The sequence below is a fragment of the Nicotiana sylvestris genome, chromosome 11 (assembly GCF_000393655.2).
Source record: "Nicotiana sylvestris chromosome 11, ASM39365v2, whole genome shotgun sequence".
Lineage (NCBI taxonomy): Eukaryota > Viridiplantae > Streptophyta > Magnoliopsida > Solanales > Solanaceae > Nicotiana > Nicotiana sylvestris.
Genome location: NC_091067.1, coordinates 72,041,270 through 72,185,448, shown reverse-complemented (window position 1 = coordinate 72,185,448; position 144,179 = coordinate 72,041,270). Strand labels below are relative to the sequence as shown.

Sequence of the window (144,179 nt, the reverse complement as noted above, 5' to 3'; positions counted from 1 at the left end):
CTTTATATAGATTCATGTTGGAAATTTACTATTAATGTTTCATCTGTTTCGTTGCTACTTGTTGTACATCCTCCATGTCTATTTTATGTATGTTATTATCGTTGACCACAAGTAAGTGTCAAGTCGACCCCTCATCACTACTTTTCCGAGGTTAGACTAGATGTTTACTGGGTACGTGTTATTTTAAGTACTCACGCTACACTTCTGCACTGATTGTGCAGGTACTGAGACAGGTACTTCCAGTGGTCACACGGACACGTAAACGCACTTCCATGGAGACTTAGTGGTGAGCTGTTTGCCTTGCTTTGATCTGCAACACCAGAGTCTCCCTCTATCTAATTTACTGTTTTTACTTCAGACAGTAGTTGTAATAGTTTTGTATATTCCCTATATTGCTCATGCACTTGTGACACCGGGTTTTGGGGGCTACTAGCGTTTATGCACCATTGCACTTATTATTACTATCATCGTGGTTTATGTATTATTCACACTCGATATTTTTGGGAAAGAAGTATGTACGGCTCCATGAGATTTTACTTTTATTCGGTATATTTAAGGAAATTGTTGTTTTAAAAGTTCAAAAATTTAATTAAATTGGAGATTCACGTATGGGCTTGCCTAACGGCGGCGGTAAGCGCCACCGCAACCTATTATAGGCTTTGGGTCGTGACAATTACAAACAAAACGTGGAGTAAATAATGACATAAAGTATAGCATGTTAGCTTCGCATCAAAATGTGATTGACGCATTAAGACAAGTTACGGATGAAGGTAAAAATCTCAGTGATACATTGAAAACCAATTACTTTATTTCTATGTAATTATTTTCTCTATTTGATTGTCATAAACTATGGTAGCCAGTAGCCACTGAGCTCCCTATCAATGTAAATATAATGTTACCACTAATTTGGAACCAGCTCAAGTAGAAAAAACTATAAAGTCTTAAATTGGAGAAGGGAACTTGATCCGCATTAGTATGACTGATCCATCTTTAATTCTTTCTCACACAGTTCTTTTTTTCCTGGGAAAAAAAACTTATCTTGGAATCATCAATTTACCTGCCTTAAGCCCATCGTTAACGCCCTAATCTAGGAATTCACTTTCTTAATTTCCACTTCAGTAACACGTTAATCATTGTAGTAAAATAGTAGAACTTTCTTCTCGATGATAATCACTCAAGTTTTTCACTCTAATGCAAGTCCAAATTCCATAGATTCGATTTCTTTTTCTTTCTACAACTAATCAATTTGATTTCAAAAGTTAGAACTTGTCACATGAGGAGGAAAGCCAAGGAAGCGATTTCCGTGTTTGCCTTTTCTGGGCTTTTTTCGTGCACTGATACACATTCCTTAATTTCTCATCCCAAATATACCGTGACCACTTTCTTTCATTTGTGTTTCTATTTTTCCTTCTTCATAGGAAATTAATGCTCAACAACAAAACGCTTGGTATATGTTTTACCATATTGTGACGTTGATATGTGCATAACTGCCTACACTAATCTCACCTTGCATAGACCACCACGTCATTTAATGCGAAAGACAGGTGAACATTAACACGCAGCATGAGTTTGTTCAGATGGCAAAGTTCTTACGTCTAAAGAATTTCCTCCAAACTGAACCAAATCAAGGATAGAGTTTGTTGAAAGACATCAAAAGGATAGCTGTCTATAACTGATATACTCGCCCTTTATTTAGACAAAAATAATATGGGTTAAAAAAAGGACATTATATAACAATATAACCCGACAAATCTACAACATCGACTCAATGCTTCCTAACTGGAAATTACCACTGATTATGTTGACCCCGGAGAAAAAAGAATTAGTACAAATTGTTTTACACAGCAACGGGGGCGTCTGCTTCATCAAGAGCAATGACACCGGGGAGCACCTTGCCTTCCAGTAGCTCCAAACTGGCACCACCACCAGTGGATATGTGGCTCATCACGCTAGCAACTCCAACTTTCTCAACAGCTGCAACAGAATCTCCACCTCCAATGATAGTCGTCACTCCTTTCCCACTTAAGTCCGCGAGCTTCTTTGCAATTGCCTATCACCACAACAACAGTCTTATTACTATTTACTCTCAGGTAAACACACAAAGTGACATATCAAACCAGATTATTCCTCTTCCTTTACTTTTAAAGCCATGTAAAACCAGCTTTATTCCCTTTTTTATTTCTTTTATACAGCTCAGCATACGGTAAGATAAAAAAAATATGAAGAGAAGAATGGTAATTGGTACCTCTGTTCCAACAGCAAACTTGTCAAATTCAAACACCCCCATAGGTCCATTCCAGATCACTGTTTTTGTGGTATCCAAGGCATCGTTGAAAGTCTTAACAGAGTCTGGTCCAATGTCCAACCCCATCCAACCGTCTGGGATAGCAGATGCAGGCACAATCTGCAGTAACCAAAACAAATTTGTATTTACAACACAATCCATAAGTAACAAACTCTGATACTAAGAGCAAATTACAGTACAGATTCAAGATGGAAAGTCTAAAGAATCTCAATAGCAAAAAGCTCTAAGGTCAGATAGGTTTATATGAGAAAAGCTTAGCATGCAAACCTTGCTGTTTGCATCAGGAGCAAATTTATCTGCAATCACAACATCAGATGGTAACAAGAGACTGACTCCTTTCGCCTTGGCCTTCTCTAGGAGTGATGTAGCGAGTTCTAGTTTGTCTTCCTCAACCAAGGAGGAACCAACTGAAAGACCCTGAGCCTTGTAGAAGGTAAAGATCATTCCTCCACCCAAAAGCAATATATCACATTTCTCTAAAAGTGATTCGATCACTCCAATCTTGGATGAAACCTTTGAACCACCCACAATAGCAGCAAATGGCCTCTTTGGATTTGAAACCGCCCCGACTAAATAGTCCAATTCCTGAAACAAATAAAAGAACAATTAATACAAATAAATTTTCTAAAGAGTGCAATTTTCCGTAGATGGTTTTATGCCCATCAGTTTGTCAAAGAAAACAATAAGTAAGGAAGCGGGAGCGGAGCTAGAAGCCCAAGTATGGATTCGGCCAAACCTAGTAGCTTTTGCTCAAACCATGCTAAAAGAAATTATTAAATATGTACAAATATTAAATTTAGAACCCAGTTATTAGCACTTGAAGTCATTGTTCTAAATTTCAGAACCCATAAAGTTGAAATTCTAGCTCTGCCTCTGTAAGGAAGTAACAATCAAGTAAGCTAACCTTTTGTAAGAGGAAACCTGCAACAGAAGGCTTCAAAAATTTAGTAACTCCCTCTGTAGAGGCATGTGCTCTGTGAGCTGTACCGAATGCATCATTCACATAAAGATCTGCCAATGATGCAAGTTTCTTTGCAAACTCAGGTTCGTTCTTCTCTTCCTCCTTGTAGAATCTCACGTTCTCGAGAAGAAGAACACCACCCTCGGGAAGTGAAGCAACCAACTTCTCAACTTCTGGACCAATGCAGTCCTCAGCCTTCACAACCTATTGGTAAAGCATACAAGAGTCAATAGCAAAATAAGGTAGATGACTATCTACCCTTTGATCGACATGAACTATTTCTTTTGCTTTAATTCTTTCTTTCTATCTTCTTTTTGAACAATGAATAGCACTAAAATTGCAACAGGCTGTACCTGGATTCCAAGCAGTTCGGATAGCCTGGGGACCAGTGGTGCCAAGCTGTATTTAGGAGTGACTCCTTTTGGCCGTCCCTGAAATTTCAATAAGCAAAATAAACTAAGATTTGACATATCCTTAACACTTTAACAAAATGCGGAAGAAGAGAAAGCAAATACGAGGGCAATATTGAAGGCACATTACAGTGACTTGTAAAAAGCTACTCCCTCCGTTCCAGTTTATGTGAACCTATTTTCTTTTTGGTCCGTTCCAAAAAGAACGACACCTTTCTGAATTTGGAAACAATTTTGCTAAAACTTCCAATTTTATCCTTAATGAGATCACACAAATAATCTAGACCCCTTTTTGACTTTAGGAACACAAATTCCAAAAGTATTTATTTTTTCTTAAACTCCGTGACCAATTCAAAAAGTTCACGAAAATTGTTGGAACGGAGGGAGTATCAGAATTTCATAGTTCTAAATAGACTAATCAATCATCCATAGACACGCAATTTAATTTCCTATGATATTGTCAGCCAGTAAATAAGAGTTCCACTCTGTTACTGCGATTAAAAAAAGAAAAGAAAAGGCACAACAAAGATCCACTGGGAAAGGGGCAAAATAAAAAAGGGGGAGATCGTAGATATGCAATTAAAATTCTAGGAAAAAAGGACAGATGAAGAGAAGAAAGTGGTACAGACCAGGTGACTGGAGAGAATAACTTTAGCACCATTGGCCATCAAGTGCTTGATAGTAGGGACGGCAGCTCTAATTCTAGTGTCATCAGTAATGTTCTGGTTATCATCAAGTGGGACATTCAAATCGGCCCTGACGAAGACTTTCTTGCCCTTCAACTCGGCAGCGGTGAGGTCTCCAACGCTCTTCTTGGCCATAGAAGCAACGCCCCTAATAGGCTTGGAGGAGCTCTTGAGGGATCGGAGCTTGGTAGCCACGTGGTTGGTGAAGAGAGAATCAGCGGCGGCGCCAGCGAAGCCGAGGCGGCGGAGAGGAGTTTTGACGAGGAAGCGAGCAGATGAAGGGGCAATAGCCTTGTTGGTAGTAGAGGATGAGGTGGCGGGGATGCCGCACAAAGTGTGGGAAGCTGTAGCTGATGCCATTGTTTACACTCTTCTCTTCTCGGTTCTGTCTTACGGCAAAAAGCAGAGAGTGTGAAGACAGAGTGAAGAGATGTCAGATGTGTGTTGACAAGGAAATAAAAGGGAGTTGAGTGGATTTTTCTTATCGTTGAGTTGAGGTTGAGGTTCAACGATGATTTCCAGGGTACTCTTTTTTAGTATTTGTTTGGCCCAAACATATCTTCACTCATCGGCCTTTCATTTTCTTCCTACCACAAAATCTCAAGTACTAACATTTTACCTCTTTAAATTCAACTATGAATGGGATCGATGTTAAACATTCATTGTGTTAATCTCAAGTTCAACCTCTCTTTTGAAAATAGGCTACGAGTTCCAAAGAATTGAAAATAATAGAAAATGAAAAAATCCGTATTAAGTACGACGTATTAGGAGCCAAGTACAAAAGGCATTTGATGCACACTAATAGCCTCTTTGGCCAAGCTTTTTTGGGCCAAAATTATTTTTTTGGTTAAAAGGGAAAAAGTGCTTTTAAGGAAAAGCAGAAGCAGTTTTCGAGAAGCAAAAAAAAAACAGTTTCTCTCCAAAAATATTCTTTTTAAAAACACTTGTGAGAAAAATACACTTCGAAACAGTTTTTAAAGGCTTGGTCAAACACTAATTGTTGCTCAAAAGTGCTTTTCAAATTAATTAGTCAAATACAAATTGTTTCTCACCAAAAATACTTTTGAAAAAAAAAAACACTTTTAAAAATTAGCTGAAATTGTGTAGCTCATGCTATAAGGCATTAGTTGCACATTGAGTCAACTCTTCTTCTTTTTTTGCGTATAATTAATTGTTGGCGAAATGGAATCCTCGCCACTTAAACTTGCATCAGTTTGTAAAGCCGATATATGAACTCTTGGGTTTCCCATTTGAACACTTTTACTTGAGAAAATGGCTACTAATAAATACTTGTTATGGTGTGTGTTGTTCAATTGTTGCTGATATGTATTTTATTTAATATTTTGTATAGCCACATCATCCATTCATTAACATTTCGTTGACACCTAGACGTTCAATGTCTCACTTCTTCTTTTTTTCTTCTTTTTTTATTAAATTAATTTTTTCTATACATATCCCTTCCACTCCCTCAGGACCCGCCGGAAAAAACCTTACCGAACTAGGAATCAATTTGAAAAACTTTAGATTTTATCATTGATAACGGCTCCGGTGATTCTCTGTTTTCTATCCCACCCAATACCTTTCACTTTCATTGTTTATCATCTTCTCACCATGAAAATATGAACCATTTGCAAAATCTTTTACCATAAAGAATTACAAGAAAAATATCAACAAAACTAAAAGACTAAAATTACCACCTTCCAAAGATCAAAAAGAAAAATCATGAAGTACTGAACAACTTTTACTATGATTGAAATCAGACCCAACTTTTTCGAACAAATCAACAAATAATTTCAACAAATCAAAGCAGCGACCATGATCGAAATCAGACCCATTTTTTCCCAACAAATCAGAAAATAATTTCAGCACGACATACATATATATATAGGTGTAATCAACGGAGCACGACGTACAACAATTCAAAGCCAAGTCAACAACCGTATGAAGCTCAACGTGGAAGGCAAGCTCTTTGAAACAACAGTATCAACACTTCGCTCTAGTGGACCCGATTCTCTCTTATCCGCCTTATCAAACCGGAATTCCGACGAACCAGAACAAATCAGAAAATAATTTCAGTACAACGTACATATATATTGGAGTGTGATTGATAGTGAAAAATTAAAGAATAAACAAATATGACAGTTTAATATGAAGCTTTGAAGTGTGATTTATCAAAATTTTTGTTATGGGCTTAATTGGGAATAAAGGAGGAAGAAGAGAAATGGAGGGATGAGGGATTACAGGGGTGGCGACAATGAGTGAAGAAAAGGAAGGGACAGGGGTAAGGGTACGGGGAGGAATAAATAGAGGTGGATCTTTTTTTCTTTTTTCTTTTAATAAAATTTTATCGTATCCATGCGCTTTATACCCGTGATTAACACACAATTGACCACATCAGCTTTAATATTGCCACATAAGCATAGTCAACGGTCAAAAGTGTTTATTACTATCCATTTTCGCAAGTAAAGGTGTTCAAATGGGAAACACAAAAGTTCATATATCGGCTTTACAAACTGATGCAAGTTTAAGTGGCCAGGAAGTCATTTCGCCTTAATTGTTTGTGGCTAAGATAAATGACAAAACAAAAGGAAATCATCCAATCAAAAAAAATCAAGCGGGATGAATAGTTAATAGGTTTAATTAATGAGTATCTAGTGTTGAATAAGGATTGAGGTAACTTTTTTAAAATGTAACTTGACTTTATTAGAACAAGACATCTAGAGACACTTAAAATTGACATAATTTTTCATTTAGACACTTAAATTTAAAGTTGTTTCAATTGAGCACTCATAGTACCCTAAACTTTTCCAATTAGACACTTCTTGCTGGGTTGGCACATAAAGTAAACTTCACCCAAAATACACGCGCGAAGAGCCCAAAAAACAGATTTTATCTTTATTTTTTCTTTTTATTTCTTTCTTCTTCTTCTTCTTCTTTTTCTCCACCATCACTTCCACCATTGTCTCTCCCAATTTCATCATTGTTGTGCCTCTACCATTAATTTAGCTCGAAAAGTTTGAACCAATAATCGTCTCAGTTGATTGAAACCGAAGTGAGACTGTATTCTTCGTTTGAAGTCAAAACACCATTAATGGAGCCTTTAAGAAAGCTTGAAGGTTTAAAATGGGTTACTTGATTTGATGGGGTTATCTTGAGTCTTCGTGGGAAATCTTTAGCTAAAGTTATAACAAATTTGGAGGACTTTCTCTTGAAATTTTGGATTAAAATTGTGGTTGGAACAAGAATACACATGAAGATAGTGAAGAACACCAAAAACAATGATTTCAAGAACACCAATATGCCCTTTTTGTCTTTTCTTTTGTTAATAATGTGTCATTTTCTGATTGAGTGTAAATTAAAGTTTTTTTTTTCTTTTTGAGAATGTTATTTTATTTTTTTTACTAAATAGATTTTAAAACAATTTTTTCTTTCTTTTTTTTAACTCAAAATGATGTATGTCCTTTTTTTATTTGCCATTCGCCACGTCAGCAGCGAGTGCATTGTACGCACTTTGTAAGTTTGGCTAATTGTCAAAAAAGTGCCTAATTGGAACAAGTTTAGGATAATATAAGTGCTCAATAGGAACACCATCAAGTTTAGGTGTCTAAATGAAAAATGGTGTCAATTTAAGTGTCTCCGTATGTATTCAGCCTTAGAACAAACAAGTCGCTGAAAGCAATAAAGTTTAAGAAATGATTGAGAATTGTCTAGGAGGATTGGCAATCAATGATGAGCGGCCATCCTCAACCAACTTCACATATATCGCCTTCCAAGCCAATGCTTCAAAGTCTACTACATGCACACCAATCTCTCACCAGTGCAATCATCATCTTCATATCACATGTCTCCTATAAGTATAACATCCATAAATACTACTCTCTCCGGTCCATAATAAGTGACTAATTTGCTTTTGGTACACTCATTAAGAAATACTAAAATCTAAACAAAAATAGTTAGTGTAACTAAACTACCCTTAATTAAATATTGCAGCATAATTTAATATGAGGAGTAAAAGACTTTTGCGGATATATATAAGGGTAATTTTAAAAAAATAAATTGAATTTTGTCTTGATTATATAAATGGACACTTATTTTGGACCAAAATAAAAAAGCAAATTGGTCACTTATTATGGATTGGAGGAAGTAAAATTTTAATATTTAATAGTTTAGATACCATGATTTATTTTGGGAGTTTGAAATATGAAGTTGGCCAAATACATATGCAGACACTTAAAGTTGCCAGAAAATCCCATTTAGACACTTGAACTTAGCTTTGTTCTAAATTGAATGCAATATTATGTCCATAACCATACCTATTAGGCACAACCAGCTGACTTGGCACATAACGTGGGGTGCACAACATTTGAGCGAGTGAATATAATTACACGTGGACTCTAACGGTAATATTTAAAAAAATAAATTAAATATATACCTATTTAGACCCACCCGATTTTATATAAACCCTAATTTCATTTCCTTTCGTTTAGTTTTGCCCCCATTGCTTCCAAATTAGGCCGAGAGACTTCTTCGTTTCTTTCCAATTTTTCTTCATTTCTTTGTAATTCTTCTGAATTTCTTTCTAATTCTGGCAAAGTATGAAGAAAGGCAAGCTTAATTCATAGTAATTTTGTTCTAATCTACATTTTAGTGATTCTTCTTAAATTCTCATCTTCCGTTCATTGGTTATATTTGTAGAAAAAGGGTGGATTCAATTACTTTACATGGTATGATGAAGACTTCTCTTCTCAAGAAAATAGGGTGATTTGTGGTTTGTTAAAAAAAGTCAAGATTTTGCAGAGGGATCGAGCAAGAAAAAAATGGACCATCATACTTCTTACAGATTTTTGGTGTTGATTTTATAGATATGGCTATGGCGCGATGCTTGATGTGTTTGTTCAAATTAGTGGCAGTAGTTGGTTGTTCATTTTGCTGGTTTGTATTAGTAGGGGTGATTGTATTGTCTGGTGTAATTTTGTTTAGAAGGAAGCTGCAGACTTGCTTCAATTAGTACAATGGCTGGCCTAGTACAAGGTTATGTAGTTTTGTTTGAATTAGTTCAAGGGCCGAGTTTGAATTTGTAAGTAAGAAATTTACTACCTTGTTAGTTCAACTACTGCCTTGTTAGTTCAACTGTTGCCTTATTTTTTCAATTGGACTTTGTATTCAATAACATACTTTGCCACAGCCTTCCTAAATTCTACAACATTCTCAAATATCATCCCAACTTCAAATATAGTCACAACACAATCATCATCATACCTTAGCTTACTACTCTTTCTTCTAACATGTACATCAACACCCCTAACAACTTCAGGATCTAGTTCATCTCTACTATCATCACTATCTGCCTCTGAACTATCAATAAACTGCTCATCATTCCCTAACTTTCCTGTATATCTAGTAGCCTTGTTCCTTCCAATGTCTTCAAAGCCTTTATTAGTTCTAGCTTCTCCTAGAGGTATTTCATTCTTTGCAACAACTTTTTTTTTCTTTGGACCTTACTCTTTTATTTACTCCTTCTTTCTTCTCTAACAGATCTCAACTCTTCATCAACCTCTGAGTCATCTTCTTCAGGAATACATCTTCTTGTGAATCAGATCTACTTTCCAGATCTCTTTCAGCCCCATCCACATTTTCCTCAGCAGGTTGATTACTCCCATCAACTACATCAACATCAACCCTTTTATTTTCTTCAGTTAATCCGTCATCTACCTCTATATTAATATTTTCTAAGTTTTCATTCTTACAGCCTAGGTCTTTCTCAGTAGTAGTTTGAGTGTGAATATCACCATCATTTGTTTCCCTAGCACCACCAGAAACATTATATGTCTCACCTACTTCTGGCCCAGTTAGTAAAGTTGTCTGGCTCATTAACCACATGCAACACATACAAATCCAAAAAATCACAATGTAATAGGTCTTTTACAATGTCTAACAGATGAGAATCAGATTCAACCTTGAAAAAATCATTACTTTTTGTGGTTCTATAATAAAATCCTTCAATAATGGGGTACCATAATTTTTTAGTATAATATAGCAGTTCCTGTTGATACCAAATTTTTTCCTATATATTTTAAATATACAAAATACCTTCAAAATAGCATATATATGCATATATAAGCATGTCCAAGGTTTTTATTATTTTTTCATAAATTTAAGGTCTTAAATTGATTTATTTTCTCCCATTTTATCATCAAATCCCCAATAATTATTTTCAAAATTATTATTTTGATAATTAATCTATTGTATTTCTATATTTATGCCAAAATATGGCTAAGTTAATTTTTATAATTACATTTAGTATTTTTAAAGCTAAATTGCACATAATTGCAATATTAGCCCTTTTAAGATTTAATTATGTTCTATATGCATAAAATTGGACCCTGTATTTTAAATTGTTAATTATATATTTTAAATCATTTTGGAACCTTAATTTATTTTCCAGAAATTACCTATTATTTTTATAAATTAAATGAGGGAAAATTGGCTATTTAAATAACAGCCAAATTCGGCTTTCAATTATAGCCAAAATTGGACCCCTTTCCAACCCAATTTCACACCCGAATCACCCTACCCACACCCTATTAACCCTTACCCAAACTTGGAACCCACCTACCCTTTTTAATCTCGACCGTTGATCTCCCAGATCAACGGTCCAAACGCACCTTTTTCCTTTTTAATTTCACCCAACCCCTAACCCTAGTCTCATAATTCAGAGACAGCCGCCCTCAAACTCTCTCATCTCCAAATTCTCTCTCAACTCACCCTAACTCTAATCGCCGTCACCGGCGAGAACCTCCTTCCTATGGTGTTTTCGTGCCTTCTCCAACCACCTCTGGTCTCCTATACTCCATGGCTCTTCGACTTCATGAGTCCTTGAGAAGATCTCAAGGAAAGACAACCTGCTTTGGTTTGAAACTCATTTACTGGCCTGTCTCCGGCCATTTTCGTTCGTAAGAAAGGATTTCCTCTTGTTTTTTCGTTTGAATCTATGGGTTTTTAACCGATTCTCTTCAACTCTACTATTTTTTGAAAACCCTAGTTCGCTACTGTTCGATTCTTCTCAGATCTTTATAGCTCTGAGGTGATTCGAGTATTATTAAGCGTTTTCTTTTAAAAATCTCCTATTTTAACTAACTATTTCGATTTTAGTCATCCTTTTCTAAAACTAGGGTTTCTCGGAGTTCTTTTACGCATGTTCTAATTGATTTCGTTATGATTAAATCTTTTCCCTTGTTTTTTTTGACCGATTTTGTGCTCTTACTGCTTTTAGCTTGACTTTGTTAAAAGCCCTATTTTTTTAAAGATTTTCTTTACTTTGTTTCTATGAATGTTAGCATGATTTTCCTTACTTTGCTTCTATGAGGGTTAGCATGCTTTCTTTACTTTGTTTCTGTGTGTTAGCCTGCTTACTTGAAGTCATGTGATTACCCTGCTTCGAATATGTTTTTCTGAATCCCTAGCCTACTTATGTCGCTCATGTGTGACTATGCTCACTTTGTTTGTTCATCTCTTGCTTATTTTTGTGACTATGCTTCAAATATGTTTTCTTGCTACGTCTGTGGACCTCCTCTATTTATATGTTGAAAGTGCAGAGTCATGACTCCCTTTTGATCGATTCCGGTTTCCCTAATTGATGGTGATTGAAAATTTTCTTTCAAAACCCTAAAGCTTTGCCCCGTCTGTTAAGCTGACTGATTTCCTTACCATATTTGCTATGATACTTATTTCTACTGAGTTGTGTCCTTAATCAAGGCTTTATGAATTTGGTCCTAATCGACTACTCTATGCTACTGAATCTCGACTCCTACCTTTCCACTTAATTTGATTAGTTGCTTGCCTTAATTAATTTTTTCTTGCCTTGTCCGTATTGCTACTTAATTCTTACTGATTGCTTCCTCAGTTTAAAAACTTTCTGAACCTAGGCTTAATTACCTGCTCTATACTGGTACTATTTTGAAATCTTTCCTTATTTGTTATACTCCAGCCGTGTATGATTTCTTTCCTTACTTGCCACTTGCTCTTTAGCATTTACACTGACTCTCTTAATTAAGGGGAGATTCGAACCAATTTTTTATATTGAGTTCTATAATTACTGAAGAATTGATTCTTGCCTTATTTTTAACCAGTTTTCAAACTACTATATAAATGACTCTCTTCTACTGTCTTAACACACGAACAATTAGTTCAAAAAACACACACACAGATAAAATAATTCTCTTCTTTCTTTGCTACTTGTGCTAACTGTTGGCCTAGCCGGCTGAAAGCCAAGGCTAGATAGTGAAGTTGCACCTATTTTTACATTCTACATTCTTCTTCTTTAACTGATATGTCTATAGTTTAAATTTGAAACTCAACTTTATGTGTTCCATGTCTATACATCCATGCTTGTTCCTGTACTAGTTCTTCAATTTGTTTCTAGGTTTGTTGTTATTAAGCATGTCTAAATTCTGCCCTTATATGTGATCATCATATCAGACTTTACTTAGTTCTTTGATACTTGTCCAACATGTTCGCTTAGTTCCATTACCCCTCCCTTAACTGGTATAACCATGTAGTCACTTAGTCTTTTAGTGCATTCTATTGGCCCTAATGGTATGTCAAATTTTGTTCAACAGAACTCTTGTCTTCAACATGATCCTACTGAATTCTTCCCCACGTTTTAAATGTCTGTTACCACGACTGATTTGTTCAATAGACTCATAGATGTTCTGTATATTTGTTGTGTCAAATGTTTCCCTATTTATGTAGTTTCAAACCTATATGTTCCCAATCCCTTCACCCCTGTTTGTAAGTCTGCTTGTCAAGTAAATCTGGGTAATTCTATGGTTAATTGGGTTGTTTGTTGAGTATGCTTTTCTCAAAGAATAATTTCAAAACTGTTGCTCTCATTCCTAGCATTCTTCTCAAAACTGATAATTCCTAGTATCTTTAAAAACTATTTCTGAACCTTTTCACTTCTAAACTGCTTTACTAAGTCTTTCATCAAGCACTTTCACCTTACTTTTAGACCACTAGGTTCTGCCCCTTTTGTGTCAGCCTTGCCTTGGGACCCTTGAGCTCCCTCTGAACTTGGACACATGAAAGTTGGCCTTTACACACTGCACTTACTCTGTCTTGGCTATGAAATCTGGGTGTGAGCACTGCCCAGGATCCCTTGAGGTCCTTGGGGAACTCTGACACACCCAGATATGAGAAAAGCTATGAACAATCTTGGCACTTGAGGTGGTGATTTATTACATAACTCATAGAGGAAGTCTTAATCATGTGTTGGAAATCTGGGCCTGTTTTTAGGCTCTCTATAGTGTAACTTTTACCTTTCTTATGTAATTCATTTCAGTATTGGTCTGTAATAATTTATCGTAAACAAGTATTGGGGCTGGTTAGTGAGAAGGGGAGGGTAGTTATATATGCTATCAACATCAATGGGTAGAAACCATGCCTTAGGTTTACATTTCCTATATGTGCATTAGAATCCATGTGTAAGACCAACATATTCAAAGCATGTCATGCATTAGATACCATGTTCTTAGGTTTACTGTTTCAGCATCTCATTTGACATCACTTTATCACTTAGAAATCCTATTTTAGGCTAAATAACAGCATCAACATGAAACTGTTGCTCCTGCACTAACCATGCTCTAGGAATTCTGCATATTCTGCAATCATTCTGCATTTTCATATGTGCACGTAAGATACCCTATTTTAGGATCTTGCGCAATTGCACCTAGTTAAACTACTGATGCATGAAAAAGGACATAAAACAGTCTCAAGTTTGATTATCCTGTTTAAGTAAAACTGGTCATAATCCTGCATGTCTTTGCAACATTTAGAACAACATGCTTTAGGTAAAATAACTATTTTATAATTGTGGTAAATGCTGCATATTATTTTACGCCTAGGCAAGCCTTAGGTAATATAGCTTAAATAAAAACCAGAACTGCCTTTGTTTAACTGTCATCATGTTAAAATCAGTAGGCAAGCCTGATTAAGACTTCCAATTTGAGTTATGTTATAAATATGACTCTGTTGTTATCACTTAGATACCATGCTTAGGATTTGAATTCAGACCTTAATTGTGTATGAGTCATGCTACTTATGTGTACTATGTGTGGAGGTATATCTGAGCCTTTCATTTGTCTTCCATGCTGTAACACTCCTCAAATTTATAATAGTTTCAAGATACACTAATTATAGAATTAAATTATTATTTTTATTTTTCTTGTTAATAGTGAATATATATATATATACACACACACTCATAAATAATTGGATATACAATTAGGAAAATATTATTATTTATTAAAGGTGGGTATCATTAATTATTAGTTACAAAAAAAAGAAAAAGGGAAAAGGGCCTAAAAAAAACCCATAAAATGGGCACTTAAAGACAAAGGCTCTTGAAGCCTTAACCAAAAAACTTCCATCGTGAAAAGCAGAAAGCAGATGCCACGAAAAAAAAACAGAACACTAAGTTCTGTTCGCTCACGAAACCGAGCACGCAGGCAACGAAAAATACTAGGGTTCTTCACAACTCACTTATTCTTGAACTCAGGTATGTAAAATCCCTTATTGTCAATTACCCTACAGTAGTAATAGGTAAGAATTGAATAGCTAAATCCCTTCTTCCTCTATATCATCAATAAATTTCATAATTAGGTGTTGTACTTTAAAATTGATCAAAATACACCGGTTGTTGTAGAATCGATTGTTTGACTGGTGTCAATTGGACTGGGGTCTACGTATTGGCTCAAGGAGTTTTGAGGTGAGTTGATATAACCCTTTACTAAAGTGGTTTAACTCACAAAAGCACGCATACAAGGTGTTTGATTAATTGCTTAAAAGAGTTTATCTTTATTTAATTAGAGCGAGTGAGTACCCATTAATGTAGAATTTGTTCTAGCAAAAATTTAGATGATCTATTACGCTATATGTGCTTAAATTTTTAGATTTTTGTGTTGTTCTTATATGCTATTTTCATGTTGAAAATTATGAAGAAGAGAATCTTTGAAAATATTTTTATATGTTTATTTCATTCTTATGTCATGCTTTACATTTAAGGACACCAATATGAGCATGTACATAATGTTCTATAAAGAAAAGATTTAGACTTGAAAAGTCACAAGAAGAAGTTTTAGAAAGAAAAGATTTTTGGGGAGTATCCTTTATTCTGAGAAGGGGTCATCGTCCAGACCGAGGGTCCTGACCAAGGCGTTGACTTCCTGAAACTACTTGTGCTAAAGTAGGGAGCATACGAGCCGAGGGTCTCGTTGCTGAGAATTTACTTAGCCATACTAAGGTATGATACATGAGCGCTGAGAACCATGAAGCGAGTGACACCTCGTGGATTGGGCCTATTCGATTAGGTTGGGATCGAACCCGTGCCGATCACACGGTGACTGAGACAAAATTAAGTCAGGATAGTTGGAACTCCCAAAGTATAAAGTGAAGTATTTTTTTTTCAAAGAAAGAAAAAGGAAAAGAATTTCTTTTAGAATATTCATAAATTGGTATTATGCAATTATTTTAGAATTATTCTTATAAGCTTTATGTTTTACATGCATTTAGAACCTTTGCTTGTAACATATATGTTATTAAAGTTTCTCCCCCTGTTGTTGAGACTCACTAAGTACAGTGGATGGTACTGACGTTCTCTTTTGGGAACCTACGTTGGTCTGCGGTACAACGTAGGAACTGGATTTGCAGGCGAGCAAGTTACGAGTTAGGATTTCCTTCCCTTCCAGTGATATTGGTGAGCTCCGCTTTTGTTCGTGGAGTATTCTTAGAGTCATTTTCATTTAGCTATTTCTTTGTTTAGTTAGAGACCTGGCCAGGAAATCTCATGTCCTAAGCAGTGCGTCAGTTTATCAGTAGAGGCTTCATAGACATAGTCAATGGGTTAAGATTTAGATATTTTTTTTAATTATAATAACTTAGCATAAATTTGGTAGTTAGTATGTATAAAGTTTTGGAGTTGATTTATTTAAATATTTACATTAATCAAAAGTATTTGGTTGGAGTATTAACTTGTTGCATATAAAGTTTGAAGTTATAATAGATTTGATCAGCAGAGATGGTTCGCTCGGCCAGGTTTAGTGATCGAGTGCCGGTCCCGGCTTGTTTAGAAAATGGGTCGTGACAAACTTGGTATCAGAGCCTAAGGTTTATGGAGTCCTAGGGGTCTATGAAACTGTGTTAGTAGAGTCTTGTTTATGTGTATGAAGTGCGCCGTACTTATAAACAGGAGGCTACAAGTATTTAGGAAAAATCTTTTTTTTCATACTTTAGATCGTGCAGTAGAGCCTACCTCTAAGAAATTATCTAATGTATTCTTTTCTCCAAAACTCGCAGAAATGGCTCGTACTCGCAACTCTGACACCGACACTCCGGATGCTGCTCAAGAAACTATTGCTACTATTGTGGCTCAAGGCATAACTAAAAAGGCTCGAACTCAGAAAAGGAAGGGTAAATCCACAAGGGGGTTCAAGTACCCCAGGTTGAACATGAAGAAGGGGTGGAGCATGATGAGCAAGTACCTCAGGATCCAACCCCAACCCCAACAGCAGCTCCGACTCAAACAACTATATCCCCAGAGGTGGGTCAGATGTTCAGTGCAGTCAACAGTGCTATGGAGATGTTTAAGGCCTTTATGGCCAACCAGAACGAGAAAAGAGATAAGATTCCACCTCAAACAAATAGGCAGAACAATTCTGAGCCCTCAAGAGTGAATGAATTTCTGAAGTTGAGTCCTCAAGTGTTCCATGGTTCTATAGTTGATGAAGATCCAATGTTATGGATGGAGGGTGTTAAGAAAGCCCTCCGAGTGATGAAAGTATTTGATGACAAAGCTGTGGAGCTGGCTGCTTACCAGCTTAGAGATGTGGCTGGCGCTTGGTTTGAGATGTGGGAAAAGAGAGAGATGAAGATGATGGTCCACCTACTTAGGAAGAATTTGAAGAGGCTTTCATGGCTAACTTTATCCCAGAAGAGGATATAGCAGCTAAGGCTACAGAGTTCGAACAGCTCACGCAAGGGAATAAAAGTGTGCAAGAGTACTACATGGAATTCATAAGGTTAGCTAAGCATGCTCCTCACATGGTTAAGACAGAAGAAGCAAAGATTCGCAGGTTTGTTGGCGGTTTGGCTTACCACATTAAGGATACGACATCAGCTGCAACGGTAGGAATGACATCTTTCTCATCTATTGTGGGGTTCGCCAAGCACTTAGAAAAAGACAGACAACAAAGGAGAGAAGAGAAAGAGCATAACAAGAAATCCCGGACAACGGGTAGGTTTAATGGTACATCCAGCGGAGGCGGAAGGAATTCCTCTAATAAGGAGTCATTAGCACCAGCTCAGTTTAGTCATCAGTCAGGTGGTGGGTCTTCCTTCAGACGTACTCAGAGTAATGGAAATCAGTCTCGCCAGAATCAGAATTTTAGGACATCATCCTCACATAGCCAGAGTCATGCTGAGCAACATTCACACCAGCAAAGTCTTTGTGGAACATATAAGCGGCAACATTCAGGTCAGTGCAAGCTCGGGTTTCATGGTTGCTACCATTATGGAGACATTGGTCATATAAAAGCCAACTGCCCAAAGTTGCAACGTAAGTTCAGTAGTGGATCAACTCGTACTTCTAGTTCCTCAGCTACTGCAGTTGCACCACCTCAGGCTCGTGGTTCTCATAATCAGTCCGGGCATGGAGCAGGCAGAGGTGCAGACCGAGTTACTCAGGGAGGGGGACAACCCCGTTTATTTGCTACACTTGATCGTCAGAGTGCAGAGGCATCTGCAGAAGTTATTACAGGTATACTTTTAGTCTGCTCACATAATGCTTATGCCATAATGGATCCAGGTTCAACATTTTCATATGTGACTCCATACTTTGCAATTAACCTCGGACTAGAACCTGAACAACTTAGTGAGCCATTCCTAGTATCTACTCCAGTTGGCGAGTCAGTGAAAGTCACCAGAGTCTATAGAGGCTGTATAGTTTCAGTCCAAGGTCGCAACACCAAAGCTGATCTCATAGAGTTAGAAATGGTGGATTTTGATGTGATCATGGGTATGGATTGGTTGTCTTCCTGCTATGCCATGTTAGATTGTCATGCCAAGATAGTCAGGTTCCAATTTCCAAATGAAGAAGTCTTAGAGTGGAAGGGTAGTTCAGCATCGCTTGTAGGTAAGTTTATTTCTTATCTTAAGGCACAACGAATGATCGGTAAGGGGTGTCTCGCCTATTTGGCTCACATTATTAATCCAGAATTAGAACCACCAACTCTTCAGTCAGTGCCAATTGTTAGAGAATTTCCAGAAGTTTTCCCAGATGACCTTCCTGGACTTCCTCCCGAAAGAATCATAGACTTCGGCATTGATCTCATGCCAGGCACTCAGCCCATATCTATACCTCCCTATAGGATGGCTCCAGCAGAACTTAATGAGTTGAGAGAACAGTTGAAAGACCTTCTTGACAAGGGCTTCATCAGGCCGAGTGTTTCACCGTGGGGTGCCCCGATCCTGTTTGTCAAAAAGAAAGATGGGTCTCTCAGAATGTGTGTCGACTATCAGCAGTTGAATAAAGTTACCATTAAGAACAAGTATCCACAGACCGATGGCCAGGCAGAAAGGACCATTCAGACTCTCGAATATATGATGCGTGCGTGTGTTATAGATTTTGGAGGTAATTGGGATGATCACTTGCCACTTATAGAATTTGTTTACAATAACAGCTACCAAGCCAACATTGGTATGGCTCCATATGAAGCATTGTATGGGCGGAGATGTAGGTCTCCGGTGGGTTGGTTTGAACCAGCAGAGGTGTCGTTGATTGGTCCAGAGTTTGTTTGTGAGGCCTTGGAGAAAGTTCAGCTAATTAGAGAAAGACTTAAAGCGGCTCAGAGTCGTCAAAAGTCTTATTCTGACAAGAGGCATCGTGAGTTAGAGTTCATGGTTGGTGATAAGGTGTTTTTGAAAGTTTCACCAATGAAAGGAGTTATGAGGTTTGGTAAGAAAGGGAAACTTAGCCCTAGATTTATCGGACCTTATGAAATTCTAGAAAAGAAAGGAAACGTGGCTTATAAGCTAGCGCTACCCATTGAGTTGTCCTCTATTCATCCTGTCTTTCATGTGTCTATGCTTAGAAAGTACATTCATGATGAGTCGCATATAATACCTGCTGATACTATAGAAATTAAAGAAGGCTTGATTTATGAAGAGGTACCTATAGAAATTCTCGATAGGCAAGTAAGAAAGTTGAGAACAAAAGATTTAGCATCGGTAAAAGTTTTGTGGAGTAATCATGATTCAAATGAGGCTACATGGGAGGTCGAGAAAGATATGAGAAAGAAATATCCATATTTATTTGAGGAAAAAGGTATGTGAACCTAAGTTCGGTGTTACATTTATATTCCATTTATTAAATACAAGTTAGCAAGTGTTTATGTCCTTCCTAGATTATATTTAGTTGTTGTAGTGATTTAGTTTACGCTAGAGTATATTTAATTCATTAAAATGATTTACTTTTGCTAAAGTGTTGTGCTTCAGATAATTGTTAGTTATTGTGGTACCTCCTTGCAGGAGTGTGAGTAATTAATCTATGGGTTGTGTATGGTGCCTATGAATGGCCTGTTATGGTATATTTGGTTGTTGTTGGTGTAGTTGTGGTATTTGTGACAGAGATATTTTTTTGGATAGTCTAATTTACAAGGAAAACTCTACCGAAAATTTTGAAAATTTAGGGAGCTAGCCAAAAACGTTAAGTCCCTTGGAAAAGTGAGTAGTGCTAAGAAAATTTAAGAGGTTCAAGGACCTAAGGAATGATTGTTAACTTAAGAATAAGGGCCTAGCAACATTCGAGGACGAATGTTTTTAAGGAGGGAAGATTGTAACACTCCTCAAATTTATAATCGTTTCAAGATACACTAATTATAGAATTAAATTATTATTATTATTTTTCTTGTTAATAGTGAATATATATATACACACACACTCATAAATAATTGGATATACAATTAGGAAAATATTATTATTTATTAAAGGTGGGTATCATTAATTATTAGTTACAAAAAAAAAAGAAAAAGGGAAAAGGGCCTAAAAAACCCCATAAAATGGGCACTTAAAGACAAAGGCTCTTGAAGCCTTAACCAAAAAACTTCCATCGTGAAAAGCAGAAAGCAGAGGCCACGAAAAAAAAACAGAACACTAAGTTCTGTTCGCTCACGAAACCGAGCACGCAGGCAACGAAAAATACTAGGGTTCTTCACAACTCACTTATTCTTGAACTCAGGTATGTAAAATCCCTTATTGTCAATTACCCTACAGTAGTAATAGGTAAGAATTGAATAGCTAAATCCCTTCTTCCTCTATATCATCAATATATTTCATAATTAGGTGTAGTACTTTAAAATTGATCAAAATACACCGGTTGTTGTAGAATCGATTGTTTGACTGGTGTCAATTGGACTGGGGTCTACGTATTGGCTCAAGAAATTTTGAAGTGAGTTGATATAACCCTTTACTAAAGTGGTTTAACTCACAAAAGCACGCATACAAGGTGTTTGATGAATTGCTTAAAAGAGTTTATCTTTATTTAATTAGAGCGAGTGAGTACCCATTAATGTAGAATTTGTTCTAGCAAAAGTTTATATGATCTATTACGCTATATGTGCTTAAATTTTCAGATTTTTGTGTTGTTCTTATATGTTATTTTCATGTTGAAAATTATGAAGAAGAGAATCTTTGAAAATATTTTTTATATGTTTATTTCATTCTTATGCCATGCTTTACATTTAAGGACACCAATATGAGCATGTACATAATGTTCTATAAAGAAAAGATTTAGACTTGAAAAGTCACAAGAAGAAGTTTTAGAAAGAAAATATTTTTGGGGAGTATCCTTTATTCTGAGAAGGGGTCATCGTCCAGGCCGAGGGTCCTGACCAAGGCGTTGACTTCCTGAAACTACTTGTGCCAAAGTAGGGAGCATACGAGCCGATGGTCTCGTTGCTGAGAATTTACTTAGCCATGCTAAGGTATGATACATGAGCGTTGAGAACCATGAAGCGAGTGACACCTCGTGGATTGGGCCTATTCGATCAGGTTGGGATCGAACCCGTGCCGATCACACGATGACTGAGACAGAATTAAGTCAGGATAGTTGGAACTCCCAAAGTATAAAGTGAAGTATTTTTTTTTCAAAGAAAGAAAAAGGAAAAGAATTTCTTTTAGAATATTCATAAATTGCTATTATGCAATTATTTTAGAATTATTCTTATAAGTTTATTTTTTACATGCATTTAGAACATTTGCTTGTAACGTATATGTTATTAAAGTTTCTCCCCTTGTTGTTGAGACTCACTGAGTACAGTGGATGGTACTGACATTCTCATTTGGGAACCTACGTTGGTCTGCGGTACAACGTAGGAACTGGATTTGCAGGCGAGCAGGTTACGAGTTAGGATTTCCTTCCCTTCCAATGATATTGGTGAGCTCCGCTTTTGTTCGTGGAGTATTCTTAGAGTCATTTTCATTTAGCTATTTCTTTGTTTAGTTAGAGACCTGGCCAGGAAATCTCATGTCCTGAGCAGTGCGTCAGTTTATCAGTAGAGGCTTCATAGACATAGTCAATGGGTTAAGATTTAGATGTTTTTTTTATTATAATAACTTAGCATAAATTTGGTAGTTAGTACGTATAAAGTTTTGGAGTTGATTTATTTAAATATTTACATTAATCAAAAGTATTTGGTTGGAGTATTAACTTGTTTCATATAAAGTTTGAAGTTATAATAGATTTGATCAGCAGAGATGGTTCGCTCGGTCAGGTTTAGTGATCGAGTGCCGGTCCCGGCTTGTTTAGAAAATGGGTCGTGACACATGCTCCCCTTAATTGAAGTCCTACTTGTTTATTATATGCCGCCTTAGCATTTTACCTTTAAACTTGAGGGTCTGCCTAGAACCCTCTTTCTAGGATAAGAGTCCTAAATTCCTCCTGGACTGATAGGAAGGGACGGGTAACAACATACAATAGGAGTCGAGACCAACCCTTGCTTTAATTACCTTCACGGGTGGGGAAATGGTAGATATGGATATGATGACCGGTGCGTTAATACCACGTATAGCCCCTCTTTGAGGCGTGTCATACCGGGTATTGCATTGATGTGATCCATATTATAAACAAACCTAGGACACCCCCTTTACATTCCCAAATATGCTTAGATTGTAATTCTTTTCAAAATCTTGCTCTCAATAACTGCTTTCCAAACATCTGTGTTCTTAAACTTAAATCCCCTACTATTTGAGCCATACTTGTTTATTTGCTAATTGTACAAATTCACAAAAACTGTTTGGCCGGGAACCACACTAGTGGATCCTGAGGGGTGCTTAACACCTTCCCCTTAGGATAATTTCAAGCCCTTACCCTATCTCTGGTTACCAAACGTAGTTATAAATGAACCCCATAGGTGACCTAACACACCTTAAATCATTAGGTGACGACTCTTCAAAAATGCAAACCCCCTTTCCCAAATGGAAAGAGTTGCCCCAACCAGAATGTCGTAAACCCGATTTCGCGAGGAAAAGGGGGCGCGACAGTTCCATCATCGAAAAATGGTCTTTATCAATAGGAAAAACTGTTTCGGGTTCCTTTTCCCCAACATATGCTAGGCCCCCCATCATTGATAAATGAACCCCCATAGTGAAAGCATGTTATAATATAATCATCCATAATATTTTCTCAAAGAAAACCCCAAAAATATATCACCAAAAGCTGACAGAATATTTCGAAGGAAAATCCAAAAAAAAAACCCTAACTTTACAGAGAATTTTAAAAACCCTTAAATTGATCAATGCATGATACTTAAAGGGCTCTTGAGTCATATATAGTCCAATAACATTAGTCGTTGACAATCTTCCCAAAAAACCAACTCGAATCTTCATATCGTAATTGATAACTTCCGCAAATCAACCGTAAATAACCATAAAACCCACAACGTACAAAACAAAAGATGATTTTGGTGATAAATCGAAGAGAATAAATTGGAAATACAGTAAGAATCGAAGGTAATTGATGGAATTTTTCTAGGGATTTTTCAGACCTCTAATCGCCATTCTTCAATTGGGGTTAACGGGGAGAGAGAATGGGTGCCTACTTAGTAATGAACAGATCTTTTAATTTTGTGCCTATTTAGAATCTGATGTGGCGTATTAAAACAGTTGGTGTTTTTTAATTAGTTAGCTTTTCAAGTCAGTTGCTCTTACAAACACGCGCTTCACTTAATATAACACCTGACCGAGTAGTCAGCTAGTTGTGCCTAATAAGTATAGTTATGAATATAGTATTGTGCTCAATTGGAACAAAGCTAAGTTCAAGTGTCTAAATGGGATTTTTTGGCAACTTTAAGTGTCTCTGTATATGTATTTGGCCTATGAAGTTTAAAGTCTACGAAAAAAATCATGAACTAAAACTCTTTAGGTTCGAACTATGCGAAAGATTATTGGACTTAAAATATAAAAAAAGACAGTCTGGTGTACAAAACATCTCATCTTTACGTAAGATTCGGAGAAAGAAAATACCCCAAAGGATATGATGTAGACAATCTAATCTAATGCAAACATAGTGTTACACTGGACTTTAAATTAACACTATGCTAAAATTTTGGCACCACCAACTCCCTGTCTCCTTCTCAAAAAACTATATTGATGCCATCAAAAACCACTATTAATCACCATTGTTCCTTTCTTCCTCCACCTTTACGGTGTTACAATAAGCCAATTGGCTTGGGACTTTACAAGAGAATCATTATTCTCATTGTACCATTTCTGGAGTTTTTTCGTGTTTTAAGTATGAGTATTTTTGTCCAAATTTTATTTTTGCATTAATAATTTGTTATTTTTCCCTTATATTTTAAATACTGGTTAAACTCTAATAGCCGACCCAAAATGTGGCTACGCTTACTAATTTTTACTTTAAAGCCCCCAACAATTTCAATACCTATTCAACCCAAACGTATATTTGATATTTCAATAATATTATGTGAAATCAATAGTTGCTTACAGTAATTGTAACATTCAATAGGATGACTGGAATTTAATTATTCATTCAATAGACAGATGGTCGATATTGATTGTTTGATGAGAGCTACTATAACGTGATAATGCTGATTATTTGTTTCCAAATTGTGCGTGCTAGTGGATTCTAAGACGGTGATATCTTAATGTAAAGGCAAGTCGGATAATTTATACATTTTTATATTATCTATTTTTGACTCGTCCATATCCGATCTAATCTGTCCGTTTGTCACCCCTAGTTATGAGTACTTAAAAGTATATTAAATGCTTTAATGCATTATTAGTTCATTGAAATCAATGTGCAGAAATATAGCGAAGTTAAATAATACGCAAATGAATAAAAAGGATTTTGTGCATAGTAAATAAAAGGGAAAAGTGACAACAAATCTAAGATTGTGTTTGAACTTCTGCATAGTATGTTAGAGTTTCATCTTGAGAGAATTTGTAAAGTTTATGAACAAATCATGGGTTTTGAACTAATAAATGTTCAAACTTTAGTAATCATTTTTTCAATCCTAAAAGTTCGAACTCCAACATATGGTGCTGGGTTTTTACATATAGAAAAATTTCAGACTGAGAAATAATTCTTAGAGTTTGAACTTATAAATGTCATTTGCTTTCTGTACTTTTAGCTGGGGGACTTTTTATCCAAATATTTTTTTCGTAAAAAAAAACTAGCTTTTAATTCTTGGCCAAATTATAGTATCAAGGGTTAAAAGTGGCTATTTTTCAATTTGTCCCGTTTTTAAAATCAGCCAGGCAGTAAAGGACGAATAAAAGAAGAATATTTACTAATAGCCCAAGTTCGAGGGTTTGAAGTGATGAACTTCTCTTCGAAGTCATTGCCAGTGTTCAGATGTTTGGGGATGATGGTGCTCACCGTGGGAGGATCAGTATCAACATCAACCTCTTTATCTTTGCTCCTCTTCGGGCTCGCACCGAAGAGAAGACCAGAGTTCTTAGAAGAATTAGTATGAGAAGCCATATGAGAAGAAGATGATAGAGTTTTCGAAGAACAAAGAGAGATGAAAGCAGGATGGAGTTAAGTGCAAAGAAGTTAAGAAGGTTTATGAAGTTGTTGGAAGTGAAAGAGCAAGAATGAGGCATATAAGTAAAGATATAGGCAGCTAAAATTGTGGCCATGATTACCTCGAGAACCGGCAAAAATATTGTTAAATCATGGAGTAACATGTGTTTGGAGCATTAAATGCGAGGAGACATGTGTCTTATCAATCGTCAGAAACTTTTCAGAAGGGTTCAGAAAATTTCTCGCCAAGAAAGGAATCTTTACCAACTTCTCGATGACAAAAAGATGTGTCACCGAAAAGCAGGGGGGCTATCTGTATAAGGTAAAATTAGTTTATATTAAATGCTCGAATGATTACATGATATGTGGCACTTGAGGCAGACGGAAGATGAAGTAAGTAGGAACCAAGACTAAGGACAAGAGTTTCGATTGGTATCGCGTAGATCTCGAATGGAACGCAGTCAACGGAAGCAAACGAATGTTTGTCTTCGGATGACATTTAATGGAGAATATTCTTCAGTATTAAATATGCAGTACTCCCTCCGGTCCAAAATAAGTAATTTTTTAGCTTTTTTCTTGTGGTCCAAAATAAGTGATTTTTCCAGATTTCAAGAATGAATTAATTATTTTTTTCCTATATTGCCCTTGGCATAATTAATGTTGGAGTATGTATTATGAGTGTTTATGTGAAGAGATAGTAAAGGTTAATATGGTGAATTTCATTACTAATTAATATTAAAAGGTGAATTCTTAATATGTGTGAAAACAACTAAAAAATCACTTATTTTGGACCGGAGGGAGTAGTTGCAGAGAATTTTCGCATTCATGGCATGACATTACATATTTATTAATGACCCCCCTTTATTGTCATTTAAAATAGGCTTGATCCTAGGATCTTGTTCCCTAAGTATAGCTATAAATAGTGACTTCAACAACCATTGTAGGACACAAAATCTCTGACAAACTTATGCTACACATTATTCTCAAGCTAAATAATATTTTATTTTCTGTTTAACATTGTCTTTTTGTTCTTTTGAGCCGAGGGTCTTTCGGAAACAGCCTCTCTATCCCTTCGGGGTAGGGGTAACACACTACACCTCTCCAGACCCCATTAGTGGAATTTCACTGGGTTGTTGTTGTTGTTGTTGTTGTTGTTGTTTCTGTTTAACACTGTTCTTCTTGTTGCCTTTGGAAGCCCTGCTCCTGAACTAGGCTATCCGCTATTTATCTCGATTTTATTGCTAAGTATTATATTTTTATTTAATTTATTTATTATTTTAAGATCAAATCAATTTGCTTGTCCATAAACCACGCAATAAATTTAACTGCGTCATTTTACGTGTACTTTTAGCCGAGGGACTTTTTATCCAAAATATTTTTTTCGTATAAAAAAAATAGCTAGCTTTTTAAATCTTGGCTAAATAATAATATCAAGGGTTAAAAGTGGCTACTTTTCAATTTGTCCCGTTTTTAAGACCAGCCCGGCAGAAAAGGATCCGGACATGGTCCAACAGTACAGTTGAGGTTGATGAAGGAGATGCTAGTCCTCCCGCGGTAACGTTCATCCACAAAACAACAAAACGATGATGCCACTTCGTTTTTCTCCTCCGAATTGGTCTGCCATGACACCCCTGCATAATTTAACCTCTTACCCAAATGCGTTTACTATTCCAACTCCTTGCCGGGTGTATTCTCCTCAATTCTATGATAGGAAAAGCCATCGTCGCCCAAAAATTAGAGCTTTAAGGGAGTGGCAAGAGTACGAGGAAGCAGTCAAGGAGAAAGACCTGTCTCGAGCTCTCCGATTCTTGAGAGACATTCCAATTGAAGAACCCAAAGACTCGTCAACACGTGCCGGTGGTGGGGAATTGGATTGGTTTCGGCTGGAAAGAGACTGGCAGGTTTTGGATACATGTTTGAATGCTGATGATATGAGGCTTGTTGGAAGTGCTTATGCTTTTCTCAAGGACAAGGGTCTCTTGCCTAATTTCGGAAATTGCCGCAATATTGGTATATCTATTTTTACACAATTTAAATAGAGCTATACGAACCCCTGAATCATTTAAATATAGCTATACGAACCCAGTTTAATCGGCTTTGTAAATCAAAACGGAACAAGGAAATGCCACGATAGTAGTAAATTTATGCTCTGACAGTCCTTTCATTAATCACGACATCATTAGTTATTCGATTTTCAATTTTAGTATGCTTCCGGAGTTACTAATGCTGATTGATGGATTAAGGATGATTGTACCATTGAGTTTGTCAAATTTCTGCTGGTTGCAACACCTAACTGCAACATTTCCAAGTGTATTAATTAATATACAAGAAAATGCTGGTATATGTAGCGGTCAAGCAACATTGCTCATTGTTGGTTTGTTCTAGAGGCTTAATCTTGCAGTTACAAATCTGAATTAGAGTCTCGCAGCAGTTATGAATCTGAATTGGATATAAACCTTACCTTCTTTGTCAGGGCTTATTTGATATAGAATTTCCTAGACATGTAAAATAAGAATTCTTTTTGTGGAACCTCTTTTCCTTATATATTTATAAATCACAGCTGCGCAACAACAATAAATCACAGCTGCGCATTTCTAATAATAGCGAGCATATTTCATTAGTGTTTTTTTTTTTTTTTTGAAATGGTAAAAGTTTTATTTGTGTTACCAATAAGACAAGTAGTACAATAACAAAGGGAGATCAGAATATAAAGATTACATCTACTGTCTGCGCCCTAGCAAGTCCTAGAAATCCATATACTCATTTGTGCTAGCAATAAGACTACCCTTACACCATAAGAAAAGATTCTGCAAACACTTGTTCTTAATTCTAGAAATATGGTCTCTTTGTCCTTCAGAAAAAGCTCTATTCCTCTCCAGCCATAAGATCCAAAGTATGCATATAGGTAGTATTCCAAATCTGCTGCAAGCTTTTCTGAATCCTCTGCCCTTGCCAGCACTCGAGTAAGCCCCTTATGCTATTTTATTGCCCAAGAGATACCACAGATACTCAAGAAAAAGGCCTTGTCTCGAAATTCATCATTGTCTTATTGGTGAACTGCTTCACTCTGTTCTATTTCTACCTTGCCAATTTCGAGTCAATTGCTTGAAAGTTACTGCTCCCATGTCATCAATGTTTGAAACACTCATTTGCTGGTTCCTAGAGTGAACTTCCTTCCCTTTCTTTATTTTATTGTTATATAGCCTGTTTGGCCAAGCTTCTTTTTGGCCAGAAGTGTTTTTTTTTTGGCCAAAAGCACTTTTGGCCAAAAATTGAGGTGTTTGGCCAAGCTTTTGGAAGGAAAAAAAGTTCTTTTGAGGAGAAGCAAAAGCAGTTTTGGAGAAGCAGAAAAAAGTAGCTTCTCTCCAAAAGCACTTTTTTGAGAAGCACTAATACACTTAGAAGCAGTTTTTTAAAGCTTGGCCAAACACTAATTGCTGCTCAGAAGTGCTTTTCAAACTAATCAGCCAGACACAAACTACTTCTCACCAAAAATACTTTTGAGAAAAACACTTTTGAAAAAAAGCACTTCTCAAAATAAGCTGATTTTTGCAGCTTGGCCAAACGGGCTAATAGTCTAGAGTCTCACACAGTCAACTCCTTCACTAAACTATAAAGCTAAAACCGTACTTCAGTATAAATTAAAGAACTACGTTCTTGATTTTTGTTGTCAAATAATTCTGTTATCATAGATTATTTATCACAAATTCAGACAACATTGCCTATATTTTCACATTCCAAAAGAGTTGTCACTTTAATATCACCATATTGCTGTATTTTTTTTGTCACAAATTCAGACAACATTGCCTATATATGCAGTTTTGGAAGGATCAAGGGATGTCACACCAACCGTCTTAAAGTCTTCAACTGGTTTAGATGGTAAGTGCTAATCCTTACCACCTCTCTGAAGCACTTAAACTGTCTGCCTTTGCATGTTACATGGACTATTCACAAAAAAATGGTTTTACTTTTTCTCACTTTTTTTCAAGATGAGAAAATACTGATCAGTAACATGCTTTTCAACTCTTATGTAGTTCAGTGACCAAACTTTCGCCAAAGAAGTGGGGTCTTTCTGGAACGTCTAGCTTTCTTTTGGCTGCATCTCTTGCTGGAGTTTCGCTTCTGCTGAATCAAGGAATAGATATTAGGCCGAACATTGCGGCAGTCTTGGGGCTTGCCATGCTAGATGCTATAGTTCTTGGTGGTTCCTGCTTAGCACAAATCTCCAGCTTCTGGCCTCCCTATAAGCGTCGAATTTGTGTCCACGAAGCAGGCCATCTCCTTGTTGGTAAACCTTGTTTCAATAAACACTTGACAGAATTTACTGCAATAGAATGAAATAACTTCAGAAATTAGATTCATCCATCTTTCATGAGATTAAGTTAGGATAATGTGTGCTTCTGGAGATTTTATGTTTCGTACGATGACATGCCCATAGATATTGTTAGCCTTGTTTTCCCAAACACCAAATGCATAGAATATCGTTCTAGCCCTTTCTATTACTATCAGTCTTTATTGGCTGTAACATTAGAAGAAATGTAAACCTTCCTCTTATAGTAATTCATTTGTTCACTAATATGAATGCAGCATACCTGATGGGTTGTCCAATTCGTGGTGTAATTTTAGACCCCATTGTTGCAATGCAGATGGGCATTCAAGGACAGGTATTTCACTGTAGATCCTTCTTATTGTCTATCTGATTCGCAGTGTAATGCACCAATTGTCAGAATACATATGGGAATTCTAGACAATTATTTCTAACTAAACATGCACAAACAGTATTCCATTAGATGTCGCACACTGTACCACAATTTAATCCGTGACAGGATACAACCTATTTTTATTGTCTTCAATAGGTTCCCAAATTTATACCCTTCAAGTGGACCAGTTGTAGAACAAGTTTTAGCTATGTGTAGCATAGACTTTTGCGGCTATCTAGTCAGTATTTGTCTATTGCAGAACAGTGGTTGAATGGCTTCTACAATATTGCTTTTCTACATGGCACAATGAAACATAATTATGTAGGCATGCCTCAATTTTCCTTTTTCTCAGTAGCGGCTTCCATGAGAAGAATTCACAATTTAAATAGTGAGATCTGTAGCTTCGTATTTTCTTAGAAATCAAAGTTTCATCTTCGATATAGAAGGTTGTGGACCCATTTTAGAATTATTTGAACAGTTAAAATTTGCTCGTTTCTATTTTTCCTTTTTTTCCCATGCAGGCAGGAACTCAGTTTTGGGATGAGAAACTGCAAAATGAGCTTGCTGAAGGCCGGTTAAGTAGTACCGCATTTGACAGGTAGACGTCCAAGCCAGTCATTTTGCTTACAATAGTTCCCTGGACAAAATACATTTCTATGCTGGAACCAGCTCTATGGATTTTCTGCGAGCCATTGAAATTGTTGTTTTGCACAAAATCTTGTCAAATCTGTACAAAAATGAGATCAAGAAACCCTTACGGCCATTTTGTTTACTGAGGTTCCTTGTACCAAAATAATTAAAGATAAAACTGTCAGGTACTGCATGGTTCTATTTGCTGGGATTGCCGCTGAAGCTCTTATTTATGGAGAGGCTGAAGGTGGAGAAAATGATGAAAATCTCTTCCGAAGCATCTGTATTCTTCTAGAACCCCCACTCTCTGTGGCACAGGTCTTTCTCTCTGATTAAAGTTACTTGCTTGTCTTATCTAGTACTCTGCTTTTATAATGCAACATTCAAAGTTTTCAAACAGATGTCAAATCAAGCAAGGTGGTCGGTTCTGCAATCTTATAATCTGCTGAAATGGCACAAACAAGCACATCGAGCTGCGGTAAAAGCTATTGAGAGTGGATGCAGTCTGAGTGTGGTCATTAAGAAAATTGAGGAAGCCATGTCTATGAAAAAATGAAGCTGGAAAAGAAGAATGATAGATAGATATTTGTAGAAGAGGTGATTCTTATCCTCTTTCATCTTTCCTTTCAAAGTCAGGATACCACTTGTTAATATATGAATGTACAATAATAATAATAATTTATTTTTGACAATTAATTGCAGGATATGACGAGGCATTTAGCTGTAAGGACAGGAAGGGGTAAGGAGCACAGGAGATTCCTAGTGTTGGCATCTTGTGTTTTAACTTGTCCAAGCATATTTACTGCTATGAAAAGGATCGAACGTTCTTTGGGATGGTGGAGATGTTTGAGCTTTGGCATTGCGGCATAAAAGTTCCTCGCTATTTTCCTATGAAAATGAAAGTTTAGGTGAGCAGCTTTTCGCTGTGAGCTAAGGAGCAGAATCTTAAAGTTGGGGAACTGGGAAAATCCTGCATTTAGTATCCTCTGATAAAGATGTTCCGTGGAAATATTTAGCTTATTTGTTATAAGGGGAGAGGGCGTTGTGGAACAACATGGGAAGGACAGAAGAAAAGTCTCATTGTAATTTCTTTTTGTACAGTGTAAAAGTGTAAACTAATAAGCTCATTCAAAACTTTAAGCAGAAGAAGTCAAGCAATGACCTCTTTGGACTTACATATTTGCTGATAAAGATACATGGATGTGGTTTGAATGCAACAGCCAACACGAATGCTGCTAGTATATTGATGGCGCTGTGTCTTCCTGTGTCCACCTAGCAACACGAATGCTACTTGTGGATGCTGCTCAGCTCGCGCTGCGTCCGCTAATCATCTTTTCTTATGTGTGCCGTTCAAATTTTAACATCTTTCAGTTCTAAGATTTACTACGTTCCCAAGCAGACCAGCTTTAGCAATGCTTTTGCGAAATTTCAATGCAACAGCCAAATGTAGCTTCTACTACATTGGGAACCTGTTATGAATTTGACAATTATCGTCTCTGGCAACCTATATATCCGGTTCTTGCTTAAGCCTCCACTTTGGGGTAGGGAATGAGCTGTGATAGTTTTTGGGATGTAATAATACTGGTTTAAATCCAAGTCTGTCGTCTTCCTATTGAATGTATTCTTACAATTATACAAATCTTTTCCCTTCCTAGGAAAATAACACATACAATGTTCTGTTGGGTTCAACCTGATCGTGCAAACTTCTGTTATTAAGAGCGTCTTAGCCTGACGACGGGATTCTGAATGATAGGAAAGAAATTAGAAAGAGATGAAGCTGAAGATGGCTGTTTGATAGGGGAGCGTGTACAGAAGTGGGTGGGGAAGACGTGCATGTCTCGGACAGGTGCAAGGAGAAAAATTCTTTGGTCAGTATAAAATCATTTGTGCAATACAACAACAACATACCCAATATTTCCTTATAAAAATGTGTCCGCACTGGTGGGCTACCTGTCTTTATTCACTGGTGCACATTAAACAAAATAAAAAGATAATACTGTACTAACTTAACCTGCTGATAAACTCGCTTCCAATTGTGTTATATATTTAAATGTATGTCAATGGACATTGGCCATAAATAATACTAGAAGAGTATTTCGACGAGCTCTTTGATGCTCTAAACTGTAATACCTCCCCAAGTGCTGTATAACCACAATGTCTTGCTGATGAACTCAAAGCTTGCTGGGAGGAACTCCTACTGGTGCATTTCTTGATCTTTTCTCAACTGTTCGAGAGAGCTCCTTCACTGCATCTTTAGGTAGATGTCTGGGCCTGCTCAGCCAGAGTCCTCCATCGACAATAAGGGTGGTTCCGTTGATATATTTACCTATAAGCAGGAAGCATATGCAGGAAAAAAGGGAGATTAGTACAAGCCAGAAGCAACTTGTGGGTTTCTAATTGAAGTCTTGTTTTAGCCTAAACTCCAAGTAGACTGGATGTTACACATTGATGCAGTAAGTGCATGCACGATTGTAGAAATTTGCATGCTTTCGGGGAAAAGTTATGTTTTCCAGTAAAAGAATGAGCTTCTTCCAATTGCCCTATATTTAAAACCAATACAATTAAGGAGGAGAAAGAGCAATATTGCAGGTTTATGAACAAGGTTTGCACTTTCAAGTGAAGCACACTCTTATCTCACAGTAAACACATAGGAGATCATTGAACAAGTTTGGCAGAGAGAGCACAGTGGAAAGTTCAAAAGAAACTTAACCGGGAACCAGAAAGGACAAACCTGTTTTAAGTACACAGGGTAAACAATGGTTGGTGTTGGTTTCTCTCCCTCTTTTTCATAGGAAGCAGGTTATGATTCAGGATGTGTTATCAGTTTTCGACGTAAATCACTGCACCCATTGCTCTATTGAAGCAGTGGAGTTTGGTTCTTTTGATATATAACAATATTAATGAATTTTCACAAATTCAAGGTCTGTTCTAAAACAATTGGTTAGAATATGAGATTCCACATACATATCCAAGGTCGGAGCTACAATCAGTTTGGTTTGAATATGGATTATAACATACATATTTCAAGGTCGGAGCTTAAAGCAATTGGTTCAAATATTGATTACCCCTAAAATATTCAAGATTGGAGTCAAAAGTTATGGACTTATCCTGGACCCAACACATATACACTAGGTCCGCCCTGATTGGTAGCATATATTTCCTGAAGAAAAGGATAATCTAGATGTGGTAGTGGGAGTCTAGTCAGTCTGAACATCCAGTGCAGAGCAAAAGAGTGAAAAGGGTGAGTCCCTTATTACAAATTCAACCCAGTATAAGTGACAGGGAGAGACACACCACAAGTGGATAGAAAGAATTGACACTAACTGGTCATATCAATAGTGAACTTGGACATACACATGGTGGTGAGGCAAGAGTAGGGGCGTAGAGGTGGAAACTGTCAGTCACCTAATATGAATTATGTCACTAATGACAATATGCATCTATCCCAATTTATATTTAATATCTCGAAATTTCATTTAGAATCATAAATATCAATATGATCCATTAGAATTAACAAATAGGAGTAATACTTTACTGCAAGTCTAAGAAGCATCAGGTACCAACCAGCATCTGATGCAAGGTAGAGAGCAGCCATGGCAATATCATATTTCTCCCCAAGTTTGTACAGGGGCATGTATTCTTTACTCTTATTGCTTATCTCTTCCGGTCCAAGTTTACGCATGCCAGCAGTATCACCTATGGGCCCTGGTGCAATACCATTGACCCTAATATCATAGTCCGTGCCCCACTCTAGAGCCAAATTTCTAGTGACTGCATCAACAGCAGCCTGTACAGAGAGATGATGTGAATGACAATTAAACATAACGAAATAAAAATGAACACAAACTATGCCTGAAGCTAAAATTTCAAACCTTGGCAGCAGCTACATGGATTTGATACCAAGATGCAGTGTAATGCAAAGTAGCACTAATGTTCAGTATTATTCCACCTGAAGTCGAATTCCTCCCAGGTCCTCCTTTCTTGATATAGTAAAGTGCTTCATGGCACATGGTAAATGTACCAACAGAATCAATATCTAGTACTGCAAAAGCCATCATGAGCATACCAAAAGAATCAATACGTAATATTTTTAAAGCATTCTCCTCACTTCAAATCAGAGAGGCAAGTAACTCCTATCCTTTTTCTTACACAAGCACTCCCCTCACTCAACCTCCATTTTATACCTCACGCCTCTTCCTCAAGAAGCGGCCATAAGCCCACGAGATAAATGGAGAAACAGATGAAAACTTTCCTCTCTTCCACTCTTGTTTTGGGAAAATAGATTAAGAGAAGCTGACAATACAGAAGGTTTGGAGAGGAATTTTTCACTCATGTCCAGACATAATTTCTGTGTTTAACCTCTCACCTTTTTGAACATTGAATCGATTTCAAGAATAGTAGCCATGTTGAAGAAGCTGGCTAGAATTAATTAGAGGTGATTCTAACGATTTTTAAGCCAAGTCAGCTACTGGAACAGAAAGGCTCCTAATATGCCAAGGGCTAGAAACTACGAATGAATTTTAAGGTCTCACAAATGTTGCTATGAATCTATTGAATACTCGTCTTCTAATCTTGTCCGTCTTTCTTTTCCTTCCTACTTGAATGGGTTTGTTTTATTGCACATTTCAGCAGGATGTTAAGGTTTTAGAAGGTTCACTTTTGCATTGATACATAAGAAGCTTAATAATCTGTTCAAAATCTTTATGAAACAAACCTGTCCTGAAGCCATTTGGAGACAAATCCTCAGGAGACACAAGGAAATTGCCAGCTGCAGCATTAACAAGAATGTCAAGCTTCCCAAAATGCTTGACAGTTAACTCTACAACTCTTTTTGCATCTTCTTGCTTTCGCACGTCACCCTCAAAGCCAATTGCCTAGCGATGTGCAATGGAAACAAAGGAACGGTAAGATGACACTATCACAACTGAAGTAGTACTCACTGTCCCTCTGTATTTGACTGTACATGGAGTTTAAGTAATAATGAACTTTAGACTCGTAAGTTAATATTACAACAAACCAAAAGTACCCTTAGTTCTATGGCATCACATTCCCATAAGAACATGTTATTAAGGACAAAATGATTATGTTAACTTGTATCTTTGATGGTGCAGATTGTTAGATAAGTTGTTTGGTAGTTTTGATGAGTAGTTGCTATTTTTTTTAACTGCATATTGAGGTTGTCCAAATGCAATTTTCTGTAACCTATACTGAATGCCATTTGGTAATAAAATTCTGTTATCTACCCAAAAAAATAAGTTTCGAAATAAAAAATGATGTCTATAACGGACCAAGAAGGAATATATTATAAGCAAAGATCAACCTAAACAATTGATGAAGTGGCAATTTTAAGGTAAAGCAAAATAACTTTGATTCAATCATGAGATAAATAAGCTGACGAATCCGATGCGAAGGCAAAAAAACCAAATAACAATATTTTGTAAATATGTTACCCTAAAACATATCATAAGCGAAATCAGGTAAAATGACAGCGTACAGCAACTGCTGGTGATAACAAAGAAATGAAGAAAAATGATTGTAGCGTAAAGGAGAAAAGGGGAAAAGAATATTACCGGAATACCAAGGGATTGAAGGTAGGAGACGGCGGAGTCGAGGATGGTTTTGCGGCGGCCCATGATGGCAACAGAGGCACCATGTTTGCCGAATTGAGTAGAGATCTCAAGGCCGATGCCAGAACCGCCTCCGGTCAAAAGTGCTACTTTCCCTTTTAGTATGTCTGACTTGAAAGGAGACTCCATTACAAGCCCTCTGTGTTTGTTTTCCGTTGAATTCTCACGGAAATGGCAATGTAAATGTGTTTTTTATGTGCCTCTGTGTGTATGAAAATACGGACAGCCTCACCACACCACACAAATACTTAATATGTTACAACTAAGGTAATTCAACTCCATCCAACTTAAATACTAATCCAAGTGACGAGTAAAAGATTTTTAGAGATATATACATAAGATCAATTATGAAAAAATAAATTGATTTTTTTTTATTATATAATGGATATTTATTTTGGACCAAAATAAAAAAGTAAATTGGTCACTTATTGTCGGTCGGAGGAAGTATACATTGTCGAACTAATTTTTTTATACTATTAGGTTGTCCAAAAAATATTTACATAAAACATGAGATTAATAAATCTATCTGTATATATTTATATAAAGCTAGGACATAGAGGAGTGATATGGCTCCTCCAATAAATAAATCAGTATTCTATAAAGCTAGGACATAAACGAGTGGTGTGAATCAGTATTTATATTTTTCTTTTTCTAGTTTGTTTGGCCAAATTTTTTCCTATCCAATTTAATGTGAAATGCCTAACCGAAGGTTCTCTCATCCAATGTGTCTGCTGGGTCTGTTGCTTTAGACCGTATTTCGGCATGGCATTATGGTTGATGATATGTGGGTTAAAGTATATGTATTTATATGTATATCACCTCTTATTTTATTTTTATTTCGTGAATTTTGTAGGTAAAATGTAAGGATTTATGCTAATTCGTGGTATTTTTATGTGTAAGAATCATCCGGAAGCAATGGAGGACGAAAGTGTACGATTTGAAGCAAAAAAACAAAAACAAAGTGACAAATCTGCCCAGACTGTGCCTAGGCCAGTGCGTCGCACTACCTGGGGCGCAAAAAATAGTTGCAAATTTTGGGAGGGGTGGGGTGGGGAAGGGCAATTTCCCAGCGCAAGGCCAGTGCGACGCGCTGCCCTGAATGCTGGGTGATAGGATTTTCTCCCACTTTGCGACAAGGTTTTTTTCGATTCTAACACCCAACTCGTATAAAAAGAAGTCTAAACCTATTTTAGGGGGAGAGACACCACTTTGAGAGGAAAACACAAGCACAGAACACTCAGGAGTAGGATTTTCATTTTTTTCTTCATTTTTGTTAGTATTTTCAACCAACACTTGCGAAATTGTTTAACATTATCATGAGTGGCTAAAACTCATAAGTTCTGGGGTTGTGATTTAGCCATAAATATTATTGTTCGAAGCTGACTTTACCTTGATTATAATTCGCCAAAGCTCTGTAATGTAATTTTAATATATATATATATATATATATATATATATATATATATATATATATTCTCCCTTTTGACCAAAACAAATTCGCTAGTATATGATTGTTTCTTCACTTCTGTGTTTAATTGCTTGATTATCTGGCCAACAGTTAGATTCTATTTACTATCTATGCTATGCTTGGGAAAGCTACGTCTAGATTAGAGAAGAATTGAAGAGGGCATGATCTTAACTCTACCGCGGGGGCGCATTTATGGCTAGGATAGGAATATACCTAATCATCATGCTTAATTTAATATTGTGATCTTAATGCATTCTTGATATATTTATTCCATAGGAAATATAAGCGTTGTTGTATTTGAATAGGCGAGTAGTAATGCGGGAGAATACTACGAGAGCAATTACTCGATTAATTAGTAACCATAAGCGAATTGCATTTAAAAAAGAGTTAATTAGAGCACAATAAGATTGGTGAATGGGTCACAACCTTGAAATATTGATCTCTACTGAATTCTCAACAACCATTTCCTACTTGCTTAATTATTTAATTGTTACATTCATTGCTTAGTTATAATCACACAATTCAATCTTGATTGACTCGAGTGAATAACAATTTGAGTGAAATTAGTAGATAGTTAATACAAGTCCTTGTGGGTACGATATTTGGACTCACAATCCTATATTACTTGTACGACCATGTATACTTGCGTGTGCGTTTGAGAGCAACAAGCTTTTGGCGCTGTTGCGGGGGACTTGAATATTAACTACTTTACTAGCTTTTACTTTTGTTGTCTATTTTGTCAAGCCTAATGTTTCTTCTTGATTGCTCTGCTCTTAAGAAATTTATTTGAATGCGAAGGGTCAAGAGCCAAACTGCAAAGATTAGAAGTGAGATAGCTGCCTTTAAATAGAAGTCGGACGAGTCTTTATATTCAGCTTGGGAGATAGGTTCAAGGGGCTGCTTAGAGATTTTCCTCATCACAACCAAACTAATGAAGTGTTGGCTCATACCTTCATAGAGGGACTATAGTGAGAGACCAAGATTATGGTAGACGTCGCAGCAGGAGGTCAAGTGTTGGAGAAAAGCTTTGATGAGATTTATGCATTGTTGAATAAATTCTCCAAAAATAATTCTGATTGGCAAGGAGAGATGGGAAGACACATAGTCCATAAATTTGTAGGGGTCCTTTGAGTTAGATATTTCTTTCTGCATTATGAGCGCAGGTTGCCACATTGGCCAACCAAGTTAAAAAGATGACCGTGGTTATCAATAAGCAGCAAGCTCAACCAGTGTAGCAGATTCAGACATTTTGTAAAGTTTATGGAGAGGGTCATACAAGCGATCAATGCCCAGTAAATCCAGCGTTTGCATATTTTATGGGTAATGCAAATCAAGGCCATACAAATCAGTATGGGAACACCTACAATCCAAACTAGAGAAACCATCTAAACTTTTCTTGGGTTGAAAATCAAGGTGCACAAAATCAGTACAAGCCACAAGCTCCTCAAGAGCAATATAAACCACCACAAGATGAACAACCAACAACCTTAACAAGACACATTGAGGAGATGCTAAGGAAATTGGTGGCTGAACAGCAGGCCTAAGAGGCACCCCACTCAACAGTTATTCAAAATTTAGAGTGACAAATGGGGCAACTTGCTAGTGCCCAAAATACTTGACCATATGAGGATCTTCAAAGCGACACTGAGGCTAATCCTAAGGCCTATATTAATTTTGTGTCACTGAGAAATGGGAGAGAATTAGAAAAAGTACCATCAAAGAAGAGAAAGTAAGTGACTTTTGGTGAAAAACATGCCACTATAGAAGTAGAATCAAGAACTGAGAGAAACCTATTAAAGAGGTTGTGGCAAAGCAACCACAACCAATATTTGCAAAGCCACCGCCTCTGTTCCCTCAAAGATTGCAGAAAGTGAAGGATAATGCTGGATACAAAAAGTTCCTTGATATATTGAAGCAAATGCAGATTAATATCCCATTAGTAGATATCTTGCAGAAAGTGCCAAAATGTGCGAAGTATATCAAGGACATAGTAGAAAATAAGAGAAAGTTAGCTGAGTTCGAGACTGTGGCACTCACAGAAGAGTGTAGTTCAAGAATTCAAAGTAAGCTACCTCAGAAATTGAAGGATCCAGGTAGTTTCACTATCCAGATTTTTATTAGTAATCACACACTTGGGTGAGCTTTGTGTGATCTTGGAGCGGACATCAATTTTATGCGAGCATCAGTTGGGGCTGGGTGAGCCGCAACCAACTATTATGATCTTGCAATTGGCAGATCGCTCCCTTGATAGTCCGAAAGGGATGATTGAAGATGTGTTAGTACAAGTGGGTTCTTTCATATTCCCCGTTGATTTCTTTATCTAGGACTATGGGCCTGATCAAGAAGTCCCATTTATTTTGAGGAGTCTATTTCTAGCCACAAGCCGAGCTATTATTGATGTGTGTGAAGAAAAAATGACAATGAGAGTGGGTGACCAAGTGGATGCCTTCACTGTTTACAAAGCACTTACATTTCCACTCCACTACGAAGAGTTATCCATGATTTCTGTGGTGGAAGGTGATGTGACTTCAGTGGTGCCTTATATGAGCCTTGTAGACCCCCTTAAATGAGCTTTATTGGGGGATAAAGAAGAAAGTGAAGATGAGTAGGTGGAAGAAATTGAGCAATTCCTTAACATGGCTTGCAAGTATGTCCATGGTCTTGGGAGATTTGAGGAGTTGGATCGACCAATTACTCTGACCCCTCATAAACCGTCGGTTGAAAAAGCTCTGAAACTGGAGCTCAAGCCTCTACTAGCGCACTTGCGCTATGCCTACTTGGGGAGTTCTGAAATATTGCCAGTGAATATTTCATCCAGCTTGACCAATTTGCAAGAAGAAAAGTTGTCAAGGGTGCTTCGTGAGCATAAAAGTGCCATTGGGTGGGTAATTGCTGATATTAAGGGAATCCATCCTTTGTTTTGCACGCATAAATTTTTTATGTGTTTACCGTGAACATGGTAATAACAATTAAATTTGATTTTGTGGTTCTAAAAATATGTGATATATTTTTATGCTAGTTGTTAGGGCAATAAATGCTAAGTGAGGTACTTGAAGTCAAGACATGAGCTTAAAGCAAGATGTTAACCAAACCGAATGGCTGTCGATCGGGGCCTTGAGCTTGCTTATTCGGGGCCTCAGGGTTGAGTCTAATGTTCGCCGAGGGCGGTCGATGAATACAAACAACTATAATAAAATCAATGATGGCTCTTTATGGCCAATAATAAGCAATAAATGAAGAACAATAAATATAAGCAATAAATGAAGTGATGAGATCAAGAGAATGTGTTAGAGAGCAGAGAGAGTGTTCTTGTATATTTAGTATTGAGCAACAGATGTTTCCAAATGATAAGGATCCCCTTTATATATGAGGGGGAATTCCAACATAGTACAAAATGCATTAATTACAAAGATATGGAGATGGTACATCTAGCTAATGCCTTGATTCGTTTTTGGACTAGCCCACTAGACTTTGTCATCCATATTTACGCACCTTGGGAACTCCCCATTTTCGCTCTGTAACCGTCGTTCTGCATTGATCTGAGGTCGAGCATCGATGGCCCTCGAGGGGTGAAACTCGATCGTGGTCTCGAGCCTTCGAGACGTGCTTAAGAGGTGTCGTAACGATGGAAAATTGGACCCTCCGATTTTACCGTATACAGATAGTCCGCGCGTTTCTTAGAGTAGAACGATAAGAAATGACTTTGATACCCATCTCTTGAACTTCTCGCTATGATGTCACACTTATGACGCAAGCCTTTGCGATAACTGAGGCGTCCCGTTGACTTGTCTTTTCAGCGCCATTCAATGTACTGCCGATTCTCATTCTCTAAAAGATCGCCACCAATTCAGTTCCCAAAAACTCATTGATTGTGCCTGCCGCTACGTCTTTCAAGGATATTGATGGCGTTGTCGGTTACACCGCCACACTCTATAAATGGGAGCCTCTTGGAACCACTTTTCATTCAAGTGTCCTCCAATATCCTTCCACCCTTTTCTTCTCCTCATCCATCGTTATTCATCATATTTGAGGCCTGCGGCCTTAAGGTTACATCGTGGCGTTCTCGTCAGCCATGCCATGGCCTTTTTCCTGGGCTTTCCCTTGCCAAGCGAGATTACACTAACTTGCCATCGTCGTTGTTATTTTTACTACTGTCATTGTTGGCTCGAGATGATGAGATAGGGGGCCTATTTCTTCCGACTCGGGGAGATATTTGGACTCTACACCGCTATTCAAGAGGGCGTTTGGACTATGCACCGCTGCTTACCTCCCTACCCCAGCCTGGTGTGGCAGTTCATTCCTTTTGCTTTCCATGGGGTGAAGTGGTGCTTCTAGCCGGTAACTTGCAAGGCTCAATGTCTCAAGAAGTGGACTCAAAGTAGCCGTGCAGGTAAGGCCGACGCTCTCGAAGTCTTCTATCGGGCCGTGATCTTCTTGGCCTGGTAGAGCTTTTGCTCTTTGGCGGGCTATGGCTTTTTCTTCATCTTTTTCTGCTTCTTCACTTTCCTCTTCTCCATCTTCTCACTTTCCTCTTCTTCATATTCTCCCTTGGAGATATCATTTTGGAATACCGATATGAGACCCCCGAGGAGATTGCGCTCGAAAATACTGCCTGCCGAGGATGTACCCCCGAGGAGATGGCGCTCGAAGATACTGCCACCGAGGATGTGCCCCCGAGGATATATTAGGCTCTTTGGCTTTTACTAAATGTATGTTTTTTGCTTCTTTGCTTCTGTATAAGGACTCATCGTGGGCTTTTGTAATCATATGTAAGGACCATTCGTGGGATTTTGTAATCATGTGCTTATGAATACAAAGATTTTTCTTCAATTTTCCTCTGATTTATGCTATATTTCTTTTTATCTGCGTTTGTGGAGAATTTAAATGCACGACTCCACCGATTGGTGTGAGTATTGAGCTTGGGTGCAAGTACTTCTTTCGGCCCTTAATTGATCAAAATGATTCCCTGTAGAACCCTTTGCCGTCCCTTGGACCGATCCCGGATCGGCTTGATAAACTCGGGTCATCGGGATCCTTGACTCTGAGTTGAATGAGAGTAGGGCTTCGAACTTTCAGTACGAGACTTAGCCTTTTAAACCCCGTGATAGTCTTTGATGGGGGGATTTTCTCAAGCTCGGGCTGCCTGGTGACTTGTTTTTAACTCAGAGTAGATAGCCTTAAGGCGTTGTAGATAGATCCCGGATAAGGGCTTACCCGGGTTTTGATGGTACCTCGAGGCCAAGCCCATATAAGTAGAGTTTTAGCGCTTATCTTCTTCTTGAGTGAAGCCCTCGAGATCGGGCACCATCTCGAGTCTCACAATGATATTAATGGCCCCTTAGACCATATCTTCTTTTTGGTGGAGGTCCTTGAGATCGGGTACCATCTCGGGATGTATAGTGATACCACTGGCATTCTGGAGCCTATCTTCTTTTTGATGGAGGTCCTTGAGATCGGGTACCATCTCGGGACTTGTAATGATGCCAATGGCTTCCTAGAGCCTATCTTCTTTTTGATGGGGGTCCTCAAGATCGAGTACCATATCGGGACTTGTAATGATGCCAATGACTTCCTGGAGCCTATCTTCTTTTTTGATGGGTGTCCTCAAGATAGGGTACCATCTCGGGACTTGTAATGATGCCGATGGCTTCCTAGAGCCTATCTTCTTTTTGGTGGAGATCCTCGAGATCGGTTACCATCTCAAGGCTTGGTTAATACGGGAGTCTCTGACCCCAAAACGTCATATGGCGGCGTCGAATGTATGACATGGTTACGAAATGACCGAAGCGATTCCACCGACATATCTTTCCAAAGCGATAAAAGCGTTAGCCATTATTTTTAATCGGCCTTTGAGGCAGGCGGGTGGTCGCCGCTTTTTCCATATATAGGGTTGTCTTCGCCCTTTTGGAGATTCCGCTATTCTGAGTAGTCATCCTCTTTTATAGTGTTACACCTTGTGTATTTGGCGTTATCATGCTGTAAAGGGGATAATTCGATAGGAAGATAATTTCCATGAGATATTTAAATGATGCGATAGTTATACGTTAGGATTGGAAGTCATTTGAGTTGTGATTAAAAATTCGACAAAGATCGCCGCAAGTTACAGGTTTTAAATTTCACTAAAATTTGGATAAAATGTTGATGAGCTTTCCTCTCAATATACTAGGAGTTATGGTGTGTTCTACCCACCAAATCGAAGGTCTATGAGTCTAGTTTCCAACTCAATAAACCGTTTGTTAATACAACTTCGGAGTACAGAGATATTAACATTTTCGTACAGGGGTGCACACTGTTACGGGAACAGTGTGCATAGTCGGTTTTGGTTAAAATTTTTTTTATTTAAGTCAGTTTTAAAACATAACCCCTGCATTTTATCCTCTCCAAAAAAGAACCTAAAACCTAGGGATTTCCTATCAAACTCCTCCCATCCATCTAGCCAATCATAACAATAATTTAGTCATCCTCAAGATAGAGAACACCATGGTAGCTTCGGAATCGTAAATTCTTCGGTGTTTCACTTTTCGTAGGAAGGCTCTTCCTTGAAGTAATCTCGAATTTAAAGTAATTCTAGTCACATAAGGTATGATTTAACTTCCTCTTTGATCTTTGTAAACTTCTTCCATAAGAGTTCCTAAGAAATAGTTGAAACCTCTATAGAAATGTTCTTGATTTGTTTTAAGAAACCTCTCTTAATATGACTTGGTTGTTGGGGCTGTTTTATATGGTTTTATTGTGTTGTTTGGATCTGTGAAGACATAGATGGAATCGTGTCGATGAGGAGATGTAGTAAAGTAAAAATTTGGTGGTGTGTTGGGGGAAAATTAAGCTACAAAAGAGTCTACAAATTCATGCCCGTAAGTTGTTCGCTTAAATGTCTAAATGAAGAATTATATAAGATATGAGCTTGAATTTGATATTGAATGGTTCAGATTATGTAGGAAATCATTCCTAAGGATTTCGAGGTCTCGAAAACCGTATATAACTCCATTGACAAGGTATGTAGGGCTTTCGCTATACTTTTTGGCATGACTAGAATTTGAATACACGTTTATCGAATTGTTTCATCGGATTTGAGTTATTTCACCTTCAACTTATAAAGATGCTTAGACCTGATCCTTTCTCATAGATTGCTTACTTTAGAGAATATCTATGAATTCTCGGTTTTCCTTGTTCCTTGCTTAAAAAGAACTAGAGCCTTTTTACTCGTTCTCCTTTTGACGTTCATATAAATCATGAATAAGTAACACTTACTTCAAAGGTACTGATAATACATAACTCTCATGTTCTTAGTACTTGTTGGCTCATAGTTGAAAAATTAAATATTTTAGCTACAACCATGATAGTCGGGGAATAATGATGATTTGCCACTTCGACTCTTCTTAGAATACGTCTTTTGAGGTTAGTTTTGCATTGCACTTATATAATTCATGATTTAATGTATGTATGTATTTACTTTCATTATCGAGCCGCACTATTGACGGTCGAGTATGACACCTATTGTGTAACCACTGATCAGTTGGGATTACCGAGCTTCACGTGGCCAGGTACGATTTTACCGAGCCTTTATTATGGCCGGGTATGTTATGGATATTGTAGCCCCACAGAGGGATTTATTATTATATAATGTAATATATTATAAGTAGCGATAGTGAGCGACAATTCCACGAGCATACATTTATATCCATGTTGAATTTTAGTTCCCTATCGAGGCTAGTTTCAGAATTCAAATTGTCTCTATATCTCTTATCTTAATAATTACATTTTTCATGTTACACTTGTCGCCCTACATATTCAGTACATATTTCGTACTGACGCCTTTTTATGCGTTGTGTTCATTCCCACAGGTTCGGATAGACAGAGTGGCGTGCCTCCTCAGTAGGACCCCCAGGATCAACGTTGGGTTTCGCACTCCACTTCTTCGGAGTTGCTGACTTTGAGTCCATAGGTACTATTACAAATGTATATGAGTAGTTTTGGGCATGTCGGGGGCCTTGTCCCGGCCTGTTGAGATTGTCTTACACTCCTAGAGGCTTGCAGACTAGCGATCATTGCATGTATATTTTTTTTGTATGGCCCTATCGGCCTTCTGGATAGTTGTCATACTATTATTGCAGCCTTGTTGGCCTAGGTTATATATATATATATATATATATATATATATATATGTGTGTGTGTGTGTGTGTGTGTGTGTGTGTGTGTGTGTTGTTTTGGGCTCTTCTGCCTGCAGGTTATTATATTTCAGATCATATCTCATGGTTGGTTCGCTCAGGCCTTCGGACATCGGGTGCCAGCCACACCTCCCAAGATTGGGGTGTGACAAACTTGGTATTAGAGCAGGTCAGTCCTAGGGAGTCTGCAAGCCGTGTCTAGTAGAGTCTTGTTTATGGTGTGTTGTGTACCATACTTATAAACATGAGTTTATTGGGCATTTAGGATTATTACTTTCTTCTTGATCTAGATCGTGCAATAGTGCCTAATCATAAGTGTTCATTCCTAATTCTCTTTTTGTTTACCTTCTCAGTGATGCCTAATACTACAAGACGATAAGTGGCTATGAAATTTATTCAGAGTTTGGATGAGGAGGTGGGAGAGGGCACAAGTCAGGTCCCACCTGCTAATGTAGATTAACATGAGCCAAAGAATGAGGCTGATTCTTAGGCTTCCGGGGTGGCAACCTCACCACCCTCGGAAGGGCGTAGAGGAGCTAACGTACCTCCAGTCCTTCTCCTAGTTGTTCCTGATCAGGACCTAGACAGGCAAAGTGTTGTACAATTGCTGACTCGAATAGTGGCCTCCCAGGCCCAACACCAAACCCTCAGTATTGTTGATAGGTCCGTGAGTGCGAGAGTTCAAGACTTTATCGACTTGGATCCTCCAGTATTTACAGGGGTTGATCCTAATACTGACCCACAAGATTTTCTGGATCTTATGCAACGAACCTTACAAATTATACATGCCACAAATATTGATTCAGTGGAGTTTACTTCTTATAGACTACGTGATATTGCTGTGATATGGTATGAGACTTGGAAGCAGACTCGAGGGCCTAATGTGCCGCCAGTGACATGGAAGGAGTTCTCTGAGGCATTTTTACGGCAATATTTGCCAATTGAGCTTCGAAGAGCCCGATGATATAGGTTCTTACACTTAGAACAGGGTAATATGAGCGTTCAGGAATATAACATGCAGTTCAACTCTTTGGCTAGGTATGCTCCTACGATTGTTGCCGATATGAGTGATCGGCTACACCAGTTTGTTAGTGGTTTGGGGGCACACTTGATAAATGAGTGCACTACAGCTTCTCTAAACCAAGGAATCGATATTGCCCGTATTCAAGCATATGCACAGGGTTTAGAGGATCGCAAGAGGCAACAACGAGCCAATTGAGAGCATGATAGAGGCCAGTAGAAGAGGGCGCAGTTCACAGGTAACACAGGAGAGTTTTGAGGTGGATTTAGGCCATAGTTTCCTAGTCGTCCATCTTATCCGGTATCCAGTGCACCACCACAGTTTCAGGGATAGCGACATGATCGAACCACTTATTCTGGTCCAGGTCAGAGTTCACGGACCCCAGGTCCACAGTTTAGAGGCGAATTCAGTCAGATGAGGCCTCAGTTTCCCAGATGTGATCGATGTGGCCGAAATCATTTTGGACCATGTCACCAGGGTTCTGATGCATGTTATGCATGTGGACAACTAGGTCATATTATGAGACATTATCCGATGACAGGCGGAGGGGGTATGGCTTAGCCGACGACATCTGCAGGGGCTTCTTCTTCTTTGATACGTCCTCCTCGGCAGAGTATGCAGACATCAGCTGGCAGGGGTAGGGGAAGAGTTGGAACTTCTGGTTCAAGAGGTCAGCAAAATCGCATATATGCTTTATCGAGTCGTCAGGATTTAGAGTCATCTCCGGACGTGGTTACAGGTATACTATCCGTCTTTTCTATCGATATGTATGCCTTGATAGATCCTGGTTCTACATTGTCGTATATCTCCCCCTTCATTGCTAGTAAATGGGATAGAGAGCCTGAATTGTTGCATAAGTCATTTGAGGTATCTACGCCAATGGGTGAGTCTGTTGTAGTTAGATGGGTATATCGAAGTTGCGACGTGAAAATTCATGACCGCCATACGTTAGCTGATTTGCATGAGCTAGAAATGGTTGATTTTGATATCATTATGGGTATGGATTGGATGGATTCTTGTTATGCCAATGTAGATTGCTGGACAAAGATTGTTCATTTTAATTTTCCAAGTGAACCTATTATTGAATGGAAAGGTGATGCTGCAGTGCCTAAGGGGAAGTTTATTTCTCACCTTAAAGCTAGAAAGATGATTTTGAAGGGGTACATCTATCATTTGGTATGAGTGCATGATATGGAGGTGAAATCTCCAACCCTTCAATCGGTTCCCGTCGTGAATGAATTTCCCGATGTATTTCCTAATGAACTTTCTGGTCTTCCTCCCGAAAGAGAAATTGACTTTGCTATTGATGTGCTTCAAGATACTCAGCCAATATCTATTCCTCCATACAGAATGACTCCTGCTGAGTTAAAAGAATTGAAAGCCCATTTGAAGGATCTTCTGAATAAGGGCTTTATCAGGCCCAGTATTTCTTCCTGGGGTGCACCAGTGCTGTTTGTTCGTAAGAAGGACGGTTTGTTAAGAATGTGTATTGACTATCGTCAGCTCAACAAAGTGACTATCAAGAACAAGTACCCCTTACCCAGAATTGATGATTTGTTTGATTAGTTGCAACGTGCCAAATATTTCTCAAAGATTGACCTTCGATCCGGCTATCACCAGTTGCGAGTTAAGGAGAGAGATATTCCGAAAATGGCTTTTCGGACTAGATATGGCCATTATGAATTCCTTGTGATGTCTTTCGATCTTACTAATGCGCCAACAATTTTCATGGATTTAATGAATCGGGTTTTCAAGCCATTTCTAGATATATTTGTCATTGTTTTCATTGATGATATTCTGGTATATTCTCGATCAGAAGCAGAACATGAGGATCATTTGCGTGTGGTATTGCAGGCTTTGAAAAATCAGAAATTATATGCTAAATTCTCCAAATGTGAATTTTGGTTGAATTCAGTGGCTTTCCTTGGACATATCGTTTCCGATAAAGGTATTAAGGTAGATGGTCAGAAAATTGAAGCAGTACAAAATTGGCCTAGACCCACAACTCCTACGGAAGTTCGTAGTTTCTTGGGCTTAGCTGGTTATTATTAGAGATTTGTGGAGAACTTCTCTTCTATTGCTGCTCCCATGACAAAATTGACACACAAAGCCGTTGAGTTCCAATGGTCTGATGCATGTGAAATGATCTTTCATGAGTTGAAAAAACACTTAACATCAGCACCTGTTCTAGCACTTCCTGAGGGATCTGAAGGTTATGTAGTATATTGTGATGCATCTAGGGTTGGATTGGGATGTGTTCTAATGCAGCACGACAAAGTTATTGCATATGTTTCGAGGCAGTTGTGGAAGCACGAACACAATTATCCGACTCATGACATTGAGTTAGCAGCCGTTATATTTGCCTTGAAAATATGGCGTCATTATCTTTATGGTGTTCATGTGGATATCTATACAGATCACAAAATTTTACAATATATATTTAAGCAGAAAGAGATGAACTTGAGACAAAAGGAGGTGGCTTGAATTGCTGAAGGACTATGATGTGGATATTTTGTACCATCTGGGCAAAGCGAATGTGGTAGCTGATGCGTTGAGTCGCAAATCCATGGGCAGCTTGAAACATGTAGAAGCTGGGAAATTAGAAATGACTAAGGAGATATATCGATTGGCCAATCTGAGTGTGCGGCTATATGATACAGGTGACCAGGGTGTAGTAGTCCAAAATATTGCGGGGTCATCACTGGTAGATGAGGTAGAAATGCGTCAATTTGAGGATCCGGAGCTAGTCAAGATTAAAGAGAGCATCCCTTTTCAGAAGAAGCAGTTGTTCGAGCAATTTGATGATGGAATTCTAAAATATAAGCGCCGATGGTGTGCACCTAATGTTGGGGAGCTTCGTAAGCAAATTATGACAGAGATGCACCAGTCTCGGTACTCAGTTCATCCTGGTTCAACTAAAATGTATCATGATCTTCGTCAGCTATACTGGTGGAACGACATGAAGAAAGATATAACCACATTTGTGGCTTAGTGTCCCAACTGCCAGCAGGTTAAAGCTGAACACCAGAAACCTGGAGGGCTACTTCATAATATTGAGATTCCAACTTGGAAATGGGAATCGATTAATATGGATTTCATTACAGGATTGCCCAATTCTCACCGGAAGTTCAATTCAATTTGGGTCATTATGGGTAGGCTGACGAAATCAGCTCACTTTCTCCCAGTTAGGACCACCTATTCAGTTGAAGACTATGCGAGACTGTATATCAAGGAAATAGTTCGGCTACATGGAGTTCCGCTTTCTATTATATCTGATAGAGGTTCCCAATTTACAGCTAATTTCTGGAGGTCTTTTCAAGAAGGTTTGGGTACTCTTGTTAACCTTAGTACAACCTTTCATCCGCAGACCGACGGACAAGCCGAACGCACTATTCAGACGCTCGAAGTTATGTTGCGAGCTTGTGTCTTAGACTTCAAGGGAAATTGGGAAGATCATTTACCGCTTATTGAATTTGCCTACAATAACAGTTATTATGCCGATATTCAAATGGCACCCTATGAGGCACTATATGGGAGGAAATGCAGATCTCCTATTGGCTGGTTTGATGTTGGCGAGACAAAGTTGCTAGGACCTGAATTGCTACAACAAGCTATAGAAAAGGTAAAGTTGATCGAGTAAAGGTTGCGTACAGCTCAAAGTTGATAGAAATCATATTCAGATAGCCGACGTCGAGACTTGGAATTTGCTGTGGGAGACTGGGTATTCTTGAAAGTGTCACCTATGAAGGGTGTAATGAGATTTGGCAAGAAGGGAAAACTCAGACCTAGATATATCGGGCCATATCAGATTGTTCAGAGAATTGGACGAGTAGCCTACAAACTTGACTTGCCACCGATTAGACGCAATCCATCCGGTATTTCACGTTTCCATGCTTCGCAAATTTTTAGGTGATCCTTCTTGCATCAGCCCTATTGAGGATATTCAAGTTACCGAGGACTTGTCATATGAAGAAATACCTATTGCCATTCTTGACCGTCAAATCCGTAAGCTACGGACTAAAGAGGTAGCCTCAGTAAAAGTACTTTGGAGGAACAATAATGTAGAGGAAATGACATGGGAGGCCAAGGAGGACATGAAGTCCAAATACCTTCATTTATTTGAGTCTTCAGGTGATATGCTTGAGACAAATATGGCAGGTGTTGCATAGATATCAACCAGTGACAGTTGAGGTAATTAAGTTATGGCTAACCTTCTTATTATCATTATTGTATAAGTAAACGGCTGTGTGGGGCCAAGTTGATGTTATTATGATGATGTGTAGCCCTGTGTGGCCTAAGATATGTATGTTTGGGCTGATGATAGGTTTTGGATAGTCCTATTTACAGGGGAAACTCTGGCAAATTTTTTTTAAAAAAAAAATAAAAATTTCAGAGGTTAGGTTAACCGCTAACATTCGAGGACGAATGTTCTTAAGGAGGGGAGAATGTTACACCTTGTGTATTTGGCGTTATCATGCTGTAAAGGGGATAATTCGATAGGAAGATAAATTCTATGAGATATTTAAATGATGCAATAGTTATACGTTAAGATTGGAAGTCATTTGAGTTGTGATTAAAAATTCGACAAAGATCGCCGCAAGTTACGGGTTTTAAATTTTACTGAAATTTGGATAGAATGTTGATGAACTTTTCTCTCAATATATTAGGAGTTATGGTGTGTTCTACCCACCAAATCGAAGGTCTATGAGCCTATTTTTCAACTCAACAAACGTTTGTTAATACGACTTCGGAGTAGAGAGATATTAATATTTTTGTACAGGGGTACACACTGTTACGGGAACAGTGTGCATAGTCGGTTTTGGTTAATTTTTTTTTCTTAAGTCAGTTTTACAATATAACCCCTGCATTTTATCCTCTCCAAAACAGAACCTAAAATCTAGGGATTTCCTCTCAAACTCATCCCATCCATCTAGCCAATCATAACAACAATTTAGTCATCCTCAAGATAGAGAACACCATGGTAGCTTCGGAATCGTGAATTCTTCGGTGTTTCACTTTTCGTAGGAAGACTCCGCCTTGAAGTATTCTCGAATTTAAAGTAATTCTGGTCACATAAGGTATGATTTAACTTCCTCTTTGATTTTTGTAAACTTCTACCATAAGAATTCCTAAGAAATAGTTGAAACCTCTATAGAAATGTTCTTGATTTTTTTTAAGAAACCTCTTTTAATATGACTTGATTGTTGGGACTATTTTATATGGTTTTATTGTGTTGTTTAGATCTGTGAAGACATAGATGGAATTGTGTCGATGAGGAGATGTAGTAAAGTAAAAATTTGGTGGTGTGTTGGGGGGAAATTAAGCTACAAAAGAGTCTACAAATTCATGCCCGCAAGTTGTTCGCTTAAATGTCTAAATGAAGAATTATATAAGATATGAGCTTGAATTTGATATTGGATGGTTCGTATTATGTAGGAAATAATTCCTAAGGCTTTCGAGGTCTCGAAAACCGTATATAACTCCTTCGACAACGTATGTAGGGCTTTCGCTATACTTTTTGGCATGACTAGAATTCGAATACACGTTTATCGAATTGTTTCGTCGGATTTGAGTTATTTCACCTTCAACTTATAAAGATGCTTAAACCTGATCCTTTCTCATAGATTTCTTACTTCAGAGAAAATCTATGAATTCTCGGTTTTCCTTGTTCCTTGCATAAAAAGAACTAGAGATTTTTTACTCGTTCTCCTTTCGACGTTCATATAAATCATGAATAAGTAACACTTACTTCAAAGGTACTCATAATACATAACTATCATGTTCTTAGTACTTGTTGGCTCATAGTTGAAAAATTAAATATTTTGGCGACAACCATGATAGTCGGGGAATAATGATGATAGGCCACTTCGACTCTTCTTAGAATACGTCTTTTAAGGTTAGTTTTGTATTGCACTTATATAATTCATGATTTAATGTATGTATGTATTTACTTTTGTTACCGATCCGCACTATAGACGGATGGGTATGACACCTATTATGTAACCACTGATTAGTTGGGATTACCAAGCTTCACGTGCCCGGGTACGATTCTACCGAGCCTTTATTATGACTGGGTATGTTATGGATATTATAGCCCCACAAAGGGATTTATTATTATATAATGTAATATATTATAAGTAGCGATAGTGAGCAACGATTCCACGAGCATACATTTATATCCATGTTGACTTTTAGTTTCCTATCGAGGCTAGTTTCAGAATACAAATTGTCTCTATATTTCTTCTCTTAATAATTACATTTTTCATGTTACAATTATTGGCCTAGGTTATATATATATATATATATATATGTGTGTGTGTGTGTGTGTGTGTATGTGTGTGTGTGTGTGTGTGTGTCATTTTAGGCTCTTCTGCCTGCAGGTTATTATATTTCAGATTATATCTCATGGTTGGTTCGCTCGGGCCTTCTGGCATCGGGTGCCAACCACACCTCCCAAGATTGGGATGTGACATATAGAGTTCTCCTTTCCTGCATTAGGTCCTTCATCATTTTAGATTTGACGCTCTTGCTCAAATTCCCGCTCCAATTCTCTAGTTCTACCACAGTCATGGCCACTATGTCGGGATCCGCTCGGCAGGGAGAAGGGAGTTCCGCCTCTGGGCATTTTGTTTCAAGGGAGGATCTCCTTGAGTCAGAAAGGACGGATTATGGATGGTGGAAGAGGTAGTATTACGGGTACCTTCTCCGAAAGAGAGCATCACAGACCACGCCGAGGGGTTTTTGAATGTGTATATATACCCCTTTACGTTGGGCTCCCTTGATAGGGTTGTGCTTGACTTCTGTCAAAAGTACCAGGTTACCCTGGCGTAGATTTATCCGTCATTTTGGCGGATAGTTTTGATGATGAGGTTCTTTGCGGAGAAAGCAAGGCTTGCATTCACTCTTATCCATCTCATTAGGTTGTATCGGCCTTTTCACCATCGAGGTCTACTAACCCTACGATGCCGATCCACCATGCCTTTCGTTGTTTATGAAGAAGAAGACGGAGATCGAGGGCGGATGAGCCGATTCGTCCGAGTACGAACTGCCGATATTATTCTAGTAGAGTTTCTGCCATTTCCTAAGGAATGGAATTTTACACGTAAGTGGTACACTCATGCCTTTGTAGTTTTGTTTATGGCGAAGGCGGGCTCTGTAAATGCGCCTTCTTTTCCTTTTCTGCAGTGATTTCGTGGATGCCGGGCGAGGTTCCCATCTGCCGGATTGGGTTCAGAAGTTGGCGACCCACTCAACTTGCAATGAGCGTAAGTGGCAAGCTTTATCTAAGGATAGGTGGGAAGCAAAACACCATGGTACGTGCTATGTGATTTTCTCTCCCCCTTTTCTCTCGGAAGAGCGCTTTTTCTTTCTGTATACTAACCCTGTCATCGTAGGCATTGGGGAGTTCCTTAAAGCGAGTTCATGCCCTTTAGGATAGAAAGAAAGACTGTCGACTTCATGACTGGGGGATGATAATGATAACGATAAGCAGGATAGGTCTTTGCTGGACCACAGTGACTGTAGCAACACGAGTCCGGCCCGGAGGTTTAGAGAGGGCATTTCAGCCGAACCTGCAGCACTCGAGGGTTCTTTGTCGCTGGCTTCTCCTCCTGTCGAAGGCACTTCAAGGGATGTTCGATGCTAAGGGGCGCATATATCGGGTGACCGTGTCATAAACCGGGGCGGTTCTAGTGGGGTAGTTGGAGACAAACCAGTAGATGTACGCTCAACTCTTACAGAAGCTCATCGACTTTACTCGAAGGTAGGTTCAAGTCGTTCGTACTGGTTTTATAGTTTTGTAATTTTCACTTTCTTACCATGTTTCTCTTCCACAGGCATTTAATAAGCTCAAATCTGAGCTGCTTCGCCACGAGGCCAGATTGCGAAAAGCCGTTGACGGGGAGAAATCCCTTAGGCTTCTTTGCGATAAAAGGGAAGAAGAGTTGGCACGTTTACGGTATGAGGCGAGTCAAAGCTCGAATTATGAGAGCTTCCTGAAGGAGCAGGTAGTTTTGTTCCGAGGGAGTGTGTGTTCCTTTTTCTAGCTCCTGAGGCTAACATTTTGTTTATTTTAGTTGTAGAAAAAGACAGAGGACCTGTAGCGCCTTTAAAACGAAGCTGGTCGAGCCAAGCGTGAGTACGATGAGTAAAAGGCTCAAGCAGATGTTTAGGCTTCAGCGGGGAAAGGCGCTCTGGCTGAAGCCTCTACCTTTGAGGTTCAACTTTGCTTAGCTCGTGATAGTAACTTGGTTTGAATAGATATGATTACTAAGCTCGAGTCTGAGCTTTTGAAGATAAAGTCCAAGGTTATGGATGCCCGGGCTGAAGCCGTAATGAGCTGAACTAAGGCTGACAAGAAAGTGGCGGTCTATTTGAAGGAAGCCACCGATGCTCAAGCTGAGCTGAGAAGGACTCTTGACCGCGAGGGTAGGAATAAGGAATATGCTCGGTGTAAATCTTGAAGGGAAACCCTTGAGGAGATCCATGCTAGGGGCTTCGATCTCTCGAAAGAGATAAAACAGGCAAAATCGGAAGAATATGATGCTATGCTCCTTCTGCCTGATGCTAAAGATAGCGAGAAAGAGGCCGACGGGCCATAGTCCCCGAGGGGATATAGATTAGGCCTTCCTTTTTTGCATATAGTGCTTTTAAAGAGCACTTGTAAATGGAGTTTGTATTTTCTCGCAAATATGTATAAAGAGTAAACCTCGTAGTTTTGTTTCTCCTTCATTTCTTTTGCCTTGATTTTATCCAGATGAACTGGTCTTTGAGTTAAAAGGAATCCTTATATTTGTGGTATGGCCCTAGGGCTCATTAGGCTGGCCCGTAGGCTCTTACGCACTTGGTCGATGCAACCTTTAGTATAAGCTGGTGTTCGAGCTCTTATGCTTATGCTCTTAGGCATGTTTGGTCAACTGTTTTGGGTTTAGTCTCTGAGTCGGGTATCGGCTCGAGCTCCTTCGACCCTCAAGTTTTTGAATTTCAAGCTGGCCCTTAGGCTCTTACGCATTGGGACTGTACAACCTTTTGTGTGTGCTGGCGATAGCAGCTCTTACGCTTTTGGTCGATGTGACCTTTTATGTGGGCTAGCGATAGTGGCTCTTACGCTTTGGGTCGATACGACCTTTTATGTGGGCTGGCGATAATGGCTCTTACGCTTTGGGTCAATGTGACCTTTTATGTGGGCTGGCGGCAGTGGCTCTTACGCTTTGGGTCGATGCGACCTTTTATATAGGCTTTATTTTTCCCTCGACAAGGATTTTTTGAAATAAAGTTTGCCTGACTCTTCGACGGCTTGATAAAAACCTCGATTGTGAGTCGTTATATGGCGATGATCGAGCACTTCGGGAGGTTTGGATCGGTGGCTGAATATCTCGAAGCCTATATTTAGGAGCTAACATGGTCGAAGCTCTTTTGCCTATATTGAGGATAGCCTATTTAATCAATTCTTTTCGAAGTGTATCCGAAGTAATTGAAGGCCTGTGATTTTATAGCGATGGTCGGGCATCCCCGATTCGCGTTAGTTTGCCTGGTATAGCCTTGTGACCGTAGTCATTTGTGTTTGGCCAAAGCCTTTCAGTTCCGAGTGAAATAGTTTTGGCGTCTATATCGAGGGTATGCCTTTTAAGGGGTCTTACAAGTTTGATATATAGCCTTAACTTTGAGATCGAGCTTATGCCTTTAGTAAGGTCTTACAAGTTTTACATGCCTTTGAAGTCTTACAGTTTTGGATACTTGGTACAAGTATGGTTCATGCCTTGCTTGAGGTCTTAAAGATATTGTCACTTGGTACAAGTGTGGTTCATGCCTTGATTGAGGTCTTACGGATATTGTTGTTGCCTTATATAGGTCTTACGAGATTGAGGCTGCCTACATGTGGTCTTACGGCCTCAGGTTTTGATAAGTCAATGGAAATGGCAATTGACGGCAGTCCCCGAGTTGTCGAGTATTTCTCGTCTCGGGAGCCACTACCTGTAAACTTGGTATTGCCTCATTGAGGGCTTACGCTTTCGGAGTTTCTAACCCAGAGGTCATGTGGCCTTGAGTTTTCGATGCTAGTCCTCGGGTGTTCGGGACGTTTTTGGCTCTGGAGCTATTTTGTGATCTTGTTGTTGCCTTATTGAGGGCTTACGAGTTTGGAGTTTCCAACTCGGAAGTCATATTGTTTCGAGTTGTTGACGCTAGTTCCCGAGTATTCGGGACGTTTTTAATAGAGGAGCCGTTTTTGCAAGAATATCGAGTTTCTTTTGAAGCGTGAAATGCTTTGATGGAAAGTATTCTTCGATAACTTGGTACAAGTATACATATTTTTGTTGTCAGGGGCCCGATTAATCTATACGGACATGGTTCGTTCGACCGTTTGGCCTGGTACATCATTTTCCTATCGAGACCCCATTTGGCGTATCTTGGCTTCTCCGAGTAGGCGACCTTCCGGGGGGATGCCCCCAATATTTGAGGTTGATTGCAAAAGAAGCCTTGAATACTTATTGAGTCTTCCTTAGGTAGAATATGGATGTTGCCTCTTTAAAAACCTTATCGGTAAAACCCTTTTTAGGATAAAAACCCAATCGAAGCAAAAGAGTGCAATGCATGATTTTGAAACCTAAGGCCTTCGAGTTGGAGGGTGTTTCGGCCGTTTCTATCGGATATCTGCACTCAGGTTAGCATAGAATATAATTGAAAGAAAAGGGAGACGATCATACCTTCGTGTAGAGTGTGCCAACGATGTTTCGAGCCCTGATATGTTTCAGTCGTTTGTGATGAGGATGTGGTACGGTCCTCTGCTTTGTTTAGTTGGGGGTAGCTGAGAGTGTAGCTTGTTATCTCTTATTTTACTATTTGATTATCCTTCGTCTCCTTTAAAGGTAGAGGTACCGGTGTCGGTGCCACATCGTGCACTGCGAACATTTCTCTTGCTGCATGTTGTTCCTCGTAGATAGTTTTAATCCCATCTTTTGTTGGGAATTTCATCATTTGATGGAGGGTGGATGGTACTGCTCTCATGTAGTGTATCTATGGCCTTCCGAGCAAGACGTTGTACCTCATGTCTTCTTCAATGACATGAAATTTGGCATTTTGGGTTATGCCGACCACGTTGACTGGGAGGGTGATTTCCCCTTTCGTTATTTCGCTTGCCATATTGAATCCATTGAGGACTTGAGAGGAGAGTACGATTTGGTCAAGTAGTCCAAGCTGTTCTACCACCCTTGATTTGATAATGTTGGCCGAGCTACCTGGATACACAAGTACAAGTTTAATTTGAAATATATTTACAAGAAAAGAGATTACCAGTGCGTCGTTGTGAGGCTGAGACAAGGTCTCAATGTCCTCGTTGCTGAATGTGAGAGCATCCTCGGGTATGTAACCCCGAGTTTGCTTTTCTTTGGTGAAGGATATTTTTGTTCTTCTCATCACGGGCTCTTGTGGGGCATTGATGCCTCCCGAGATCATGTGGATGACATGTTGTGGCTCGTTCGTTTCATTCTTTTTGGCCGCCTCTCTTTCCCGAAACTGATTTTTGGCCCTGTCGCTGAGGAATTCTTGGAGGTAACCTTTACTAAGTAGTCTGGCTACTTCTTCTCGGAGCTGGTGGCAATCCTCGGTCCTGTGGCCGTGCGTGTTGTGAAATTCACACACTAAGTTCTGATTTCTTTGCGAGGGATCTAATTGCACAGGCCTGGGCCACCTAGCGTCTCTGATTTTACTGATGTCGAACACGATGTCTGATACGTTGAAGTTGTACTCCAACAAGCGAGGTACCTCCATTGGCCTTGTGTGCCTATCGAATCCAGCTTTGTTGATGAGTCCCCGAGGGTTCTGGCCTCGGTCCATCCTTCGATCATTGCGGGGTATGTTGCACCTCGGGGCGTTTCTCCTGTCTTTGGTGTATGGATGGTACCTTTCTTTGTTTGGTTTTGGCTCCTTCGCCAGAAGCCTTCTTGGGTATACCGAGCCCGAGAGGGCTCCCAGTTGGTCGTCTTCGACCTATTCTTTGACTGGTATCGGTTGTGGACGTCCGACCAGGTCACGGTGGGATACTCAACCAGATTCTGTTTCAGCTGCTTCGAAGCCACTGAGCTTCATTCATTTAAACCTTGAGAGAAGGCCTACACCGCCCAATCGTCGGAAACCGGTGGTAGTTCCATTCGTTCCATTTGAAAGCGATATACGTACTCTCACAACATCTCGTTTTCCCTCTACTTGATCTTGAAGACGTCGGATTTTCATGTAGCTACTTTGATGGCACCAGCATGTGCCTTTATGAAAGAGTCTGCCAGCATGGCAAATGAGTCTATAGAGTTAGGATCTAGGTTGTGATACCACATCATGGCTTCTGTCGAGAGCGTTTCCCCGAACTTCTTTAGCAAGATGAACTCAATCTCGTCATCCTTTAGGTCGTTGCCCTTCACTATGCAAGTGTATGCAATGACATGCACTTTGGGGTCCGAAGTTCCATTATACTTCGCAAGCTCGGGCATTCTAAACTTCTTTGGAATGGGTTTTGGGGCCGCTTCCTACGGGAATGACTTTTGCATGAACTTCTTCGAGTCTACCCCTTTTAGAATCGGGGGTGCGCCCAGAATTTGATCGACCCTGGAATTGTAGGTCTCTACCTTTTTGTCGTTGGCTTCTATCTTCTTCTTGCCCGACTTGATCCTCTTTGTGAGGTCCTCGAGCATCTTTACGATGGCGGGGTCAGCTACTAATCCGTTGTTGCTTGATCTCTTTAATACCTGCTCGGTTGGGGGAGCCGTCCCTGGTGCTACTGTGCCGGAAGTTTTCTGGTGAATTTACAGCTGAGCAATCGCCAGCTATTGTGCCTGCAACATTTCAAAAATAACGTGAAGACTAACCTCCCGTTCTTCCCTAGACGAGGTTTTCTGAGCTTCTTGTCGGTCTCCTTGGTGCACGCTCCTGTTAGTGTGGGAGTTTATATTGATGTGTTGGGAATCGCGTGAGACCGTGTCCACGGGAATTGGTTCTGGTACTTTCTCAGGGTTTCGTTATGGTACACCAACACCTGGAACATCCACGCCATTCTCTCCACAGTTCTCAAGATTGTTGTATATTGAGTCAGATATTTTGACCTGAAATCAAAGATCTTGGGCAAGAAAAAGTGTGAAATATAACTTGCATTGTGTAGTAAAACCAGCAAGAAAATAATCACTATTATTTTTAGCCCCACGGTGGGCGCCAAACTATTTACCGTGAAAATGGTAATAACAATTAAATTTGATTTTGTGATTCTAAAAATACGTGATCTATTTTTATGCTAGTTGTCGATCGAGGCCTCGAGCTTTCTTATACGGGGCCTCGGGGTTGAGTCTAATGTTCGTCGAGGGCGGTCGATGAAGACAAACAGTTATAATAAAATCAATGATGGCTCTTGTTAGTTTGTATAGGTCCACCAAATAGTAGAGTACCTGGTCCTCTACAAGATTCTGCTGAGGGTACTTAATGAAGCAGTAAGTAAATGAGGAAGAGGATTGTTTTACGTGGAAAAATCCCACACAAGGGGATAAAAAAACTACGACCTACACCCGTAGGCTTTTAACTTCACTAACTTTTAATCTTACCTATTACAAGCCACTTTACAATAATTCCTATTGCAAAGGATTTATTCAACTAAATTGTGGTACCTTTATCACAAGCCACTTTGTGACTATCCTAGTTACAAAGGCTTTTTCTAACTTGTGATGCTATCACCACAAGCCACTTTGTAATTCTACTATTACAAAGCCTTTTCCTTATGCCTAAATCTAGTCACAACATAAACTCAATGAGTTTATGGATTTACAAAAGGATTACTAATCAGAATGCTTCTAGGTAAGCGGTTTAGGAGATACAGTAAGTACAATAACAAGGTTACAACTCAACTAGGACAGCGACAATCTATCTTTTAGGAACTGGTCCATAATGGCGTTCAACCTTGTTCTTCAAGCTTGTGAGGATGATTTCTCTATTTTTTGAAAGAGGCTTGAAATGAGAAATAGAACCCTTCTAGTGATGTCTTTTGTATAAAGCTCATTGGTACATCTTGATCACATTACTTGAAATGATGTGAGTACTTTGTTTGGTTAGAGAATGAGTGGGCTGACAGTATAATGTTGTATGGCAGAAACAGTGCCATCAGTCATTTCACTTCCAGCTGTGTCCAAATTACTTTGTACTGCTATGAGGAAACCACAAGAGTATCATGTCCTTCTTTTGGTTCCTAGCTTCTAAAGCTATAGCAGTTCACCTTTAGCTGGAATCCATTTAAAGTGATGCAACAATCCAAGTAGATCAGGTTCCTTATCTGGTTCTTAATAGTAAGTTTGTTAGATCATCAAAACATAAGGCAAGAGTATTTAAGATCTATCAATTTCCCCCTTTTTGATAATGACAAACTTAAACAATCATGAGTAGGAATTGGGGCAGTAAAAACCAGTTTCATAGAGTTCCCCCTGAGACTATGCTTATATTATTTTCTTTTCAAAGAGTGATAGAGCATAAGAACCAGTTCCCCAATGTGTTTCCCCCTTAGTCCTATATTATTTTTCTCCCTTTTGGCATCATAAAAAAGAACAACAACACAAAGAAGTCCAGCGAAGCTAACTCATGCCACATATGTGCACACAATCATGAGAAATAATAGAACACATAGAGAAGGTACTAGACATAATAAAAGAGGATTCATATTAATAAAGATTTAATATGTCTATGCCTTTTGAAAAAGGAAGAGGTAATATTGGACTTGTTCACAGGAGCAGTAGTAGTACATCCCAACCATAAAAAAAACACAAAAAACCATTCACCAACCATCAACAAAGAAACAAAAAAAAACATATCCAGAAAACTGGTCACCGAAGGGGTTGTTAGGGGGTACTAGGAGGAAAAGGCTTGGAAGCTGCAGCAAGTGTCTGGAGAACAAGATCTATTCGGGCGTTTCCCGACTTTTGCTCGTTGAGCAGTTCAGCCTTCAGGTTCTCAACTTGCGCCCTGAGATCAACATTTTCTTGGGTTAAACGGACCACCTCATCATTCTACATGGGAACCGATCGGGCTTGCTGTCCTTCCAAGATAGCATTCCTAGCCTTCAACCGACGAATTTCCTCAGCTGCACTATTCTGGGCATTGATGAGCTGAGACACAGTTGATGTACTTCCTACCTCCCCATACTTCTCAATACACTCGCACTCTTCCAAGGTTGTCTGTGAGAATGTCTGCTTTTGGGTCCCCACTTTAACTGTTCCTAATGGAACCTTAAAGAACTTGAACACCGGAGTAAGCAAGAATCCATAGGGAAGCCCATGATTACCGTCCTTGAAATTGGCAACCTTCTGCATGTGTTCAATTATTATGGAAAACAGACTCACAGGGTTAAAATAGTCCAGTTTCTCTATTAGGAATATGTCAGATTTTGAAGTCACAGACCTCCTTTCTGCTCGTGGCAACAATACTTTGTTAACCAACTCAAACAGTAGCTGGTAGACAGGAAGTAATGCTTTCTTATGGATCTGGTCCCCTTTCTGATTAGCATTTTCTTTCACCACTGCATTTCGGTAGTTATACTGACAACCATCTAGGACACTCGACATCCCAATTGTAGGAACTTTTAAGATCTCTCCAAGAAATTTCACGTCAAAGACGATATCTACCCCATTGACCATAGCACAGACATGGTCAGTATCAACTGGAAAGAGACTGGCGAAGAAACTCTGTACCTCATCCTTATACACTTTAGGTGCATCAATGTAAAATAGATGCACCCATTGTTGAAAACTCCACCATTACCAGAATTTGGCGCATTCCGGCCATCTCAGAGATTGTTGGATCAAACGTATGACCCAACAAAACTTTTTGATGCCTCAGGCGCTCAGAGCCAAGGCAGACTTCACTTTTCATCTTCTTACCAGAACTAGGTTCTTCAGAAGTTTCAGACTGGTGTTTCTTAAGCTTTTCTTCACTAACTTTGCCTTTTCCCTTGGACTTGACTAGTACATCCTCATCACTCACTACCTCCTTCATCTTGGACTTAGATGTTGACCCTTTATCCATTAAAACAGGCACAACCTTTTTCGAGGACCGCCTAACAAGGGAACCAGGTTCCTCATGGGTTCCTTCTTCCACCTCGACTACAGGTATAGCCTCATCACTTACAGGTACACCATCTTTCACCAACTTTCTTCTTACTAGTTTTCTTGCTCTTTTGGAGTGCAGAGTCGTAGGCCACTTTGACTTGAAGCCTGGTAGTAGGTCACTTGATTTCAGAATCAAGGGTGGAGACAACCCTTCGCTTACTTATGAATGCATCAAGGGCCACGTTGTCCAGGTCTTCTTCATCACTAGATCGCATTTCAGGTGCTTGAATTTCCAGGGGCACAACATCGAATGTAGGAACAACACTGTCCTGGGGATAAGAGTCCTGACCTGGGTCCTCCGGAGAGGGATCAGGTTCCTAATGTGATACCCCAGTAGTGTATGCTACTGCATCCCCTTCAACAGCCATAATGGCCCCTTCTTCCCCCACACTTTGAGACTCATTTTTCTGGGAGGTGATTTCATGCAATATCCTATTAGAGGATACTACAAACACAGTTACGAGATCCTTGTCTTCTTCAACTAGTACTTCCACAACCATGGAATCGGCGGCAACGATGGCAGAACCTTCTGTGAACTCAGTACTTTGACCTTGTTCTCCACTTAGGGTTTGACTGGTGGGAACAACAGATGACAGAAAGAATAGAACAACAGTTTTAAGGGTTTCTGAGTTGGAAAGAGATTTGGAGACTAGGGAAGATATGACTGCAGCAGTAGGAGTAATAGAGGGTGGCAAAGGCTCAGTGAAAACTAGAGGTTCCATAGATGGGTCAGAGGTAGTTACAGCTGAGGCAGAGAGATCGAAAGTTTTCTCAGCCATTGGAAGAAGAAGTATGACAATCCTTCCATTTTGGGTGAATCTAGAGTAGGGCTTATGGTTAGGAAGAGCAGAAGAGAGGGGTTTTAAAAGGATAGGATAATTATGAATGGAGAGGAATAGGCACCGGTTCTGAAATGACGGTTGGGCGTGGAGAATTGTGATGTTTTAGAGGGAGATGGAACGATTTGAATTGAAGGAACGTGATAGCAGGATCTAAAAGTTGATGACATGGCAGTTGTATTTTGTACCTTTTTTTAAGACGTGTATTAAAAAGGATGCATAGAACTACTAACCTTTAGTACAAGAACCTGGTTCTTGATTTTGTTTTTGAAAAGAAACAATCCTCTTTTATCAATCATGCATTGCATTTATCGCTTCTATGCTTATCATGCGTGTTTACCTGCAACGGTATTGAAGTGAGTTAGACAGGGCCAGAAAACACTTTCAGCCAGTTATTTCTTAAGGATACGAGCCGGCCAAAGAGGAATCAGGTTCTTAATTTGGCCTCAACAGTCCCAGCTTTACTCTGTTTCTTTCAAACTGTTCCCTACTTAGTGATTTGGTGAAAATGTCTACAATTTGATCTTTTGTGTTGCAAAACTTCATACATATCAACCCTTTCTCCACATTATGAGGGTGTTTGGCTAAGCTTATAAGCTGGTCAAACTAGCTTATAAGCACTTTTAGACTTATCTACGCGTTTGATAAAGTTAAAAGTGCTTATAAGCCAAGTGCTTAAAAGTCAAAAATAACCAAAAGCCATAAGCTGGTCACCCCAGTTTATAAATTTTTAGCTTATAAGCACTTTAAGTTTGACTAAGGTTTTTACTCTTTTATCCTTAAAATATTCTTTTTTAGAACAAAACTCATATATCGATACTCACTGCCTCAAGTATTCAACCTACCCCCTCCCCCACCTCTTCAAGTCTACAATTCTCATTGACTATTTAAGATAAGCAAATTCTCTAATGCTTTGCATACTTATATCTATGTGATTGTGTAATAATCTTTGAACTGTATGTAATAAATGAGGACATATCAAATTTTTGGTGTATTGCTTTCTAAGTGTTGTGGTGATGAAGACAATATTTGTTCTCTTCAAATAATTTGTCTTATTTAGGTTTATTTTTTACTGAGAATTTTTTGTCAATTTACTAGTTATTATAACTTATGATTATATGTTTATCATAAAATAAATTATATTTATCATAAAAATTATTTTATATAAGCACAATTATATTTAAAATAAAATGACAAATAGAATATTTTGTATTTGAATCGATCCAGAATCTAAAATTTTGAAGAAATTACCACTACTAAATAAAATAGATTTTAGCGACAAACAAATTCTGTAGCTAAACAGAAACATTCGTCGCTAATCTCATTTAGCGACGGATTAGCGACAAATTATCAGAAGATTCTGCTAGCTACGAGCGTTTTAGTGACATGTTATCGACGACGTTCGTAGCTAATTTCAGTTTTTTTGTAGTGTACGCCCTTATAAGTGTAAACAATTCTAAGGTTATTTAAGTCATTTTAACAGAAAAAGAGCTTATCAACACTTTTTATCAAATATTGCAGCAACTTATTATCAATTTCAACACTTGTACCCAAACACGTAACTGCTTATTTATTAAATCAGTTTCAATACTTAAAAGTATTTTTCAGCACCTAATGCTTATCAGCTACTTCAAATCAGCTAATCCAAACGGGCTCTATCTCTCAGAAAATGATGCCTCACATCAATATGTTTTGTCCTTTTATGTTGAACTGGATTATTGGCCATGTTAGGTGCACTAGTGTTGTCACATAGAAGGGGAACACTCTTAGTGAGTACCCCAAAATCCTCCAGTTGCTGCTTGATCCACAGAAGCTGAGCACAACAAGATGTTGCAGCTACATATTTAGCTTTAGCTGTTGAAAGAGCTACTGAATTTTGCTTCCTTGTACCCCAAGAGATAAGACATGATCCTAAGAAGTGATCCATTCCAGATGTGTTTTTTTTTTGTCTGCAAGATAACTTGCATATTCTGCATCAACATACCCAATCAGATTAAAACTGTCACTTGATGGATAATATAGCACCCGATCCTGCGTTCTTTTGAGATATCTCAGTATTCTTTTGGCAGCCTTCAAGTGAGATTCCTTGGGATTTGATTGAAACCTCGCACACAGCCCCACGCTGAAAATAATATCAGATCGACTGGCAGTGAGATAGAGGAGAGACCCAATGATGCCTCTATACATTTTTTGATTCATAGGAAATCCAGTTTCATCCATGTCTAGTCGAGTGATAGTCACAATGGGAGTGCCTATCACCTTTGATGCTTCCATGCCAAACATCTTCAAGAGTTCCCTAATGTATTTTTGCTGACAAATGGAAGTAACCTTTGGGGATTTTTTTACTTGAAGACCCAGGAAGAAGTTTAATTCCCCCATCATGCTCATTTCAAATTCGCTTCCCATAAATTTTGCAAATTCTTCACACAGAGAGTCAGTTGTTGCTCCAAAAATGATATCATCAACATAAACCTGAACAATGAGCAGGTTCCATCCTCGTTTCTTTAAGAAAAGAGTATTGTCAATTTTCCCTCTCTTAAAAACATTTTCTAAGAGGAATTTTGACAATCTTTCATACCAAGCTCGAGGAGCCTGCTTTAGCCCGTACAGAGTTTTGTCCAATTTGAACACATATTCAGGGTGCGCATGACATTCAAACCCTGGGGGTTGCTTCACATAGACTTTTTCCTTAAGGAGCCCATTCAAAAATGCACTTTTGACATCTATCTGGAACAAGGTGAATTCCATATGAGAAGCAAATGCAATTAGAATTCTGATGGCTTCCATGCGAGCCACTGGAGAAAATGTTTCATCATAGTCAATCCCTTCCTCCTGATTGTAGCCTTGGACCACTAGCCTGGCTTTGTTCCTTGTGGTAATTCCATGTTCATCGAGCTTGTTTCTGAATACCCACCTGGTTCCTATAAGGGTTCTATTTGGGGGTCTGGGTACCAGGTGCCACACACTGTTTCTCTCAAACTGATGCAGCTCGTCTTGCATGGTTGTAATCCAATCTGCATCTTTCAAGGCTTCCTTGATGTTTTTGGGTTCTATTTGGGAGAGAAAGGCTGAGAAGACAAGTGAATTTCTGGATCTTGACCTGGTTTGAACTCCGAAATATAGAGGAGTGATTATGTTGTCTATAGGGTGAGAGATTTGATGTCTCCAGTTGGACGTCTGAGGTTCATTCTAAGAGGAGGAAGGTATGTTTGGCTGATTTTCGTCTATCCTTTTCTCAAGTGCCAGTAGAGTTCCCTGAACTGCATCAACCACTCTTTCTTCAGCTTCAGTGGTTGTAATTGAAGTGCTTGGTTCTGTTGATGATGAGGCAGCATTGTCTTCATTTGTCTCCTTCACTTGACTCATCATATCTGCTTTTCCATTTGTCATATTAATGACTTCACCGGGAACAAGTAAGGGTTCTCCATCTTGATCTTCCTTAGCACTCTTCTCAAATGATGGATGAGATTCATCAAAAATAATATGGACACTTTCCTCAACACATTGAGTCCGCTTGTTATATATCTTGTAGGCCTTTCTTTGAGAGGAGTAACCAAGAAATATTCCTTCGTCACTTTTGGCATCGAACTTACCAATCTGATCCTTTCCATTATTGAGAATATAACATTTGCATCCAAATGTTCTTAGGTGTGTCAGCTTGGGTTTTCTTCCATTCAACAATTCATACGGGGTCTTGTTCAGAAGTGATATGATCATGCACCTGTTCACTAAGTAGCAGGCAGTGCTAACAACTTTAGCCCAAAAGTTCTTTGCAAGTCCACAGTCAATCAGCATTGTTCTTGCCATTTCTTCCAGAGTTCTGTTCTTCCTTTCTACTACTCCATTGTGCTGGGGAGTTCTGGGAGCTGAGAAGTTGTGAGTGATGCCATTTTCATTGCAGAATTCATCAATTTTGACATTGTTAAATTCTGTCCCATAATCTGATCTAATGCATACAACTCTAGACTCCATCTTCACCTGGATTTTTTTCACAAAGGCCACAAATACGTTAACAGTTTCATCTTTTGTTATGAGAAATAGAGTCTATGTGAATCTGGAGTAGTCATCCATGATTACGAAAATGTATCTCTTTCCTCCTCTGCTTTGCACCCTCATAGGTCTACACAGATCCATATGCAGGAGCTCAAGCGGCTTTGAGGTGCTCACATCTATTTTTGACTTAAAGGAGGACTTTACATGTTTTCCTCTAGCACAGGCATCACAGACTTTTTGAATCTTGAATTGTGACATAGGTAGACCATGGACCAGGTCCTTCTGAATTAGTTTGTTCATAAGGGAAAATCTTGCATGGACCAGTCTTCGGTGCCATAGTTCAGCATCATCGTCAATCGCCCTTAGACAACTCAGATCACCACTCTATAAAGATTCAAAATCAGCAACATAGATGTTCTTGTATCTTTTGGCCACCGAAACTATTTCACCGGTCACAAGGTTGGTGACTGTACATATTTTGGACAAGAATTCCACCTTGTTTCCTTTATCACAAATTTGAGAAAAACTCAGGAGACTATACTTAAGTCCATTGATATAGTACACATTTTCAATAGAATGAGTGAGTGACTTCTCAACTTTTCCAACTCCAAGAATGTACCCCTTTTACCATTGCCAAAGGATACACTCCCTCCTTGTAGGGCTTTTAGTGAAAGAAAGTTTGTGGTGTTCCCAGTCATGTGTTTTGAACATCCACTATCCATGAACCATTGTTGACTGCTTCCTTTCACTGTCCCCTGCACAAGAGATTAGGAGTTAGTTTTAGGAACCTAAATAAGTTTGGGTCCCTTGTAGTAAGCAAGAGGATGGATAAGGGCTCTCTTAGTCCATGCAGGTAATGTGCGCTTTTTGTGAGTGGAACTTGGTCCCTCTTTTGTGGTCAAGGTTTCAGCAGCCACTTTGTCTTTCTGAACTGATTGATTCTTGGCCTGGACACCTTCCTTGAAGCGCTCAGTGTTCCTACATTGGGTACGAGGCCAATTATTAGATACAGTGACACTCTTACTGTGAGGGTTGTGAAGAGTTTTCTCCCTTTGGAACCCTACTCCCTGCCCTTTTTCACTATCATTAGTGAGCAAGGCAGTGGTAGCTTCTGAGGACCAGGTCCACTTTAGAGACCTTTCAAGATCATTCATTACTTTTTCTAGATTGGCTTGGAGGAGCTCGTTTTTCTCAATTTTAGCACACATCCTACATCTCAAAGCTTTCACCTAATCTTCAAGACTAAGGTATTCCTCACTAACTATTTCCTTTCCTCTTTCAGAGCTTTTAGGTTTTGACTTAGTCCATGGCTTTACTATTGTTTCCCTTTGGTCTGCAATTTCTGCCAATAGATCACTCTTTTCTTTTCTAAGAATTTCAATGGTTTTCTTTTGATCAGTAACTGCAGCCACTAAGTCTTCTATAGTATGTTCAGATTCTTCTAGTTCTAGGATCAAGGAATCCCTATCCTCTGCAAGACTACAAAAGGCATTAATTAAAACATCAGCTAAACACATGAGTTTTTTTGGAGAATAGGATTTCAGATTTCTCTGAACATCCCTGAAGTTTACCTCTTCGTTTCCATTGTCTTCATCATCATCTGATTGAGCCATCAAAGCAAATATTGAGTCATATCCAATCTCCTCGCCTTCAACTGCCATCATGGTGTAGTTCCCTCATGAGCTGTTTGCAAAGCCTCCCATATTTCCTTTGCAGTGTCGTAGGTAGAGAATCTATCGTACTCTTTAGGTCCCAATCCATATACTAGAATTTTCTTGGCACGAAAATTCTTTTCCATCGCTTTCTTGTCTGCTTCAGTGTATTCTTTACTGGTTTTTTTCATTGAAAATGGGAATTCATCTAGTACCTTGATTGGAACATAAGGACTATCGCAAATGATATCACATAGCTCACAGTCCTCAACCATGATGAAATCGTGCATTCTAGCTTTCCACTAAACCTGTTAATTGGGCCCGGCTAACCCGTTTTCAACCCGATTCAGCCAGGGTCAGCCCGGTTTAGTCCGACACTGTAGCATATAGAGCGGGCTGGGACGGTTGGACGGGGAGTGGGTTTTAGATGAACACATTTTGGATACCAGTGCACCGGAACCTGCTAAACTCGCAAAACCGTTAACGGGTTGTTAACGGGCTGCAGCCCGGTTCAGTCCGTTGACGGGTTAAAAATTTTATTTTTTAAATTTTTTTTTAATTTGTGTACCGTTGCTAACAAAATTTAATTAAAAAAATATTAGCACAGCCCACCCGAGCTCGTTAAGCCCGGACCCGGACGGGCCCACAAAAACCCGCAAATTCCCAACCCGCTATCAGCCCGCTATCCCCAGCCTGCTAACCAACCTGGTCCGTTAATGAATGGGTTGGGTTTTTTGTTATTCAGCCCATCCCAGCCCGCCCGTTAAACACCTCTACTTTCCACCACCAATAGCATTTTCCATCAAACTTGGGGGGTCGGTATATGGATTGACCTTCTTCAAAATTTAGTGGAGCCACCATGAGGATCCTTCCTAGGTGTTAGCCTGATAGGAGAAACCCGCTCTGATACCAATTGTTAGTTTGTATGGGTCCACCAAATAGTAGATTACCTAGTCCTCTACAAGATTCTGTTGAGAGTACTTAATAAAACAGTAAGTAAATGAGGCAGAAGATTTTTTTACGTGGAAAAATCCCACACAAGGGGATCAAAAAACCACGAGCTACACCTGTAGGATTTTAACTTCACTAACTTGTAATCTTACCTATTACAAGCCACTTTACAATAATTTCTGTTGCAAAGGATTTACTCAACTAACTTGTGGTACCTTTACCACAAGCCACTTTGTGACTATCCTAGTTACAAATGCTTTTTCTAACTTGTGATGTTATCACCACAAGCCACTTTGTAATTCTACGATTACAAAGACTTTTCCTTATGACTAAATTTAGTCACAACATAAACTCAACGAGTTTACGGATTTACAAGAGGATTCCTAATCAGAATGCTTCTAGGTAAGCGGTTTAGGAGATACAGTAAGTACAATAACAAGGTTACAACTCAACTAAGACAGCGACAATCTATCTTTTAGGAACTGATACATAGTGGCGTTCAACCTTGTTCTCAAGCTTGTGAGGATGATTTCTCTTTTTTTTGCAAGAGGCTTGAAATGAGAAACAAAACCTTTCCAGTGATGTCTTTTGTATAAAGCTCATTGGGTACATCTTGATCACATCACTTGAAATGATGTGAGTACTTTGTTTGGTTAGAGAATGAGTGGGCTGATAGAGTAATCCAGTGCAGCAGAAACAGTGCCACCAGTCACTTCACTTCCAGCTGTGTCTAAATGAATTTGTACTGCAATGAGGAAACCACAAGAGCATCAGGTCTTTGTTTTGGTTCCTAGCTCCTGAAGCTGTAGCAGTTCACCTTTAGCTGGAATCCATTTAAAGTGATGCAGCAATCTAAGTAGATCATGTTCCCTATCTGGTTCTTAACAGTAAGTTTGTTAGATCATCAAAACATAAGGCAAGAGTATTTAAGATCTATCAGCTCTTTATGGCCAATAAATGAAACAATAAATAGAACACAATAAATGAAGTGATGACATCAAGGGAATGTGTTAGAGAGTAGAGAATGTTCTTGTATATTTAGTATTGAGCAACAGATGTTTTCAAAATGATAAATATCCCCTTTATATATGAGGGGAAATCCCAACATAGTATAAAATGCATTAATTACAAAGATATGGAGATGGTACAACTAGCTAATGCCTTGATTCATTTTTGGACTAGCCCACTAGACTTTGTCAGCCCTATTTACACGCATTGGGAACTCCCCACTTTCTCTTCTTAACCGTCAGTCTGTATTGATCCGAGGTCGAGCATCGATGTCCCTCGAGGGATGAAACTCGACCGTGGTCCCGAGCCTTCGAGACGTGCTTAAGAGGCATCGTAACGACGGAAAATTGGAACCTTCGATTTTACCGTATACATTATGAAAGATGGACACCGCATGTGTTGAGCAACAAAGATTGAATCCTATTATGAAGGAAGTCGTGAAGAAGGAAGTAATTAAGTGGCTTGATGCAGGCATCATCTTCTCTATTTTTTATAGCAATTGGGTAAGCCCAGTGCAATGTGTGCCTAAAAAGTGTGGGATGATTGTTGTAGAAAATAAGAAAAATGAGCTAATTTCTACTCGCACTGTGACAGGTTAGAGAGTCTGCATTGACTATAGAGGGCTCAACAAAACAACCCGCGAGGACCACTTCCCACTTCTATTCATTTACCATATGTTGGATAGGTTGGCTGGGCATGAGTAATATTGCTTCCTTGATGGTTATTCGGAGTACAATCAGATTGTTATAGCCCTAGAGAATCAGGAGAAAATGACCTTCACTTGTCCTTATGGTACTTTTGCTTTTAAGCGAATGTCATTCAGTCTTTACAATGCACCGACCACTTTACAGAGGTGCATAATGGCCATTTTTATCGATATGGTGGAAAAATTTGTAGAAGTATTCATGGATGACTTTTCAGTCTTTGGGTTTTCTTATGGTGATTGTTTGAAAAATGCCAATGTGTTGGCACGGTGTGAAGAAATCAATTTGGTACTGTATGGGAAGAAATGCCACTTCATGGTGCAAGAGGGCATCGTTTTGGGTCATAGATGTCACGACCCCAAATTCTCACCTCAAGATGTCGTGATGGAACCTAGTCTTTAAGACTAGGTAAGCCTAACATATATTGATAATTAGAAGAAATAACAACTTAGATATCAATTTAATTTGTTAAACCTTCATAATGAAACTCAAATAGTACAACTGTCAAATGACTCCCAAAATCCGGTGGAACTGAGTCATAAGCTCTATAGAGAATATACTAGTAATCTCTAAGTACAATACTATTTTGAACTGGAAATAAATAGTAATACAACTAAAAGAAGAAGATGACTCTGAGGCCTACGTGTGTCAAGAAGGTGTACCTTGAAGTCTCCGAAAACAACTGGTAAATCACCGGCATCCGACACGAGCAGACGGTACCTAGTAGGTATCAAGTCAAACCTTGGTAGAGTAGTGATGATGCCAGGTCAAGAAACCTAATAGGACAAGAAAATTAAACAGAGTATAAAATAAACTAATATTGGAAGGATAGGAAACAAATGATAACAAAGCAGTACGATAATGTCATCTAACAATGGAATTTAAGGCAATAAAGGCAACAAGAAGTGAATACATGATAAGAATAACAAATAACCAAATACAGACAAATACAAGTAATAAAAATAGGGAAATAACCAAAAATGTTCAACCAACAAGATTTTTTAACAAAGAATGTACAACAATAATTACAATCGAGGCACCACACCTCATATCCACATTTTCATAATTTACAAACACATTTCTTTAATCGGTTGTTGAATAACCTTCTAGATAAATATGGGGTCTGCCATAGAGTTGCCACTAGGTATTATCCGCAAACGAATTATGCTTTTGATCGTCCAGAATGAGCCCTAAGTTGATCGTCCTCGACCCTGATCTTTGATTGATATCGAGGATGCACATCGGCCCAAGTAACAACCAAGTATTCTATCAAATTCTACTTCAACTACTGTGAAGCCACTGAGCTTCGAACATTGAGTCTTTGAGTGAAAGCTTGAACAACCCAATCATCAGCGGCCGGTGGCAAGTCCATCCGTTCCATTTGGAATCGAGACACAAATTCTCTGAGCATTTTGTTGTCCTTCTGCCTTACTTTGAAAAGGTCCAACTTCCTGGTTTCAACCTTGATAGCCCGGCGTGTTCCTTTACGAAAGAATCTGCAAGCATAGCAAACGAGTCAATAGAATTAGGTGGTAAATTATGGTACCATATCATAGTTCCCTTTGAAAGGATCTCCCCGAATTTCTTTAGAAAGACAGATTCGATCTCGTCATCCTCTAGATCATTCCCTTTCACACATGTAAGAGGTGACGTGCTCGTTCGGATCGGTCGTTCCATTATACTTAGGAATCTCGGGCATGCAAAACTTCTTAGGGATTGGCTTCGGAACCGCGCTCGGGGGGAAAGGGTTTTGTATGAACTTTTTGGAATCCAGTCCCTTCAATATTGGTGGTGCCCTCGGGATTTGATCGACCCTGGAGTTGTAAGTTTCCACCTTTTTATTATTTGCCTCGATCTTTTTTTTCCCCGGCTCAATTCATTTTGTCATTTCTTCGAGCATCTTCATGATTGCAAGATTGGTCTCTGATTCTTTATCGTTCGGTTTTCTTGAAACCGATTTGACCTTGTTTACAACTTCCTGGGACGGCTCGAGCTCGACCCTGCTCGGTGGGTGATTCTCCTTTTGGAGCTGGACTATTGCTGCCTGCTGAGCCTGAAACATTTCGAAGATCACCCGCAGGATGATCCCGCCATCTTCACTACTACGTGCGCTTTGAGCGGCTGATCGAACATCCTCACGGACACTGCCTTCGGGATCAATGACCAAATTTCCGTTGATGGCTACATGTGAGCTGACGTCGATTGGATCTACAGCCAGAGCTCCGTCGAGGTCAACTACAGCTACATCGTTCCCTGGTGCTATGTTATCATTTTCGCCGTGGTGACCAAAATCATTATCAACGTGTAGAGGTGTCGACTGACAGTTTGACATTTTAGTCCTGTAATCAAAGATACTTCAAAGAACAAGTGTAAAATAGTGTGTGTTATGAAAGTTTGTACTAGGTAATCACTATTATGCTTAGCCCCACGATGGGCACCAAACTGTTTACCCTAAAATCGGATAATAATTGAATTTATACGTGATTTTAAGGATACGTGATATAACTTGGTACAAATTAAGAGAATAGATTAATATTGAAATTCACGATAAAAGAATAAATGCAAACCACACGAATCGAATAGCCTTGTCCCTCGAGTTCAATCACCCTTGAACCGAAGATGTTTCAACTGACGTATTAACAGAGTAACAAGATAATAAAAGCTAGAAAGTGACAGTATATTGCTTTATGTTGCGTAAAAAATGGTGTCCTTCACAAATGATTAGACCCCTTTTATATAGTAGGGGAATCCTACTCTTGATACAGTTCTATATGAGGTGAGAAATTTCATGACTAGCTAATTAATCGGTCTCTTCTTGATAAGTGCCCAGATTTCCGCCATGATCCTCGACCGATTGCGGATATTTTGGCTTTTCGTTATTTGGCTCGGTAAGTTGCTCTCGATCTTGCTCGGTCTCGATTTTGCTTGATCTCGATCTTGATCGGTCTCTGGGTCACGAGCTCGACGACCTAATTTTGCACCATGGTTCGATATAATACGAGGTCAAAACTTAACCTATCATATTCCAGTCTCGATTAGTCACACAAGGGGCGTGCCCGTTTTTGACCGTATACAAGGCGCATTTACTAAAAGTCCGACACTTCACCTCTTAGAATTGGACTCGCGTTACATTTAAGTATTGAGGTTGTACCTAGTCCAAGTTTGTTGTAAGTGTGTTGGTAATGGTACAGACTTTAGAATACTGTCCTTGTCTAAATCTGCTTCAATCAGTTCAACTAACCAGTATTAAAGTTCCCTGTGTACTCCTTGCCCCTACGCACCTTTATAAAATTTGTCTTAATTCCTTCTTCAATCATCTATTTTAATTTGCTGATCAACTAATTTTGTCTCATGTGGTAGAGAAGAATAATCAAGAGAGGGAAAAGAAAGATAGAGCAGGTAAACTGACCTCGAAAAAAAACCTACGTATTTTATTTTTAAGTATTTAAATGATTTAACATAATTAAAGTATTGTTATAATAATCGTCAATCAATAAATTTCGTAAATGAAAAGGTAAGTTGAAAAACACTTCAATAACAACACCAACAACATAGGTGAACTCACAGCCAGAATGAATGGTGATTTGCCTAAAATTGAGGAAATGAGATTTGCCTCGACCTCACACGCAATTGGACATGCAGCTTTAACAATAAGGTAGCGTCACACATAATTTGGTGGCCGACTAATAAATTAGATATGACTTTGTGACAAACAAACGATGATGTGGGAGTCTTTGAAAACTAAAATATAAAAACATATTATATTAAATTAAATTAATGAATGTAATATGGTTGTTTTTCATACATATATAATATAGCGATCATTTATCACGATTACGTGATATTTATTACTACATTAATTTTTAAGAGTTAAGATTTAATTATTTAACTTAATATAAACATGGAGTACAAATAAAATATTTACGGAAAATCAAAATGCCAGCCCATTCCTATGAGCTTCTTTTGTCAAAAGTATTGCCGGCAACAGTGCTGGGTTTGTTGCATTAGCTTTGCATTGGATCATGACCCCACTTCCCTATGTCTTCCTTTGCCTCAACCTCCAACTATTCTTTGCCTTATTCTCCGCTTCATTTCTTTTCCAAGAGTCCACAATGTTCATTTGGTGAATCTTTTTCCTGCGTTAAATTTTTGGTCTAATATTATCCTTGCCGTTAATAGTAAGTCTCATTTTTGCTATTGGTCCCTAACTTCACCCTGAGGATAAATTCAAATCTTAGTTAAAAGTAGAAAGGTAAAATTAAACTTTTTTCTCGAAAAATATGAACAGGTGGAGTTTCAAGGGCAAATTTGAGAGGATTTGTTAATAATGGCAAGAATATGAATATAGCAAAATGTAAATTAAGGGCAAAATGGAGCAATTTTGGATAGTACAAGACAAATTTGAACCTTTTCTGCACTTTTAATTCAAGAAATAGAAAGAAAATCCAAGACAAAAAGCTTTTTCATGCGTTAAAACAAAGAAGTGTTTAATTTCCTTATTTCTTGTAGGGGTTTTGTCCATTGTCGAAATTCTCTCGTCTAAAATAGGAGTAGTAGAATATTCTGAGACGGCCTGTCCAACTAGTTCATCTTCCACCACATAACCCGCTAGCTGTATTACCTGCACATAGATAAAGTCCTGACTTTTCTACCAAAGCAAACCAATGCATGAAATGAATTCGGATTGGGTGCTCTCCTTTCAGAGCCACAACCAAGATTTTGCCATTCGACAATTTTGTGCTGCTGCCCGAATGAACGATCAACAACAACAACAACAACATTATTCACAAAATAGTATAAGTGAGCTGTACACTTATACTAGCACCCCTGATCACTCAGCCTCTTCCCAGGAGGAGCAAGAATTTGTTGATAGCTTCTTCAACATTGATTCTTACGACAAAGATCCTCTTGATCACCAAGTAAATCTTGATAATGAGGAGTTTGGAGGCTTCACATCAATGATACTCAATGAATACAGTTACGAGAATCTATCATTGCTGACCGATGAAGAACCAAGGTATACCGTGCTGGAGGCTTGTAGCTCAAGCGATGATCTTACTGGAGCGGAAACAATTAGCCATGACCATGTGGAGGCTGAGGTGGATCAGGGGCTTCAGCTTGTACATTTGCTCTTGGCTTGTGCTGAGGCTGTAGGTTGTAGGGACACTCGACTTTCTGATTCATTGCTTACTCAAATCTGGCCTGCAGTCACCCCTTTTGGCGACTCTCTCCAAAGGGTCTCCTATTGCTTTGCTTTGGGACTTCAATCCAGACTAATGCTTCTTCAACATAGAAATAATGCAGGTGCAACATTAATACAGGACCAGTTAGCAGCTTCGTCTAGAGCGGAGAAAAGAGAGGCCTATCATTGGTTGCACCAAATCACTCCCTACATGGCTTTTGGTTTCATGGCTGCAAATGATGCTATCTGCAAAGCTTCCAGAGGGAAGGAATGCTTGCATATCATTGATCTTGGCATGCTCCATATTTTTCAATGGCAATCCATAATTAGAACGTTAACTGCACAACCAGACTCACCTCCTCCAAGACTAGTTCGCATCACAGGCATTCTTGAAGATACACACGATTTTATGGAGCTTGAACTAGGATTGAAGAGCCTTATGGATGAGGTTGCTGCTACTTCTTCGGGCAGTATTCGTCTAGAGTTCCAAGTGATCAAGGAGCCAGTATCAGCATCGCTCTTCACCAGGGAAAAGCTTGATGTAAGAGAAGGGGAGGCTTTAATTGTGAACAGCGTCATGCAGTTGCACAAGTATGTGAAAGAGAGCAGAGGATCTCTCAAGACCATTCTTCAAGCCATCAAGAAATTAGGCCCTGCTCTGGTTACTGTGGTGGAACAGGACGCCAATCACAATGGTCCTTTCTTTCTAGGAAGATTCTTGGAATCACTTCACTATTACTCTGCCATTTTTGATTCGCTTGAAGCTAGCCTCCCACGGGACTCCACCACAAGGATTAAGATAGAGAAGTGTCATTATGCAGAGGAGATTCGAAACATTGTGGCATATGAAGGATCGAATAGGATCGAGAGGCATGAAAGAGTAGACCAGTGGCGCAAGCAACTTGGACGTGCTGGATTTCAGGTGGTAGGATTGAAGTGTATGAGCCAGGCTCGGATGATGCTTTCAGTCTATGGTTCCGATGGTTATACTCTAGCCAATGAGAAGGGCTGCCTTCTGCTGGGATGGAAAGGAAGGCCAATAATGTTTGCATCTGCTTGGGAAGTCCACAATGTTGCATCCTCCTGATATGCTAGTGGACAAATCTTGCTGTTGAGTCACCTCATTTGAGAAAATAATACTAACCAACAAGGAGGTTCCTATCATTTCACTGGAATTGAGTATAAGCAGTCATGCTTGCTTTGAATTTTTGGAGCTCGCTACATTACAATATAACCTGAATTATTTTGCCCCACAAATTTTGAATTTTCGTTATTCACTTTCTGGTATCCAACTAACAAGATATGATATCCGGTGAGGAATCCTTATTTTTTCTGAAAGCACATGACTTTGGCAGTTGGAGACAAAATAGACCATAGTCAGACACCCAATCTTTCACAAAGGCCTGTAAATTTAAGGCACCAACCTTTAAGAAGCCTTCTGACCTTCCAGGTCCGGAAACTTGCAATAAATCAACTACCTCCTTCCTCGGTAGCAGTAGATGAATAAACACTAAAAAAGCAGGGAAATTTCTTCACTGGTCATGGTACTTTTATAGGAGAAAAAAGGGCAACCCGGTGCACAAGGCATCCCATATTCACGCAGAGTCCGGGAAAGGGCCGCACCCCAAGAGGTGTGATGTAGGCATCTCGCGTTCACGTAGGGTCCGGGAAAGGGCCGCAGCCCAAGGGATGGTACTTTTATTGGAGCAGTAGATGAATATCCAAGGGCACCGATGCAAACCTCAGCAGAAATGCTGCAGTTTCAAAGGAGAACCAAAATGACTGCAAAATGTGTCACGAATTTTTCAATTGTGAAATACTATAAATGATTGTCATGCCATGAAGAACTCTCGAACGAACAAAAGACTTCGTTTTTTACTTTTCCCAAACAGGATACACAAATAAAAGTTTGCAGTAGCTCTCCCTGATGCAAAAGTGATCCTCATATCTAGAGTAATTGTTTATATAGATGTCTGAGCATATTCTTTGCTGCTCCAATAAAATGAATAAATTTACCACATAAACAAGTGGAAGGTAGACAACTATTAGTTAGATGCCTTGTGACCAATAGTTTTGTTCTGGGAAGCAGAAGACAATAACCGTAATCGACTAGCAATTTCCGTAAAAGATGGCCTTGATGCAGGATTAGGGGCCCAGCATTGCTCCATCAAGCACCTCCATTCTGGATCACAGTAGCTAGGAATTGTTGGCCTCAGTGTATTGTTTACAATACCTCCTGCATACGAGGAAGAATGTATTAAAATCACTAGCCTGATCAAAATAGCACATCAACAAAAGAACAAAACTGTTGAACAGCACTAGGGGTCAACATCATAAAAAGGTTCAAACCGGGGTATAAACTGTAAACAAGATTATGCATAAGGAATAATGTAGCAAAATGACTAGCCTGATTAAAATAGCAAATCAACAAAAGAACAAAACTGTTGAATAGCACTAGGGGTCAACATCATATAAAAGGTTTAAACTGGGACATAAGTCGCAAACAAGATTATGCATAATGAAATTGGCTTCCAGCTTTGCATTTGCTGTTTGGTAATCCTCTGATGCTGCCAGCAATTAAACAATTCTTTTAGGCCTTGGGAGTCACCAAATAAATTTAAGAACATTGCCCAGATTTGTCAAGATTTGACAGCAATGCGTGAAAAGATGCCTGGTTTGATTCAATGAAATTCTCGGAGAAATAATTCTACTACAAAAGCTAAACCCTCGTCTTTGTAGTTTCTCTTGAGTCAAGCAAGCACCATGTGTTGCAATCCATCCAAAACACGCCATTTTAGGAAGATCCTTAGTGTCCAGATCATCTTAGCAGGCTGTTTATCTACTGTCTCCCTGAGCTAGCAACATTTGGGAGCAGGGATGGCTATATTTCTGGGAGCGAACTCTGGGTGAATATGAAGCGCATGCCGCATGGATACAATTTATGCCTTGGAATGGAAGAAAATTTTGAATCAGCTTCATCTACGAACATGGAAGCTAGTTATAGGATTTACTAGAGAACTTCCCATCTACTGGCTGTCCGGTGTATTGAGTCCTCCCTATCCTCAATTATCACCACTGAAGTCGATTTTTGCAGCAGAAGGTTAACACCTCCAAATCTCCCAATCATTAGGATGTCTCCTGAACTGCAAATTCCATCCATTTTCAGAAGAGCAATCAGCAATCCTTGTGTTAACAAGAGAGAACAATTCTGGAAAAAGATCTTTTAGTGTCATATCCTCCACCAATTTTTCACTCCACAGTTTAATCTTTTTTCTGTTGCCCACTTTTAGTTAAGTATTTTCATGGAACTCTTTCCATGACCCTCTTATTTTGTTCCATACTGCTACACCAACAGGAGCTAACACTAGATTGGAACACCAGTCTCCATCCCTTCCATAATTTGAGATTACCACCTCCATAAATCATTACTATTGTCACTAAATCTCCAAAGCCACTGACACAATAAGCATTTATTGAGAAGTCTTAGAGACGTTACTCCTGTTCCCCTCTCTTTATCTTTCATAACAGTGGGCCATTTAACTAAATGTATTTTCCCCTTCCAGAATTTCCTTCCAATAAGAAATCATTCCTCAACTTGTTTCATCTCTTCTCCACCTTTGTTCGGATTGGAATTGGAGATATAATATATGTTTGAGTTTCATCCAATACACTAGTTATTAAATTCACAATCTCCCACCAAATGACAAGTATTGCCTTTTCCAAGGTGCCAACTTCTTTCCGCATTTATCAATGATGCCTTGCCAAACCCCCTGATCTTCTGCTTTGCTCCAAAAGATAGGCCCAAATATACTGTTGGAAATTGTTCTACCGTGCTCCTCATTGTTTCCGCCCCTTATCCAATTTTAACAGAGAATATGCTGCTCTTCTCTTTGCCAAGTTAACTTACAATACAAACATTGCTTCAAAAGCCAATGAATCCCTCTTATATATAATAATTGCTCTCACTCTCTACTTCACATAATAGCAAAGTTTCATCTGCATAGAACACATTCGAGACTTCTATACTTCCGTGATCTCTGCCTTCTATATTAAAGCCTTTGATCCATCCATCTGCAACTACTTTCCTCAATATAAGACTTAAGATTTTCATCACCAATACGAACAAAAAAGGAGATAAAGCTTGTCTTAAGCCCCTTTTTGACTTGCAAATCCACTTCCAATTGTGAAAAATAGAAGAAACTTCTCATTGATTTTTTCTTATAATTGAGATTCTCTGAGGGCTAGTGGCGCATGGTTCGAAACACGACGGATAATGGGCCCACCGTTCTCAGAGGCGGATCCGGGATTTGAAGACAGCGGGTGCCATATTTACTAAAATGTACGCCTCGCACTGACCATAAACTTTTAATGTGAGTATATATCGGTTTGATTCAATTTGCTTGATATGTTTCGAGTTCATACGAGTCGGTTTAATAAATTTAACGACATTTTCAATAGAAAAATAAACAACAATAACAACCCAGTATAATCCCACAAGTGGGGTCTAGGGAGGGTAGGATGTACGCAGCCTTAACCCTACCCTGGAAGGGCAGAGAGACTGTTTCCGATAGATCCTCGGCAAAAGAAGGTGAAAGAAGCCCTGATAGCAAGTAATAGCAAGACAAATAATTAGAAAACTAAATCGAAGATAGCAACAGAGAATATGAAAGAGGTACCGATAACAAGTAATAGCAAGACAATATATTTAGAAAACTAAATCCAAGGCAGCAAACTACGGGATTACCGATAGCAAGTAATAACAGAACAAGAAATGCGAGTATAGCAAACTAAGGATAAAATGGTATCGTACTAGCACTAATGAACTAGAGAAGACAAAAGGAAACGCACGACTACCTACTAACCTTCTTCCCTAATCTTTAACCTCTACACCCTTTTATCTAGGGTCATGTCTTCGGCTAGCGCAAGCTGCGCAATGTCCTGTCTGATCACCTCTCCCCAAGACTTCTTTGGCCTACCTCTACTCCTCCTCTTACCCCCCCTCCCAAGGTCAACCTCTCACACCTCCTGACAGGGGCATCTATGCTTCTCCTCTTAACATGCCCGAACCATCTCAGTCTCGCCTCACGCATCTTTTCCTCCACAGGGGCCACTCTCACGTTATCCCGAATAACTTCATTCCTAATTCTATCCAACCTAGTATGCCCACACATTCATCTCAACATCCTCATTTCAGCTACTTTTATCTGCTGGATATGGGAGTTCTTGACTGGCCAACATTCTACCACATACAACATAGTTGGTCTAACCACTACCTTGTAAAACTTACCCCCAAGTCTCAACGGCACATTCTTATCACACAAGACACTAGAAGTGAGTCTCCACTTCATCCACCCAGCTTCGATACGGTGTGTGGCATCCTCATCTATCTCCCCATACTTCTGAATTATAGACCCCAGATACTTGAAACTCTATCTCCTGGGAATGACCTACGTATTAAGCCTTACATCCCCGTCCGCCTCCTGGGTAACACCGCTGAACTTGCACTCCAAGTATTCTGTCTTGGTCCTGCTCAACTTGAAACCCTTAAGACTCCACAGTATGTCTCCAGACTTCCAGCCTCTCGTTAACGCCACCTCGTGTCTCACCAATCAGGACTATGTCATCTACAAATAACAAGCACCAAGGTATCTCCCCTTGAATACAAGTGTCGCGTCAATGAATTCATCGCCATGGAAAACAAAAACGGGTTAAGTGCTAATCCCATATACAACTCCATCTCAACCAGAAAGTATTAAGTCTCCTCCTGTTGTCCTAATCCGTGTCTTAGCTCCATCGTACATATTCTGAATCACTCTAATATACACTACAGGCACTCCTTTAGCCTCCAAACATCTCCACAGAACCTTTCTTGGGACTTTGTCATAGGCTTTCTCCAGGTCAATGAACACCATATGCAAGTCCTTCTTCATCGCCCTATATTGCTCCACTAATCTTATGAAAAACAAATCAGCACAAGTAAAAAATTAGAAATCTTCCTTCAATAAAGGAATCACACCATTTTTATTAAATATTTTTGCATAAATGAAAGTATTTTCAATAGAAGAATCACACTAAGGGGTCATTGCATAATTTTAAAGAAAAATAGTTGTTTACAAAAATGTCCTAGCTATAAGGGACTTTAAGGACAATTTTGTCTTTAACCATATTAATGCATGCATTAATAGGCTTGGTTTAATGTAATGGTTTTCTATGCATTACTTATACATAGGATAATACCAAGTATGATGTATAATTAATACTCTAATACAAGTATTAGTTATACACAGATTGAATAAATATACCAAACAAGGTATTAGTAATGCACAGAGCTAATGCTTGCATTATTTTTTCTAATACCTCCTACCAAACGACCCCTAAGAGCATAAGCAAAAAAAAGAAAAAAATTGATAGAAATTACACATTGCAAGCAATATATTTTCAATAGGACAACTGCACTTCGTATATAAAATATACAAACTAACAGAATGTTAAAAAGAATAATCTTGTGTACTTTTTATTAACACAAGTGACAGAATTTTGAATTAAGAGCAACAGTTTTTATTTATGGTACTTTGATAATTTGAAGTTGCTTTTTTATGTACTCCTTCCAAGGTCATTGACAAACAAATAAAAGGAGAAAAGATTGGAAAAAGAAAAACGAAAAAAGGAAAATGATAGAAAAACAAAGGAAGTAGAAAAGACAAAGACAAAAGGGGAAAAAATAAAAGAAAAGGGAAACTGAGCAAACGAAAAATTGAGTTCCTCATTAGATTCAGACTCAAACCTAAGCATAAACATGTGAATAACTTTAAGAAACTAATCCAAACAAGGCACTTTCGTCTGGTTTGATATTGCGGGTGGCAGCGTATGCATTTAACCATATTTTAAAATATTTCAACATATATTTTTTAAAAAGTTTGCCAAACTTGCGGGCGGCATGGCACCCCCACCTCTCAAGGTGGATCTGCCACTGACCCTTCTACCCTTCTCCATTTATATACCAGTCTTTTTATCTATGGTGTGGTTCGAACCCATGACTTGCGCCTAACCTCACATGTTGTGCTTTTTTATTAGTGTTTGAGCCACCTTGCATGTACCTCGACTATTCCATCAGGTACCTCTTATCTCTCACCAGCATAGGTACCGGGTAACTCTGCTCACCAAAACTTAGTCAAATGGGAAATCGCCTAGTATTATTTTTTTTTTGCAACTCTAACCCGATTTGCACCTTGGTATCCAAGGTTTTTACTCACTTTATTGACCACCGGGTCACACCCTTGGATGTTACATCACATGTTGAGCTCTTACCACTAGATCAAAGCACTGGGATTCTCATTGACCTGAGACATGCTCCATATATAGTAGTCATAAGCCTCACAAACTATGGTAGGTAATCAATTTCAACAGTAATAAGGTAAGTAAATATCCTATAACTAAATATAAAATGTTCTAAGGTATCCGAACATTCTATAAGAGTTTCTTTTTTCAAGTACAATGAATCTAAACATGTATAAATCTAGACATATATTCTCTTGATATTGTAATAGAACTCCTCAAACTCAAAGTGAGAAATCAACTTGAGTTTGTATATTTTGGAAACATAAAAGTTGAAAGTGAAATCTCACGGGAATAGTGCACAATCACCATAAAGAAAACCGGTGTTGGAATTTTTTCCCCGACTTGGTAACTGCACAATGAAAAAAAGTGCCTCTTGCACTATACACAGAAAGGAATCTATTCTTAATCCTGGAAAAGAGATATAGTGTTGTAATCATCACAACTTGAATTGGTAGAACAACAAGAAATTCAACGTATAGAGAAAGGCGTTGGTTGTGCACAAAGTAGCAGCGCCGCTGGCTGGAGCGATAGTAGCACTAGAACGATGGAGAGATGAACAATGCTTGAACGATCTCAGGAGAGAGGAGCAACGCCTAAACAATTGCCAGAGAGGAGCTTATGCATAAATGGCTGCAAGAGAGATGACTAACCGATATACAAATTGGTTCAAGACGTAACCTAGGTTATAACAGTTAAGATCGAGATTCCTACTTAGCATGCTGATTCAAAACCAAAAAAGAAAAGTAATGCTGATATACAATTTAGTTCAAGATAGAGTATCTTAGCTCATAACACACCAATTTGATACCACCTAAATCTTTGAAAATAGAAAAGAAAAGAGCTGACCTATAATAGCTCCATAATGCATATTGGCATAAGGTTCCTCCCCAGTGAGAATCTCCCACATGACAATACCAAAAGAAAACACATCGACCTGTTGAATAGTCAAGAGAAAAGAAGATCGCTAAAAGTTTCCATAAGCATGATAAGTAACTAAATGTAGGGAGTACAGATGAAGAAAATGCCAACTCCCAACTCTCTAAGACTCTAACTATTCCGAGTATCACATCAAACATGTTGAAAACATCTGAAAAGACTGTTGTGACTTCCTATGATTCTATAAAGTCCATAAAAATTGAAATAGCGACCAGGTGCTCTCCGCTCTCCTTTTACGAGAAAATTTGAGGAAGAAATGACTTCCATCCTTAAAGGTTTTTGCCTTTAACATTTTCCATCATTTAAGTGAAATATAAAAACTAAAGTAGGAGAAAGAAACTGATTTTATAAAGAAATAAAATTGTGAAATTACACTGAAGCCTTTGTCCAATCCTTAAAAGTGTTTTGTGTCTGTGTGTGTGTGTGTTTTTTTTTTTTTTTTTTTTGGGGGGGGGGGGGGGGGGTTTTAGATGATGACATGCACAGGGAGAGGAACTATTTCCTTTTTGACTACTCCTTCACGGTTTTGACAACATTTTTGCAAGGACGAGGGGTCGTTTGTTTTAAAAGGAACCAAGAAGTGCATTAGTACAGCACAGACTTGAATTTCTCTGTTTCCTAAAGTGAGATAAACAGAGAGACATGAGGTTGGCATCTTACTTTTTCAGAAACTTTGCTGCTGCTACCATTTAGCAACTCTGGAGCCATCCATGGTAGTGTTCCTCTCACACCACCAGAAACCAAGGTGTTTCGCTTTATCTTTGACAAACCAAAATCACCTACCTAGCAAGTCCATCACAAAAATATCAAATACTAATTTCACATTTGCTGGCAGATAGTTTACTAAGAACCTTAACTCATATTCCTTTTTTTTATGGGTAACTCAAGTTACATGCAATATCATCAGAAAACCAAATAATAAATTTAAGATCATCTAATTAAACAACAATAATATCATGATTAGACCTTGCAAATTGGTCGTGATGGATCTTTCAAATTCACCAGCAAATTGTCACATTTCAGATCAAAATGCACAATATTCTTAGAGTGCAAGTACTCCATTCCAAATGCCGCATCCATTGCTATTATGAGTCGTTTACGGCGATCAAGATGTCTGTAAAAGGTGAATATTATATCATAACAGGGGAACAAGGCTCAAAATGGAAAGAGAGTGGATATGTTGTTTCGTGTCCTCGGAGAAACTAACGAACCAGATATTTTGTTTGGAATGCGTGCAAAATTCTGAGAGCTAATAAGAGGGGTTCTACCTATCTTTACGGATCAGAACATGTCTTAGCGAACCATCAGCCATGTACTCCGCCACGGTAGCTAATGTACCCCCAGGTCCATCTTTCACTGCACCATAAAATGCCACAACGTTTGGGTGGTGAAGCTTTGACAAAATCTCAGCTTCTCTCCAGAACTCTATGGCCTGGAAGGTGGAAAGACTATGAGTAGCTGATCTGATAGAGCTTTAACACACATACTTTAGGCACTAGGCAAAGCTATGCAGAGAAAGAGGGGGAAAACCGCTTGGGTCCGTAGTGTTAAGAAAGGTTACCAATCTCTCTAGTTCTGATGATTGCCCAGTGAAGCAACTCTTCTTTATCCGCTTAATGGCAACATCCGTTCCTCTCCATTTTCCATGATACACTGTGCCAAATGTGCCTGAACCAAGTTCTTTCAGTTCCTCGAGGTCTTCATTGTTAATGATCTGCACGAAAGCAATGTGAAAATGAAATGAGGACTATTGAGAACTCCTTTGTCCACCTCCCATCCCGCCCCCCTCTATAATACAAAGAGTGAAGCCTAGGAGAAGCTTAGGATTTTTAAGCAAAGAATTTATGAAAATGATTTTGACAGCAGGCTGTTTAATATAGCAAATCGTACACCCACTCTTCTGCCCAGTTTATAGCAGTATGTTTGATACAGAAGGAAATGAGAGCATTAGTAAAGCGATGGCAGGATATTTCCGAAACATGGTGTCCATTCAGTATCTGGCAATAGGAAAGGGAAAAAAAATTCAATGTATTTGAAAACTCCCCTCTATCACATCAAAAGCTTCCAGCTGCTGTCTACCCAAACTTTCCTCCTAGCAAATGTACAAAATATCCGTTGTTAGACATATCACTTCTCTCTCCAGTCTCCCCACAGGTGAAAGTCCATTGTGTCCCCTGCCTTTACTCCCTTCAGGATTACCTAAACGCTTTTCCTTTTCTCAGCCTTTTAACTTCAAGGACAATATCCATTTCCTTCCAAAAGTGCACACCTTCTTGCATGTAATAGCATGCAAATGAATAGAAAGGTACCCCCCCCCCTCACGAGCACCCTAACATCTTTAATTTCCCAGCCTTTTTACTCCAGGAACATATCTATTTCCTCCCCTAAAGCCATAATTTACGAACAGTTCAATTATGACAGATTGGTGCACAAGAAATTAGCTCCAAACTTACAGCTGTTAGTAGTTTTCATCACAATAAAAATCCACAGGTTGCAAGCATATTACGGATTCCTTATGTGCCTCACTCTTAAGATTCAAGAATGCAAAATTTGAAAGATTACCTGCAAGGAGTTGATGTCAATATCCGCAAACGTACGACCTAGAGGCAGTACAACGTTTTTAAACCCATCCTAAGAGCACAAGGGATCAAAGATTTCTTAGGAAATATACACTAAGACAGAAAGCTCTATTAGATCATATATTCGCAGAAAAACGCACCTCAGAATCAATGTCTAAAGCCCTAGATTTATCCACCATATTATCATCATGCATGTCCTCGCTAACTTCTGTTTGGGTTGCGCCAAACCCTAATTGAAGTTGACTATCAACATCCCCAAGTGCATGAGGCAGCTCTTTGGGACCATCCACAGCACTATTTCTTTGTGGATCCAAGTTGATTGTTGAGGGCACACATTCATTAGCTGGAGGAGGCTCTTCATTAAATTTTTGGAGACCCGGTGCAAATGCAACGTGATCTTGATCAATTAGCGAAATATCTTTCCTAACAAACTCATCACCTGCCAATTTTTGAAAAAATGACCAGTGTTTTGGTTCCTCATTTTGCATGTTTAAACTCATACCAGCTCCATCCTGCTGAACTGGAGAAATATCAGATGAACTATTAGAAAGTATGGCTTTTGCAAATATATCAGATAGGATATTACTAGGGAACCGGTCATTAATATCAATCAAGATATCTCCTTGCTCAGATCTGGGTAACACAACAGATGGTTCCCCTTGAAAAGCACACTCGTTGTATTTTCCCATCCAAACTGAAGATTGAGATTGCTCTTGAGAGTTAGTATATGTGAACTTGCTGCCAGCCTTGTTACCCTGATGAATTTCAAGATGAATGCCCCCCGCATTTTCGTGGTGATTTTCAGCATCTGCATAGGTCAGTGGACTTGGCCTTGATCCACCATCCTCCACCCGCTTGACTAAATAGTTTGTATACTTATTGTCGGCACATACTGTTTGTTGATTAGCTAGGGGAACCTGATCCACATGCACGGCGCTTTTCATATTTGCAGCATTTGGAATAACCTGCTTCAAATTCGCAGGCGCTCCAAGATCATGTGCTGCAGTTTGAGGGCTATAGCTCAATGGCTTTTCAGTAGAAACAAGCTGCTCATTCATGTTTCTATTTTGCATTTTCTCAATGGATTCTTTAAAAATTTCTGGCTGTGCAATATCTGTATGGGAATGAGTTGCAAGAAACTGTGAATTGTGTGAATCGTCCGACTTTGATAACCTGTTAAAGAACTCTATCTTCCCTCTTGGGATGTGCACAGAACAGAAAGCGCTCTGAGGTGGTGAAGCAGGATCAGAGAAGCTTATATCCGTTGAATCAACCTCTAAAGTGACAGACTCAGGAACAAAAGCCTTACTGTACATATCGGGTCCATATTGTTTCACTTGTGTTTGGGAGCCTTGACCTTCAATATCATTTTGGTAGTCCACTACACCCTTGGAGAACCAATGAGTAGCACTTTGAGTAGCTGAGAATTGAGAATTAGAACTATAACCAAATTGGAATTGTTGCTGCTTACTGTCGTCACAATTTTCCATCTGGCCATGATGAAAGCGTAAATCAATGTCATAAGCACTGGGGGGACTTGGTACATTAGGCTGAGCAGATTTAGCAATCAACGATGAGTCATCAAAACCAGCTGAAGGTAAGTTACTCGCACCAACAAAGCCCGTAACAGATCTACCTGAGTCCTCCTCCATGTTATTTCCATCCAACTCAGCTAAGCTATTTGCAGAAGAACCTAGAAAATGCAAAGTTGAGCTACTTCTTGATCCAGTTTCCAAGCCATTGATGGCTACTACATACTGAAACTCAGAATCCGCATCTGAATTTGTTAATCTCAAATGAGCATCATCCAAGTCAGCGATAGAACACAAGAAAATCCTAAGCTTTTTTGAAGTATCTCCATCTTCTAAGACATCACATTCCTCCAACATATTCTGCAAATCCTCGTCACATGACACAGAAACTAAAGCATCAAGATCCTCCCCAGGTAGTTGATATTTAATTATATGAGTTAGATCATATATTACAACAGCTTTCTGCCACAATTCATTCCATGTAATGTCCTTCCTGATGCGGATAACCCGTGTTTCACCACCAACATACCTGAGCTTCCCATCACTAGGCCGAGATAATACCTTACCACCAAAGCTACACATCGCCTTAAGCTTTGCCACTGAATCATCACATGCTCCAGATGAGGTATACACAAGAGAACGGAAACCACAGTAATCTGATGACGTTTGTTGCACTGATTGCACTGACCCATTGTAATTTTTGTCTTCATGTAGGGAAGATTTCTGTTTCTCAAACTCTTTTGGACCTTTTTCAACCATCGCTAGCATGGAAGTGTCGGAACCACCATCAGATCCAGTATGACCGATGCCTAAGATGCCTTTTAGCTCCAAACAACCTTGTGGAAAACTAGGATCACTAGAAGTACTGGGAGCATAATTTTTCCCGGGATTAACACGATCACGCATGAACTCAAGTACAAACTCTTCTCCTGTTTGTAAAGAGAAATTAAGCACGGGCTTAGCCTCTGAACAATTATCTTTTGGAGCCTTTATATTATGATGTGGATGATCAGGAGGGTCCGATGTAAAAACCGGAGGTCCAGGTTGAATTTCTGCATTTGGATATTCAGCAGAAGTGAACTGAATACAAGTCCCATTGTTTGATTGATCCATTAGACCACAACCTCTATAAACTCAACCTCAATGGTAACCGATATGGATGCCAGTATACTTAGTTATGTCTATAAAGGAGCAGCACGAACCTAAATGCAGTAGAATAAACACTTTGCACAGAACAAGTCTATCCAGAGTTCATCAATACATATGCACTGGAAGCAATCGACAATCGGAGCTACATTACTAGCTACTGACTTGACTTTGCTCTAACAAAATTAGGGTCTCAATTAATTCATGAAAGGCAATTTCTCTTTCAAGCCACAAACGCTCCATCCAAGTACACTTCTTAAACCATTAATGCTGACAAAAAGGGGAAAAAATAGATGTGGAGTTAATAACAGTGCAAGAAACGTAAAAGATATCAAACAAATTATTAACAAACTACAAACTTCCGAAAGTCCAAGAAGAAGTGGACTTTTCTTTCATAGGCTTCTTTGGTCATATTTAACAATAATTCATACAGATACTCCCACTCTTGCTTGAGCTTCAAATCCATAAGTTTTTCTAGTATACTTGCCGAAATAATCCAAGGCTATGACTATGTCATTCAATTCGTGCACATAGCACATGTCCTAATTCAAATTCACATTGCAGTGAAACAATAACGTAGAAGCTCTGAAGAAGACAAAAGTCCTAAAAGAAGTTTCTTGCTCAAAATACCAGATCATCTATCCTCTGTCTTTGTTTTAACTTTAGTACGAAATACATTGCATAAAGTGATATCTGCCCCTCAAAAATGTTGAAAGAACATTGTAAGGGGAAATCCTTTTAGAAAAAGGAACCAAAAGAGATAAGATGGTTACCTGAAAATAAGAGTTTGAGAAGCTTGCAGCACATAAAACCGCCATTTTGACATTTGAATTTGTATACTTACCCACTGACTACATTAGTATTTTCATTTTTTTTTCCCTTTCACTCCCTCTCTATCCATTACTATATTGTTTGCATTTCTTCGGATTTTCACACCAAAAAAATACTAGAATGACGGCTTTGTCTCAAGCCTCTCTCTCCTTTCTTTTTGCCCTCAAACCCCTAAGCTTCTTTTTCTCTTTTGTTGCTCTACTAGGATATGAATTTGAAGTTTTTAAGTTTTTTTTTTTTTTAGAAAAAAAAGGAGTATCTGGAAGTTCTCTTTTCTTCTTTGTGTAGTTTATTTCTTTTTGGGACAATTTATTCATACTTGTATAGTCATTTAGTACAATTTCATTTTAAAAAATAGACGAAAAGAACATATCATAAATTTGAAATGTCATGCATTCAATAGCTTAAAAAAGTGAAAGACTGTCAAATATTTTCCAACTAAGTCAGTCAACTTCCATAAATTCCTTTCCAAACTTTAATTCCCCACATAATTACTTTTATTTAGTGTACAGATATACCAAAGTTCTTACTTTTATCTTTTCTAGTTTAAGTTGTTTCATTCACAACTTAATTTTCCTATCACATAAAACTTGCTTTCTTACCAATGTATATCACTTTTGTAATACCTCCTAATTCATTTCCTAATTCAAAGCTATTCTTTTTCAGTTGAAACTGTAATGCTAATCAAAATATATAGGACCAAGGGAGCAGGCTGCTTTACTTGTTTATATATTTATTATATATTTATTGGATGGTGGTATATATATTAATCATGTTACTATGATTGCTTTAGGTCATATACTTGCTAGGAATCTTTTAGTCCTATTATTATGTCATAGAAAATATAGAGAAAAGAGAACTTATCATTTTGTGTGTGTACAATAATAATGGTGGCAGGATAGGAATTTAAATGGGGGCTAAATCCAACATGGTATAGTGTGCAGCTGACTTAAGTTTGAAGAGAGTGTCTATCTTGTGTTGGGTGCAAAGGCATGAGATATAGCGGAAGAAGGGGGGAAATCCTGCTCTCCCTTTGCCTCAAATCATCAATTATATGGAGTAGTACTCATCAATCATTAATTAGCTCCATTCCCAATCTCCACTTGGATTCATTTTATATTCTTAGATCCACCTTTTGCTCTTCCCCTTCCCCTTCTTTAACAGCTTGTTTGGATGGTTGTTACACATCGGCTTATAATGTATCGTATTGTATTATATTATACTGTATCGTTTGATAAATCTAATGTTTGGATAAATTATGTTGTTTCATGATATCACTCACCAACAGTATTAAGAACTTGCAATATTATAAAGAAAAATTATAATGCGGTTTAAATTTATTATATAAAAAGGTAGGGTAAATGATAAAATAAAATTATTTTATAATAATGAAGGGTGAGAGGAGAGAAAAAGACTAGATAACGACGCAACCACACCAAATTAGTCGTTACATAAAGTGACACATTTTGTCGTTATGTAACGAATAAAATTTAAGTAACAATCAAAACAAATATCGTATTTAAAGCAACAATACGATACAATACAATCGGTAACAATCATCCAAACAAGCTGTAAATGCTATTGGGAGTAATTCACGCTTCTTCAAAATAGGCATTATATATGGTGAAAACGTTACATTTTCTCAGCATATTGGTAAAACTTGCGTAAATGAAATTATATTTTACAGTGGTGTAATATGACCCAAATGCATACAAGGAAAATTTACATAACAATATAACAACAATGAAGGATGTACATTGTACTGGTGCTGCATGCAAATACTTATTTCCTTTCTCTATTGTTAAGCAACCCCTTCAACGATTTGGTGAAACAGTATGTAGTTGACTTCACATAATATTGCAACTACCTGCTTCCCTGAAAGTAAAAGCTTCTTCATCAGAATTCAGGGACATTTGGTCACTCAATCTCGAATCACAAATATAACTAACTAATGCCTACTTTTTTAACTCTTCATAACGGCTTAGTGCTTCCTCAAATTTGAGCCACATAGGACCCGTCTCCTGCAAGTTCACATTCTGTGGTCCACCAAGATAAGCCTGGACAACAAACTGGAGACTCCTTTCTCTAGCAATAGTACAATCAATCATATAATCTTTCACGTCCCATGGACCGTAATCAGTACCAACAAAAGAAGACTTACCTTCCCTCGTACTCTGACAACCAAGCCAAATAGCCCGCGCCAAAGTACATGGAAACAAATGGCTTTGTAAGATCCTCAACTGACTCCACTCGGTAAGCCTTGTACCCCAAGTCCCTAGATTTCACGTTAATCAGCAATTTTGGTCGCGCATACTACTTACTTAGCATACATCATTGACCTTCTGTACCGTTGCTTTTCTTACTTCAACTGTCAAATTAATTAAGCATTTCTATAGACAACTTTTGCTAATGTACTCCTATTAGAGAAACTTTACCAAAGTGAGCATAGGTTACCAATTTGCTAAAGAATAAAGGAATGGCTAGACCAGACCAAAATGATACAAGAAGGTTTATGTCACATACTTGTAAAGCCAGCGTGCTGTGGGATAGTCAATTCCCATTAATCCAGTACGTTGTCCAATTCCTTCAACAAAACGCATGGTAACTATCTCAGCGATAGCACACAGGACAGTCTGCAATGAAAAGGAAATATCCCCATTATGTTTCCTATTTCTACCAAGTGGCGGAAGAGGGAAAAAGAAGAAAACGACACAAGCATTCGTCCAGCAATCCCTTTTAGATTGTAAACTAATCAATACGAGATACTAAACTCGCCATGTGTGCTGTGAAATTTATAGATGGGTCATGTGTTTGAATCCTGTATCCTCCTTTCTCTATCAACAAGAATTCTTTAGTATCTTAAAGATTATAACATCCAAATGTTTCCTGTTTAATTTTTCAAATGTGAGCTTAACCACTCTCTTGACATTCGTAGATATCACTCCATTCTCTGGTTATCCACACAGAGCTTTTACGATAAACAATACAGTCCTATTTGTTAACTTTAGTCACTTCAGTAGCTTCTAGCTTAAAAGAGGTGGACCCCAGGGACCAGACACTTACAGGTTTCAGCCCTCTTGTGATGAAGTGGTTTGATACAATTACTTCCGCAACTGCCTGCAGCAAGATGGTAATTGCAGAATTTCAGATCATAGAAATTTAGAACTTGCAGAAAATTGATCAAACAACTCTAGTAATGACGTAGGTTGAGAAACCTGGTTCTGTCGAAAGTAATAGTATATTTACCTTCAACAGATGTAACAGGCGTAAAAAGTTTCTAGAATGAAAAATACTCAAAATTAGAAGAAAAATTCCTACATGCAGCATCTATAGTTTACTATGAAATACCTCTCCATCTTTCCAGTTTTATCATGAAATAACTAGAAATGATTTTACAGTTTGTCAAGTCTAATTGGTGCAAGCAGTTCTTGCTGAAAAAAACAGCTAAACTTAACAATTGGAGATCAGCAAGGTCAAATGGCATAGTTTCCAGGACAAGAAGCATCCAACATCTATTAATAGGTTCTACAGTTCTATACATACTAACCATGCATTCTTACCCTCAATTCTACCCGGGAAAGATATGGTCTCTTTTCAGTATCATGAGAAAATCGCACATGGCCTCTTTTCTCCCCGGACTTGCTCCACTCCTTGCTCACACTAGGATGATTCCACATTTCTTCCATGTCTTCTGCAGAAGTTCTAGAGTCCCAAGTTGTATTGACTGGACCTGCACAAAATGAAAAAAACATATAAGAGATTGTTATCCGATTGAAAAATATTGAGCCTTTGATTGAAGCTGGACAGACAAAACATGATAGTAACGGTTAGAAAACTTGAGACCCCAAGAGTTACGTGGTCCGGTCATTACGCATACATCCCACAGTCGAGAGGATGAATTTCACTTTAACCAAGATTTATACAGGAGTTTTCACTATAACCAAAATATAAATGGAGATTAAAGATGCCACTTTAATTTACTGAGAAAATAAACTCAAGAGAATATCTCACAAATTAGCTCTACAATGAATTTCATACAAGTTTATCCTAGCACTTCTTTAATATTTCATGATTCCCCCAGTCTATTTAAAAACTCTCTCAACACCTCATATTATGAGAGAACTCTCTTTATCTCTCGTTTACATTTCTTACATTTCCATCCCATGGCTAACAATGAGAAAAAAGGTTGATTTTATCGGGTGATTATCTCATGATTCTTTCACAAATCTCAAATTGTCAACTTGATCAATTTGGTGTGACCGATTGGCGTTGCAAACTAGCTCACTACTACATTGCAATCAAGTTACAAACTAACTTCAAGTTGTAATCGAGTTGCAAATCATCTCACTCCAAGTTCTAAACAAATTATAAACCAACTTTCTCGAACTTGCAACCAAACAACTTAAAAAATGTAAATAGAAAAACTACATAATATTTTCTAACAAATCTCCACCTTGACTTGAATTTTCTAACACAATGGAGTGCTCCGCCTTGAATAACATTAACTAAGCAATTCCAACACTAATCAAGTTTAAGATCTCACCTTCCGTCAATCATAACAAATGACTAGGTATACGGGAGAACTCATCGCAACTCACAAGTGGTTAGGGATATAAGGGAACTTGCCTTGCATCCATCGGAACCACACATATGCTAGAGTATACAAGAGAATTCACATAATAAATGTGAATCATACCTCTATATGAATAAAATGCCTCAGACTTTGGGACCAATTTGTTACACTGTGGAGGATCAACTAATACTTCTGATCGGAACATGATAGTCAAGATGTGATAATACGGTAAGAGAAGTAGAAACACAGAGAGTTACATGGTTCGACTAGTTATACCCACGTCAAAGGGCAAGGAGGAGAAATTTCACCATAATTGAAGTCTGTTTATAGAGAACAGATCTCACTCTAGTTCATCCATAAAATAAACTCAAGAGAATAGCCTAAAAGTTTCACTCTAAAATGAATTTCGCAAAAGTTTATACTAAGACTATTGTAACATTTTTTTCACAATTCTCTCAATCTACTTTTAAGCGCTTTCAACTCCTCATACTGCGAGAGAGTTCTATCCAACTCTCATTTACATTTTGTTCCATTCAGATTTTGTGGCTAAAAATGAGCAAGATATGCCTATTATAGGAAGGACTTTATTAGGATTCCGTGACCAACACCAAATTGCCAACTTGATCAATTTGGTGTGGTAGATTGAAAATCATACCAAGTTGTAAACACACTCATTTCCGAGATTGCAATCACACTGCAACCCAGATTACTCCAAATTGTAATCAAGTTTCAGACCATCTTACTCCAAGTAGCGATCACATTGCAAACCAACTTACTGCAACTTGCAAAACAACTCACAGAACTTGAATAGAAAATTCAAGACATCTTTTTAACTGTGGTAAACATACATTTCATACCAGCTGCAATGTCCAACTGTGGATACCAGCTATTTCTTAATTTCAATGATCAATGGTCTTTCACAAAACATAGACATCCGAGCATAAGAAGTGCTGCATGAAAAACATGCTACCTTTCTTCTCTTTAAGTAAAACATAGACATCCGAGCATAAGAAGTGCTGCATGACAAACATGCTACCTTTCTTCTCTTTAAGTCACTATACTAAATACTAATTTTTCACTTCAAGACTTAAGGCACTGAATGAACCGATATAGTGAATGTAATAAAGCCTCGCCCCCTACCCACCACATTTAAGTGATCCTACTACAGATTCTCACACAAATTGTTATATGCATTTTGCACGAAGAAGCCTGAGAGAGAGAGAGAGAGAGAGGGAAAGGAGTTGAACTAAATATCTATGCTTTATTAGTTATGCTCACAGTACCTTTCCTTTCCGGAACTCCACCAGCGGATGCTGAAGGGGGTAATGGATTGACTTCAAAGATTTTCCTATAAAAGTGACAGATAGTGTAGCAATTATTAAGAACAAGTATATCAGTCATTTACTTAATAAGTATTAGCAAATGGTAGTATGTATAAATCAGAAGCATCTACTCAGTCCGTATAAATTGTCAAGATAGTCTTCTTGCATACTAACACAATCATACACCTACAGTATTATTTAACCTTCTCATGAATCTCAGGTGCATAACAAGAGTATTTCTTCACTTTGTCACTAGTGTTCAGATGACCCTTTTGTGCATGAGGATGATATCCCCTGCTGATTACTATGGTAAAAATGGTAATCATCCTTTGTTAGATCTTACTGAATTGTGATCAATCACGAGAACTGAGGGAAGGTTCATAAAGTCGGAAAATAGAAAATTTAGTTATACACCATAATGTGAGACTGGAAATGGTGTCACAGGCTGCCCCCTTTTCAAAGATTGCATCCTTGTCAAGGATTGACAGCCAATAAAACTCTAGAGATGGAGGCTTGAGATTAAAGAATGCTCCCAAACACATCCTTGCTACTGTAACTCCAAAATTTCAACTAGCACCCTCCCAAATACCAGTTTATCAGAAGCTAGACATGACAAGCAGACTGGTCAGATGAGAGATTGCAGTAATTTTAAGCCTCACTTCCATTTGGCTCCAACTCCACCATAATTGACTTATACAGACTCTGTATCTGAATTGAAGATCTAGTCGCATTGTAGGACTCATCGATGATGCCGTAATATGCCAGGACCTCCATTTGAAAGTATTCACAAGACTTGATACTTGATAGTAACCTTCCTGAGTTAACCCAGATTGCTTTGATGGGTAATGGAAGTTTCGATCAGCCCACTGTCTCAAACTGTGCCTGCACTGGTCTAGTAAGCCCTCATGTTGTTCTAATAGGGAGGATTATGGCCTCTAGTAGACCTCGATTTCTGTTTGGAAGAAAATATGCTCAAAGTGGTACCCAAGTATCACAAGAAACTATACCATTTTCTGCTCGAAAAGGAAGATCCAAGTCTTAAGTTTGTATCATATATAGAGAAGTGTGGACAATACTACATGTGATTGAACTCAAGAAACTTGCTCAGTCTGAAACTTTTCATTGAATAGCATATTCAATCTTTTAGTATAACCACAAGTAATAAAACAAAAGGAGCTAAATAAACAATAAAAATTCCTTCTTCCTATTTTTTTTTTTTTGAAACACGTCTTCAGAAAAAGTATATACTGGACAACTCCCTTTCATAATATAATGCCCACTATGTTAAACCATATAGTACCACAGGAGTGCACTCTCATGCCCTTGATGCCATTTAAACTCAGAAAATGTAGAAATAATTTCAAACAGCAAGGAAATCATGGCATGCAAACAGCTACCTCGATGGTAGATTTTCTTTGACGGAGAGATAGCTTCTCCAAAATGGTAAGGTGGACTTATGGGTTGCCTTCTTAGTACCAGCCTTGTAAGCTCTCACCATGAACTCTTCACTTCTCTCCCTGTTCATAAAGTTCCACAGTTATGTACTTGGTTAGAATATCTTTAGGATTCCTTAGAACTAATACATGTAAGATACATGAAATAGAAAGAAGATACTACAAGAAGAAATGACCATATCAACTTACTTCTCTCCATAATTTGATAACCACTTTAGATATGCAGCACCAAGGTACACATTTACAAAAGGTTTGTAAAGAAGTTTCGAATCTGCTGCCACCTCATATGTTCGGTAACCCAAGTCACTGTAACAAAGTGTAAATTAAGCTTATTTCAACCACACAAAAAAAAAATGAAGCAGACAAGTCCACAGTGTTTGGTATGATGATCTGCATAATTCCCCAAAATCTCAACAAGGAAAAAGGAAATGACTACCTCACCAACCAGTCTGCAGTTTTAGGCAAAATCTGCATAATTCCCATAGTAATCTCTTTTGATTTTTTATTGTACTGTGTTGCAAGAAGCTGCCGGTCACTTTCAAGCTCAGCGATAGCGCAAAGCATATCCTGAAAATATGGGAAGGCCACCTCATTGGAGAACTACAGAGAAGGTGTTGATAATTGCTAAAATCAATTGATTCATCCTTAAAGAGATGCAAATTGCCCCATATATATTCTAAGATGAGAAGACTTCAATTTTGACTAAGCAACCTAGCAATAGTTGCAGGTTGAGACACAGAGATATTCTAGGTGGAGACAAGGCACTTACTTGTATAAGTAGTCCTCACTTAGACTTCATGAAGCTTGCGTAAAGCATGTAAGGTATAAAATAGCATCATAGCATACACCAAAAACTCTAAGTGGATGAGGAGTATTAACATTCTAGTTTAAAGAGAACAAGGTCACCCACAAGATCAAAATTTACATGAGTAAAAGGCTTTAACAGTTGTAGATGAAATTGAGAAAACAAAATACTTTGAATGTTCCGGTTGTTGATAATTAAAAAGGTCTTTAGTAGAAAGACGCTATTAAACGAAGTTTGATGCTATGTTTAGCTGACTGCTATCTGCCATTTATCATGCACAAAAAGAACGGGTCTCGACAATTAATCTCATCCGCATTTATTCATTTATCTAACCCTTTGGAAATAGAGAATGCACTGAAACACCCCCCCCCCCCCCAACTTCATCAACAATACAGTGCCCCTTGTGATGCAAAACAACAGAAAGTTTTAGCAAACAATATTTAGAACATTTCATTATATTCTGAGTTTGGTCACTAATTCTCTATAACATGTAGTAGTAGACATTCAAGATCTTGGACATCATACCGAATCAATCTGCGATAGGAAATGTCTTCGGACTATAATACCTGCTACTGCCTGTAAAGAAAAATAGAAGGAACAATTCAGAAAATAACTTTTGCAGGTAAACTATTCTGTCAAATGCATAAGCTAAACATAACTTCTGGAAGAGATTCTAAGACATCACTGGTTGAAGAGACTAATGCATAGAGGACATAGTGTTAACGTTATATATCCCGCAAACACAAGTTATGAGAAATTTGTGGAATAGCAATATAGCAATATTTCCCTCTAATAATCTTTTGACCAGCAAATTAAGGAAATTGAGTACAAAATTCATTGACTCGACATGAATACACAAAAAGAAGAATCATATTCTGTGTCAATGATAGTGACTGTCTAAACAGCTCAACCTTCATTTCTGTTTGAGTTAGATAAGGCTGACCATCAGGATCACGTGAGAGGTGGACTTTTGATCCCTTAGTTTCACCAGCATTAAGCCATTCGGCTCTAACATCTGGATCGGCCCACATGGCTTCCAGATCATGAGGATTCACACAATCATCCCAGTATTTGAAGCTAACCGAAGCCATTTTTGAAGTTAATTATCTTCACAGCATCCAACACAAGGAAGAAGCATGAAGATCTGCAAGTAAGAATGCAAAATACTGGCTAATCATTTGAGGAAGCTGCAAATAACTAAGTGTTTCTGGAAAAACAACCGAAAAATCATGACATACATTTAACAAAAGTCTATAATGCAATGAGTGAAGAATGTAATTAGATGATTGAATGTACGCGTGGAAACAATGAATGGGATTGTTTCTTTCTTTTGCCAAAGTCATCTTTTGGTTACAAATCTTAATGATATGTCTAAGATTATGGCGATTAGATGTAAGATAAAATACAAGGCTTTTTCCAATTCAAGAGTTTGGGTATCGACAAAGGTAACCAGCAATCATCTCGGGTTCGTCAGTAGTATGCCCGGTTTATGAGGTTCTACCATTGCAGGGCCCAGTTGCCATTCTCCCATTACTCAAGTCGTCCAAGGGACAGGACCCTAAAAAGTTTTCTTTTTATACAACTCATGATATCTTTCTTCCCTAAGAATGGAGAAACTCCTAGCAGGGAGCGGGGCCCTTAAATGGGGCCCTACGGGCATGAATCTGGATTGATACTTTCGAATACCATAAGGTTATACCAAAAAACAAAAAACAAAAAGCAGCAATCACCAAATAATTAATTGGGCAATCCATCTAAAGATATTTAAAGTTGATAAATGCCTTTTTGGAATCGGGAAAGAAAAGAAAATGGAAGGGAGATTAATAGAGAAAATAAAGAGGACGCATGAGAAAAGAGAATAAATCAAGGAAATGCATGAATGAAATAAGGCAGATTGAAAATACCAGAGGTTGTTGTTGATTGAGATGCAAACATAGAGAGAAACGGAGGAGGAAGAGGGAGGAGAGCCTCCTTGTCTCCAAATACACAAGGAAAATAGGGTGGGGTGAAGATTAAATTTGAATATGCTCCCCCCTTTTGCTTTTCCTCAAAGAAATGAAAGAGAGGTCGTTAATTTGTTAGTTGGACTCTCAGTCTGAGATTGCAGTTGCTTTGATGTGACACGTACTACACACGGTCCCACCATTTTCTTTCTGGTTCGCCGTGCGTTTTTATATATTTTCTTTTCTTTTAATTTCTGGTACTATCTTTAACACCGTGTTGCCCTTCAGTGAAACCCATGGTCCTTTGGTATCAAGTATAAGAAGGTATACTGTTGGTATAAAAATTTAATATCACCTTAATACTTCGTTTGGTTAGCAAACCAGGTATAAGTTATCTCGGGATTAAAATTAACACCGGGATAACTTATACCTTCTTAGAAATTATGCAATTGTCAGTTTTAATATAACATACCAAACAGTGGATAAAAAATAATCTCAGCATAACTAATCACACCATAACTTATCCCAACATAACTTATCCCGACATAAGCCATATTCAAACCAAACGACCCCATAGTGTGTTTACTCTAAAAATGGATAACAATTGAATTTATATTGTGATTTTAAGTACACGTGATTTTACTTGGCACAAACTAAGAAAAAACGCAAAGTGATATTGAAATTAACTGCAAATAAAGATAAAGCAAACCAAAGAAAATGTATAGCTTGATCCTCGAGCTAGGTCGCATTCGAATCAAACAAGTATTTCACCGAAAAATATGAACAGAGTAATAGAGTATTGAGAGTATAAGAAAAAGATAGTATATTACTTTATGTAGCGTGAATATGATGTGTTATACAAATGATCAGCTCTCTTTCATATTGTAGGGGAGTCCTACCCTTAGTATCATTCTAAATACGGTAAGAAATCCCATGATTAGCTGATAAATCGACCTCGCCTTGATATGTGCTGAGATTTCCGTCGTCATCCTTGCCCAATTGCGGATATTTTGGATTTTCGCTATTCGGCTCGGCAAGCTTCCTTCGATCTTGTTCGATCTCTTTCCCGCTCGTTCTCGGTCTTGGCTAATCTCGATCTCGATCGGTCCTTGAGTCACGAGCTTGGCAATCTAACTTCGTGTCATGGTCTGGTACGACATGGGTCGAACCTTGGCCTGCCACGCCCCCAGTCTCAATTAATCATACAGAAAGGGCAAGCCCGATTTTACCGTACACAGATAGTCCCCTCGTTTTTTGGAGAGTAATGACAAGAAACGATTTGAGCCCTCAATCTTCACCTCGATACATCATGACGTAAGCAACTGAGGTAGCCTAAACGTCTTGTCGGTACAGTTTCCCAGGCATTTAATGCGCATCATTCGACGGTCGGCTATTACCGGCCTTGAACCGTCATTGAGACATTATAAATACCCTACTTCTTCATTTTCAAACTTTACTTTCAAATCTTCTTCACTCTAATTTTCACAATCCTTTGCCTTCCTCAGAGCTTTGTATTTTCAGATCTCTGTGTTTCTTCGCTTGTTCTATCCCAAAATACCAAGTATTCCTTTTCAATTTCTGTTCTTTTTCATCCATAAAAATTAAATGGCTACACTTCAAAAATCGTTCCACAAAAGGAGACTGCTTCATTGTCATGGCCGGTCGGTGAGGAACCGACGACGGAGCCACGCCCTGAAGAGTTTTTTTCCGGAGGGTGTGTCATCGATTCTGATTTCAAGATTGAAAAGACTTCCTCGATATCGGGCTGACGCGAACCGATATCGAGATATATCTGTTCGGTCCCCAATAGCCTCCTCTCCCAGGCAAAGAAGGATTACAACTGGGATAATAAAAATGTGGTGGTTTATGCTCCTGAGGAATCAATCACTACCCACGTGAAGGGTTTCTTAAGTGTTTACACTTATCCCTTCACGTTGGGTCCCTTGGATCCGATAATTATAGATTTCAGCAAGAAGTACGAAGTGACCTTCGGTCAGATCCACCCTTCTTTCTGGAGGATAGTGATATTACTTTGTTAATGCAAAATCGAGAGGTGTCCTTTTTACCCTCGATCATCTTATATGCTTGTATAGTCCCTGACTATATCGAAGAGGACTAATAAAGCTTCAACGGCGGGCACCAGGGCACCTTTCTCGAGCATAGATGAGGATAAAGACCGTGGCTGGATAGGTCAGTTTGTTCGAGTGAGGACCTTAGACCTGATCTTGGCTGAGAGTATGTCATTTCCTGAGAAATGGAATACGAAACGTAAGTATAGTTCCTTGTTCCCCAACTCGAGGACTGGGTCAGGGGCCTTGTATCGCAGCAAACACATGTTGAGCGCACATGGCGTGATTTGGCAAATGGTCGATGGGAGGCTAGTAGTTATGGTAAATTTTTCTTTCTAACTCAATGATTTGACCATTGTTTGAATTTCTTCCCGAGCTTACTCATCTTTCTTCTTTTGTAGGTCTTGGGAAAGACGTGGCAATGAGGCCCCTATCTGGTGATGAAGAAATCCTCCCCTCACCATCTGTTTTGAAGCCAGTGCGGGAGAAGAAGAGGAAAAGGGCTTCGAGTTCCACGAATTCTGAGGTATAGAAGCCCAAAAGAAAACAACCCTTAAACCCAAAGAGAACATCATCCCTCTATCTTTGGAGTCAGTCCAACGGCTAAAGGATGAGTCCGAAGAAGAAGAAGAAGAAGACTCCGGGCTGGTGGCCTATGTGCGAGCTCGCATCGAGATTCGAGGAACTTCTGAGCCGGTAGAATCTGAAACTGCTCTGCATCGAATTGATAAGAATGAGGGGAATGCCTTGGCCGAAGTCCCCGAGCCAGAGAGAGCTGAAGGCATTTCGCCTCAAGGTGAGAAGGCTATCGAGAAGGCGGTTGATGTTGGTGTAGAAACCATGCTCAAGGCTCCCCGAGATGAAGGCGGTACCCTAAAAGATTTACCTGGGTGATAGAAATCGGAGATTCCCTCTCATTTCCTACATTCACTGAGTCGATGATTAAGGATGCTCATGCGACAGAGACATGATGAAGGGGTCCATAGTACAGAAGACCCTTTCCGTGGCTATTTTGTCAGAGTGGAAGATGTCACTAGTCTGGGTGACTTGGAGATACCAAAGAATAGCTCGAGTGAGGCTTCCTCGAGACTTAAATTGACCAATCAGTTCCGATCCCCCAATATCGACCCCAGGCGTAAACGGTCAATTATCATTTCGGTCCTGGAGGATGCTCGGTGGCTAGCTATCGCCGATGCTTGGTGACCGAAGAAGACCAAGATAAGACGAATGACGTGGAAACACCATGTCTTTTCAACGAAGCCCAACAAGTTCTAAACCAGGTAATCCCAGATTTTGTTGATGTCAATTTTTATACTTATACTCTTCTCCTTTATATAACTCTTTTTTCTGTATTTGGTGGCTTCGGTGCTTCATCATGAGTTTTCCTCCGATCTCACAGGGAGATGAGCCATTATGAGGCCGAGATCCGAGGTCTCACTGAGAAGAAGGATGCCTTCAAAATTCTTAGTGAGCAAAGGGAAAGAGAAGTTAAAGGTCTCTAGGATGAGATGGAAGTGGCTCAAAAAGAACATGCCGACCTGGCCGAGCAGGTAAGAAGAATTTTGAAGTTAATGCTGGTGAATCGGTTATGGTGACTGATGGTACGAACCCGCAGGTCCAACAAAAGCTCGACATTACGGGAAGCTTCGTGAAGAAGTGAGCGCAGTAAAAGCAAAGGCCGAAGAATGAAAAAAGAACATGGATCGTCTGGCCTTCGAAAAGGAGATTGCTCAGGCCTAGCTGGCCTCATCTGAAATCCAACTCTGAATCATAAAAGAGAAAACCTTTGTGCAAGCCAAGATAATCGAGGAGCTCAAGTCCCAGCTGTGTTCAGCAGTTTCCGAGCAGGAGAACCTGGCCACGGAGCTCAAAACAACCAAATCGGATGTCGAAGCGACTAAGGCCAATGTTGATGCAGTGGTGGTTATCTATCAGGCTGATACTGAAGCTGCTCAGGTCCAAGCAAAGGAGGTGGCCGAGGCTGCTCAGATTCGAGCAGAGAGGGTTGCCGAGCATGGCAAATGTCAATCTCGAAGGGAGACCCTCGAGGAACTGCTTGGTATCAGAACGAGGTTCAAGACAGGTTCATCTTGGCGGGTTTAGTTCTAGCCGCAACATATTTGACGATAATCATGATTTTTGTCCGAAAAATTTGACCGGTGTGCTACGCACGTTGAGACAAACTTTGTGGTGGAGATTTGGAGATGCAACCTGTTGAAGGCTATGTGAAGAAGGTGGATCAAGTTTATTTTGTCAGAAAATTCCGGCCAAGGGGGAAAATTGTTAGGTGTTTGCCATAATTTTCTTACCATATTTGATTTTCCTATTTGTTGAAGGAAAGGGCAATATAATTACCTTAATTGGGTTTTCCTTTTTGTAGAAGGAAATTATAATTCTCCTATACTTGGCTAGTCCTTTTTCTTGTAGGAAAAGATTTGGAATTCTATAAACTAAAGATCTGTCCTTCTCATTCAGTAGCATCTACAATGTAGTCATAGGGAGCTTGAGAGTCGTGTTTAGGGTTAAAACTTTACGGGACAAGTGTTAGTGTGTCACTTGTGTTTGCCTCTTCGTGAGGTTTCTCTCTCGATATTTTGTACTCTCTTTTTATTATAGTGGATTGCTCATCTTCGCGGTGGACGTAGGTCAGTTGAGCGAACCACGTTAAATGTTTGTGTCTCTTTTGGTATATTTCTCCTTTGTTGTCTGATTTATCGTCGTTCAAGATTTGTTTAGATAGCTTCCGCATGACACCTGGTATTTTCGGTCCTAACACTCTTAGCTCTATCTCAATTTCTCAATCAATCGTGTTCATCTATGAATATAGTTGGAACAAAAAAGAAGATAATTTAATTCTATTTACTATTGGTGATAATATGACGCAAAAATACGAGAGAAGATTGAAATTTCTCTTACTCAAAAATAGCACTTGCAGTGGAAATGTTAGAACTGCAGACGGTAGCCTAGAGCAGTAAAGCTTTTAACTTTTAAATAAATAGCAGCGATGATGCATAATGAGACACAATCTTCAGCTCATCTTCCCCCATGTAATCAATCAATAAATCATAGTTACATAGAAATCAGTTGTTAAGAACGTCACGGTTTAATAAGATAACCAAATGGCATTTTGCTTTACAAGGGGCATAATGAACGAGTCCAAAAGCCATAAACATTTGTTTGGCCTTATCCGGTCTTAGCTAGCAAGTGAATCGACTCATACTTTGAGGACTCCCTAGTGTGCCAGATAGCTATTTTTGTCCCGTTTAAGCTGAAGTACAAGAATGACGGATTTGTGTCCAGCGTGTGATCACAGCCGGTACCTGTTAGAATGACGGATTTTGGGGTACAAGAATGACGGATTTTGGGGTGGAAGGCCGGGTAGCCGGGGGGAGAGGGTCCTCTAACGTGTGAACCTGTTAGAATGTGTGATTATCATTGAAAATTCTTTTTGGTGATGAATGACAGTAAAACTCGAACTTAAATCTAATACCATATCAAAATGTGCAACAATAAAACTCCTAGATGAAGGTTCGTGGGGGAGCTACATTTGATAAACCCATTTGGACAATAATAGAATTTTACTTGGACAATAATAGAATTTTATTTGTAGGTCAGCTTGCCATGCCATGAAACAAACAAAAGCTCAACCTTTGCAACTACTAATATTTGTGAAGCCGATAATATAGGCTTGGCCCGCTGGGCCGACCAACACAGGTCGTAATTTAATAGTGTTGGTCTAAGATTTTTGGAGCCCATGAGGCTTTTATGCTAGGCTCAAGTAAGCTTGTGACTTATGAGGCTTGATCGAGGTTGGGTTGGGCCGGCCCGTAGTTTTAATAATATATTTAATTAAAAATATAAAAATAAGTATAGAAAACTAAAAATAACAAGAAGAGTAGTCCAATCTCAATCTGGTAATATTTTTTATGTGAATATAAGTATTTTTTGTTCTTAAAATTTTAGCTATTTCTTAATGTTTAACTAATTAAAATTGCATATAACTATAGATTTAAATGAAAATGAAGATGTTAAGACACCTTTATTTCACAAGAGGATTCAAATGTGCTTGATGAGGATGATTTGTTGGTGTTGGATATGCCATGAGCACCTTGAAAATATTTTTGAGTAGATTGTTTTGAGATTCTCCTCCTCTTTTGTGTTATATATATATGCATTTTAGGTTAAAACTTAAATTTTAAAAAATATAAATAATCATTGTAAAAAATAGTGTACCGATCCGTGGGGATCGTGACCCACATAGGGTTGGGCTAACCATTTAAAGGCCATCGAAACAGTGGGTCAGCCCAGCCTAGTCCATCAAATGCCAAAGCACGCGTGGACTGGGCTAGGCTGGACTGGGCCAGCCCATATTGACAACTCTAAATATTGGGAGAAATTCAAAAATAGTCAGATTTACAACTGGTCATTCAAAAATAGCCCAGTTTCAAAAGTAATCGAAATTTAGCCACTTTTCATGTAAAGATAAATCTGAGCGAAAATACTGTTCAAAACCCAGAAAATACGCCAGTAATATACTGGAGTTCCAGCATAAGTATGTTTGAACTCCAACATATTATACTGGAGTTCCAAGATAAGTATGCTGGAACTCCAGCATAATATGATGGAGTTCCAGCATAAGTACACTAGAACTCCAGCATAATATACTTGAGTTCCAGCAAGTATAATTGTCCAGTATAATATACTGGAGTTTGGAGCACCGGTGCTCCAGTCTCCAGTATATTATACTGGAGTCAGCAAAATATACCGGTCCAGCATAATATGCTGAAGTTCATACACAAGTGCACCGAACTCCAGTATATTATGCTGGACCGGTCTCTGTTGCAGCAAAATAGTGGCTATTTTTCATTGACTTCGTAAACGTTGGCTATTTTTGAATGACCAGTCCGAAAACTGGCTATACCGTGCTATTTTTGCCTAAATATTTGGCACAAAGGCTTATTGTTTTAAGATCTCATTTTCATGATGAGATTATTAAAATGTAGGTTACTGATGACATAATAAGCAGATTTGGACATTATGTTCCTATTTGTTCAAGTTGTAGGATCCCAACTTCCGAGACCATTGAGCTACTTATTCCTTGACAATGAGGGTGTCGGTGCAGCCTGGTCTTTCTTTGATGGTACTTATGGAATTGGGACAACACCTGGATTGAGACAATCTTATGAAGTTGTGGCTAACCAAGCCAACGAATGAGGTACATGCATTTATTTTACAATGTCTTCCTAAGTATTATCTGTAGGGAAATTTGGAGGAGGGATATGTCCTTAAATATGGTGGAGAGAAGACCTCTACACAAAGATTGCCACAGCAGATTCAGTATGTGATACTCACACTACTGTGTACAATTCACTGCTCCACTAAGGTGGAACGAATTAAACCTAGACTCATGATCATCCCCGCTAATTGGCTCAAGCCACCTGATGGCCACTCCAAACTGACCATAGATGGACGCAACAAGAATAATCTAGGTCCAGCAGTTGTAAAAGGAAAATGTTTTCAAAAAAAAAATTCTATAAAATAAGCGATTTTCTTACTTATTTTCTATGGAAGGTTGGGGGCGGGGGGTTTGGGGCTGTGTAGGGGCAGGCGGGGCAGGAGTGCCAGGGCGGGTGAGGGGAGTGCAGGAGTGGGTGGGAGGGTTGGAATCATCAGTTGGAGAGTTTCGGCAAATATTTTTCCTCCCTTTCTAGAGAAGGTTTTTCTGAAATTAGAGGAAAATGTGTTCATGGAAAAAATATTTTTAAAAATATTTAACCTAACCAAACATGAAAAAATTGAAAAACGTTTTTCAAAAAATATTTTCCTTCATACTAAATACACCCATAGTGAATAATTTGGAATCTGCTCAAGTAACATGGACGTAGTTAGGGTAATCCTAATAGCAGTTAGTTTTGGATCTCGGTTATGGAGATTTTTGGGTGGAGGCAGACTCCCATGTACTTATAAATGCAATAAACATAGTTTCAGTCACACCTGTTCACGTAGTCGGGCAGATTGTGGAGCTAAAGAATGAAGGAAACTCTTGCTTCTCTCACTGTTAGGGAAGCTAACTAGGGAGTAAAGAGACACTGAACTTCTTCTTTCTTCACGAAAGCTATTATGAAGACAGAAAGGGAGCAACTGACCTTTTTCAGAATTAGAACTAGAAAGGAACTTTTTGATGTATAGTTGTTTGGGGATAGGGTACACAGATTTGTAGCCCCGACCATACATGTATTTACCTCTTGGCTAGTAATGTACAGGTGAGGTCAATGCCTAAGCTGTCACCACAATGGTGAACCTTTACAACCCCCCCCCCCCCCAAAAAAAAAGTGTAACAATAACCGTTGTTTGCTTCTGCCAATTTACCCCAGCGTACGTGCGAAAGAACCGCATACTCTCCATGGACTTCAAGTTCAATGTTGTCCTTGGGTAATGCACTAATGAATACTCCTAAAACTTCTTTTATTTTGCTTTCTATAATTTCTAGGTTTTGACAACATTATTCCGAAGCAAAAGAATTACTACATTTAAATCTCAACATGACCACCATTGAGTAGTTGTTAGTTGAAACTACTACATGCGTGCATGAAACAATGGTTTTACAGGCCCGTAGGTACGCCAAGATTCTAAATTGAGCATCGGTTTAGCCATAGGGCACCAGAGACTAATTCAACTTGGTTAGCTGAACTAACACTCGAGAGAACTCAGTGATACGGGTTCCTCTAGTAACTCTTTTCCCTTTTGTTTCTTTCTTTTTTGGATGAACTACAAGAGACAAATGATACACTATGGAAGTTAGCTCAAGATTCTTACATTGTTAGACAAGTGTTGGGAAATATCATCGGCTCCCCAATATTTTGCTTCTCCTGGGGCTAAAAAAAATTGGCTCCCATATACAAGTCTTTAATTTGTCCAAGAAATCCAAATCAAGTCAACAGTTACTTTGCACTTAAGAGTAGTCCTTTCCCTCACGTATTTTGTACATGAACTTGTTCTTGAAAACTAGAAACAGTTCAAACACCAAACAATACTCTTACACAGCACAGGCAGCAACTGCAGCAAACCATCAGCATTTCTGGCTCCAATCACTCATTTGACCTTTTTGCACAATACCATTTTCAGTCAAGTACTCAACGAATTCATCTATAAGATAAGGCCAAGCTCCTTCAGCATCATAATTTGATAATGCAGGGTCCACAGACTGTATTGATAGTCACATATGTCAACTTAGGTATTTTTATACTGATGTAAAACTTTAACATAAAAACAGTGGAGAGAGATGGAATGTGGGGAGGTGAGTAAGGAATGTACGCTGGGTGAGTTCAAAAGCTAATACTTTAAAGTAGATGAGTAACTTACCCTTGCAAATTCCAGTAGCTGAGCCCAAGTATCCCGTGAAATAGCCTTGTTATGCCGTGCCTGAATTAAGTGGCAGATCAAAGTAGGGGTTAGAGGTGAGTTATAGCATCCTCTTTAAGCAGATATCACTTCTAAGAGCAGATTGGTTAAGTTTATGGTATAAAAATACCAAAGGTAGATACAGAAGCAGACACAATGGCAGAGAAAGAGAGAAATCATATTGAGATATGTACGTGAAGCAAACAGAAACCAGCGAACAGAGAAAACAGATACAAAATCCAGCACTTTTTTGGCCTTCCAATTACCTGTAGAAACTGACACCAATGATCAACCAACGGCCACTGCTTTTCAGCAAATAGCAATTGCCACATCCCAATAGCCGTGTCCAAGGCCAAAGATTTCTGGCCCTGAAATTTAAGAAGAGGACGTCAGTGTCTCTGATGCAGTAAGGGAAGCTTGGAAGAGAGAAATTACTCATATATACTGGTAAATGTAAATATGTTTTTGGTATCTTTTTGGCGCAGGCAGTCTATTGTAAATGATGTAAATCCCTTACTAGCCATTCTTAGCCTCCTGCACAGCTTGAAAAACCTGTGTAGCACTTTCTTAGTGCTTTTGTTTCATGACTAATACCTTACCATTATTAAAAAATTATGTTGAGGTTCTTGCCTGAAAATGACATTAGTACTCCTACACCCTTTTCAATAACAAACAAAGATTACAAAGGCAAACTGGAGAAAATTCAGAACTAATCCTCCCGAAACCACAATTTAATAATTTAGACATTAGACTAAATACTGAGAGCTTCATGTTTAAGGATGCAGTATGCAGAACTAATACAAAGCAAAGAAGAGCAGAAAACATAAACAGCTGCCGCTAATTGATTTAGGAGTTTTCCCTTTGCAGTTTTGATCATCTCAGCTATCTGTTACAGAGTTGTTTCAGGATGGAATTCATACAATTTCTTTCTTTACGCATAGGACTGCAAAAATGAGCATTTCTTGTAAACATCTCTGACTGCCCAATATTTGTTTTCACTTTTCCCCTTTACCATCATTGAAATAAAGAGCAAAATTCATAGACAGGCAGCACTAATCCTCATACATTAAACCTACAAATATCATCTGCCAACATATACCTCATTTCATATCACATCACCCAAAATTGAAATATGTCAAGTACAATAAACATCTTCACAATGCAAAAACAGAAGGTGTTAAAATGACGACAGATATGGCACAACATTTGCTGAACTTGGAATCTTGGATATCTATCCAACTTCTCCAGCCAAAAAAAACACTGGAAAAAAGAATTTACGGATAATCCATCCAGGGCTCCAATTACTAGCTTCAGATGAAATAAAAAGAGAACTATCAGTAGTTGTCTTCTGAATTCTGCCAATTGTTTTGAGTTTTCCATCCAAGAACTTAAGCGAATGTTAGTTGAGTAAGCACACCTTTATACTTTTTCTTGGTTTACTAGTAAGACATATGCTTTAACATTGACCAAAATCAAAATTTTATCCCTTGCTTTATCTTGTTCAAGTGTGCAGTGACATAGCGTACAGTGATAACATATAAAACTGCCAAGGCAATTCCCAAAGAAGGAAATCTTATTTTGGGTCTTTTCTCACGAAAAGGAAAAAGAAAATACACAGTTAAAGCCATGTGTGGTTGATGATAATTTCCTTTGGAATTCCAATTCATTGGAGAATTGTGACAGCCCTAGAAAAAGTGGTTTAGTTCATTTTAGATTCTCTTGTGCTTCTGAATCCGCGTCAAGATGTTTAAAGCAATCATACCTAACCTGTTACTTTCTTCAAAGAAAAGCAATCATCTTCATACCTAAAGATGATTGGTACAAGCTAAGACCTCTAAGTAGCTTTTGAAATACGACCATTCATTTATTAGACGTAGTATAGAGGCTTGATGCTATCACCTAAATACCTAGAGTAATGTGGCAGACAATTGAGAAACTCGACAAGCTAGTCTTGCTCAGGTGGTAAAGCATCTCCACCCACGACTGTTAGGTTCTGGGTTCGAATCACACCGGAGGGGAAGGGTGGAAACGCTATAGATCCTCCTAAATTGGGAGGGAATTTTGAAAAAAAAAATAATAATTAAAAAAAATTGAGAAACTCAGGTTGGATCTTGGTTTAACGGGAAAAAGAAAAGGAAATACTTTCAAAAGCTCATCAAAAAAGTGACTTGTTGCTGTTTCTTAGACATCACTATCAATCACTGGTATTTAACTAAATAAATGAAATGAATGCACAAAAGGCGGAGGGAAAAAAGGGAAGCGGAAGCCTCCCAAGCATAAGGAAATAATAATTCTTATTTCACATTAATCAATTTGAACAAGTAAAAACTCAAACGGCCTTTGAATTATCGAGGAAAATTGGCGAGGGATCAGTAAGACAAACCTTCTCCTTTGCCCAGCTGAAAGCAAAGTTGTAAATCTCTCGGAACTTATCTGAATAAAGTAAATAAGAAATTTAAAGTCAGGAACTTTTCATCTGATTTAATCAAATCAAATCAAATGTTCAAAGAGCTTGTAAACTAGATTTAGAGTTGATATAGAAAATTATTAAAACAAGGCAAAAACTTCTTTGACAACACAAGGAGAGTTCCATGTCATCACATACGTTCGTCTCTCATCTCGGAACGCATAAATGGCAATTTTTCTCTGAGCTTTTCCAACGAATCTATTCTGCCATTCAGGAGACAGCGTCATTAGATCAAACATCTAAAATTCGTAGTAGACAGAGTAAAAGAGATTATACTATAGAAGTTCACAGGTCTTAACCTAGGCTTACCCGAGAGATTGTAATCCACCAATAAACTCTTGCTTGGAGAATTCACACATGGTTGCAGCTTTCATGTGCCATGAAAGAACCAACTGTAATTGTATTCGCTCTTTTAATGTCAATAAAATATCAGGCAGCAGTGCTAGACAAAATACTATCATACTCGTAGGTACAAAGAGGGAAACCGGGACAAAGAGGAAAACCGCTCGACTACCCTTTAACCTACAACCTTAATGCTCGACCTCCACACCTTCCTATCAAGAGTGAATACAATAATACCTGATGAAGTAATTGGGTCAATTGATGGCATCAACAACAACAACAAACCCAGTGTAGTCCCACAGGTGGGGTTTAGGGAGGGTTGAGTGTACGCAGACCTTACTCCTGCCTTTACAAAGGCAGAGAGGATGTTTCCAGTAGGCCCTCGGCTCAGGGATGAAAAAGGGAAGGGGCAATAACAAGCAACCCAATCTGACAACCAAAGTGAAAATACAAAACTAACACTAAATGATGCAAAAAGAAAACCGATGTTTTCTGCTTTTATTATTTTTTGAATGGGCGAGAGAACTACTCAAGGGATGATTCTTAGTAAGATGATAACGAGAATAGGTGGAGTAACATAAGCGCTCAATGGTTTAAGAATTTTTATGGCAATCCGGTATCAGCCGAAAGGCTATCCTGTTAGTTGAGAATATTCCAACAGTTGGAGGCTGAAACTTTTAAGCTATTATTATTATTATTATTATTATTATTATTATTATTATTATTATTATTATTATTATTATTATTATTAAGCTCTTATATTTTGAATAAATTATAAGAAAGCAGAAATTTAAAACATATCCGTTAAGTGAAAGATCACCATCTTAGTTCAAAAACATAAAACAAGTGGCAAGCTATAGAAGAACCAAACCTGATTGGTTGTGTTGCTTCAAATTTACTGTGGTACCATTGTCATTTGGTCGTGAATTCATCAGAAATCAGGAACAAGTATCGGGTTTGATTAAGTCAAGAACTACAATTATATAAGCTCAAAATTTACAAGCCATATGGCCCACTGTAAAAGTAAAATAAATGGTAGTACTCTTCAATGCAATTACTTCTTATCATTAGTTCTATTGATAAACCTCTCCTTTGAGCCAAATCCTCCCTCCAAAATGAGTCCTTAAAAGGGAATAGAGAGACAGAAAGAAAAAAGTAGCTGAGAGGGTTATAATGAATAGCACATACCATAACTATATCCTGAGGATCAACCTGACAATGAAATAAAAGAGTTAATATTTACTCAAGCATAATCAGAAATAATAACTTAACAGAAAATGGGTAAGAGAAGCTATAAAGTGCAATATACCTACACATCATTATGTTATACAGCTTGAAATTTAAAAACGAGTTTGAAAAGGAAAAATTATACAACCAGCTAAGACCACAAAATTCTTAATTTTTTTTTTATTGAAAACCTATAACAATAGGAAAACTGTAACGATATAACAAGTGGCCCTTGACTCGTTAGATTAACTAACTATACTAACCCACCTGAATGTCATTGCAGAGGAGACTAATACCATCGGCCAAAATCATGTCAGAGTACGGGTCTGCAAAAGAAAAGAATGTCCGCCACAAAAGTGATGTAATTAGTAAGAGAATCCAAGTTGAAACACAAACCAGATGTTTCGCGATAGTCTCATGTGTAAAAGATCCCTTTGGATGCAAATAGTGAAGAAAGCTACTTTAAATTTCCAGTAAAATTAGCAAACTCTAAGCAGTTTCTGTTTACAGTCATACAGCTTTACATCTAGCAAATCGCGCCCATTTTCCCAAAATTGTTTTTAGAATTATTTAGTAAATAAATGTCAATATAGGTACTTGATTGGTAGTCATAAGGCAAAAGATGCTTTCCCTCACTAGGGAACATATACAAAATCCACATAGGGGAAAGACACGATTGACTTTCTCAACTCTCTACACAACTTGTAATGATCCCAATATTTTGGATGTACTTTTTTACCAGCATTCTCTTGTTCTTGGCTTACATCAAAAAAATTCTATCTTACGTATCAAAAGAAAAGAACCTCGAATTTACGAATATCCATTGAAGTAACGGCTTCCTAACCAAGAAATCCCCGAGGTTAGCTAGCGCATGGGTTGAAATTGATGAATAACGGGCCACCTCTCCACCCTTCTCCACTTAAATACTAAGCTTTTGTCTTCCACAGGGTCCAAACTCCTGACGTATGACGAACCCACACATCATGGGTTACGTTTTTACCAGTAGACTGAAGCCCCTAGGGGCACCAAAGAAGCAATCTTAAACCGAGAGAAAACATTGTGATTCAGAAATCTTGTATTTCATGAAGGTTAATATCTGTGGTATTAAAAAGACATCTATTCGAGCTTAAAGCGATGAAACAATGTGAAGAGAGGAATTATCACTACATGTGTGAATCCATGCACTTCTGTGCGCTTCAAGCAATGGCTTGTAAAGTGATCCAAATGAAAAGCGGTCGATTTATTGAATCTCAGAATTGGATTAATATCGGTATTGTTGTATATTGGATGTTGATATCAGTTATTCTAATTGCAATTTAATTATTATCGTACTAAATTCACATATGTTAAGTATTTTTAATTTTCTGTAATTGTGTGCTTTACTTCAAGGAGGCATTTCACTTCTTGCTTTCACTTCAAGCCTCAAGGGCCTTGTCGGTTTTTGTTGTGCTTTTCGTTTTTAAAAAACACTGGTTAAATACTAAAAATGTAATGAATAATACAATAGCCAAAGGGTGTGGGTGAATAAAGTGCCTATCCTCATAGATATTTCCATATTATTGCTGTGACTGTTTGATTTTCCTTTCTTATTACTCCCTCCGGTTCACAATAAGTGTCCAATTTGCTTTTAGCACGCCCGTTAAGAAAATACTAAATTCTATACAAAAATACCTACTATGACTAAACTACCCCTAATTAAACATTTAATGTGAGGAGTAAGAAAACTTTTTAGGGACATCTACATAGGGGTTATTTTGTAAAAACAAATTGAATTCTTTCTTGATTACATAACTAGACACTTATTTTGAACCAAAATGAAAAGGCAAATTGGTCACTTATTGTGAACCGGGTTATTTTCACTTAATCATTACACTATCGACACTCTTAATTTTCATTCTCTTAAACTACACTAATAGGAGGATTTCCATGTTGGCTAGTTATTACACTCTGCGGAACAATAACTTATTCATTTTTTATTACTTAAAATGATCAGTAAACTTGTTACTGCAACTCGATCGCATCACTGAACATCATGCAAGTAACTAATCAATCTTTTCTAGCTTCAAGTCTAACCAATGTCAAGAAAATAGGAAGCACCCAAGTCATGGCAAACCCACGAGGTCCAAGAAGACCTAAAATATTTTACAAATGACATGGTCCATCCAGCTTAGATTCTAACTGAAAGATGTAGTCTAAAATAACCTCCGCAACAAACTGCCATGAGAACATTCATTTCATTTATATTATTTGCCTATCTTTTTGCATTTTTTGATATGCACATAGGCATATATTTCTTAAAGGTAAGTGATTAGACAGTGGTTGTTTAGAGTGCCTCATCTAAAAATGTCCATTGCCCAATTTTCAAGTTAATCAGAATAGCTCAGATCTTTTTGTCTCCTAAAAGAGCATATCAAGACTACATAAAGATGTATTATCAAAAGAGCATACAAAATAAATTGCAAAACCAAAAAATTAGTATCTAGTTAACAAAGCATAGGATGCAATGCTTGCCTTTGTATCTATTGTAAAGCTCCTCCAACCGCCTTGTATCAGCAGATGACTTGACTTGTGACTGGCTGTAAAATATATCAAATGCTCCTTCAAGATTCCAATCACTGGCCTTCAAAGCCTGAAGAGCAACTTTTTCACTGCATACAAATATGATGAATAGAGAGTTATCATTGTGTACTTCAAACATCACAACCTAATCCACAGAACTTGAGGAAAATAAAAATTATAAACTGCTCAAGCATAAATGACTTCAACGTTTCGGCGTTTTCCAAGGAATCATGTGACAAGAGCAGCGACCTATGACGAATAAACACTTATAGAATTTAGGGTACGTAGAATTGACAGGATTAGGAAAGTGAAATTACCCCAACACAAATCGATCACATTAAACTTTAAAGTTTAAAAACTATGTATGATTTTCAACACGATCTCAAAATTTTAACTGGAGGTTGCACTGATCTATGAACTAACATGGAGGATGAAATTCATAAATTATAACATCATGGACAAAAAGGAATAACATGAAGGAACTTTATCTGGTATTATTTTGACCAATTAAATGATGCTAAACCTTTTTTAGCGTTCCAAATTTATATGCCGTATTTGCATGTTGACGCAGTCACTAATATTATATCAGTATAGAACTACTGAACAAAATTTATTTCTTAAAGTTAATCCTCTTGCAATTTGTTATTTAAACTTAATTATCTCCCCAAGTTCTTGGGGCCAAATTCTCATTGTTCACCCCTCCAAATGTTCTGTTTGTGCTAAGAATGGTTAATTGGTGATGGATTTACACTCTTATTTTACTTAACTTCAATTCTTAGATATATTATTGTTCAAACTAAAATTTAAACACTTCTTTACACACTTCAAATAGTGTGCCCTTGTATTATATCAGCTCTTTTCACAGTCAGCAAGGACTTGTTTATGGTTGTAACTGTTCCACACCACCAGCAGTGACTTGATGCTGGTTCTCATATTTAAAATTACTTTACTTATCAAAAAATTAGTGTGCTCTTGCCGTGTCTTGACTAACTAGCTGAGTCATATTTGTCTACGAGCTCATGTCTTGAACGCTAAAACAATAAAAGAAACTTTTCTAGCTATAGGCACGAAAGAGAACCAAAGGAAATTGATTCATCAAAAAGGTTTGGCATGTTTGTTAAAAATGATGCCATTGCTATAAGACTTTAGAGTTATTGGAGTTACCATCTTATTTAGAAAGTTTCAGAAATGAAACAAACAGGATTTATGTGATACTTCAACATGTCAGGCAAAGTACAAGCAAGGTGGAAAATAAATGCTCCTTCAGGCTTACATTAGTTCAGATGTGCTACAAAACACTGCAACTCAGTTTCCAACGGAGTCTATAGAGTTGTAAAACCTAGAAAGAGACGAGCCACATGTTTCTGCTTATCACTTTTTTTTTTTGGCAAAGAGGATATGAATGAACTTCCTTGATTAGAAAAAAGAAAGAAAGTATAACGTATAAAATTAAGCTTAAGTTCTGCAGCGGAGTTGAGTTCCGCCGTGAAATTAGAACAGAGAAGTTAGCGAATCAGGATACTTAGCATTCTGAGAGCCCTAGAGAGAGGAGAAGAGAAAGGCACCTTGCCCCAGTTATGGTCATGAACTGCTGAACTTTGTCCCGGCGCCCTATTCCTAGCTTGTTCTGTTAAAGCAAATGAGAAAATAAGTAAACTTACAATATCAACGCAATAAATAGAGAATTGACTAGCACTGACCATCTTTTTGGGGGCGGAACGAAGAAAGCAGTGATCGATAAGTTGCTCCCGCTGACCGGGGAGATTTTCTGTTGCTAGGGTTTCGTCGGTGTTCCGATCTCCCCCTCTGTTTTTCTTTTTCTTTCTCTTTGAAGTAAAAGGGGGACACTAGGGTCCCACTATGAAGAAACCTGCACAGAATAAGAAACCTGCACAGAATTACTGTCCGCTGTATTTTTGCTTTTTGCTTCTCTTTTTTCATTAGTTTTTGAACATATTCAATACAAATTTGTCCCAAATAAATGTTGTGAGCCCCTCATCCTTCGTCATCATATGGTGAGGTATCAAATATTCCCAGTAAAACTCATGCATTTGAAAAAGACTAATTTTTTTTTTTAATTTATATTTGCGGAAAACATTTTGTTCTATCTGGAAATGAATTTTTCACATATTTTGAAGTTTTGAGATTTTATAGGATTTGACATTTTTTAAAAAGAACATTCATTTATTTTTTCTTACCTATCTTGCACGGTCTCGAGGGGTCATGGTTGAATGAATGCACTTTGGTTTGAGCGGAGATAGTATTAGTGGGCATTTGGACATAAAATTGCGAAATTTCAGAAAATAAGTGGGAAAAAATTAAGTGAAAATAGTATTTGAAAATTAGAGTTGTGCTTGGACATGAATACAATTTGGAGCTATTTTGCAATTTTTGTAAGAGGTTTGAAGTGAAAATTTTAAAAAACATCCTTGTGAAGTTTTTTAGCTAGCGTTTGGACATAGATTTAGTTGAAACTTGAAAAAATAATTTTTGAAGTAGTTTTGAAAAATAATTTTTGGAAGTTGAAATTATGTTTGGACATGCATTTTATTTGAAAAAAATTTGAAGTTTTGTGAGTGGGAGAACAAGTTTCACCCAAAATCTACCCTAAACTAGATTTTGGGCACTTGAAAAATAATTTCAGAAATTTTTTAAAAATAAATCATTAATCTATGAACAAATAATATTTTCAAAAAAGATTTGAAAAAAACGTTGCCAAAATGTATGGCCAAACGGGGGCCTTAACTTTTTGAAAAATTTCGAAATTCAACTTTAAGTAAAATTTGAAACTTTCAAGGTCAAACACCGTTTCCAGAAAAAAATTCGAAAAAGTGTAAAAAAAAATTATGGCAAAACGGGTCCTTAATCTGTAATACATTAAAAGCAAACAACAACAACTACTACAAACCCAATCTAATCCCACATGCGGAAGAGTAATATGTAGAAAGGTTGTTTTCGATAGACCCTCGGCTCAAGAAATAGTGACAAGGAAGCAACTGGCCATAATAACAACAAAAAAAACAAAGACACAATTCATAAAAACAAATATCTAGAGATAAAAAGTACAAGAATAATATTAATAATATAATGTTGTAAGAATGACACAACATGTAATAAAAAGATCTAGGAATAAGAAAATATAATAGTATTACTAATACTACCGGTAAGACTAGAAGACACCCTCGACTACCTATCAACGTTCGACTCTAATTCTCGACCTCCACATCTTCCTATCTAGAGTTGTGTCCTCGGTAAGCTGAAGCAACGTCATGTCCTGCCTAATCATCTCTCCTCAATACTTCTTAGCCTACCTCTACCCTTCCTCAGACCCGACATGGTTAACCTCTCACACCACCTAACTGGAGCGTCTATGTCTCTCTTCATCACGTGCCCAAACCATCTCAATTGTCTTCCACAGGGGCCACTCTCACCTTGTCTCTAATAGCTTCATTTCTAATCTTATCCTTCCTGGTATGCTCACACATCCATCTCAACATCCTCATTTCTGCTACTTTCATCTTCTAGACATGGGATTTCTTGACTGGCTAGCACTTGGAATATATTAAAAGTGTTTATTGCAAATTATTAGTTAATGTGAATATCTACTACTTCCACTACTTTCATCCATCATGTAAATAACCTCCTACTATTCATCACTATTATGACTGTAACTTCCATGATCTTCCCTCATAATTCCAATTGTTAATGTCATATTTAATGCAATCTTTTTGTATGCCTTTATGTAATAATATAAATAGAGACATGATATGATATGTAATGCACTTGAACACTAGAAAGAAATAAGAAAGTTCTATCTTCTTCTCTTCTCCTATTGCCTATTTTTTTGGTTTATATTATTAATTTAAATTATATTTCTTGACACGTTATCACGGTACGAAGCTTGTGTATATGGTCAAAATCGTATGCCTCCGACTTATAGGCTCGAGGGCCCGTCCTGAGTCCGAGTCCGGGTAAGATCAAGTTCGAGCTCGAGGGACCAGACCCGAGTTCGAAGGCGAAGCACGATGCATACCGAGGTCGAGTGTTTTTTAACCCGAAATAGTAGCGTTGTGGATTTGTACCAGAACGAGTTAGATTCTTGCCACGTCCCCAAAGTCATGGCGCAAATCCCGGAATATGATTGCACTATGTCGTACTAGGCGGTTAGAGAGATGTACCAAGAATATTCCTTACTGTAAATAGAAATATTCCTTATTTAGGACTCCCCTATTATATAAAGGGGACCCCAATAATTTGTAAGATCATCTTATCATCACTGAGAAAGAATATACTCTGTCCCTTTTCGCCTACTGTTCATCAGCATTGTCCTTTAGCTCTATTGTTCTTACTTTAATTTTCCTATTTAATTGTTCTTACTGCCCTAAGCCACCTCGAGGTCGCTAAGCTCGAGGTCACTGTTGTTAAGTAACATTGGTTTGATTTACTTCTAACTTTTATTTCTACTTCATATTTTTTTATTATTAATTGGTATTGAACTAAATCACATATCTTTAAAACCACTAATCAAGTTTAATTATTACTCGTATTTTCGAGGTAAACAGTTTGGCGCCCACCGTGGGGCTAAAGATAATAGTGATTATTTCTGTACTGATTCTCGTTACACACGTTATCTTTACGCTTTTTCTTGTCAAGATTCTTTGATTCTCAGGCTTAAACATGTCTAGCACACAGAACACACCTGTTCATGATAGCGAAGGTCTTGGGGAAAACAGCAATGCAAGAGTCGGTGTACCACCGATAAACCCAGGAAAAGTGCCAAATATGGTACCCGTTGATGTTAGTTCGCACATCACTTTGAATGCAGATCTAGGCGCGGACCCCGAAGGAAATATATACAGGAAAGCCCGATCCGGTGACCAAAGAACACAAGGAATGGGAGATAGGGGAGTCAGCCTCCAAGTGGTATTCGAGATGCTGCAAGCTCAGCAAATCGCCATCGCTCAACTTCAGAGTCAGAATAGAACTACAAACACATCCGAACCAGTGAACTCGGCATGCTGAACCAGCCTTATAAAGGCCCGATAAAAGCGGCTCGGGGACTGACCCCACGATTATAAGAATGCTAGAGGAATTAACTAAGAGGATCGAGTCCGGAGAAAAGAAAATTGAAGACAATGATAAGAAAGTGGAAACGTATAACTCCCTGGTAGACTAGATACCGGGGGTGCCTCCAGTTTTGAAAGGTCTAGACGCCAAGAAGTTCATACAAAAACCATTCCCCCCGAGTGCGGCTCTGATGCCCATTCCCAAGAAGTTTTGCATGTCCGATATACCCAAATATAATGGGATAACCGACCCTAACGAGCATATAAATTCATACACTTATGGGATTAAATGAAATGATTTGAATGACGATGAAATCGAATTAGTTTTGTTGAAAAAATTTGGGGAAACACTATCAAAGGGAGCCATAATTTGGTATCACAACCTAGCTCCTAACTCTATTGATTTGTTTGCTATGTTAGTAGATAACTTTAGAAAAGCACACACCGGAGCCATAAAGGTGGCCACAAGAAAATCGTACGTCTTCAAGATAAAGTAAAGGAACGACGATATGCTAAGGGAGTTCATGTCCTGGTTTCAGATGGAAAGAATGGAGTTACCACCGGTCTCCGACGATTGGGCAGTACAGGCCTTTATGCAGGGTCTGAATGAAAGGAGCTCGATCGCATCTCGACAGTTGAAGCAGAACTTGATCGAATATCCAGCTGTGACATGGTCAGATGTGCACAATCATTATCAATCAAAGATCAAGGTCGAGGACGACCAGTTGGAAGCCCCCTCGAGTTCAGTTAATCCTAACAGATTCGCAGCCAAGCCCCCGAGGGACACAGACCGAGAATCGATATTCAACAAAGAATGGTATCGGCTATATGCCGATCGAAGGAACAACGGCTTAAGCCGCAACACTCCTCGGAGCGATCGGAGAAACGATCGAGGTCAAAATTCTCGAGGACTCACGAGTAAGAGCGGGTTCGATAAGCACACCGACCCTGCCGAGGCCCCTCGATTATCAGAGTACAACTTCAGCATAGATGCATCAGGGATCGTCTTAGCTATTGGGAGAATCAAAGGTACCAAGTGTCTCAGGAAAATATAGACCAATCTTTCTCAAAGGAACCCAAACTTGATGTGTAAGTATCATAGCACACATAGTCATAAAACAGAAGATTGCAGGCAGCCAGGGGAAGAAGTGGCTCGTTTGTTCAACGAGGGCCACCTTCGAGAATTCCTAAGTGATCGGGCTAAGTAGCACTTCAGGGAGAGAGATGCAAGGAAAAATGGACAAGAAGAACCACAACATGTAATCCACATGATCATTGGCGGAGTCGATGTACCTCAATGACCTGTGTTCAAGCACACCAAAGTATCAATGACCAGAGAAAAATAGACTAGGAGCTCCGGGGACGTCTTATCATTCTGTGATGAGGAAGCAGAAGGCATATCTCAGCCTCACAATGACGCCCTGGTAATCTCTATCCTTTTGAATAAAATTCAAGTTAAACGTATTTTGGTGGATCCAGGTAGCTCAGCAAACATAATCAGATCAGGGGTCGTGGAACAACTCGGCCTACAAGATAAGATTGTACCTGCATCCCAGGTCCTGAATAGCTTCAACATGGCAAGCGAAACAACAAATGGAGAAATTATCTTGCTAGTAAATGTAGCTAGGACCATACAAGATACAAAGTTCCATGTCATCGAAGGTGATATGAGGTATAACGCGCTCCTTAAGAGGCTATGGATACACAACATGAGGGCAGTGCCTTTAACTCTTCACCAGATGATGAAGTTCCCAACAGAGGAAGGAGTAAAAATAGTCTACGGAGAGCAACATGCTGCAAAGGAGATGTTTGCGATCGATGAGTGATGCCGATACCAGAGCCTTCGACCTCGGAAAAATCGAGCATTGAAGGTAAACATGCAGCCAAATAGCAATTACCGCCTCCAGCCTTGATGGAATCGGAGCAACATGTAATAGAAGACAAAGATGAGGATTTCCTTACTCCCCGAACCTTCATCATTCTAGAAGAATCTGATGCTACCAAATCAACTATCGAGGATCTGAAGCAGGTCATTTTGATCGAATACATGCCTGAGAAAAAGGTATACCTGGGAACAAGATTGACTCCCGAACTCAGGAAAAACTCATTCAATTTCTTATTGATAATATGGATTGCTTTGCTTGGTCCCATTTAGATATGACAGAGATTCCACCAGAGATCACCACGCATTGGCTAAGCACCGATCCCAAGTTCAAACCGGTGAAGCAAAAAAGGAGGCCTCGGTCCGAGGTAAAACATGCCTTCATAAAAGACGAGGTAACCAAACTTCTTAAAATAGGATCCATTCGGGAGGTAAAGTACTCTGAAGGGTTAGCAAACGTAGTTGTAGTTCCTAAAAAAGAAAACAAGCTTAGAATGTGTGTGGACTATAAGGACTTGAACAAAACATGTCCAAAATATTCTTTCCCATACATCGACCGAATGATCGATGCCAAGGTTGGCCACAAGACCCTAACTTTTCTCGATGCCTACTCCGGGTACATTCAAATGTAGATGAACTCGGAGGACCAGGAAAAGACTTCGTTTATAACTAAGTTTGGCACTTATTGTTACAACGTAATGCCCTTCGGGCTAAAAAATGCAGGAGATACATACCAACGCCTAGTTAACAAAATGTTCGAAGAACAAATAAGTAAAACAATGGAAGTCTATATTGATGACATGTTGGTTAAGTCCCTGCGCGCAGAGGACCATTTAGTTCATTTGTAGGAAACGTTTGCAATTTTGAGAAAATACAACATGAAGCTTAACCCGGAGAAATGTGTCTTCGGAGTCAGCTCGGGTAAGTTTCTCGACTTCATGGTATCAAATCGAGGTATCAAAATCAATCCCGATAAGATCAAGGCTATCGAGGATATCACGACCGTGGATAGTGTGAAGGCCGTGCAAAGGCTAATAGGGCGAATAACTGCCTTGGGTCGATTCATTTCAAGGTCGTCAGATCGGAGTCACCGGTTCTTTTCCTTGATCAAAAAGAAAAAGGATTTCATATGGACCCTGGAATTTCAGCAAGCCTTAGAAGAATTAAAGCGATATCTGTTGAGCCCACCTTTGCTTCACACTCCGAAGGTAGATGATAAACTTTATCTATACTTGGCAGTGTCCGAGATAGCGATAAATGGAGTACTAGTTCTAGAAGAACAAGGTACGTAATTCCCTGGTTATTACGTAAGCCGAACTCTGGGAGATGCTGAAACTAGGTACCCTCATTTAGAAAAATTAGCACTTGCATTTATAAGCGCATTTAGAAAGATAAAACCATATTTTCAATGTTATCTTATATATGTATTAACCACGTACCCCCTTCGAAATGTTTTGCATAAGCCCGAGCTATCGGGTCGATTGGCCAAATGGGCCATCAAGCTTAGCGGGTACGATATAGAATATCAACCCCGAACGACCATCAAGTCTCAAATCCTAGCCGACTTCGTGGCCGATTTTATGCCAACCCTCGTACCCAAAATAGAAAGAGAACTCCTGTTGAGTTCGGGTACAACATCGGGGGTATGGACCCTTTTCACATATGGTGCCTAGAATGTGAAGGGGTCCGAAATCGGCATTGTCTTGAAGCCACCCACGGGTGATACCATTAGGCAATCTATCAAAACTCGTAGATTAACTAACAATAAGGCCGAGTATGAGGCCATGATTGCAGGTCCTGAACTGGATAAAAGCTTGGGAGCAGAAGTCATCGAGGTCAATTGTGATTCTCTATTGGTGGTAAACAAGAGTTTTGAGGCTCGAGAGGATAGAATGCAGCGGTACCTAGACAAGCTACAGGTAACTTTGCATCTCTTCAAGGAGTGGACTCTGGATCACGTACCTTGAGAGCAAAATAGCGTGGCCGATGCACTTGCTAATCTGGGATCTTCGGTCGAAGAAGATGACATTGTCCCAAGGACTGTCATCCAACTATCAAAGTCTGTGGTTGAAGAGGGTCATGCCGAAATAAATTCAACAAGTTTAACATGGGACTAGAGGAACAAGTATATCGACTATTTGAAGAATGGAAAGCTCTCATCGGACCATAAAGAATCGAGGGCCCTACAAGCCAAGGCTACAAGGTTTGCATTAGATAAATATGGAACGTTGTACCGAAGAACATTTGATGGACCATTGGCGGTGTGCTTGGGGCCAGGGGACACCTATTATGTTCTACGAGAAATCCACAAAGGCACTTACGGGAACCATTCCGGTACGAATCTTTGGTCCGCAAAATTATCAGAGCATGATACTACTAGGACATCATGTAAAAAGATACTGAGGAATTTGTCAAAAATGTGATAAATGTTGTAAGCACGTGATTTTTGCCCTATGAAAGAATTACTCCCAAAAAATTCAAAATAAAACGATTTTTTCCTTGGTGTGCAATTTTTGAATTTTTGTGGTATTTTTGTATAATTATTTGTATTTTTGTCTGTGCATGTTTATTTGTTTAAATTAATAAAAATATAAAATATGTAACATTTGCATTTAGGATTTAATTCTACAATTAGGAGTAATTAAGTTTGTTTTACAAGAATGAAAATTACAAAAAATATGCATCGTTTGCATTTTTAGCATTCAATGTCAAATTGTGCAATTTTGTTTTAATGAGTGTTTAATTATATATGATAAATGTTGCTAGGAATTAGTTAGTATTTTTGACAAGTTAATTTAGTTTATAACTTAATTTAGAATTTTAGTTTTATTAATTAGAAAGTAAAAGAAAATAGAGCAAAAAATATATAAAAAAATTCGGAATTGGGCCTCTTCTTCAATTTCAAACCACAGACCCAAAGATACCCAACCTTCCCCATGACCCGGTCCATTTCAACCCTGGTCGACCCGGTCCGCCCCATAACTAAACCACCCGCCCAACCCCTTTTCTTCATTTTCATTTTTGTATCCCCCAAACCCTAAAACCTATCCGCCCCCTCCCCTCTCTTTCCTTCTCCTTCACGTCCAAACCACCCCAAACTCCCCTCCCATGGCTGCTGCCCTTCTCCCTCACACGACCTCCCCCTCCCCATCGACAACACACACACTCACACAGCACAAATACACAACAAAACACACGCACACACACGCAGCAACCCGTCCATGGCTGCTGTTTCTTCTTCTCCTTCCAGCTTCACCATAACCATGGTTGCTGCGTTGATCCGTCTTCTGCTTCTTCTTTCTTCGTCCCCATAAGTCCCAAATGACCATGTGCTAAACAGCCTCACATCCAAACGAACTTCATCGCTTCGGTTACGCCCAAACAACCATAAACGCTGTTTTACCTTCTTCGTCGTCGTCATGTCGCCGGAAAACCTTCGTCGAGACCCAGCTCCACCAAGAAACCAAACAGTCCACCATTGCTACTGCTTCATCTCCTCGTCCCCAGCTGCCCCGTCAACGACCATAACGCCATTGTTGCTGCCTTCGTCGAGCTCCAACCTCACGCTGCTGCTTCAACGTCCAGCAACAACCAAGCAACCATGGTTTCTGCTTATTCTGCTTCCCACTGCCTCCAACCCCGCCAAGCAGTTGTTCGCCACTGCTGCGTCTTCTTCAGCTCGTACTGCTGCTGCTTTTTCTCCTCCGTTGCTGCTGCTGTCTGCTACTTCTTTCTTCAAGTTCTTCGTTTGTCCGTTCGTGATCGTCTTCGGCGTCAAATGGTTTTGGTGCGATATTTGTTTCCGGGCAGATTTGTTTTCGTTCGAGTTCATCATCGTTCCGATCCGGTTAGTTGGTTTAAGTTTCATTTTTTTCCCGTAATTTGTTTGATATTTTCGGATCTGAAATCGGTAAATGTTCGATTCTTGTTTTGTTCATGTTTATCGTTAAATTAATTTTCTAGTTTGTTCATATGTTTTGTTGATTTAATTTTCAGATTCAAATGGAACTTTGATTAATTAGTTTTTAGTTTATTTCATGTGTTTTATTTGTTTTTGTAAAAAAAATTGTTAGTTTAATTTTTAATGTTGTTAGAATCAAATTGAAATTAAATTACTTATTTTGGTTTGTTTCATGTTAATTTCATTTATTTTTGCAAAAAAGAATTGTTAGTTTAATTTTAATATTGTTAGATTCAAATTGAAATTGTTAGTTTAAGTTTATTGTAAAAGAAATTGTTAGTTTTATTTTAGTTTAATTTGTAAAAAGGAATTGTTAGTTTAATTTTAATGTGGTTAGATTCAAGTTGAAATTCAATCAATTATTTCTTCTTCGGTTTATTTTTATTCGTTTAAAAGAATTTAGTTGTAATATAGAAATATGTTAGTTTAATCACTTGAATCGTCCATTTTTATTGATTAGTTTAGATTAAATTCGTGTTCATCTTTTTGTTGAAGTTCGTTCTTAATTCGGTGATTTAATGTGAATTTATGTTTTAAATGCTTGATTTAATTTGAATATTCATGTTGGTTGTAATGTTTTTAGATTTAGTTTAAAGATCAATTGACTATTGAATTTAGAAACTCAAATCTATTTGTTGGTTATGTTGAATTTGTTGTTGTTGTTGAATCTGAAAGTAGGTTTATTTGTTGTTAAAAATATTGTTCAATCAAAATAATTTTATTTGCTTCTTTGTTGTTCATCATTTAGTTTGAATTTGTTGTTGAAAATTATTTAGAAATTGGTCATATTTGCTGTATTTTGGTTAAAATTAATTAGGTGAATTGGTTATAGCTGATAGGGGTAGTTTGGTAATTTGCAGTACGTTCAGGGGTAAAATGGTAATTTCAGTAAGGTCAGAGGGGTATTTTTGGAATTAAAATTCTGAACAATTATTTATTTTGAGTGCTCTGTCAATTAGGATTAAAATAATATTAATGGAGGAACAAGACATAGTGGGATTGCGGGGCTCAAGAAAAGTTGTTTAAATAAATAATAATTGTATTTTTTAACTAGTAGTGGGTTTGGTAGGAGAAAGTGGTTGTTTTATTAATTGATTAAAAGGTTTGGGATGAGAATAAATATTGATCAGATTTTGGGAGATAGACAGAGGACAGAAAAAAAGAGAGAAGAAAAAAAAAAGAAAAGAAGGGAGAGATAAAAAAGAGAGAGCTGAATATTGAAGAGAGAGAAAAAATCCGAGAATATTAAGACTTCAGAAAATAAAAAGAAAAACATTCTAGAAATCAAAAGAGAGAGTAGTATACACCCGATATACAATTTAAATATTCTGATATATGGATTCAGAAATTAAGGGTTGAACATTAATTAGTCTTTCAAATCTGAAAAGATTCCCTTTGCTTCTGTCCGTTGATTGTTGTTAGTGTTTTCTGGATTTTTATCTTGAGTTTTAAAATCCGTCACTGGTTTCTCATTGCTGGTTGGTGTGCTGATCTCACTTTTCTTTTGCTTCCAATATCAGGTACACAACTGACACGTTGACTATTGTAAACTGAAACATGTAGCATGAATACGAAAATGAAGAGTTGAAGTTCCAGATTTATTTTAATTATATTCTGAATTTTATTTGTATATATAAATTGTTTAGCTTACTCTAATCAGAATCATGTAGCTGTTTAATATATATAACGAAACATCTGACGATAGCTTAACGGACGAACTATCTATATATTGCCTAAAAATAAATAAATGGTGTAGTAACTTCGTCTAGTTAATTCGTTATTGTTGGATGATTACCATGTCTCAAAAAGCACGTTAGTTCATCAAGCGAATAGACCATTTTGGAACTTGGAGGAATGTTATTTGAAACCCAACTATAATAACTCAAGCATGTAAATAAATTAAGACATTTTCTCTTTCATTTTGTAGAGACAAATTTAATAGAGAAAAATGTAGGCATTTTAGGATTGTCCTTTAAAAATAAATGAGATGAGCCTCGCCCAATAAAACGCACTAATTGTGGGGCCCTCAATAAACGTTTAATTAAAAATTTAGAATTCGGGATGGACTGTTTAGTAAATTTCACTGCCTTCCACAAAGATAATAACGCGTTAGACTCTTTAGGCGCATTTTAATAATCTTACCTTCTTAAACTCGGGTGTGCATTTCATGCGACCCAAATTCAAATCCCAAAACATTGAATAAAATATGTTCCGGATTGCGGGTGCATTTCATGTGACGCAATCCAAAGACAAAGTTTTTAAACGATGTTTACATTCCTTTAAAAATATAATAAAAGCGGCTAAGGGATAAAATTTGCACATAAGTTTATAATATGTATTATATCAGATAATCAAGCCGAATATAACAGTTGAGCGACCGTGCTAGAACCACGGAACTCGGGAATGCCTAACACCTTCTCCCGGGTTAACAGAATTCCTTATCCGGATTTCTGGTTCGCAGACTGTAATACAGAGTCATTCTTTTCCTCGATTCGGGATTAAATTGGTGACTTGGGACACCCTAAATCTCCCAAGTGGCGACTCTGAAATAAATAAACAAATCCCGTTTCGATTGTCCTTTAATTGGAAAAACTCCTTCACCCCTCGCGGGGACGGAAAAAGGAGGTGTGACAGCTCTGGCGACTCTGCTGGGGACGAGGGAACCCAGAACGTTTTGTTCAGGGTTCAGAATTCGAGCTTGGAATAATTGTTGTATTTGGCTTTGTTTGATTTTGTTACGTGATATGTGCCTAATGTGCTAATTGATTGCCTTTTACCGCTTTGATATTATGTGAACTGTATATAAACTGTGCCGAAACCCATCTCCTCTCTGAGTCTTCTGAATCATGAAGAAGGGTGTACTTCGTACGACTTCTTTTCTGTATAGTGTCAAATCCTAATTTAGAACGAGGTTTGGATAAGTTGCAAAGCCGGCGAAGCTTCTGTATTCCCGGATTGCTGCCTCCCCCTCGGCTCGAGCTGTCCGCTCGGGTAAGCAGGTCTAGAACAAACACCCAGGTTTTGTACCTAGAATAACTCAACTTCATGCCGGATCCCTAGTAGGAACGCTTATATGCATCATGTGTATGTTGACTTAGGGGACTCAACATAGGGGTTGGGTCCGTCTAGGGCTAGCAACCTGAAATGAAAAGACCATCCTGATGCATCCTATTTGCTTTCTGTGCATTTATTTGCTCGGGCTTGCATGTTTACCGGCTTCTGAATCTCGGGAATGTTAGAAATTTAAACAAAAAAAAAAGAGAAAATAAAAATAGCAGTTGAAGAGTTAATTGATTGTTTTGGAAAAAAACCAATACCCAAATAGTGTCGAAACTCTGCCGAAATTTTGAAAAAAATATTTTATTTTTAAATAGTTGTTTTATTAAAAAAAATAGTTTTTTCTGTTATGGGAAAAGAAAAAGAGTCTTGATTTATTTTCAAAATAATTTATTTGCCAACGGAAGCGAAAATATGTTGTTTTTTTTAAAATAGTTTTTTATTTTATTCATTTATGTTGCTTGAAATGCTAAAAATTAAAAAAAAAGTCGTGTTTTAAAATAGTTTGTTTAATTTCCCGAACTACGCGGGTTTGATTCTCACCGGATGTGAGATACGTAGGCAACCCTCATCGGGTCCAACCTCCCCTTTTGCTAAAATAACCAAAAACAAATAAATAAACAAAAAATATGTCAAAGTTTTAATTTTGTCATAAATAAGTCGAGTGATGTTGTTTTGTCAAAAATAGCCGAATGTTCCCGAAAGGGACGCCGGAAGGCTGACTTTGCATAAACAACCGCTTTTTGGGTCATGTTTAAGATTTGGTCCAGTTGACCCCCACAACCTTAAAAATCTTCGTCCCCGAGGCGTTAAAAGGCCGTGTTTGCAATATTGAGTTTTCTATTTTGAAAAACGATAAAAAGAGTCATAAATAAGCCGGGATGATGCCCGCGGTCAGAGCAAAAACATATTAGAAATGGTTACTTGCTTAAGAACATTGCAATCCCCAAGGTGCAATTACAATATCTGTTAAGACTCTAACACTGACAAGTTTGTTGTTTTTCCAATCCAATATCAGTTAATTTGTTAAAGCGTGATGGAACCGTACCATTATCAAACAAGATCAAAAGGGCCCATACCAGAAAGCATGACTGGTTCAGACGACAGTGTTGAGTCGGAAAAGACGGCAAATCAGATGCTGAAGGAAGCCATAGAAAAAATGGAAAAGATGAGGCTGGAAATGAATGAAATGCAGATAGCCTTAGCTAGAGCCCAAAAGGGGCATGAACTACCTGTTACTCCTGCTCTCCAACCAGGACACACGTCAGAATACCCCTCTCCCGGTCCTTCAACAAGTTTCCCAAGCCATCACTACTATCAGGGAAGAGAGGCCTATGATCCCCAAGCTCCACCACCTAATCAGAATCCTCCTCCACCAAATGTTCCTGTCTTTGTGGCGCCTTCCCCAGCCCCATTACACAGATCGCCTAGCGAGCCATTATTTCAGGCTCACGATACACAATATTACCCCCTGAACTCACATTCAAAGCACCCGAGCCACATACCTATAATCCCTACTTTGAGGTCCCGGCGGAGATTGAAAAGCCGGCTAAGAGCCCAGAGTAGGACGAGGTGATACGGAAATTTAAAATCCTGGAGCAGTCCTTCAGGAACATGCACGGGTTAGGCAACCAAGTCAGCGTGGCTTACAAGGATCTATGTCCTTTCCCTGACGTTCAATTACCAGCAGGGTTCAAGATGCCCAAATTCGATCTATAGGAAGGGCATGGCGATCCTATGGCACATCTACGGGGCTTTTGTAGCAAAATGAGGGGAGCGGGGGGGGGGGGGCAAAGATGAGCTACTGATAACTTACTTTGGCCAGAGTTTGAGCGGGTCGGCGTTAGAGTGGTATACAAGACAAGATCCGAGCAGGTGGTACACCTGGGATGATCTAGCACAGGCTTCCGTAGGACACTTCTAATACAACCTTGAGATAATCCCAGACCGTCTCACATTGCTAAAGTTTGAGAAGAAACCCGGGGAAAGCTTCCGGTAATTTGGGTTCCGGTGGAGAGAACAGGCAGCCAGAGTTGATCCTCCGATGAGAGAAGGGGAAATGGTAGACTACTTTCTGCAAACTCTAGAGCCAACTTACTTTGGTCACTTGGTGACGTCAGTTGGCAAATCCTTCAACGAGGTGGTGAAAATGGGTGGTATGATCGAAGAGGGACTTAAGTCCAACAAAATCCTGAGCTATTCGGCAATTAAGGCAACAACTCAGGCCATTCAGAGCGGCACGGTAGGTGTGCTCGGGAAGAAGAAGGGGAAGAAGTCGCAACAGTCGAAGCGGGTACTTGGTCCAGATCTAGAGGTCCTTCACCCTACTACCAATCCAGACCCCCACAACCTTACTACCCACCAGAGCCAAAATTTTTTGTCCATCATGCCCAAACATATCCCCGAGCTCCACATAATCCACCTTAGTATTATCCTTCGAACAATGTCCGGTCACATGTCCAACCATCAGGTCACCCCTTATGGCGAGCGGCAGTACCACATAATGCATTCTTGCCTTCACAACGTTTTCGAGCACCCAATGACCCTAGAAAATAGGGGCAGGGAGGGGAAGAAAGGCAAAGAAATAGTTTCACGCCGATTGGGGAGTCCTACACAAGTTTGTTTAAAAAGTTAAAGATTTCTGGCCTGATTGAGCCACTCCTTGGCTATACTCCAGATCCATATGCAAAAGGATTTGATCCTGCTGTACGATGCATGTACCATCTCTAATGTCCAAGGACATAGCATTGAAGACTGTCGTTCTTTGAAAAAGGAAATAGAAAGAATGATTCAGGAAGGGGCAATTGTGATCAATGACAGTGACAGGGAGCACGCGAATCCTCTTGAGAACGGGTAATTGTGATCAATGACAGTGACAGGGAGCACGCGAATCCTCTTGAGAACTTGTTGACTAATGTTGATGATGCTGAAATTGGTGATGGTCTTGGCAATGTTGATATAGAGCTCAATGGCTAAAAATGCCATGCTTGGTAGTTAGAAAGACACTTCATTTTTGGGTCAGCCGGAGAGGATCTTTGATGGCTTATTTCGTTGTCATTTCTGTTGTCTGGATTATTCTTAGGGTTGTAATCCGAATATTGTCTTGTGTCAAACCCTCTTATCCTTCCATTTTGCCACAATGGTTTGTTTAAGTTTTGTCCATGTTATTTTAGGATTTTATTCTGGTTTGTTTTTGTTTTTTTTGTTATTCAAACCATTTCACCGGTAGTCTAATGCAAAATTCGGTCTTTTATTATTTCCAGTCCTCTTTTCGTTTAGTTCTTTTATCATTTTGTTCAGCGCCGATTCTAGTGACATGACATGCGCACATAGTTTGGGCCTAATCCTAATAATTAATCATAAAACTCCGGAAAGGTGATCAGAACATTTAAAGGAAATAAGGACGGTTTGAGATTATTCGGAGCTCGAGTCATATGGAACTGGGGCAAGTAAAACATAAAGAAAACCGTTAAAAGCAAGATTCGCCAAATTGACATAAGGGTCTTCATGATAATGAGAAGTGAGAGTGTCGCCCAACGGTGCTTTAAAAATGACAAATGAGAAAGCAAATGTGTGAATATAATTGTCAAGTCCAGCACCATCAGAAGAGGCTACAAATCTTTGTTTAATTGTGTTGTTTGCACTTGGCATGTTTTGAAGACTGGAATGACGAAGGCATTTTGTTCTGCTACCTAAACACTTTATCCTTCGTTACCCCTTTTGAGCCTTATTTATTTTCTTTCATACCCCTCGTTCGGAATCAGTAGCAAAGGTTAGAAACACAAACGTGGAAGAAAAAAAAGAAAAAGAAAAAAAAGGAAAAGAAAGCAACAAAAACAACAAAAAACAACAAAAGAAAAAAAATGATAACAAAAACAAAAGAAAATTAGAAGAAAACAAAGGAATTGTGGGAACTACGTTTGACCTGATTCCTCAAAGAGGATACGTAGGCGCCTCACGGCTCGGTCATAGGGTGCATAGGGTGCGTAATGTGCATAATGTGCATAGTGTAATAATAATAATAATCCCCAAGCTAGAAATTGGGGCAAGAGTTGCACTTGTCGTAAGCAAATATGGTTCCGAAGGTTGTAATTTTGAACCCCAAGTTTATTTTGTTTTTGAGCCTTTAATACCCCTTTCTTTCTAGCCTATCCAAAACCCACATTACGGTCCAAAGAAAGACCTTCTGATCAGTCTTCAAAAGATGCCAAGTCAGACAAATGAGAGTCTTACCGGTGAACATAACATTCTGTTCCACAGCAGAAAGGACTCTAATCCCCAGCAGAAAGAGTCATATCGGCAACATCCAAATCCCCAGCTGGAAAGTGATACAAATAAGAGAGTCTTATTGGTGAAAATCTTCACGGGCACCATAAGGCGATGAAAGCCGAGAGAAAAACCAAAATGAGAAAGGCTTGATAGTGAAAACCCTTCGGAAACTACAAGTCGAATAAGATTGAGAATCAGATGGGGAATCGCCAAATGAAGATCTTGAAAGACGATTGACGGCGGAGGATAGGCTACATGTGCATGTCATGACCACTAGAGTCGGTATCTGCATTTGATAGGTTTTTATTTATAGTTTCTTTTGTTAAGGAGTTATCTTTTTCCTTTGTCTTTTATTCTGTTCTCTTTTTGTTTATCTTTCTCCTTTCATAGAAAAATTCCCCATTAAAGTTGTTTGGTCAGAACAAGTGAGAAATGACTTTAAAATCTGCCATCAGCTTTCCAATTATGCAGGACCAGATCCGATTAGAACATCCAAATGGTCTAAGTCAGGAAGGAACAAGTGCGAGGCCAGTGTCAAGAAAGATATCCCCCGCAAAAGGAGATGGACAAAAGGATGGGCGAGTGCCAAGAAGGATATCCCCGCCGAAATCAAAGGTTATTAAAACGCAAGGCCAAGGCCCGTGGACAAAGCAAGGAGGGCAATGAGCATGATTTGGGAAATTCACGAGACTAAAAGGTCGGGAAAATGCCAGTTTCCGAGCTATGCCACAAAAGAAGAGGGATATCCTTAGCAGAAAGGGATTATCCCCAGCAAATAATATCATCCCCAACAAGTTGTGGAACGCAGAGCAAGGAAGGAGAAAGGGAAAACCATCCCAGTAGGAGTATCACAACCAACCACCGCGTTTTAAACTAACAAATTTTGTTTGATTTGAAACAGGTAAAAGAAATGGCATTGATGACGGGAATGCATGCCACAAGGGAGATTATCAAATTGGGGCAGAAAATTTTCCTTTCATTTAGAAAATTTTCTGAAAGTCAGATACCCATATGGGGAAGAATAAAGATAGCACCAGTCTCAAGGGAAGTGGTTTTTGAACCGGTGTTACCCCCAGCATAATAAGTTTTAATGAAGGAAGTTGTTCCCCAACGGACAGAACAAAAGGATGAAACTTGTGCTCGGAAAAGCAAAAGGCCAATGTCATTCCCAGCAGCCTTCCGAAGAGCGAAGCACTAATTTTGAAGGAATCAAAATTCCCGACAGTATTATCCTCGACAACATTATCCCCAGCTGATAACATTTTATCCCCCAACAGGTAAGTAAATAATTCCCCAGCAGTTTCGAGGGAAGACAACACAGGTAAGTAAATAATTCAGGAAGAAGGAAATGGTTCACGCATAGGAGACGCACTTCCTAAATTAAGATTTCATACATAGGAGACGTACTTCATAAATTAAGATTTCGTGCATAGGAGACGCGCTTCCTAAATTAAGATTTCATGCATAGAAGACGCACTTCCTAAATTAAGATTTCGTGCATAGGAGACGCGCTTCCTAAATTAATATTTCATTAATAGGAGACGCACTTCCTAGTTTAAAATCATTAAAGTTTTACCCATATGACACGCACTTCCTAGTTTAAAATCATTAAAGTTTTACCCATAGGACACGCACTTCCTAAGTTTAGTTTTACCCATAGGAGACGCACTTCCTAAGTTTAGTTACCCCTAGGAGACGCACTTCCTAAGTTTAATTTCATGCATAGGAGACGCACTTCCTAAATTATTTTCATCCATAGGAGACGCACTTCCTAGTTCAAAATTATTAAAGTTCCACCCATAGGAGACTCACTTCCTAAGTTTATTTCACCCCTAGGATACGCACTTCCTAAGTTTAGTTACCCATAGGAGACGCACTTCCTAGTTTAAAATCATTAAAGTTTTACCCCTAGGAGACGCACTTCCTAAGTTTAGTTTAACCAATAGGAGACGCACTTCCTAAGTTTACTTTTACCCCATAGGAGACGCACTTCCTAAATTAAGATTTCATTCATAGGAGACGCACTTCCTAAAGTATTTTCATTCATAGGAGACGCACTTCCTAAGTTCATTTTTACCCCATAGGAGACGCACTTCCTAAGTTCATTTTTACCCCATAGGAGACGCACTTCCTGAGTTTATTTTTATCCCTAGGAGACGCACTTCCTAAGTTTTATTTCATGCATAGGAGACGCACTTCCTGAATTAAGTTTTCATTAATAGGATACGCACTTGCTAGTTCAAAATCGTTAAAGTTTCACCCATAGAAGACGCACTTCCTAAGTTTATTTTACCCCTAGGAGACGCACTTCCTAGTCTGGTTCATTTAAGTTCATTTGTAGGAGACACACTTTCTAGTTTGAATCATTGAAGTTTCACCCATAGGAGATGCACTTCCTAGGCTGGGTCTTTCAGGTTATATTTTGCTTTAGGAGGCGCACTTCCTGATTTTGGTTCATACAAGTTTTACTCGTAGGAGATGCACTTCCTAGTTGGGTTCATCTGCCCTCAAAATAGGATATGTTGGGTTCATCCGCCCTCAAATAGGATATTTTGGGTTCATCCGCCCTCAAATAGGATTTTATTTTCAAAGTTGTTGAAGTCAGGAGCCCGCCTAAAGAAAGGAATGGCGATTTATTTTCAAAGTTGTTTATGAGGTCAGGAGTCCCCCATTAAGAACAGAAAGGCGTTTTATTTTTAAAAGTTGTTGAAATCTCGCCAGCCTAAAGAGAGGAATGGCATTTTATTTTCAATGTTGTTGTTGAGGTCAGGAGCCCGCCTGAAGAAAGTAAAGACGTTTTATTTTTCAAAGTTGTGATAAAGTCAGGAGCCCGCCTGAAGAGAGGAATGACGAATTTATTTTCAAAGTTGTTGTTTGAAGTTGAGAGCCCACCCATATAATAGAGGAATACATTGCAAGTCAGTAAAGCAGAAGAATCTAACAGGAATCCCCAGCGGGAAACAATAAAAATCCCCAGCACCGGAAAGCGGAAGGTTGAAACAAGAGATCCCAGCGCAAAATCAAGCCCATGAGTCAAAATGGAGAAAAGACGCATCTTGAAAAAAGCGGCCTGTGAACATTGAATTATGCCCAGCGTAACAAATCTTAATGAAGAAAGCCATATCTCCAGCGGACCGAACCAGACAGTGAGAATTGGTATTCAAAGTAGCAAAAGGTCGGTGTCACCCCCGACAGTTCTCGGAAGAAAGAAGCACCGCAATCGACGCAAGTCGACAAGAAAGCAAGGCATCAAGAACAAATGGAAGATAGATAGGATCTTGTAATCCGTAGTCTAGCCTAACTTCTTGATTTTTCTTTTAAGCATGGTGTAATAAGGAGGTCAGCAAACAAGTAAAAGTAGCATGCAACAGCAGTAACATTGCAGTCCCATGGTAGTCCCAGCTACCAAAACTTCCCGAACTACATTGACCTTATTCCTGTTTTAGCCCAGGATATGTAGGAAACCTCTGAAGCAAAGGTTCGGTCAAATTTTTTCAAAAAATGCTTCACACTGAGTACTCGGATAGGCAAAAATCGCTCACTTTATCTTTGCACGAAAACCCTTCATGTCTTCGGGCAAAGAGGGGCAGCTGTAAGCACGCGATTTTTGCCCTATTAAAGAATTACTCTCAAAAAATTCAAAATAAAACGATTTTTTCCTTGGTGTGCAATTTTTGAATTTTTGTGGTATTTTTGTATAATTATTTGTATTTTTGTCTGTGCATGTTTATTTGTTTAAATTAATAAAAATATAAAATATGTCACATTTGCATTTAGGATTTAATTCTACAATTAGGAGTAATTAAGTTTGTTTTACAAGAATGAAAATTACAAAAATATGCATCGTTTGCATTTTTAGCATTCAATGTCCAATTGTGTAATTTTGTTTTAATGAGTGTTTAATTATATATGATAAATGTTGCTAGGAATTAGTTAGTATTTTTGACAAGTTAATTTAGTTTATAACTTAATTTAGAATTTTAGTTTTATTAATTAGAAAGTAAAAGAAAATAGAGCAAAAAATATAAAAAAAAAAAATCGGAATTGGGCCTCTTCTTCAATTTCAAACCACAGGCCCAAAGATACCCAACCTTCCCCATGACCCGGTCCATTTCAACCCGGGTCGACCCGGTCCTCCCCATAACTAAACCACCCGCCCAACCCCTTTTCTTCATTTTCATTTTTGTATCCCCCAAACCCTAAAACCTATCCGCCCCCCTCCCCTCTCTTTCCTTCTCCTTCACGTCCAAACCACCCCAAGCTCCCCTCCCATGGCTGCTGCCCTTCTCCCTTACACGACCTCCCCCTCCCCATCAACAACACACACACACACAGCACAAATACACAACAAAACACACGCACACACACGCAGCAGCCCGTCCATGGCTGCTGCTTCTTCTTCTCCTTCCAGCTTCACCATAACCATGGTTGCTGCGTTGATCCGTCTTCTGCTTCTTCTTTCTTCGTCCCCATAAGTCCCAAACGACCATGTGCTAAACAGCCTCACATCCAAACGAACTTCATCGCTTCGGTTACGCCCAAACAACCATAAACGCTGCTTCACCTTCTTCGTCGTCGTCATGTCGCCGGAAAACCTTCGTCGAGACCCAGCTCCACCAAACAACCAAACAGTCCACCATTGCTACTGCTTCATCTCCTCGTCCCCAGCTGCCCCGTCAACGACCATAACGCCATTGTTGCTGCCTTCGTCGAGCTCCAACCTCACGCTGCTGCTTCAACATCCAGCAGCAACCAAGCAACCATGGTTGCTGCTTCTTCTGCTTCCCGCTGCCTCCAGCCCAGCCAAACAGCTGTTCGCCACTGCTGCATCTTCTTCAGCTCGTACTGCTGCTGCTTTTTCTCCTCCGTTGCTGCTGTTGTCTGCTACTTCTTTCTTCAAGTTCTTCGTTTGTCCGTTCGTGATCGTCTTCGGCGTCAAATGGTTTTGGTGCGATATTTGTTTCCGGGCAGATTTGTTTTCGTTCGAGTTCATCATCGTTCTGATCCGGTTAGTTGGTTTAAGTTTCATTTTTTTCCGTAATTTGTTTGATATTTTCGGATCTGAAATCGGTAAATGTTCGATTCTTGTTTTGTTCATGTTTATCGTTAAATTAATATTCTAGTTTGTTCATATGTTTTGTTGATTTAATTTTCAGATTCAAATGGAACTTTGATTAATTAGTTTTTCAGTTTATTTTATGTGTTTTATTTGTTTTTGTAAAAGAAATTGTTAGTTTAATTTTTAATGTTGTTAGAATCAAATTGAAATTTAATTACTTATTTTGGTTTGTTTCATGTTAATTTCATTTATTTTTGCAAAAAAGAATTGTTAGTTTAATTTTAATATTGTTAGATTCAAATTGAAATTGTTAGTTTAAGTTTATTGTAAAAGAAATTGTTAGTTTAATTTTAGTTTAATTTGTAAAAAGGAATTGTTAGTTTAATTTTAATGTGGTTAGATTCAAGCTGAAATTCAATGAATTATTCTTCTTCGGTTTATTTTTATTCGTTTAAAAGAATTTAGTTGTAATATAGAAATATGTTAGTTTAATCACTTGAATCGTCCATTTTTATTGATTAGTTTAGATTAAATTCGTGTTCATCTTTTGGTTGAAGTTCGTTCTTAATCCGGTGATTTAATGTGAATTTATGTTTTAAATGCTTGATTTAATTTGAATATTCATCTTGGTTGTAATGTTGTTAGATTTAGTTTAAAGATCAATTGACTATTGAATTTAGAAACTCAAATCTATTTGTTGGTTATGTTGAATTTGTTGTTGTTGTTGAATCTGAAAGTAGGTTTGTTTGTTGTTAAAAATATTGTTCAATCAAAATAATTTTATTTGTTTCTTTGTTGTTCATCATTTAGTTTGAATTTGTTGTTGAAAATTGTTTAGAAATTGGTCATATTTGCTGTATTTTGGTTAAAATTAATTAGGTGAATTGGTTATAGCTGATGTGGGTAGTTTGGTAATTTGCAGTACGTTCAGGGGGTAAAATGGTAATTTCAGTAAGGTTAGAGGGGTATTTTTGGAATTAAAATTCTGAACAATTATTTATTTTGAGTGCTCTGTCAATTAGGATTAAAATAATATTAAAATAATCAATAATGGGGGAATAAGACATAATGGGATTGCGGGGCTCAAGAAAAGTTGTTTAAATAAATAACAATTGTATTTTTTAACTAGTAGTGGGTTTGGTAGGAGAAAGTGGTTGTTTTATTAATTGATTAAAAAGTTTGGGATGAGAATAAATAAGAGACTTGATCAGATTTTTGGGAGATAGACAGAGGACAGAAAAAAAGAGAGAAGAAAAAGAAAAGAAAAGAAGGGAGAGATAAAAAAGAGAGAGCTGAATATTGAAGAGAGAGAAAAATTCCGAAAATATTAAGACTTCAGAAAATAAAAAGAAAAACATTCTAGAAATCAAAAGAGAGAGTAGTATACACCCGATATACAATTTAAATATTCTGATATACGGATTCAGAAATTAAGGGTTGAAAATTAATTAGTCTTTCAAATCTGAAAAGATTCCCTTGGCTTCTGTCCGTTGATTGTTGTTGGTGTTTTCTGGATTTTTATCTTGAGTTTTAAAATCCGTCACTGGTTTCTCATTGCTGGTTGCTGGGTGTTGCTGTTGTTGTATGCTACTGAATTTCTGCTGATCTCACTTTTCTTTTGCTTCCAATATCAGGTACACAACTGACACGTTGACTATTGTAAACTGAAACATGTAGCATGAATACGAAAATGAAGAGTTGAAGTTCCAGATTTATTTTAATTATATTCTGAATTTTATTTGTATATATAAATTGTTTAGCTTACTCTAATCAGAATCATGTAGCTTTTTAATATATATAATGAAACATCTGATGATAGCTTAACGGACGAACTATCTATATATTTTGCCTAAAAATAAATAAATGGTGTAGTAACTTCGTCTAGTTAATTCGTTATTGTTGGATGATTACCATGTCTCAAAAAGCACGTTAGTTCATTAAGCGAATAGACCATTTTGGAACTTGGAGGAATGTTGTTTAGTTAAATACTATTGGTTAATTTCAGCATGTAAATAAATTAAGACATTTTCTCTTTTATTTTGTAGAGACAAATTTAATAGAGAAAAATGTAGGTATTTTAGGATTGTCCTTTAAAAATAAATGAGATGAGCCTCGCACAATAAAACGCACTAATTGTGGGGCCCTCAATAAACGTTTAATTGAAAATTTAGAATTCGGGATGGACTGTTTAGTGAATTTCACTGCCTTCCACAAAGATATTAACGCGTTAGACTCTTTAGGCGCATTTTAATAATCTTACCTTCTTAAACTCGGGTGTGCATTTCATGCGACCCAAATCCAAATCCCAAAACATTGAATAAAATATGTTCCGGATTGCGGGTGCATTTCATGTGACGCAATCCAAAGACATGTTTTTTAAACGATGTTCACGTTCCTTTAAAAATATAATAAAAGTGGCTAAGGGATAAAATTTGCACATAAGTTTATAATATGTATTATATCAGATAATCAAGCCGAATATAACAGTTGAGCGACCGTGCTAGAACCACGGAACTCGGGAATGCCTAACACCTTCTCCCGGGTTAACAGAATTCCTTATCCGGATTTCTGGTTCGCAGACTGTAATACAGAGTCATTCTTTCCTCGATTCAGGATTAAAATTGGTGACTTGGGACACCCTAAATCTCCCAAGTGGCGACTCTGAAATAAAAAAACAAATCCCGTTTCGATTATCCTTTAATTGGAAAAAACTCTTTCACCCCTCGCGGGGACGGAAAAAGGAGGTGTGACAAATGTCAATGATTTACAACAATGATCCATCAGCCCGGAGAACAACTCCATTCACTCTTATCCCCGTGGCCTTTCATGAAATATGGA

At 38.5% G+C, this 144,179-nt stretch overlaps 9 protein-coding genes across 10 annotated transcripts; 4 read left to right on the top strand and 5 right to left on the bottom strand.

The window, feature by feature from the left end:
- Window positions 1-1,659: 1,659 nt before the first annotated feature.
- LOC104215547 (phosphoglycerate kinase, chloroplastic) lies at window positions 1,660-5,061 on the bottom strand. Its single transcript, XM_009765372.2, has 6 exons — window positions 4,306-5,061; window positions 3,620-3,697; window positions 3,210-3,470; window positions 2,573-2,890; window positions 2,246-2,404; window positions 1,660-2,050 (listed from the first exon to the last, which is right to left on the bottom strand). Exons 1-6 carry the CDS (start codon window positions 4,720-4,722, stop codon window positions 1,838-1,840), a joined length of 1,446 nt encoding a protein of 481 aa, XP_009763674.1. The 5' UTR covers window positions 4,723-5,061; the 3' UTR covers window positions 1,660-1,837.
- Window positions 5,062-26,905: 21,844 nt separating this feature from the next.
- On the top strand, window positions 26,906-31,961 carry LOC104219423 (uncharacterized). Its single transcript, XM_009770115.2, has 8 exons — window positions 26,906-27,466; window positions 29,276-29,335; window positions 29,496-29,744; window positions 30,044-30,120; window positions 30,678-30,754; window positions 30,972-31,104; window positions 31,187-31,383; window positions 31,489-31,961. The coding sequence occupies exons 1-7, from the start codon at window positions 27,040-27,042 to the stop codon at window positions 31,340-31,342; spliced, it is 1,179 nt and encodes a 392-aa protein (XP_009768417.1). The 5' UTR covers window positions 26,906-27,039; the 3' UTR covers window positions 31,343-31,383; window positions 31,489-31,961.
- A 730-nt stretch (window positions 31,962-32,691) lies between these two features.
- On the bottom strand, window positions 32,692-37,018 carry LOC104219422 (peroxisomal 2,4-dienoyl-CoA reductase [(3E)-enoyl-CoA-producing]). Its single transcript, XM_009770114.2, has 5 exons — window positions 36,357-37,018; window positions 35,501-35,660; window positions 34,659-34,828; window positions 34,351-34,573; window positions 32,692-33,112 (listed from the first exon to the last, which is right to left on the bottom strand). Exons 1-5 carry the CDS (start codon window positions 36,540-36,542, stop codon window positions 32,958-32,960), a joined length of 894 nt encoding a protein of 297 aa, XP_009768416.1. The 5' UTR covers window positions 36,543-37,018; the 3' UTR covers window positions 32,692-32,957.
- A 10,667-nt stretch (window positions 37,019-47,685) lies between these two features.
- Window positions 47,686-48,252, top strand: LOC138881160 (uncharacterized). Its single transcript, XM_070161365.1, has one exon. The coding sequence runs from the start codon at window positions 47,686-47,688 to the stop codon at window positions 48,250-48,252; it is 567 nt and encodes a 188-aa protein (XP_070017466.1).
- Window positions 48,253-49,636: 1,384 nt separating this feature from the next.
- On the top strand, window positions 49,637-50,062 carry LOC138881159 (uncharacterized). The gene has a single exon (XM_070161364.1). The coding sequence runs from the start codon at window positions 49,637-49,639 to the stop codon at window positions 50,060-50,062; it is 426 nt and encodes a 141-aa protein (XP_070017465.1).
- Window positions 50,063-77,005: 26,943 nt separating this feature from the next.
- On the top strand, window positions 77,006-79,263 carry LOC104219420 (GRAS family protein RAD1-like). Its single transcript, XM_009770112.2, has one exon. The coding sequence runs from the start codon at window positions 77,006-77,008 to the stop codon at window positions 78,608-78,610; it is 1,605 nt and encodes a 534-aa protein (XP_009768414.1). The 3' UTR covers window positions 78,611-79,263.
- A 52-nt stretch (window positions 79,264-79,315) lies between these two features.
- LOC104219421 (uncharacterized) lies at window positions 79,316-92,141 on the bottom strand. 2 transcript variants are annotated; one of them, XM_009770113.2, is made up of 9 exons: window positions 91,828-92,140; window positions 88,517-91,324; window positions 88,360-88,428; window positions 87,359-87,511; window positions 87,066-87,229; window positions 86,764-86,911; window positions 86,458-86,580; window positions 85,708-85,795; window positions 79,316-79,759 (listed from the first exon to the last, which is right to left on the bottom strand). In XM_009770113.2, exons 2-9 carry the CDS (start codon window positions 91,019-91,021, stop codon window positions 79,569-79,571), a joined length of 3,441 nt encoding a protein of 1,146 aa, XP_009768415.1. In that variant the 5' UTR covers window positions 91,022-91,324; window positions 91,828-92,140; the 3' UTR covers window positions 79,316-79,568. The 2 variants fall into 2 exon arrangements, with proteins under 2 accessions (XP_009768415.1, XP_070018881.1); XM_070162780.1 differs by lacking the exon at window positions 88,360-88,428 and having other exon boundaries at window positions 91,828-92,141.
- A 1,325-nt stretch (window positions 92,142-93,466) lies between these two features.
- Window positions 93,467-102,102, bottom strand: LOC104219419 (uncharacterized). Its single transcript, XM_009770111.2, has 13 exons — window positions 101,944-102,102; window positions 100,951-101,183; window positions 100,565-100,615; window positions 99,671-99,801; window positions 99,424-99,540; window positions 99,178-99,297; window positions 97,742-97,806; window positions 95,446-95,615; window positions 94,949-95,002; window positions 94,409-94,518; window positions 94,047-94,160; window positions 93,845-93,970; window positions 93,467-93,760 (listed from the first exon to the last, which is right to left on the bottom strand). The coding sequence occupies exons 2-13, from the start codon at window positions 101,128-101,130 to the stop codon at window positions 93,733-93,735; spliced, it is 1,266 nt and encodes a 421-aa protein (XP_009768413.1). The 5' UTR covers window positions 101,131-101,183; window positions 101,944-102,102; the 3' UTR covers window positions 93,467-93,732.
- An 8,718-nt stretch (window positions 102,103-110,820) lies between these two features.
- On the bottom strand, window positions 110,821-120,069 carry LOC104219418 (uncharacterized). Its single transcript, XM_009770110.2, has 11 exons — window positions 119,748-120,069; window positions 119,613-119,674; window positions 118,000-118,136; window positions 115,756-115,814; window positions 115,450-115,473; window positions 114,229-114,311; window positions 114,058-114,122; window positions 113,836-113,885; window positions 111,719-111,820; window positions 111,414-111,473; window positions 110,821-111,255 (listed from the first exon to the last, which is right to left on the bottom strand). The coding sequence occupies exons 1-11, from the start codon at window positions 119,748-119,750 to the stop codon at window positions 111,121-111,123; spliced, it is 780 nt and encodes a 259-aa protein (XP_009768412.1). The 5' UTR covers window positions 119,751-120,069; the 3' UTR covers window positions 110,821-111,120.
- Between the last annotated feature and the right edge of the window lie 24,110 nt (window positions 120,070-144,179).

Bases quoted from the DNA above. Each gene is read 5' to 3' on its own strand.
- LOC138881159 (XM_070161364.1), top strand. From the start codon at position 49,637: ATGGGCAGCTTGAAACATGTAGAAGCTGGGAAATTAGAAATGACTAAG.
- LOC138881160 (XM_070161365.1), top strand. From the start codon at position 47,686: ATGCAGACATCAGCTGGCAGGGGTAGGGGAAGAGTTGGAACTTCTGGT.
- LOC104219418 (XM_009770110.2), bottom strand. The intron at 115,815-117,999 runs GCAAGCATTGCA...TTTCTTTTGCAG, and splicing joins GCTTTACAATAGATACAAAG to ACCCGTACTCTGACATGATT. The intron at 114,312-115,449 runs GTATGTGCTATT...ATACAATTACAG, and splicing joins ATCCTCAGGATATAGTTATG to TTGGTTCTTTCATGGCACAT.
- LOC104219422 (XM_009770114.2), bottom strand. From the start codon at position 36,542: ATGGAGTCTCCTTTCAAGTCAGACATACTAAAAGGGAAAGTAGCACTT. The intron at 35,661-36,356 runs GTAATATTCTTT...GCACATCGCTAG, and splicing joins TTCAATCCCTTGGTATTCCG to GCAATTGGCTTTGAGGGTGA. The intron at 34,829-35,500 runs GTTTGTTTCATA...TGGCTTTTGCAG, and splicing joins TCCAAATGGCTTCAGGACAG to TACTAGATATTGATTCTGTT.
- LOC104219419 (XM_009770111.2), bottom strand. From the start codon at position 101,130: ATGGCTTCGGTTAGCTTCAAATACTGGGATGATTGTGTGAATCCTCAT. The intron at 99,541-99,670 runs GTAGTCATTTCC...ACTTTGTTACAG, and splicing joins ACTGCAGACTGGTTGGTGAG to TGACTTGGGTTACCGAACAT. The intron at 93,971-94,046 runs GTAAGTCTTCTT...TACTATTGCTAG, and splicing joins TTGTCAGAGTACGAGGGAAG to AGAAAGGAGTCTCCAGTTTG.
- LOC104219423 (XM_009770115.2), top strand. From the start codon at position 27,040: ATGATGCCACTTCGTTTTTCTCCTCCGAATTGGTCTGCCATGACACCC. The intron at 27,467-29,275 runs GTATATCTATTT...CTATATATGCAG, and splicing joins CGGAAATTGCCGCAATATTG to TTTTGGAAGGATCAAGGGAT. The intron at 30,121-30,677 runs GTATTTCACTGT...TTTCCCATGCAG, and splicing joins AGATGGGCATTCAAGGACAG to GCAGGAACTCAGTTTTGGGA.
- LOC104215547 (XM_009765372.2), bottom strand. From the start codon at position 4,722: ATGGCATCAGCTACAGCTTCCCACACTTTGTGCGGCATCCCCGCCACC. The intron at 3,698-4,305 runs GTCTGTACCACT...TTGAAATTTCAG, and splicing joins TTATTCTCTCCAGTCACCTG to GGACGGCCAAAAGGAGTCAC. The intron at 3,471-3,619 runs GTACAGCCTGTT...CTTTACCAATAG, and splicing joins CCGAACTGCTTGGAATCCAG to GTTGTGAAGGCTGAGGACTG.
- LOC104219420 (XM_009770112.2), top strand. From the start codon at position 77,006: ATGCATGAAATGAATTCGGATTGGGTGCTCTCCTTTCAGAGCCACAAC.
- LOC104219421 (XM_009770113.2), bottom strand. From the start codon at position 91,021: ATGGATCAATCAAACAATGGGACTTGTATTCAGTTCACTTCTGCTGAA. The intron at 88,429-88,516 runs GTGCGTTTTTCT...TTGTGCTCTTAG, and splicing joins CTTTAGACATTGATTCTGAG to GATGGGTTTAAAAACGTTGT. The intron at 86,912-87,065 runs GTAGAACCCCTC...CACCTTTTACAG, and splicing joins GTTCTGATCCGTAAAGATAG to ACATCTTGATCGCCGTAAAC.